Here is a 144,179-nt window from a genome sequence, read left to right as displayed (position 1 = left end):
GACAAACAGAAACTTTCTTGGAATCCTCTAAGAATGTCTGCAGTCTGAATACTTCATCTATTCCACCTTTTTGACACACTTCTTTTATGACTGTATTAAAAAGGATAAAAAGTTTATTAAAATCTCATCTTATAAAAATGTATTTATTATGACCTAGCATATCCACCAGTATTAGAACTCTGTAAAAATCAGGGTGAATGGCATCGGTTGACTTCTGTCAATATGGAGGAATCGTATCTAGTAAGCCTGGCTTTCTGTTATTAGATCAGAATAGCGATTTAATAAATCATAAATAAAACCTGACCATAATGGCTTATAGGCTTTGGAGATTAAACTAGATTTTAAAGTAGATCCATATTTAAGGCATGAATAACAAAGGAAAAAGTCCATACTTAGCATTCTACAGGCAGGTCAAGCTATCTCAGCTCTTGGAACCCTAGAAAATGTGAATATTTTATTCCAAATTTAAAAGTGCTCTCTCTCTCTTACTCAAGCATGGCGCCCAAAATAGGCAGTTTCTATGTACTGGATTCCACTACCTGGATTACAGTATCACAAGTATTCAGTACTATGCTTGAGGGGAGGGAAAAAAAAAGGGGGAGGGGGGGAGGGGGACCAGAAATAGGATTCAAGTATAGAACCCCAACCACCTTGAAGTATTTCATGCCTAATGTACATCTTCCTGTACATACCAGTTTTTCTGTAGTCACGTATCAAATACTTGCCCCCCTATTTCTCTTTTGTCGCTTCCTTGATGCGTTACTGTCTGTATTCCATCATCTCATCCCCTTTACTGTAATGTAAACCTTGGGCTCAATAAATATTGACATCTTCAAACTCGTGCTTTTTTTTTTTTTTCTTAATCTCTCATTTCTTCTATGATTTTTAATGAAATATTAAGGAAGTATTTTAATGGAGTTCAAGAGCTCAGGCTAATGAGCAGTTATGAACAATTCATAACTACTCTTCCTGAACACAAACCATAAAAATAGTTTTCATTAGATTTTCAGTTTTGCAAGTGCCTGAGAATAGCAAACAGCACCAAGAACAGCTATGAAGGGAATCAAATGTGTTCACCAGTATTTTAATGTTTTTGTCTGCTAATTCATTTAATCCAAGGAGTAAAGATCTTCACAAACCACTGTGTTTTAAACTGTCTTCCATACATTGTGCAAATGCGATGCACCATGGAAGCTTACGGACCCTACACATCCACACTATGGCTTGCATTGTTTACCTGGAAAACATCAACCTTAAGTGCTGATGTCAGCCCTTAGAAAAAAAGAATACAGCCCACTAGCAACACAGAGCAGTGGTCCCTAAAAATTTCTTACACTGAACAGAGTTGGCTCCTACACTAAATTCACTCTTAAAGTAAATTCACTTTTAAAGTAAAAGTCTAATTATTTTGAAAATCCTTTTATAGGATTTTCACATTTTATATCCACATTTTATATTCTCCATGTTGTTTTGCTTTTTATGTATTCCAGATCACTGGCAACTTAAAACCTCATAATTTCATCTATGTTAAGAAGTTAATGTAGGCTAGTTTTCTCACCTTACAGTGTCCGCTGGGTTATGTAGCAGACTGCAACAGGAGCAAATTATGCAAATTATGCATACCAAAAAGAAAAACCACAAAAATGATAAAGAAAAAAAAAAAAAAAAGTTGTCCTTTAAAAATTGTTTATCTGTGTCAGCTAATAGTACACATAGGTGCAATTCCTGCCTTCTCTTACTAGCAGAATGAATCAAATCCTCTTGGAGCTTAAATCAATACAGGTAAGTCTAGTCAGGGAAGAATGCCTGGTAACTGAGTAAAATTTAGCCTTGAATAAAGGGGTCATATTGTCTTCTTAATTAGCCGTTTCTTGAGAGCAGTAAGTATAGATAACATTCAATAAGGCTGATGTCTCAAAAAAAAAAAAAAAAAAAGATTAAAACTGCAATTATGTTACAGAACAAAAGCATTTTATTAAATACAAATCAGTTGAATTTCATCAATAATGAGGCTTCCACCTTCATTAAGCTCTTAATGCTATCACAAACACAGGTGTAAGTACTTTCCCATTCATTTTACCTTTCATTAACAATATTACATTTTTCATTATATGAGGCAGCAAGGGAAAGGAGAAAAATCAGTCTCCATCTTTTCATTCAATTAAAGTGATGAGGAAGGACAGATTATTTATCTTAATTAATGTTCATCTGAATCAAATTTCTGGCTCATGAAAGTAATATCAAAGTTCTCCAGCTTTAAGAAATCCTTGTTTTGTTAAATCATACAGGCATGGATAGGAGACGGTTATATATTGGATTAGCCATTGAACACTAATATGCAGTTCTTAGACTAAGCTGACAGAAAGGGGAAAAAAAAAATCAGAAGAGTAAGCCATGAAGAAAAAACATGTTGACAATGGAAAACTTTTAGAATTAACCCTATGGTTATTAAGGCAGATAGGTAAAGCAAAGCACAAGCAGTTATATTGCATTCAGAACAGCAAACGGCATTTAGCAGTAAGAACCAAGGATCCTCACTCAGTGGAGACTTTGGAAGGCATCTAGCCCAAAGCAATCCTTACTCTAGGAGTTCTCACAAACAAACAGATAAATGTATCAGGGCTGAAGGAGAAACAGGCCTAGACCTTGGACTTCATCAGTCCTATGACCACCTCCTGGCTGATGACCAAGATGAAGCTGAAAAACATCCATCTCAGAGCTCTCCAGAGAAAGAAAACTATTTCTTAAGAATGCCAAGGTTTTTGAAACTGGAAACACTGTATCAGATGTGATTTACCTGCATCCTTAAGATCTAAGTAATTTTAAATGTTATGTTGTTCATCAAGAAAACAAAGATTTTCTTTAAGTTCTACCCTTCTTCTGGCTCTTCCTGATAGAGAGATGTGGGAAGAGCACCTGAACTTGCCTTACCGGATTATAATAATTTTAACACTGGTTTAAGGATGTAAGAAAGTAGTCTGTTTCATCCCAACAACAACTGAAGCAGGGAGTTCCTGATTTTCCCCACATCTCATGCCTTCTGCAGCAGTTTAAAAGAAACATAACACAAAGTACTTCCCTGTCTCTCTAGAAGCACTCCAAGTACCTCCTAAAACCCTTCCTTGACGATATTCAATATTTAAACAAACAAACCAACCCAACACACAAGCATCTTCTAGCTTAGTATCTTCAGATATCTCAATGCATTCTGGGACAAAAAAAAATCTGGCTTTTGTATTCTACAACATTATCAAATACTGTTGGTGACATTCACTGTAGCCATAGAGGATAAAATTTGCAAGTTAGTCCAACCTGCCCTTGGGCCTTTTTAGAACAATAGGCTTAAACTCAACATAAATAAGCCATTACACGTATCATAAATTTAGTATCATTAATTCTTACCATTGAAAAGGAACAACATATATGTTGTAGAAAAAGAGTAGAAACAGGCTTGGGATGTTAAATAAAACCTACTGGATTTGTTTATACTCATTTTGGCTTAAGCTCAAGTCGCTGCTCTTACTGCTTCTTCAGTTGGCTGTGTCTTCACCACATGCATTCAAGCTGTTCTAGTACCAATAGCTCTGTACCCTTTAAATAGCTAAGAGAATTCATGTTCTCTTACAGCCTTTAAACAGTTACATGTTTTGTTCAGGCTCATGTTTTAGCATACCAGTTTACAGTCAGACCCCAGAGACAACAGTTTGGAATACCATTATATCTTTATCATCATGAATTCTGGCCCTCTGTTACAATGCCAGCAAGAGAGGTCACTCTGATCTCCCTGCACTCAAAACAGTGTGCAATGATACCAAAAAAGTCCCAGGTATGACACAGATCTAAAAGGTGAAGTGAACCCTTTACCATTTGTTATCTTTCTGCAACTTTACTACTAGTTGTAGGGACAACTACAGAGTTGGTCCCATTGCAAATTCCAGTTTCCCACTTCACAGCAAGACTGATACTGAAATTAATATTGTACACCAAATATTAATTTATGACACCCCAGTAATCCTAAATAATCTTTAAAAAATTCTGAAGTGATTGGATGACTACTATGAAAAAGCAGCTGAGCTTGTTGGCAGCTTCTGAAGAGGCGAAATACCATGTTTTGTGAATGATACTGCACACTATACTAAAGTAGATCCGTTTCTTTATGTATAGTCTGAAAAACAAGTAACCAGTTCAAATCAATTGTGTTGCTTTAATACCTAAATATAGCATCTTTATGTATGATCTCTTAACATAATAAATATGTTCCATTATTTATCTGTGAGATTCCAGTTTTCTGTCTGGTATGCACACACGCTACCCCCAGACAAATATATATATATAGAGAGAGAGAGAGAGAGCCTCTATATATTGCCTATTTTATATATATATATATATATCTTAATATGAAGACTGACAAGACATGCCAGAATGCAAAGAGATACAAAGAAAATAAGAAGAGTGGTCAACATCTCCCCTCAAATGATTTCAGGTATAAGAGGACAAGTTGGAAGCAGAGTTCCAAGTAATGCAAACATTTCACAAAAAGGAATTGGATGTTTTTCATTATAGAGCTTCTCATGTATTGCATATTAGAGTGCTTAAAATTCAAAGCAGCTCAGACTATATTCCATCCAATGTACTTGTCAGTTGTATTTCTTGGGTATGTAATTTACTTGACAGGCACAGTTTAAATGCTTTAAAATAAACCATTGTACCAAGAAGAGACACAGACTAGTAACACAGCTTTAAGTTTTATTAGGCTTTTAAATGCAACCAATTTGTTAAGGTGAAATCTTTAGAAATGACCCCTAAAACACGTTGGTGGAATTATCCATTTGGATTGCCTTTTTTTCCCCTCATTGAACCACTCAAACCTTTTGCATTATTCATATGCAAAGCCTCCTATAATATATTATCTATATCATAGAAGACACCCTGCTACTGTGACTGTGCCTCCTATAGCTAATGTAGCTTGTGGACAAGCACTGCTGAAAACTAGTCAGTGAATAATTAAGCTAAATATTTCAAAGTTAAAATGCATTTAAACTTTACATTCTTTTCATACCTCCCTACTCCTTTCCATACCAGTCCTATTCCGTTTTCCACGTCTTCTTGTATATTATAAAATTTTAATTTTTTGATTGTTGTTTTTGTGCAATGAGGTTAAGCCTTGTCTTAGTTAAACTTTCTAAGGATACCTACTGGAGAGAGAAAAAAAAAAAAAAGAAAAAGAAAAAAGGCAGTATTGTTTAAATCTTAGATTTCTCAAACATATATTCCATGGTTTAAAATGCAAGTCTGATGCATTCTTTTTCTTGGCTTGTTGAGAATGGTTTTGTAATTCCTTTCTGTTTGTATTTCAGTTGAGCTGACTTAATGAATCCTCAAGGTTACATATTACTCTTCTATTGATTAAGAACTTCAATTGATTAACCACTCAATTTTGTTGATTATATGAAGGTGGTTTTTTGTTCTTTTTAAAAACATTAGAACCTTGATACTTAAATACAACCTTTCTTGAAAGCATATGGAAGGCCTAAAAATGTAAACTAAACAGGAATAACACAAAGCAAATCAATGTAATCAAGTACCAAGGAATAACTTGTCATGGGAAATACATCTATTAACTTCTAACACAAACTCATGTAAGCAATACAGAAACGAACAGACAAAACTGATCTTTTGCAATGATTTCTGGTTTCTTGTGGGCCAGTCTCTAGACTAAAATAGATGTCAGAGCATGACCTTCCCAACTGTCAGTCAAATGAGTCTTGGGTGCTCTGCATCATCTTCTGGCATTACATGGAAACATTGCTGTAGGACCAATTCTAACATATAAGTCAACAGTTGCTAAGTACACAACTTCATGAATGTATTGAGAATATTGAGATGGAAGAAATCATTACACAGGAAGGGTGAGTGATGGTATTGTAAATCAACTAAGATTTAATGCAAAGTCTGATCTTAGTACAGAAATCTTTAATTGTAAATATACTTTGTTATGCTAAAAGTTAGAACTGGATTTCATAATAGATTTGATAAATCAGATGAGCTAAGCATTCTTGCAAAGTCAATCAGCCCTTCAACGCAGAAGCTGTAGAAATCATCTGGAAATGAGTAAGAAAGGGCTCTATAGAATGGCAGACACCTGCAGTGTAAGTGCAGATACACAAAATATATTGAACCTTCCCAGCAAAACAAAACTAACAAAAAAAAAAAGCAAAAAACCACTGCTCCTTAGATCGAAGAATGTCAAACTGAATACAAATATGCACTAGACATACAAGGCAAACACCCTCCTCTCCCCCAAAATGGAAAAAATAATGTCAGGAAGAAAAACTGTGTGCATGTGATGGGAGGAGTCCTCGTACTTGAAATTTTAAAGGCGATATTTGACAAATAAGACATAGCATACATGGTCAAAGCTAGTAATCAGCAAGAACTGTATATAAGCCATGTTTTTCATGTACAGCAAGAATTGATCATGTTGAATTGAAAAGTAATACACTGAATTTAATAAAGAAACAGTCTGGCTTCTACAGACTTTAGATGAGACCCAGATGAAGGAATACAAAGGCTTTTTGGAATAGGAGGCAACAGCTACAATTATTTTAATGGCATTAGATATGAAATACCATACAAGTCTAGATTAATTGCTTAATTTGTTCTTTTGACTATTTTTTTGATAAAAAAAAAAAAAAAGATTTTCAAATAAAAACTTTTAATTACTTAGCAAGTTCTAGTGTGTTAATTTGCAGGATTTAAAACAGGAACTGAGCTCTTATCTAAAATAATAAAATCAAGGAAATAGTCAGTTTTTGCATCCATTTTGTGGAATAAAATACCATTTCCCAGGAGTAGACAAAAGCTGCACCATTTCTTAGTAAAATGAAGACTTTTCTGTTTTTAGAGAGAGCATCTCCTAGTTTATTCCTTCATTGTTGCAAGTTTCAGAAACAGTATTTGTAACCTCAAGGGAATGAGACATTCAGGACACTGAGACCAATTTCAGATCTAATAATGCCTAAACTTGATCCTAAAAGTCTTTTATAACATGACAGTCCAATAGGGTGCCAGCTCACGTGTTTCAACTCATCCACCGACTCACTGCCAACTTCAATAGATAAAAGGTTCAGGTTTGTGGCACATCAGCTGGAGAGTGGCAAAGTAGTGCTTTTATAAAATTTACTACTCATCTTCAAATAAAATTTAGAAATGCTGTAATATGCTTTTGTTTCCTTTTCATCTCTTCCTCTCAAGGATTGAATTCAGGAAAAAAGGAAAAAAAAAAAAAAAAAAAAAAACTACCAACACACATGCCACATCACCCCACTTAAAAACATGAATTAGAGGGGCTGCTCTCCTGCAGTTCACCAAACCAATCAAGTAGTGCTGAAAATCATGTACCTATGATTGATAATAAGATTTTAACAAGCAGGGAAATTAATAATTCATTTTCAATGTGGTCTCTAGACTGGAGTCCCCTGGTTCTTCTTAAATTCACTGCTTCAGAAGAATTACTCTGAAGAGATTTCACATGACACAAAGATTCCTTTGTACTTGTCAGAGAATCAAGGTGGCCCCTCATCAACAATATGGCTTTAGGTTGATTTTCTTTCTCCTTTTCAGAGTCCGTTTCCCTCCTCTGAATACTGATTAGTACCGATCTTTGTTCCTTTTTGTGACTTTCAGTCTTTCAATTTTAAGAGAGTCAAACAAGTTCAACTTTATGAAGACAGCAACTAGAAACTGTTCGAGGCAGGAGTATGTGAGATCTCAAAGATTAAAGATTAAATAGATCAAAGATCTATTCCTCAGTGCATTCTTACAGTACTGTCCCTCAAAATTGGTGTGAATAAGATGCATTTCTTTCTCTGGAACATCTTGTACACACTGTGACAGTTGACAAGAACAACCTGATATTGACTTTTTTATTGTTTATCTTTTTTTCTTATCATAGCAATAGAAGTGGAAACTTGTCAAAATAATATAACATGGAGGATAAATTACAGACATCAAATTAAATAATTCTAAAAAGCTCTTGGACATCAAGAGATGCTGACATCTCAAAGCATGCACACAACATGTTTCTGTATTGATCCTGTATGTTCACTAATTATTTTTCTCCACAAGAAATCTCTTTAGGTCAGTAGTTCTTCTGTTCATTTTTTATTTTTATTTTTGAAATCTCCAATAGTGACTTTATACCTTATTTTAAGAACACTAACTAGGTCTTCTAAGCATCCAATATGATTCACTTTTTCATTACTTGGGCAGTATTTAGTCCTTATTACTGTCAGAATGATAATATTCAAAATAACTGAAGCTGTATTATCTATATTTTATATTTGGGAAAAAACAAAACAAAACAAAACAAAACAAAAAAAAACAGGGTAATAGGATTGCAGAAATTCAGGAGGAAAAGCATGTCTATTTTAGCACACTTATATGCAAAAGCTTTCAAAGATCTCTATCATATGGCCCAACACAAGAAAGGAAAATAGATACTTTTTTTTTTTTTTTTTTGGCCCTGGACACTGACTTAAGGGGTTTGTCCAGCATCGCACAGGAGATCTATGGCAGAGAAGATTTAACCAAGAAAGTACCTCTCTCCCCTGAAACAACTGTTCTTTTTCTTACAATAATTTTATTAACTTGGAATGTCCCTATGTTCTGGGCAAAGTCTTCTCACAGGAAATTAAATTAAATAGGGAGATGGCTATATGCTTATTAGGCATCACCATATCTAATCAGGTAAAAACACTGAGAATCTGTACAACAGACTTTACTACTGAGCTCTCATTGGTATCACACAGAGTCTAGCCTGATAAGCTAGCTACTGAAGATGAACAAAAACAAACATGAAGACTTACCCTACCAAACTTAATTAGTATTCTTACATATTACAAAAGATTTCAAGTTCATTTCTGATTAAACAAGTCCATACTAAATCAAGGAAGAACCCAGATCAGTTAGACCCCTTAAGAACAATTTAGAACAAATAACAGTATAAATAAAAATACCTCTACTTCTACACACATTTGTTGTGATACCTTAAAGTGAAAATAGCAAGAGACCATATGAGCAGTTCTTTATGTTGTAAATCATTCTGTATAAATTGGTAACACATCTTAATACAAAGCTGAACATTTCCAGAAGTGAAGTAAGATCAGATTTACTCTACAAGTACAAAATTACGTATAAATATTTTCAGGGATTTTCAATTCTCTCAACAAAATAGAAACTTCAGTTCTGATATAGTCAAATTATTACAAGTTATCTGACTAAAGAGCAATTCATACAGGCAATCATTTCTATCTCAAACCATAATAGTAGTTAGGATTAGCAATATGATAGCGAATCCCAAATGTCTTTCTCTGTGATAACTCCCATTCATTTCTAGATTCATATGGGGAAAACAAGAGAGAGGAAGATAAACAGGGAAGACACAAAGGAAATGGAAAATTAATTCATTTGAACATAATAAGGCAACATAAGGGAAGTATCAAACTGAGTGGGTTTGGGCAAATAAATATCAGATACACAGACCTCACCTCCAAAAAGGGTTGTGTAAGGTCAAAGAAAAGTGTGACTATCCCAGGAATTTTGGTTTCCCAAGAGCCAACAAAAAATAATCCTGCAATTCCTTGTTCTTTTCTGTACAAAATGAACACACTCTTCCCCCTCAGCAAGCAATTCTGTAGCAGTGACAATTAAATGAAAAGCAGGATCTACACACCTATTCCTTACTATATACAAGATTCTTAAAACAAAACAAACAAACCAGAAAGAAAGAAAGAAAAACCAACCAACCAACCAAACAAAACAAAACAAAAAACTGGAGGATTAAGATAAATCCACAAAGTTTTTAAAACATATATAAACTATATGTACAGTATATCAGCTTGATCACATAGGCATTTATTTCTCCCATAGCACTTTGGGAAGGTTATCAAAAGAGAGATTCAGATTTTTAATTTTAACAGAACCTTCAAAATACCCATACAAAGTAAGAGTTGTGCCACTTGAAGACACGTAGAAGATGCTGCACAGTTTATCTGTGTGTGAAGACACATCAACCTCTGAAATGGAATTGGTTAGACAGCCTGTTCCTTTTAGTCCCTAAAGGGCCATGGACCCATTTCCACGTCAGTGGGATCTTTCTTGCTGACACAATAATGCAAGCTGTGACACTACCAGGCACACTGTAGGCTATGGTGTCACTCTAGGCACAGTTTTGAGATACAGATAGTACATTAGCTACTTCTACTATTACCCAAGAGCTATTAATAGTAGGAGTCACTGTAGCCCAGCAAGACATTTCAGTTACAGTTCTTCCCTCTTGATTTCTTTTTCTGAGAGCATATTTGTTTTTGAAAGGACCCTCAGTAATTTATTCTACTCTATTCTACCTCAAGCCAATCTGGCTAGTAAGCAGGACTGGAGGCAGTGCCACGATCTCATTCATTCTTCATTAGATCTTAGATGTAAGAAAAGGCCTTCAGAGAGGCTTGGACATAAGGTCTATATGGCTTATGTTGAAGAGCAAGACTCTGGAATCAGGTCACTACATCTTCTTACTCTTCCCAAGACCTAAGCACAGAATGATGGGGATCTCTGGAGAAGGCCAACCATCTTCTCCAACCAGGGTCACCTAGAGTAGGTTACACTGTGTATCCTCCCTCTAACTTCTAATTAAACCTGTTGCTCATATACAGCATTTAAATGGTATTTAAATACCATTATTTGCACTGTACCCAGTGTAAGTGAAATCTAATATGACAGGCATAAAAATAAGCCACTTAAGTGCTCTCAAAGTGTAATAAAGTTATTATCTTGATAAGAACTATTTCTCATATCTTCAGTATGATTTACAGTTTCCAAACTTGAAGTGTTAATTTTAGCCAACAAAAATTAAATGCTATAATTCTTTTTCCTAATACTTTTGAAAGCTTGAGATGTGATCAAGCAGAAACCTATATTCCCAAAAAGCATAAGAAGTTAGTAAAATATAACCTGGGTGGGGAGGAAGGTGACATTATGAGATATATTTCTAGGGAAAAATATTAAGAATTATTAGCAAAAGCTACATAGAGACAACCTTGTTGATATTTCAGTCAGTGTTTGAAGTGAACTTATAAGGACAAGCCAAGGAATAAGGGCTTCAGAAGACGAAAAATTTTGTTGTCCCTTCTGCCTTGACCAGGGAAGAAAGCTGAACAAAATTAATAGAAATATCCACAAGACTCTCCTCCATGGACTTTCAAAATAGAGAACAGATGTGAAGTATATCCAGGTGAACAGAGGGGGAAGTTTCCTTCCTTTTCACAAAGTGAAAAGTGTATCTGTATAACAGATGCCATGGTGGTCAGAACACTCTTTCAGAAGAAAAGAATGCTTCACATCACAAATGGAATGGGATCACTGAAAGAAAAACTTCTGAAATGTGAATTTGAGATCAGGGAATACCTTTTTTTTTTTTTTTTTTTTTTTTCCTTCTCACCCAGTTAGAAAGAGGGAAATGCATGGAGATTATTTTTGGAATAATAATATAATAAAACATATACAATGATACAAAATTTATTGTAACACTGAACAGTGACAGCAATTTTAATTGGTAAGCATTCAAATAGGTATACAAAAACAAAGTTCCAAGATGAAGAATAAAAACAAATCTACTAGAAAGATACCCCTTTTCTTTAATCCAGATCAACTGAGAAAACAATTATTTCTCTCCCTTAATTGAAGAACTAACTAAAAATACATCAAGAACAAAGTATTAAGACTGACTGTTTTGATATCTCCTCAGATAGTTCAAATTTAGATGATGCAATTCTTATCAAGCCAGACTATTTTTTTTTTTTTTAGTAATTCATGAAATATTAATGCCAGAAGAGAACAAAGTAATAAGTACTTCTTAAAATGTAATATTCAGAAGAACAAAACCAAGACTTCACTGCTTTGCATTAGTGAAACAAACATGGTAGACCCGTAAAGAAAGCAGAGACAGCTTTAACAAAAACCACCAAAACTGAGATCAGTTCTACACTGACTTGCATCTTTTGTAATCAGGGATTTTCACTAAAATAGAGCAGAGGCTTTCACCCCCACCCCACCTCTCCTCTCCACATTGTGCACAGGTATAGATTATAAAGCAGACAAAGAGCAGTGGTAAATCTAGTTCGGTAGAAATCCAGACATATTTGCATCTGAATTGAATTATTACAGCTTCTCTTCGCTATTCCTTTCAAAAGAATATCACTGCTGAAGAAAAAGCACTCAATCATTGAGATATATCAGAACTCTGCTACCTTCATAGTGTCACTGAGATGGCATGAATTTCAAAGTTATTTTGAAAAGGTGTTGAAAGCTCTGCTTGAAAATGGCCTTAAGATCAAATCCGCGATTCACTTTTTAACACGTATCTTTTGCACCTAACAAACTGTAGGTATGAAAATAGTATCTGCACTGCTCTGAACTTGTACTTTCTCTTCAAAGTACCTTCAAAAAAGTTTATACTGTTGCATAATGGGTTTTACTGCTTCCCCACCCACCACCATCCCCACCTCCCCATCACCTTTCAGTACTTCCAAGCTAAATGTTGCTGTCTTATGACCTTTGTTAAATGTTCTTTCCATCATTAAGAGAGAGTACATGCGTTGTCATTAAACTTTGAGAAGAATAATATGAGTATTAACAGCATGGGTTAGGAAGGAACCTCCATCAGCTTTTCTAATATATGCTTTCTGATATGCTCCTTGCAGTTAAATCAGGAAGAGCTCCACTGTAAAACATACAGTAAACTTTGATTTCACAATAGCTAATTGTAAATTTTAGTCAAATAAAATTCCATTTTTTTTTTTTTTTTCTTCCCCAGAAGATGGGAAATGGCTTCTACTGGTAAAAGTAAATAAAACAATAAAGAGTGTCAACATTCAAGAATTATTCTTAAATACACATTTTTTAGTTCCCCCATGTAGTTTTCATATCACCATTTAATTTTACACTGTTAAATGGCAATTATACTCCAGGAGAAATATAGTGCTGCAGTCTGATCATGCAGGGACAGTGTCAGGAAAGCCAAGGCTGAATCCGGCAAGGGATTCAAATGGCAACAAAAATTCTCTCCTATAAAGAAAGGCTGAGACAGCTGTGGATGTTCAGCCTGGAGCAGAGAAGGCTCCAGGGTGACCTTGTTGCAGCTTTTCAGTACTTAAAGGAGGCTTATAAAAAAGATGGAGAACAACTTTTTCCTCAGTCATATAAAGACAGGACAATGGGGAATGGTTTTAAGCTAAAAGAGGGGAGATTTAGATTAGAGGTTAGGAGGAAATTATTCTCTCAGAGCATGGTAAGGCTCTCTGAACAGGTTGCCCAGAGAAGCTGTGGATGCCCCATCCATGGAGGCGTTCAAGACCATGTTGGACACGGCCCTGGGCAACCTCATCTAGTAGGTGGCATCCCTGCTTATGGCAGGGGGGTTGGAGTTACATGATCTTTAAGGTCCCTTGCAACCCAATCCATTCTATGAAAGGATTCTACAAGCACATAAACAGCAAATGAGTGCTGAGGGAGCTGGCTCATGTCTTCGTTTTGTATTTCTTAAGTTAATCTTTTATAGTCAATAAAAGATTATTTTTTTTTTGTCAGTAGGAAAAGTATACATATACATCAATGAGGTTCTTTAAGGTTTATACCTTAAGGTATAAACTGGAGGAAGACGGGGAAAAGGGAGAAAAGAAGAGGGGAAAAAGGGGGGGATTGAAGACCAAAGATTCTAACAAAATGCGTAAGTTCACTTTAAACTGCAAGAACAGAAACATGAATTGTCCTGAGGTAACTATTGGAAACATCCACTCAGTGCTACTAAACAGTGAACACAAAATGTTAAAAGAACTTCTCTGTAGACCTTGGTTAACCTTTAAGACACTATTACTGGATACAAGCTAAGATAAGTTCTCAAAAAGCAGTGACACTAAGAAAAGGGTTAGAGATTTTTTATGTATAGTGATAACATCTACAGCTGAGAGTTATTATAAACACTAATCATAATAGAAACCTTCTTGAAAGGGAACATTACCTGCAAGGGACAAGAGCAAGTACATCCTTAAGCAAGTTATTCTATAATTTCCAGTATCAAATTGATTCATTTTCTCTGAAACTGTTACCAGTTACTACATCTATTCTGAGCAAGACAGTCCTACACTCTTAGTGATTCATTCTCTTAATTGGTAGGATTCATCTGGATTTAGAGCTACTAGAGGAACCAATTTTTGTTTTGTCCAATGCAGAGGAGAGAAGCCTTAGTAATGAAATTAAGAATTTATGTAGGTGAAATTTATCACTATTAATAAGCAGCACAAGCAAGCAGTTTGCTTTCCAGTACCAGTTCTCTGATATATCAAATATATGACAGTTAGTGTGAAAAATAAACTGAAGTCTTTGTTGAATGTAACAATTAACAGTAGTATGTTTACACTTGCACTTAAACTTGCTTGATCTGAACATTAAATCAAGATCCAGAACTTAGGTGCTGTGGCGGTTTTACCGTGCTAGGCAGCTGAACACCACAACCACTCTCTCACTCCCCCTCCTCAGATGAGGAGGGGAAGAAGTAAAGGAAAAAACAACTCACGGGTTGAGATAAGGATGATTTAATTAAAAAGGGGAAAAATATATATTATTAAGGAAATATTATTAATTAAACAACTCAACTAAAGGGAAAAAAGGGAAAGGGGAAGAAGGAGGGGGAAAGGGAATAACAAAACAAAACAAGTAAAGGCTATGTGGAAGTGCAGAGGAAAGAAATTACTCTCTACTTCCCACAAATGAGCGATGCTTGACCACGTCCTTGAAGCAGGGCCTCAACACACGTAGCCGGTGTTCAGGAGTAGGACAGACGTTTTCGCAACGAGAGCCCACCCCTCCCTTCTTCTTCCTTTTTCCATTGCTGAGTGTGACATCATATGGTATGGAATATCCCTTTGGTTGGTTTAGGTCAGCTGCCCTGCTGATGTTTCTTTCTCACTTTTTGCCCACCCCCTAGGAGGGTCAGAGAGAGTCCTGATGCTGTGCCAGCACTTCTCAGCAGCAGACACAACACGGGTGTGATACCACTGCTGTTCTAGCTACAAGTGCAGAGCGCAGCACTGTATGGGCTGCTGCAGGGAAAGTTAACATCCCAGCCAGACCCAGTACAGGTGCTTGCATGTAGCTTTTTCTCACAAGTCCACCTCTTCCAATAGGGTAGAAAATAAAGTACGGGTAAGTGAATATTAAAGGAGAATCTAATAAATATTTATTCCTTCAATTGCATCAACCACAATAGTTGGAGACTGACTACCTGAATACATTTTATTAAAATGAATGCAGCAAGCTACTTATTATCAGCAGTATAAAAACACTTCATGGAAGGTAATCAGTGAGAACAGTTTTTACAGTGCACTGACTACGACAGACTGGACATGCTGGTCAGTTCTGAAGAAAATGGACAGAAAACCAAAACATGCAGAAGTTTAATCTGTCCTCTCTCATATTGTTCTCTAGTCTCTGGTCCTGAAAGAGGTAAAGGGCAGGTCCCACAAAGAACACTGAAAATATCATCATCTCTTGTTTGGAATATGCTTTATTTAGAAAATAAAATGATAAAACCTGCAAATTTGTTAAATTAAGTTCATCAATGAAGAACAGGAGCAAATAAATGAAGAAAATGAGCAAATTAAGATAATTACAGCTCATCAGAATAAATTTATTTGAGTAGCTACAATAGGAGTCTATGACCAGCTTTATTTAATAGCAGAGATGTTAATAAAATAAGACTTTTTTTTTTTTTTTTTTTTTTAATTGAAGTGTGCTGTGCTGTAAATAAGCAATAGCATCCCCACAGCTGAGAGAAGAATCGAGCATGAATTATTTATACAGTCTGGAATAGATTTAGGTTCTTTCAGGCATTCTGTGAGTTCTGCAGTCAAGATGCAATCTTTCAATAATTCAGATGTCATCAGAAAAGAATAAGACTTGTTTGGAAACATCATAGTAAACAAATTTTAAATGTTGGAAACATACAAGGCAAGGACAAGGCAAAGTTACTATTTAGTTGAGTTAAACTGTTTATATTATTAGGCTGACTATAAGCTACAAAATGAAGGTTTTGAAACTGATGTTTGAAAACTTCTGTGTAGAAGTAGGATGAACTAGAATTTTTTTTGTGTTCATATGTGGGACATAGAAATGTTCTGAAGGTAAGTTTTAACACTGAAAGAAAGAGAGCAAGAAACCAAGGAACACTGCTGAACCTATGAAAAACACCACTTAGATTTTAATTCTAACCAAGTCAAGAGATTCTCTCTTTTTTTTTTTTTTAATTTTGTCTTAAACGTCAGGAAGGTTAAGTATTACTTGTAACTACGAAGCCTGGGTATATGGAATTTTGAATATGTTTATGTAGTGAGTAGTAATAACTTTTGCCAACTTAGCAGCTCACTCTCTTGCTCTCTGATCATACTCTTCCTATTTACAGTAAACCTTGAACTTCCCTCCCCAAGGGTATTCACATCCAAAACTTTGAAGTAGCGTTGTACCTTATTTTCCTTAAGATAAATTTATTAAACTAGCCTAGGAAATCTCAGTCTCTAAAAATAACTCATATTATGACACAAACACTGACCTGGATCAAGATATCTCTAAGCAAAAACTGTGATAGCTCATTGATATAGCAGTTCAAGATATCCTTTGTCCAGTCCTGCACAAGACCTCTCCTCCAGTTTCATTTTTCTAATGTGGAATCTTCTAGCAGCTGTTTTTAATGACAACTGACCTCTATATATTTTTTGCAACCTCTGTTATTCAAACATCAGTGTCCCTGTCCATAGCAATGGGAACTCTGGAAAGAACCAAGCTGTGCTTTGAAACGTGAGGAGCAAGGAGAGCCCATCCAGGCATTTCTCTGCATCCTTCCAACTGGTTAGCAGGGCTGGGGGCTGTATGACAGACCCAGCATGCATACAGGTCATTGCTAAAATGATTAACAAGATGATATTTTTTCCCTCCTCACAAACGCACAGGGCAGAAGAGGCAAGTTTGCCCTAGGTTTTCACTCCACTTAGTTAACTAACCTAAATTAGATTAATGTCTCCCCCTTCCCACGCTCTGTTTAGGTGGCTGATGCTGTACAAGTGGTGGTAATGCAGCACTTCTTGGTGGTAATGCAGCACTTTCAAGCAGGAGACCCAGTGGGCACATTACAGTGGCTGTTTTTACCTCAGACAGCATTAACAGGAGTGGACATCTGCTGGGTTCCAGGAATAATCACTCTTAAAAGTCCCAGTCTCTCTTCAGATTACAAAAAAAAAAAAAAAAAAAAAAAAAAAAAAAAAAAAAAAAAAAAAAAAGCCTATGGCATTTTCAGTGAGCTTCAGCTGACAGCACCCATCACAGCCGAGTATTTAAACCCATCAGATACTCTTGATTTCAGTTCTGGTACACCAGCAAGACGTAAAAGGAGGACCAGATTCAAAACTAGCCTGCAAACAGCTGGTAGGACTTAGCCTCCAAACCCTCCCTTGTTCAAATAAGGAGACAAAGTATGGTCAATTCCTCATATAAAAGGCTAGCCGTGTCCATTTAACTCAGCTGAGGATGTGTTGCAGTAAACCTAAACCAAAAGAACACTGAGTGCAACAGAAAGCTGGATGTACAGACAAGTGGATTAAAACACAGCATTGGAAAGCAGCTATCCCAGTGTTAGATGGGTCTGCTTTGGGTTATTTTACTGTTCATGCACACCAGGGTCCTTTCAGTTTCACATGTATAACACATGGATATAAATGTACCTTTTTCTTCTAGAATAGGTTGGATTCCAGTGATGTAAGTATAAGAGCAAAATCTGTACAGCTAATCGCAACTGCACCTATTAGGAGTTGTTTTTTTGTTTTTAGTGCCCCCTCTCCGCCCATCTTTAGTTAAGAAAACATGAATTGAAATACAGTAAAATAAGCAAATAAGTGACTACACAGTCCTCAGATATATGGTATGCTAAATGGGAGCATTAACTTAATACTGACATCTTGAGCAAACATTCATTATACAGTGTCAAAACAGTTTATCTGTAGCACAGTAGAGATGCAAGCTAATAATATCTTCAGACACTTGTAACCTCCTGCTGATGTGGCAGATTTGATGACCAGATGTGGAGAGCAGTTATTAAGAGCCTATGCCTTAAGATGGAAGTCAAAGCAAAGGACCTGTGCTTCTCTTCTAAAATAATTGGGGTTAAAAGGAAGAACCAAAAATAAAAAAAAAAAAAAAAAAAAGAAAAAAAAAAGAAAGGGCATACATATAATTACTCTGAGGAGCAGAAAGAAGGGATTTCATTTTTTTCTGGAGACTGCAATTTCTTTAAACACCAAAGGTTAAGTGAGTGGAAAAATATGATGTGATCTCTGTGCTGCTGTGCTACTCTGTCTGCCCTTACACTGAAATATCCCACTTCTCTAAATGTATAGACTTCAGTGTAGTCAAGTACCTAAAGGCATCTTCTTGCCTGACGAAGGCGTATGGATTTCTGGATGCGGCTTAAAATATAGGGCCCAAAGGAGTGCACCACATTCCTTAAAGCTGGGTTCCAGAGCAGGATGATGTGCAGAGAAAACAGTCCCCCATTTAGATTTGGGAGAAGTCTGAAGGAGTTAAACCTTATCACCTCCTCTGCCCAAGAATAATTCTATGGTGTTTCTGCTGAATGAAATATTTGTTTTCCCCAAAGCTTATTTTTTATTGTCTTAAAGTTATTTTTCCCATAACCAGAAAGACTGGGGAAAGGGTGGACACAACACACAACACTATTTTCTGGTTTAGACATTCCTCTCCGAACATAAACTTAAAAGATTAAGTTTTCAGTGCTGTGATGCCTGTACTTCCTAAAAAAAAAAAAAAGTTGGCAGATATTTTTAAATACTCACAGGTGTTATTTGTGACTGCTTTCAATATATCTGTGCTCACAAGAGGTTTACAGAGAAGATAGATCTTCTTCCACGTTGATCATCTAAACACAATTTGGATAACTGCTAAGTGGGTAAATGTCTTCCAGAAGCACATTTGCTTTAGCATTAGTTATGCTTCTGTCCCCCGTAATAAATTGATGCTGGTTACTTACAGGTCCAATTTCATAAAAGGATATGTACCACTTCATCCGTTTTCATTTCCCCCTAAAAGATGAGAGTAGGAAGGAAGTAGGGTAAAGAGAAAGATGTTACAGATGGTAATAACGAAACCCAGGACTTAGAGCTTGGCTGTATTAGTAATTCATTAATTAAAAGAGCCTTATCAAATATAACAAGTTTACAGGTCTTGTTATAATCCTGAATGTCAGTTTTATTGAAAAGTGCTGAACTTTAAGGTAAGACCTGTAAGATTTGTGGAAGAATAGTTTTTGAAGAGATCTTCAAAATGCTAAATATTCACAGTAAATAATGAAGCATTGCAAGTGCAAACAAACATTTCTGTAGCATTGGCTGCAAGTACATGCCTATATATTGATCAAGGATATGAATCCTTTTTGAAATCTGTCTAAAGATCCTTAGTAAAAGTTCTGACATTCTCAAAATTTCCTATGAGAAGTTTTTGTAGTTCTTTTTATTTATTTATTTTTATTATGTCAGATATTTGCATGGAAACCAGCTCTTTTCCTTAGAAGCCTGTTCTTTACCTGGAGCCATAATATTTCAACTGAAAAATGTCTGATGTCACAGAGGCAAATCAAAAGAGGATATTCTGTTTAGAAGCTGTTGATGCTTAAGGGGTTCTTTTAATAATGAGGGACTGCAGGTATTCCAATGATTAGTTCAGAATGGAGCTTCTCGTGTGCTAGCAGACTTCAAAATAAGCAACAGGTTGGAAAGACATCAAAAATCCTCTCCTTTCAATTTAAACATTTTCCTTCTCTCTGTGTGTTTAATGGGCAATTCCCACCTAAAGTTTTCCTTCCTGTTTATCTGGTGCACCAAAAAGCCACCTTCAGTTTCAGTCTATCTTAACAACTGTCCAGGAGCTAACATTAAACTGCAACCTAACATTAATCACAAAATAACATGCTACTTCATTGGATGTTGACCTGTTTACAATTATGAACTCTGTCCTCTCCATTCTCAAAAATATTTTGTTCTCCCTGAAATATTACAGGCGTCTTTGCCTTGCTATATATACACACACACTTTACCTACAGTGCTTTCCATTGTATAGCCTCTGTAATTCTTACCCACTTCTCAGACAATGAAACATATCAACTCCCTTTTAGCCACACTGCTGCAAGTATCTTTCAACACCTTTCTATAAAGATAAAACAGCATGTAATAACTATTGATGATTTCTTTGCGATTAATCAGGCCAACTGAGTAGTGAACCAAGGGCAACACACCCATTGCTGCTATGTAATTTAGGCCAAAGATATAGACTAAACTGTAATATTTATGAAAAGCAGTAATAGGAGAAAATCACACAGGGGACAGGTAAACAAAATAATTTTGTTGGATTTCTGAAATTTGTTGCATTTAGTTTTGTTGTTGTTCATTCATATGTCCGTATTTATAAAAGGGCCATTAGGATCAGGCAGATTCAGGATTAATTTTTTCAAACTCTCCAAAACCAGCAGAGAACAGTCTCAATAGCTACATTTAAGATGGCTAGAATAAGAACTAGCAAATGAAGGAGAGAGAATCTTATAAAACTATTACAGCAATAAGATTAAAACGATGTAGTTTTAGAATAATTGAGGCCAAAATAACCATGCCTTACCACCGTCCTAGTGAGATTTTTTTGTCTAGATCAACAGAAGAAGGCAAATTTCAAGTTTTAAGTCAGCCTTGTAGAATCGTAGAAATTTGAACTATAATCTGAATTTTTGTTCCAGAAGAGTAGCACCACAAGGGTCTAAAAGTTTCCATTTATGAGCATCTAGAGATCAAGTACACAACCAGCACAAGACTAGACTTATAAAGGCATCTTGATGATATTAAACAGAACAATTTGGTAAGCATGGCAAAAATTTGGAACTAAGCTTATTTCGGAGTCAAGTGATTTGCTTTAATCAAGAAGGTACCTTGGCACAGTAATAACCCCAGAACAACATTATATCCACAGGATACTGAAAGATTCAAATGAGATTATTCCTACATGTCTGAAAACATGCAGAGTAAATGCAGTTTTAGCAGAATTAGTTTATAGAATATCTAATTTCTTCTGAAAAAAAGAGTATTAATCTTTCTAGAGTTTTCCAAAAATCATGCTTCTCCACTGCCCCCCCAACGTTCTTATGAAAAAAAAAAATCAATTAAAAAAATTTGAAATGAACCTCTCTTGTTCCCAAAACACAGTGTTTTTAAGAACGTAGTGTCTTACTTCTGTAGTAAATTCATCTCAAGAGACAAAAAGACGACCAACCAAAAAAAAAAAAGAAAAAAAGCATCAGATACCTCTGAGCCCTTTCTCCAGAATAGGAGAGCTATAATGACCCTTCTGCCATGAATGATAACAGTCTCTGTACCATCTACATGGACTTGGTTTTTTCCTCTTGCATTCTTGTTAAAAGGAAAATGAATGATATATCTTTATACAGGGCTACATCTGTATATGAGGGGAAAATGGACTGGGGAGTTTAATAAGAGAGGGTGCTGAAAACATCACCCTCATGTTTCTTACTCTACTGCAAATTGCAAGAGGTGGATAAGTAAGAGCTAAATGGGATCCAATTCCCATTTCCTACACTGCAGGGAAGTTTTCAGGCAGCACAAGATAAATTGCTCTAGTCATAGGTCATCTTTAATGTTTATAGAGCACTTGTGAATGATCCCAGAGTGAGTCATGAAGATTATGAACTAATTATGCTAACATTACATAGTGGTTTGTACTTGCCAAAAATACCAATAAAAGAAATTCAGCATGCAAATGATACACATTGCAATTTCTTGGCTAAATAAGACTATTGCTTTCAGAGACTAAAAAATTGCTCCACAAAAATATAACTAGCCCGAATTTAATCATTTCCTACTATCTGAAATAGAAATTAGTAGTCCAGAGAAAAACATACCTTATCCCTGGCTCCTGGCCAAGAGTAACTTTTTTTTTCCCTTCCACCCTTCAGTAGACTTTGCTGGACTGTTTAGTAACTAGATAAAAATCTTGAACTACTGCTGCTCTTTTAACACTATTCATACTTGAATTGTTGACCAGGTAACATTGCCAAGGTTTTTGTTTGTTTTTACATGGAGTTCTCATTCCACTGCTTTATCACTCAGACTTCATTACGCAATCTGAAGAACCCGCCATATAAATCGCATGAGCTTATAGTATACAACTGCCAGATGGAAGCACCAGATAATAAGGGCATGGGACAGGGATGGCACAATTCGTAAGAGAAATGTCAAAACAAGATGTATGTAATACACCTTGTTTTCTTCCCTTGTGCCACCCCCAAAATAAAATAAAACAAATTCAGTAGAAGTCTAAGAAACCTACTGCCTTCCTTTACACATCTAAAAATCCAGACACGAAAATTAAAGCCATGTTCTTTGCTACTTGTACAGTTTCCTGATGGGTAGGTGGTTCAATGAGTCCGGTATTTTCATGCACAGACCAGCAAACCTGACAAGTGATGATTAAAGCCAATTTGTTTTATATTTAAATAGCGGTCATACATTTAGCACCTTTATGTCTAGCTACATCTGTTCTTCCCATACCCCTAGTAAAGCTCTGACCCGAGAATTTTAGCACATCATGCCACAGCGTCATTTCATTCAAATCTCCTGTTGCAAGTTAGTTTCCCATTTACCAGTTTCTCTACCTCCATTCATGGGAGACACTTTTTTCCCACAAACAAACTTTGAGAGTGCATTGGTGGGTCACAAGCCCACTACTGGACTATAAGCTTGTGACTGTATGGGGCAAGAAGGTGTCTGGTTTTGTTTGATGTATGCCACTGGATTAGCTATAACCACCCCCCAAAAAATATAAAGTCATCAACCCCCCCCCACCCCTCCCTCAAGAGTCTATTTGACAGTATTCCTAGTATCACTAGCTTGTTTGGAAGAGCAACAAACAAACAAAACTCACTTCTCTGGTCTCATCTCATGCTACTTCAAGTACTTCATTTTTGAAACATGGAAAAAAAAAATACAGATCACTTGACCACTTACAGATTTATGTAGAATTTCAATAACAAACATGGACACTTTCTAAAATAGAGCAAAAATTAACCGTTCTTTAAAATTTTCATTGCAAATAGGCTTGTTCAACTTCTGCTATTACGTATTTCAGTGAAATCCAGGAACTTCCACCTGCTAGAGGAAAGATTCTCGTCTAAGGGTGGAACTGTTTTAATCATATTCGAATTAGAGATATGAAAACACTAAAGAAGATTATGTTTAACATCCAATGAGTTAAAATACACTTTACTCACCAATAACCTCAAAGCAAAGGTATGTGGCTTTTTTTCAGAAAGAAATTAAAAGAAAAAGGGTTTTCCATTTCTCAATCAAAGATCAAATTCTTCTGTGTTAATTCTGTGAATTAGTATCATTCAGAAAATGAAAACCCATTCAGTTATTATGGTGAATATATCTGGAGATTGTACTTCTACAAAATATTAATCACACAGCATGTGTATTACACAGCAAAACCAAATTCAACATTTTCTGGTTTTAAAAGATTTTTACTTGAATAGTGTTTTTATCCTATGCTATTTCAGATTATTTTTCCCCACAGATTCAGATACAGAACTTCCTTTAAAATATACAACCAAGCAAAAAATTTCCATGCTCAATCTAAACTGAATCACTTCTGTTTGTCATGAGAACCTAATCCGAGAGCGTAGCAACTATGCTATGAAAACTATCTGAAAGGCACATTACCTAAAGTTACACTTCTAGCACAAAAATAAAGCAATCCAAGGCCAACAAACAGAGTGAAGATCAACATAAAGGGAAGAACACATAGCTGGGGAAAGAAAAATGTTTCAAGGAACAACGTATAGTCATCAAAATTGAAAGAAATTCTGTAGCCAACAGAAACACTCTTAAAACCTTCAAGCATCACTCAACCAAATCACACAAGAAGCTTCTATGTTGAAATACTCATTAAGTCCATCATTCTCCCAGACCTGTTTCCAGTCCACACGTTCCCATCTCTTGAGAAAAAAAAAAAAAAAAAAAAAAAAAAAAAAAAAACAACTTGAAATAGGAAATTAGGCCAATGCACTATATAAAATAATAATCCCTAAAACCAGCTTCAGCCCAGGTACATAGGTATCTGAAGAAATGGAGAAATTATGGAAAAGAAAATGGCTGACAAGAAATATGAAAGCATTCCAAAAACCAGACAGTTTTTACATAGTAAATATGAAAATAAATATGCAAATATTTATGAATCAGTGTAAGAAAGGATAAAAGCCAAGTTCCAAAATAAATAAAATGCTATTTTTGTACAAGTCACCAAACACACAAACTTATACTAAACAAAACACTAGGTGTCTCATTTCTAGTTCTTACCGTTCTTAAATAGTTTGTGGTTATTCTCCTGAGCATTTTGTTCTGTGGTTTCTTCTCCCAATTGCAAATACACTCGCACTAGTTTTAAGCCACTCTTTTGTTCCTGACCCATTTTTCTTTCCTTAAAATAACAATTAAATACTCTTATTGATATTTAATGATTCATAAGAAATTAAAAAAAAAAAAAAAAGAACTTTAAATTAACAACTTTATATTGAAAAGGGGAAAAAAAAATAACAGTTAATGCTAAGTACATAAGGTATTTCCTTAGATGGAACATACAAATTCTAAGGAGCCTGCTAACATCCTACCAATAAAGAGACAAAAAGAAACAGGATGATCTGCATATTTACACAGGCACCTGAATCTAATTTGGCTCAAATACAATTACTTGAAAGAATGCAAAAACAGTTTTATTAAAATAAAATAAAATAAAATAAAATAAAATAAAATAAAATAAATAATAATAATTAAAAAAAAAAAAAAAAAGACATTTCAAGCAGCAAGCAAGCAAAAAATACTGTGTAAATTCTCAGGCAAATCATGGTTGCTGTAACAGTGCTAAAGATTGCCTGAATCCTGACAGCTGAAATTGATGTGAGGCCATCAGATGTTACCAGGGCAGCTGGTCAACAGAGAGGATACAAGGCTTGTGCTAATAGTCCAGAGATCAACGGATTAGTCTTTTAAGACCTAAGGAATTGCTTTGTATCACCACCAATCTGGCAGACTATGGTCCTGAAAGTTTATTTATTTTTAACAAGGACCTACCAACAGCCCTATACTGTTTTTTCTGAAGTATCTTAGGATACTTGAGTAAAAATTGTATTTGTTCATAGTTACACCTATTTCTCTTCATCCCTGTCTTTCTAATAACACCAAAAGGAACAGAGATCTTGAAGCAAAATTCAGTAAAACAGGATGGGCAACAAATAAAATTTACCTCTACAGATTAGATTGCTAAACAGCTTTGGGTGCTTTTCTCCAAGTGTTTCAGTTTAACAGGGAGAAAATTGGCTGCATTATCTGTTCAGGGCTTTTTGACTCCAGTTTGCAGAATGGTATTTGAACACCAGAAAACTAAAAGTAGCACTGATTATGCACCGAGTTGTTGTGAGTTTCCCATGTAGCTTGGTGGTTGTTTTTAAGGCCCTGTATCTCTTACAGTCTAGTCACAGTTTTACCCAGTAACCACAGGCTGTTGCTAGAACACACATTATCAGAAGAAGACTTTCTATGGTATGATAAGCTGTGACACTAACCTTTCCTGGATGAACATATCCATCCGAATCACCAGGACACATCCGAATCATCAAGGACACAAATGCATATGATGATACTAATGAAATTCAGCTTCCTAGAGAGAAAAACACCTTCTTCCTTTCCCCTCTCAAGTACCTAGAAGAATATGAGTGATGCAAAAGAAAGTATGGAAATCCATCTATCTAAAAAAAAAAAAAAAAATCTGAAAAAAAAAACTAAAGTTTTGAAAAGGAGAGTGAGCAGCTAGAACAAAATGCATTTTGTAAAAAGTAAGAATTAATTTTAATCAGCAGGTTTACTTTAACAGAGGTTGTTGATTTTAAATGTGTCACCTACACAGACTCAGCAGGCTGATAGCTTATTCTAGAATATTCATGCTTACTCAAGAACTGGGTGATGAATAAAGTAAAGGTCTATCTCTAAGACAATGGCATAGTGGAGCAGTGTGTTGCTGTACTCGTGGACATGTGACAAGTGATAGTATATTAAATAGTCAAACCTAATGTTTACATAGGGTAAAAAGCACAGCTGATACAAACTACATAACTGTAAAGACACTAAGATGAAGGTTATGATGTCATTCAGTGCTGCATATAAAAAGAGCAGGATCCAACACCAGCATTAAACACTTCTTCCCTGGAAGAGTTCCCCGAATGATTCTTCTTTTTAATGGCCAAACTTTTCTTTGAGCAGAGACCAAATTCATGCTGGGGGTAACTTACTGGGAAAGTGGATTAGTTCAAAACATCTCTCTGAAAAAAAATGCATTTATACAAACTAAATAGTATGACAGGTAGAGTTCAGTTCTTGTCGGTAACTGTAATAGTTGGTCTCTTCCAACATGGCTGGAAACATAGGAGCATAATATCTCTTTGCTTTATAAAAAACATAAATTTCATCTGACCAGGGCAGGAAACAGAAAGATTATAAAATGGATAACTTTTTGTATTAGCGTATTTAGGATTTTTGCCATAATAAAAAAGAGGCATGCAGCAGAAAAGTTATGATTCTGGTATATAAAGACTGTCCTCGCCTTTGTGTGCAAAAGCAAGTTCCGCAGCCAACTAAAATGGCCTATGGATAATCAACAATAAGATCCATGTACCCTGAGAGTAATAAAACATGCATGTGATGAGAGATTGTTTTTCTTTAGCACCTACTCACTTTTTCATACTATTGTTATTTCAGACTCTTAGCAGTACTTATAAGTCCAATGAGATATTTGAAAATATGTCAACCACACAGTTTATTGGCTATTAACCACTACATAAAAATTAACTAAACAGATAGTGTTATTTGCTATCCCTTTATTTATTTTTTTTAAAAGCAGCTAAATCCCAGGATATTTTACAAAGAGGAGGTTCGTTGTGGTGTACTTAGAAGCTAACATATAGACACAAAAGCTCTCGCACTTCTAGAGCAGCAAATAGAACAATGATATTTTTTTCCATATGATTTTGAGAAAGAGGGATGCAAACTGCAGTGAAGAGGATTTTTTTATCCTTATATACAGCTGCTTGTATTTGAAATCTTTGTACAACACTTCTTGATAAAAAGAGTTAAAATGATCTAGCTGACGTTTTTTTTCATGTTTGGGGGTTAAAGCTATTTAGATTGTTTTAAAATCTCTCCTTTTTTTCTGATAGAGATACATTAATTAGAAAGGACAGCATGCCTCTTGCTAAAAGTAGGCACATGCTAATGACTTATTCTTCTGTTTTCTGCTTTCTTGGGGAATGGAGATTAACACAACAGCAGTTCTTCAGCAGTAATAGCACAATGCTCTTTGAAACATTTTAAATTTAACCGATAATCAAGGACAGGAAAAGCTGCTACTGATAAAAGACAAACTTGAATCTTTTAATGTTGCTGTAATATTTATTTTAACCTTTGGTAATATAAAATGCATAATAAAATCTGGAGGAATCAGATAACGGTGGGTGAGAAGGCTGGCATTCTTTCTTGATGATGTCTCTTTGCCTTGGTAGCAACAATCTCAAAACCCTTCCTAGCTATGGAAGTCCTGGTTCTTATTTGCATTGTGGGCAGTATAAAGATGATGGCTTATATTTTGTCTCAGACTAAATATTTTAAACATCTGAATAATTTCAGTGTTTTTCAAAGGCCTGCTTGACCTGCACATGGGTGCAATCCATACGATATTTCCCCAGATCCAATGGACTAGCTGAAGAAGATGGCTAAGCCTATCCTAGCAAAACAACCATAGGTTTTTGTTTAAGAAAACATCTGCAATACATGTTTGCCTCAGAAAACAGTTGATGGACACCACAGGAAACCATAGTTTCACTGTCTTTTAAAGAACTGAATGCTAAATCCAGTGTAGCTGCTGTCCTCAGGAAACGTGAAATCTGAGGACGGGACAGGCTGGGGGGGAAGCATTTTGGAGAAAGATTCAAAATAAAGTTTCTGTTCACTCTGATGAGCTAACAACAGAAAATATTCAGAGAATATCATATATTTAAGCTAAAAAAGAAGGTCATAACAGAAATACTAGTAGTTTAATCTCAGTAAGGCCTGAGTTTAAGCTTTATTACCTATAGATTTTCTTTCCCTCCTGCTTTTGGTTTCTGGTATCTCAATGGTTTGTACAGCTCTTTCATTTATTTATTTGTTTAGAATGAATAAAGTTCTATTTACTTTTATGATATTTTTTTATTCATTTTTTCCACTGTAACATCATCCATTTATCCTACGACATATTTCTTCAAACAAATGGTGTATTTTGTCCAAGACATGTACACCCTGACTGCATCTGAAAACTTCTCCATGATGTAACCCACGGCAGCAATTCCATCTTCCCGTAAATGCTCACAGATTTCCTGGGCTTAGATTCTAGGCATTTCATTGTGGATGTTGATTTTGACCTTTCAGTACTCTTACATTATTATGCCATTATTATGCAGTCTCTCTTAACACATTCAAAGCGTCATAGTCTTACTTGTGATCCATAAATTTCACTCCATGCTAGGTGATTTGCTTTGCTGAAACACAGCGTTTCCATTTGAAAGTAATCTTAGATATATTCAAAGATCATTGAAGTCAATGGGGAGATTCCTGTTCATTCCAGTGAGTTCTGCTTCGGGCTGTTCACCAGCCCTAATTCTCTTAATTTATCAAGCCAACAAATGAGAAAAGATGCAGTATTGCTAGCTAGAAACAGATTCAACTGAAAATTGGCTGCATTCAGTTATAGAGTTTATTGATCCCTGTAAACATGAATGACCTTCAGATTTAACTAGGTGTTTCACACAAAAATAAACAGGAAACATTTTGGTAAATGAATCTCAAAGCAGCCAGGTATGTATCTGATAGACTTTACTTGATAGACATAGGCAGGACCTATGACTTCCCCAGTAAACCTAAGATTTAGTTAAAAAGGCATCTTATTTTTCAGTATGCGTGTTCTAGGTAACTTCCCTGCAACTCTGAGGGAGAATCCAATCAAAAGAAAAGTATGAAGAATATATTTAACTAACACCTTACTACCATTGTTTTACTTAACTGTACTTTAATTTGTATTTTGAAAACATGGGGAAAATATTTCAAGTTACAAAAATTTTAGTTATCTACTTTTTGTTGTTGTTGTTGTTGTTTTGTATCACCACTTTATCTGTAGACCTGGCAACACCCTGAGTGACGTACTCCTTTGCATGTTATCTAATCCTTGGGTGATGGCCTGTTTTACTGTGTTGAAATACTATGAGAGCAACACATGAGAGAAATGCATTTTTTCAGTTTTTAAGAAAAATTGTGTTCATATTTGTTCCCCAAAAAAGGGTGTAAAAACTGCCATCATAAAATAAGGAATTTAATATTTACTTTTTTTAAAATACTAAGAATAGCAACAATCATATCTCAGAAAATTAAATGGTTAAAATTTTGAGAGCAAAATTCTTGCGTACACTGAACATAAACATAATTTTATGGTGAGCAGTCAGCAATCTAGGCCCTCCTTCTGCATGCTTTTCCACCACAGTCCCAGAAGGAAACATCCTTTATCTTCCCTTCCCTTTAAAGACAAGTTTTAAACAGTGAATTTAAGACACATTCTTGAAGGAGAACAGGAACAGAGGAAATTTTCTGTCTTTGTATCAGTCTTTTTCATTGGGTAATCAGAGTTTAACTGCTTTCAGCTACGTGACAATAGGTGAAAAAATGCACACATACAATGTTTTCCTGAACTGTTCATATATGAATGTACAGCTGTAACACTGATGTGCTTTAAGATGTTTCCTTTCAGAAGATTAAAGACAAAAAGAGTAAAAATTGACTAAAATTGCCAACTGTGCATAAGTTTAAAGGAGTAGATCTGTGATGCAGAAAAAAAAAAAAAAAAAAAAAAAAGAGATAACTGGGAAATAGGCAGTAGTCTGACCCCCATTAACACAAAAAATGAGGCAACATCTCTATGGCAACCTTCTTTGATTACAGGTAGAGGTAGTTAACGTTTTTCTCATTTTTTCCTCTCTCCCTGTAGGCTACAGAAGAACTCACGAAAACATGCCTTTCCTGAAGGTACAGATTTTTGTTTCAAAATGTGTTGCCAAGTCTTATCCATCGTGTAGTATTGTTACACTGGACTGAAAAGACAAGAGGTACCAAATGACCACATGAACAGCAGGCATAATGCCCCTGAATTCAGAAGACTTGCATTAATTTAAACCCACTGTGAATTTCAGCCAATCACTGGTGTCATTGCAAATCAGAGGATATAACAAATCCCTAAGCTTACATTAATTTCATCCTGTCATGTCTTTTAAAGGCCTCCTTTCAGTATGAAATAGGCCATTACTCTTTTCTTCTTTCCCATACACTTCATGAAAGGGACCCAATACTTCTGCAATAGCTGATAAACACTTTCCTGCAACATACACATGCACAGGAACCCATCTATTCTTCTTTTCTTGGACAGAGTTAAATGCCCTATGAGTTATATTGGCATTATCATTGTGAAAATGGGCTTATTGGCTTCTTAGCTGGATCAGCAAGAATGACTTACTTTATATTAGAACTGAGTAGTATGTAATTTATGAACTTCTCTTAATTGAATGCATTCACATCCAAGAGAACAAGCTTGGCAAATGGCATGCATTTTCACAGAAAACAGAGGACCCTGCATTATAGTTATATTTTTGAACATAGTTGGTTTAGCACAAGGGCTAATGAACTTCAGATGCCCTGTGTTTAACATATATATATGTATATATATATATATATATACACACACTCAAAATAGCTTCACTACTCATTAAAAAGTCTTCTGTATCAGGCAAGCTAAAAACTGGAAAAAAGTGTTTTAAAAATACCAATTTACAAACAAAAAAAAGTTTTCCAAGGGGAAAAAAAATTCAGTTTAACCTTAGCAATAATAGTCAATGCCAAATGAAATTTCTCTCTGTGAAAAGCATTTTTTTTTTTATTTGGTGTCAAATAGGTTTGTCTTTATTAAAATTTCTAATAGCATTTAAGTATTTCAGATGTGGAAGAATTCTAATTGTAAGACCTAAATTTCTTTGTTCTTTATTTGGTCCAAACTGTGAACTCAGATTGCTAGACAGTTTAATATAAACTTGTAATCTGCAGGGTTTTCTCTATTGTTTTTCATTTGACGATTCTTCTTTTATAAGGGTCATAAAGGCAACAGTCTGTAAAATCTATTTCAGGTTTTTCTGCTCAGTTGTACTAATCTCAGTATCTTCTTCTTTTCTATAAGAGGCTGGTGTCTTTCTTTTTTCAATTAGAATTCTCTGAATGATTCTTCATGATGTGGAAAGTCTTCATCTCTTCAAGGAATCCGATTCAGTTAACCTAAAGTGACCTCAATTTTGTACACAATAGAAATAATTTGTTTTCTTTACCTCTACCTTTTAACACAGTCATGCTTAGATGATCTTTTCTGGTAACCTCAGTAGGAACTTAAAAAGAGGATTTAGGTAAAACATTATAAGAACAGAAAAGCTAATTGAAATTTCAATAAAAAAATAATTGCCACATCCCACTACAATAAGGAGGTCAAATTATCCTCTTATGCTTATAGTGCACATTGTCAGAAATACACTGATGCAGAAAAAAGACCAGTAATAGTACCATTGATCTTGCATTCATTTGCAATTTGGAGGAGATTTAAAAATAAAAATATATTAACCCTGTTCTCATCACAACAAAATAAGCATACCCAGAGACACAGGCATTGTTGAGATCTGCGCTGTCAGATTCGCACTATTTTGCAAATGCTTAGATAGAAATATAATGTGTTATTCTGGGATGCTTCTGATTATGACCTTCTATCAAACTAGTCAAGAATTAATTCCCTGGAAGTTTTGCTTGTATTCCTACAGGTTTAAGACAGTGTCATAGGTCCTCTCTTCTTGTCTCCCATTAAGATATATCCGTTCACAGTGGAGGATCCTTTGGAACCACAGTGATTATTGTTTTTCCTATCCCAAACTAATCCCCAAAGCATGGTAGTTTCATATCCATGATGTACTAAGATTTTGCCCACGTTTCCACACCCCCAGCCTGGCACTGGTGGCTGCTGCTGTCAGGATTTCTGATCAACATTGGTATATTTTTCTTATTTATAATCTATAGTAGTGATGGAAATTAAGTGTGTTATATCTGTACTACTAATGGTCTACTTTTATTACAACAGGAATGTGAAACATCAATATCATATTTTTTGTAACTGAAACAGTTATCTTTTCATTCTGTGCTAATGAGATTTCTACCTTTCATACTTGCTAAATCCACTTCTGGTAATTGGAGTAATTGTTTAATCAGTAATTTTTCATGCAGGAATGGAAATTATCCTGGATCTTTTACTAAATCCCATCAAATTTGCTGATGGTGGATATATATTTTTTTGGTGAAAAAGGTTTTATTAACATCTTTTCGATTCAATTTTGGTAGCTGGATAGAACTACAAGAACTATGTTGATGCATTTTCCCAAAATATTGTAAGAAACATTGCCTATAGACCTGTAATCTAGATGGTTTCTGTCCATTGCTAATCTAAACTGCAGTTGTTAAACAGAAAACTACATTCTAAATTTCTATTCAAATTCTGACACTATCTCTGAAGAGGTAGTCTGAAATATTGTCCTGTGAATGAAAATAAACCTTCAAAGTTAAAACACTGAGTTCAAAAGCATACTAACTTTATTTTGAACCATTATTCTATTGTTTTTACTTGGCTCGCTTCAATATTTTTTGCAAAATACTGCCTTTATCTAAATTATTTTTAAGTAGCTCATTAAATGTTTTGTTCTAAACACCTATTTTCTTTTTTTCATTGGTTTACACAAGATTAATATGTAATGGTCCCCTAGATATTTTTGATCCATTCTGCTAGAGAGTGTTTAAAGTATTGCAACATCTTTAATAGATAATATTGTTTCTTGCAGGGAAAGTCTGAGAGCGCTGCCTAGTCATAGGTGTCATGAATACATCCTTGAGTGGAGTTTCATGTCCTTGCACCAACTATTTCCTTTTAGAATTCTAAGGAACTGGGAAATACAAATCTCATGCATAAATGACATTAAAGTAAAAGAAGCTTGACCTGAATCATAGCTGCTTCTGAAAATTACACTAAGCATCCGCCTATATATTTACGGACTTCGAAGTCTGGCTTATGTACCCTTAGGAGCTGGTTCTGGATTGTGGAGTCTAATAAAAGATAGTGTAAAAAGATCCCCATGAAAATTATTGTACATACTTTGCATGCATAAATTTGTCAATCCCAACAGAAGACTTTCAAACTTGCTTATTTTGCGAGTCACTATTCATGTGCTATATACAAATCACACAGTCCTGAAAGCAAATTGAGAAAGTCATGGGTCAGAGAAAGGAACATTCTTAAGAAGAGTTAATTAATTAAAAAAAAAAAAAAAAAAAAAAAAAAGATCTCCTTTATTCTTTTCCAGGCATGTCTTATGTGTTTTGAAAAGTCATGGTTTGGGTTAAATAACATTGAACATAAAGTAATATGGTCTTGAAATAGGCATATGCCACTCCCAGTTTGTGATTCAGGAGTAACTGAATCAGCAGCTAATTGCCCACTATCTTAGCATCAGATCAGGAGGGCAGTATCATGTTTTGTAGGCAAGAGGTTTCCCAGAGATTAACAGCAAAGGCAAAAGGCTAAGTATTGGGATTAGTAAGTGTTTATTTTAATAACAAAGAAAACAGGGAACAAGGTGATTTTGGTGCAACCACTGGGAACTCTCATTACTGCTCTTTTTCTTCCCTTGCCTTCCCTCTCTTCAACAAAACTTGAAGGCAGACCTTTTCACCTAACTCGGTATTGAAAACAGCATGAAACCTTGAAAAGGTAATGTCTCTTGCTGCATTCCTTAATGTTTAGTTAAAAAGTTTTGATGTTGTTGTTTTTAATGTTAAAAAAAGTTTTAATCAAACTCAGCATCACTTTCTCTTCCTAATTTGAACAACCAAATGCAGATAACCTTCAGTTATTTTAAGTGTTGTTTTATTCCTCTTTATCTTCCACAGCTAATATACCCATTTCTACCGAAGAGATGTGGAATTAAACTTAGACTTTAATTACACTACCCCAAGAGGAAAATCTGCCTACTGGATATAAAGCACGTTAATACCATTACCAAACAAGAAGAAAAGAATTAATAGAGTTCTAGATATTGAATGTATGACTAGTAGGTCGTTGCTGATTTCAGCAGGACCAGCTGTAGAGCAAAGCAGATAATCATACTTAAAATTTCAGACTGAGAAAATCAGAGAAACAAACAGTGAACCTATAATGGGAAGGATACAGGAGGAGAGGAGACTGGACAGGATATATTAGAAAACTTTATTCAATCATATTGTTAAAGAACTTAAATCTAGTTATGACCACAGACTGACATTAATCAAGAATGGCTTTAATAAAGACAGTGTCCTAAGCATTGTATCTTCTAGGATACATCTAGAATACATCTTCTATGGAATAAACAGTCTGTGTTTTGGTCTATCTTGTAGCCTTGGGTTGCTCGTCCAATTGTAAGTGCTATTGCAACAAATGCTATTCGCTATTCAAGATACAGTGAACTGGCTCACTTTTCTTTTGACTGATTGCATTTAAAAAGCCAGGGGAGTTTACAAATAGTTGTTTTCTTTGTATATATTACATGTTCTTCAGAATTGTCCCAGGTGTCAATACTTACCATATGTACAAAGACACGTTATAGGTAAGGAGACAAAATGAGAAAAGGAAATAGATTTCCAGTCCCTTCCTATTAAAAACCTAACCATTTTTTTTGCAAGTATATCTGCCAGTTCAATGGAACATCAGCATAATACACCGTCAAGTGCAATCAATGGTATTTGCTGACATGAACATTTTAATTATGCATTACAGAAATGTAGTCAATTTTGGAGGATCTTTGTACTCATATCCTCAATTCATAATTATTTCAACAGTTCCATATGTCATAGCTTGATCAATTGAAGAGCACAGGAAGCACTGATGTATACATTACAACAGTACAATATCTGTAATAAAAATGCAGCAAATAGCAATCTTCATTACCAGTACTTGCAATACAGTTTAATCTGTGGTATTAACACCAGCGCTATGTACCTAGTGATAACGGCAGGCCTTGCCATCATTCCCTTACAAGGACTAGCCAAATATAATGACTAAGAATTAAAGCCATAAGTTGTTTTAACGTATTAATGGACTTCAAAAAATATGTGCCTGCACTGAAATAATTTCCTCATTAGCACAGGACTTTTCACACAAGAACCCTGCAATCAGATTTTTTTTTCCACAGCCATATGAGCAAAGGCTCTTTCTATCTCAGCTCTGTTCAACTCCCACTTGCTAAACTGGTGTCATGCATAGCACAGCTGAACTTTGGCTATGTAATTGGCAGGTCCTTCCATGGCAAAGAGAAAAAATGTTATTGCTCAGGGCAGTTCTGGCTGCATGTTTAACACTAAAAGGGGCTGATGCAAAAGAGGTAACATGCCACTCAAATCACCTTTCACTGGAGTTGTGCAGGACTCTGGAGCATAAACACAGGTTTGAATTTGAGTTGACAGCAGTACAGCAGCAACAGAAAGAAGGCTGACAGAGAAAGGTCAAATGTGATGGGTAGATCTAGGGTAGTTCAGAGGTGGTATTTAGCAATACCATCTGTAAATGGGACCAGATGAGGTGGCCCGAGGACTGTCCATAGGACACAAAGGAAGGAGAATGAGTCTCAGAGCTCTAATGGAAACTGAAAGTAGACAGAAGCTAAAAAGAACTACTTTGGTTCCAGGAATAGAAAGGAAGCTAGCAGGGTATACAATATCAGTCTAGGAAAAAAAAAAAAAAAAAAAAAAAAAAAAAAAAGGACTGAGAGTATAGGATTTCAGAAAAAGCTAAGGTTATGAGGCCAGAGGAATATTCCCAGCATTATACCGTTTTCATCTATACTGATACAGTTTCTCTGAGGGAAAAGCAAAGTCTGTTTAAAGGAAAATTTAAATATATATATGAAAGGTACTATAGCTTTTTCAGTTGCTGAAATAAATTACTATTTATATAGTGAAATAATAATAATAATAATAATAATAAAAACACACCAACAACAAACACCCATCTTTGCATAGCACTTCCCTCTCTCTCTCTTATGATCAACTTGACATGGCACAGCATATTGTACATCAGATCCCTGATACTGTATGGCAGTTTACTAACAACATATAGATTGCACAATCATGTAACTCATTAATAGAGTTAATGCAAACTTCATTGTCCCACACTGGAACTAGGATTCCTCATTCCCTTTCCAGGTCAGCGTTGTAAGAGAAGAGCTATTCCCTCAAGCCTCTCTTACCGGTCAGAGGTTCTCGAACTTTTTGGCTCAAATAGGGAGGACTATAAGGATGTAGCGAGGCTGTGCAGGGACAAAATTAGGAAGGCCAAAGCTCATCTGGAGCTCAATCTGGCTACTGCCGTTAAAGATAACAAAAAACGCTTTTATAAATACATCAACACAAAAAGGAGGACAAAGGAGAATCTCCATCCTTTACTGGATGCAGGGGGAAACTTAGTTACAAGAGATGAGGAAAAGGCAGAGGTGCTCAATGCCTTCTTTGCCTCAGTCTTTAGCAGCAATACCGGTTGTTCTCTGGATTCCCAGTACCCTGAGCTGGTGGAAGGGGATGGGGAGCAGGATGTGGCCCTCACCATCCACGAAGAACTGGTTGGTGACCTGGTACGGCACTTGGATGTGCACAAGTCGATGGGGCCGGATGGGATCCACCCAAGGGTACTGAGAGAACTGGCAGAGGAGCTGGCCAAGCCACTGTCCATCATTTATCAGCAGTCCTGGCTATCGGGGGAGGTCCCAGCTGACTGGCGGCTAGCGAATGTGACGCCCATCTACAAGAAGGGCCGGAGGGCTGACCCGGGGAACTACAGGCCTGTCAGTTTGACCTCAGTACCAGGGAAGCTCATGGAGCAGATCCTCTTGGGAGTCATCATGCGGCACTTGAAGGGCAAGCAGGCGATCAGGCCCAGTCAGCATGGGTTTATGGAAGGCAGGTCCTGCTTGACGAACCTGATCTCCTTCTATGACAAAGTGTCGCGCTGGATGGACGAGGGAAAGGCTGTGGATGTGGTCTACCTTGACTTCAGCAAGGCTTTTGACACCGTCTCCCACAGCATTCTCCTCAAGAAACTGGCTGCTCTTGGCTTGGACTGGCGCACGCTTCGTTGGGTTAGAAACTGGCTGGATAGCTGGGCCCAGAGAGTTGTGGTAAATGGAGTCAAATCCAGTTGGAGGCCAGTCACTAGTGGCATCCCCCAGGGCTCGGTGCTGGGGCCGGTCCTCTTTAACATCTTTATCAATGATCTGGACGAGGGCATTGAGTGCACCCTCAGTAAGTTTGCAGATGACACCAAGTTAGGTGCGAGTGTCGATCTGCTCGAGGGTAGGAAGGCTCTGCAGGAGGATCTGGATAGGCTGCACCGATGGGCTGGGGTCAACTGCATGAAGTTTAACAAGGCTAAGTGCCGGGTCCTGCACCTGGGGCGTAATAATCCCAAGCAGAGCTACAGGCTGGGAGATGAGTGGTTGGAGAGCTGCCAGGCGGAGAAGGACCTGGGAGTGATAGTGGACAGTCGGCTGAATATGAGCCAGCAGTGTGCTCAGGTGGCCAAGAAGGCCAACGGCATCCTGGCTTGTATCAGAAATAGTGTGACCAGCAGGGCTAGGGAGGTGATCGTCCCCCTGTACTCGGCTCTGGTGAGGCCGTACCTCGAGTACTGTGTTCAGTTTTGGGCCCCTCGCTACAAGAAGGACATCGAGGTGCTTGAGCGGGTCCAAAGAAGGGCGACGAAGCTGGTGAGAGGCCTGGAGAACAAGTCCTACGAGGAGCGGCAGAAGGAGCTGGGCTTATTCAGCCTGGAGAAGAGGAGGCTCAGGGGCGACCTTATCGCTCTCTACAGATACCTTAAAAGAGGCTGTAGAGAGGTGGGGGTTGGCCTGTTCTCCCACGTGCCTGGTGACAGGACGAGGGGGAATGGGCTAAAGTTGCACCAGGGGAGTTTTAGGTCAGATGTTAGGAAGAGCTTCTTTACTGAAAGGGTTGTGAGGCATTGGAACAGGCTGCCCAGGGAGGTGGTGGAGTCACCATCCCTGGAAGTCTTCAAAAGACGTTTAGATGTAGAGCTTAGGGATATGGTTTAGTGGGGACTGTTAGTGTTAGGTTAGAGGTTGGACTCGATGATCTTGAGGTCTCTTCCAACCTAGAAATTCTGTGATTCTGTGAAATTAAAATTTTCCACAAAAGCCCATTAATTCAGGTATTCTTCCAGAAGACAGAGGATGTAGACTTGAACCACCCTCTTAAAAAACAAGTCTTAAATTTGTCTCCCCCATATCCTGGGCAAGTATTCTAATTACCAAGTTATTGTGGAAGACTAAGACCGCCTTTGGGAAGGGACAAGCTAAACGAAAGACTGTTGAAAGAAATCACTCAAGAAAGAGTTCCAACTTGTGAATCCAAAGTGAAGCATATTTATAGCCTTGAATAAGGTGCCCAGACCTCACAGAAGAGAAGAATTAAAGATATATCCATGCTGTCTGTGCTTTTCATCTCACTCTACATGAGGCAGCAGTTTAAACGGTGCATCAGTGAATGAAGCCCCTTTCAATCTAACAAAAGTTTTTGTTGCTGTGTAGCATCAGCATAAGAATAGAGTCAAAACAGAAATAAATAAACTCTGTAATATTTTCTAAAATCACTCTTCAGAGTATTAAAAATTATAGGGATTTCAGCAAGACTATTAAATCTAGAGGTCCCTCTTGTGACTCTTCACATAGAAGAGTGGGACCAGATCCCAGCTTGACCAAAGATGGGTAGTGAAATGTTTCTTCTTATTTGCAGCAAACAGGAAAACATTTTGCTCATCTGTTCTTTTAGAAACAGTAATGAAAATTAACAGTTTCAGGTGCTCTGAGAGACTATTCTTAGAACTATTAATATGGAAGACAGAATGAAAACACATACTGAAAGTAAAATGACACAGTCCACTAAGTATTCTGAGCCAGGGTTGTGGGTTTTTCCTCTAAAAAAAATGTTACTTTACCCCTGTCATTGCGCTTTTACCTTCTGTCCTTTCAGTTCACTGACATCTTGATACAGAAGATCTATAGCAGAAGCTAAAAATAAAATATATGCGCTATTAATTTGTATCAGCTGAACTTCTGTCCTATAGCTAATACAGGGAAAAAAAAAAAAAACAAAAACAAAAACAAAAACTTTTGTATATCGTATTCAGAGGACATTTGGTGGAAAGCAATGTCAAACTTAAAATCTCTTCCATTTACCAGCAGCAAAATAATATATTGTGTATTTAACCTGATAATTACTCTCTTGGACTGTCAGAGTAAAATATGACTATTATTTTTAGCTAAAGATATGTTAACAAACATCAGTTGTATTAAAAAGATGAAATAAGCTACAGCAGTATATATAAATGTCTAGTAATAGCTATGTCTTAATACGCTTTATTAACATTCCTAGCATTCAAATGCTCATAAAACTTTTGACAAACCAGTCTGGTTTGGATACCACAGTGAAACTATTACTAAAAAAAATACTTTTTCAGTTGCATTATTTGAAGCAGGTAAGATGTGTGTGTAAGTGTGCACATTTTTACTCACAGATATGTATAGAAGCATTCAGCAAACCCTAGCCTGCTTTTGCTAACAATCATGTTTATATAGTCAATTATGGTTATCAAGTCTTAAAAGTTTGACAGTTGTATGCCTATGAAGAAAATTCAAGAAGATACATACTTAAATGTATCTGCTTAAAAGCAGACTTAACTTGGCAAAATTAATTTAATGTACCATCAATTTATTAAACATACACACACACCTTTGATTCCCTTCTTACCAGGCCCAACTTCACTCTTGATTCTTCTACCTCCTCTCCAGCCCCAAGTGGTGCAGGTGGATGGGGAATGGGTGGGTGTTGTCAGTTCATAATGCTCCGTGTCTGGCTCCTTCCTCACACTCATGCCCTGCTCCAGTGTGGAAGCCCTACCATAAGCCACAGTTCAAAAACTGCTCTAGCGTGAGTCCTTTCCATGGGTGCAGTTCTTCAGAAATAGACTGCCCGGGCATGGGTCCCCCACAGGCCACAGTTCTCATGAGAAAGTCTGCTCCTACATGGGTTCCTCTCCACACAGCCACAGCTCCCACCAGGCACACACTCCTGTGTGGCCTCTCCACAAGCTATAGCTTCCTTCAAGGCTCCTCCACAGGTTGCATTGTGGGTATCCACTCCATCATGGTCTTCTATGGGCCTCAGGGGGCAGCCAGTTCCAGCATGGTCTTCTCCACATGCTGCAGGGGAAAGATGAATGGCCTGTTTCCAGGTCAGAAACACCATCAGTGTATACCCTGCCTTACACAGCCAGTCCCACTCACCTCCATAGCATCCACCCCATACATGTGGTGGAAGCAGGCAGCGTGATGGTGAACTGCTGACCACAAACAGGAAGCTTTCTTCAGAAGCATTCAAGTCCTGCCCTGTGGAAGCTGCAGGCTCTGCTTTATTGCACTCTTGGGCGAGACGCTGCCTCTCCATTTGCCTGCATATTAATGGATGGTGCCAGGAATAAGTTACCACCACCTCCTGTAAAGAGATAATTCAGAGAAAGGAAGTATCTCATGTCACTCCCCATGGACAGAAAATACTCCAGGTATGTGCAGGAAGTGACTGAAAACTTTCATACAAAGATAGTTCCATCAGTAACCTTTTCGAAAAATGCTTCCTGGAATACAGGGGATTTTGGATACAGGGATTGAAGTAGACTGTGCTTGTGCAATCTAGACAAATAAAAGGAATTTTCAGAATTCTCCAATTTTGGCTGGAGGCTACAGGGAAGAAAGAAACATAGGAAGTCAAAGCATTGGCAAATTATATTGCTATTAATTTATGTTACGATTTCATAATAAATAATCTTTCTACTCTTAAAATTTCATCCTTGACATCTTTGGCACTGTAAAAGTTATTAAGACTTCTCAAGTATAAAGAAATATAGGACCTTGTCCTGTACAGATGGCTTCATTCTGTTGCAGACATATTGCATTTTATTTATTTTTCTATTATGATTTTACCTCTGCATCAGACTGTTCTGCAAGAACAAGATCCCAGAAGATGTTTTCATGTTGCTCCTTGCCAATGTTTTTGGCAGTCAACTTATTCATCCTGCAATGGATTTTTGAGGGCTCTTGTTTCTACAAGCTTCTATATGAGCTATTTTTGCTGGTCATTATGGTGAAAGAGATGCCCTAAAAATGAAATTACTATCTTGCAGCTACTTTTACTTTATTTTAATAAAGGTGGGACTTTGAGGAAATAAGGATAAGAATTGTGTCTGAATATGGCAGAAAAAGTCAGGTAAGGCATTAAATCTGCTGGGGCAACTATGGAAGACCATTCACATACAATTGGAACAGAGTTTTAGGGCAGAGTTCAAATACAAACCAGGCTCTACTCCAAGCCCATGTGTTTCTGGCAAAAGCAGCAATGTTACACATGAAAGATGAGCAAGAGCATAAGCCATCACATACATATAATTAATAGTCCAGACTCAGATGGAAGCAGTCCAAGTTCACATTTCATTGAGACCCAAAGTAAGGTGATAGAAAAGATACAGCACAGGAAATTTAATGGCACTGTTTGCATAGTAATGTATTACTTACCATTAACAAAAGATTTAGAATCTACCTCTTCAAAAATACCCTTATCAATGCAGAAATAACATAAATTTGAAGATATTAAAGATCACTCCACCTTCCAGAGCTGATCTTAAGGGTCTGAAGAAGACCACCTCAAGAGACTCTCTTATTGAAAAGGCATTAGGTAGGAAGGCACATTATGAAGAAAAGCACAATCTAAAATCAAAGTGCAAACATAAATGTTACCTATGAGAGTCCAAAAGAGGTAGTTATGACCAAACTTGTTTCATGTACAGGTCCTTAAATTTATCAAAATAATTTTAACCAAGATTTCTTTTAGTTAACCAGCAAGCTGCCACTTAAGAACAACACAGAAAAACAAGAGAAAAACATCTTTCCTGAGGTAAATACTGTTTTCTTGTTGTCATAGCCACATGAAAAGCATAAAGGCTGCTTCTGATATGATATTGAGTGACATATTTACAATTATTTATGGGGCGAAAAAGTCCCACCTATTCTCCTTTTCTGTTCTTCTCCCATCCCCCACCTTCTCCCTTCAAACTTTTTGCTGCTAACTGCAGGTTGCTTTCAGATCATTTGTACTCTCTGATTCCTTGAAAAATCATTGTGAGGGAAAAAGGAATGGTATTCAATCAGCCCCTACTAAATCAAGCTGAAACTCCCCAACTCAGCCTGCAAGAATATCAAAAGTTCATCTCTATTTCTTGTCCTGTTGTCTTCTGTCACTTTCTGCTTTGTCCATTTGTCAATCTGCTGTTTCATTTTTACTTTCCATCTTCATTCTCTTTCTCTGCCCTGCTCTTAGGGTGGCTCAGGCTCCTGCTCCCCATTAAAAAGACTCCCAGACTTCTTGAAAAATTGTTCTAAATAGCCACTCTCCTGGAGAGTAATACATTTTCTCTCTAACTTGATGCTGACATTCATCTGTACACACAGAAAACCACCGACATCTCCTGCCTCTTTCTGAGCAATTTTGTCTGTCTTTTAGCCTGGAAGCATCTCAGAGTATATACCTCCATTCACATTTCATTTATCACTTACCTGCTCTTAATAAACTACTGATTATCTAGAAGTTTTTCATTCCCACATGCTACAGAGTAGGAGTATTTGGCAATAAAACAAAAGTTTATTTAAAAACAGATAGTTAACAGAAAAACATGAAATTTCTAGATTTAGAGCTTGTCTTTGCTTTTCCATGCAAGTGGACAGCAGTAACCATCAAACAGCATTGAGCACTAAAGTGCTATGAGTTATACTGGACAGAGAAATTTCTGCACTTACCATTTAGAGCTTCCTCAAGTGGAAGAAATCAGTATAACCAACACTAACTCTTCAGATAAAGCAAAAGTAACAACAAACACCCTTATAATCCCACGTGGTTGTTCTTGAGGTGTTGGTCAGATGATCTTGCACCTGCAAAACCCTGGTGTTCTTGTGGTGGTTCTCATGGGAAGTGACTACCACCGGTAGGACATCACCCTTTTTTCCTTCGCTTTCCTTTGCCTACTGTTTTCCATATTTGTTTATGTGACAGAAGGATAAACACAGTACAAAACATGGTAGAAAACCACTGAAATACTTCATAAATATTATGCAAGGATACATGAACACAGGAACTTAACAGATAAACAGGATGCTGTGCTTGCACCTGGTTAGCATACTCCAATCATTGCTAACAGCCTCATAAGCAACAACCACCTTGGGAGACTGAGCAAGTCCCAGTGAAAACAGGAAACCCGTTCCAATGCATGCCATCACCTACAGATCCAACCATGACATTTTTTCTCATGTGACATTGCCTCAATATCCCTTCTGCAACAATCATTGACAAATAGATGCCTATTTACAAATTAATACTATAGTATTTATTTGGTTGGAGCGCTTTAATTTTTTTAAAAAATCAAATTTATCTTACATAAGACAGTAATAATGCCAATTTGTCATTGCTTTACCTGCCTGCACATAAGCTGAAACTCAAACATTTTCAATGTGATGTGGCTTCCAAACAGTAGGAGGTTTCTTTTAACTGTCCCCTGACACCTGCTAGCTTCAATGACAATCATTTTGATATGTTTCTGGTTTCCTTATGATAACAGAAGAAGCTCAGCATACCCTGAGGTGCAAGGCTGCCTTTGAAGCAGCAATCTTTGCTGGAGACCATACATACATAGATACTCTGGTACATGCTCCAGTATATTAATGATTGGTGTTTAAAAAGTAAGTAATAATAATTATTCCCTTTTCTCTAATAGTGTCTATTTTATATAGCATTGAAAATACTTAATGCTGAATTAACTTATCAGAAAAATGTTTTTCAGGACTGGGATGAGGGGGGCTTTTGTTCTTTTACTGTCTAGCACTGTCAAGTTGCAGATGTCATATGCATCATGTGGCATGCCTAAAAATCTCCAGTTAACAGCAAGTAAAACACTTCGCAACTCCTGACTTGATCTGATGCACTAATAGCACAGCGAGCTTTGGATTTCTTTTGGTGCCAGGTATTTTTCTAAACCATCTAAGTTAAATCCACTACATGAAGAAAATTAAGATGCCAGTCAAGACAGCATGAAGCAGCAATGACTTACCACTATATGCAGTAGAGACATGCTGATTATCGTGCCTTGTCTGCCTCTGCTACTGATACCCTGATATGCTCCAGCTTTCATAAACATCCCCAGACCTTTTCATCACCTGTTAGGGTAGAATATTGCTAGATTCTTATGACCGTAACAGCTGTTTACTCACTTTTTATTCTTACTATATTGGGATGAGAGAGAAACCGGTAAGTAATCAGGCTTATAGCTGGTTCCTCTTAGAAGAAAAATAGAAGTTGTATGCCAGCTTGACAAGAAACCACATGCACTTTGTTTTCTGTGGTTCATTTCATTATTAAAGTTTACCTACATCAGAATTAGAGAAGTGTCACTTCTTTAACAATGTGAAACTTTGAAAATGTATGTGAACAATGGTGCCTCTTTGCTCTTTCTCTACATTTCCTTTATTTTCTCACTTTGATTGTAGATTAGCCTTACTACTTGTGCACCTCACTCTCACTTCTCTTAGATTTTAAATCCACATAAAGATTTTGTCATGTCCTGTATTTATTTCTGGAGAAACATTAAGGTGAATTTTGATGCCTTTGTTAGAATAAGAAATGTGTTAAATAATAAAGCACGATGGGCACTCAAAGGGCAGAAAAAAAATATAAAAAAGGCTAACGAAGAGAGTTTCCAGGAAAGCATGCAGGTCTGAAAATGGCATTGGCCTTTTTATAAAAGGAAGTCATTATTTCCATCATTGCTTTCATTTCTAACATTTGAGTCTGTTTCAAGTCTGTCATTTCCCAAATACTTTGTTTATACTTATATAAGTAGTAAAGAAATTTTATTCCTGCATCAAAAAATCATAAGCTTGGAACACATTTACAAGTATTTGCTGAATTACTAATTGTAATTTCAGTCTTTTCTACTGCTTGTGACCCATTCCACATTTCCAGTAGTCTTTACTATGTATTGACTGATGCACTGAATTGTTCAACAGTTCACATGCAAACTTCTTTAACAAAATGGAAAGAAATCTCCCTAGTAGCTAAAAAACTAACATTTTTATGATTCACATGCATTTTCACGGACTTCACATTGATGAGTGAACCTGTGGAAACAACAATACACTCAGGCAGCAGCAGGACAGTGAATTTTGCCATGATTCAGCTAACTCAATTTTGAAATTTGTATCTAGGCAAATTCTGAGCAGGCAGAGGCCTAAACACTATCAGATTTATACCACTCATTTCAAACACCTATACTAATGACCATTTTCAACTTTTTGATGACTTATTTCGTATACATCTGCTCAAAAAAAAAAAAATCAAAATACCTTTACATTTTAAAATTATTGAAAATTTAAGTACACACAAACTACCATTAATAAGCCTGCCTAACAAGAAAGCAACTTTAGAGACAAGCAACAGCTGCTGCTGAGCCAGAACTTTGTTCAGTTTTTCTTTCTAAATGACAAGCGGTTTAACATTTCTTAAGATATTAAACCAACACTTCCCTTGAGTTAAATGGATGTTCACATTTACTACTACTATTGAGCCCAATATTGAACTAACCTATTAAGTACAAATTCTTAAAAACAGTTATATACACAGATCTAATACCATATATAATATATGACACATGTCAATACAGAGGATTCAAATCAATAAATTTAAAAATGAGTTATATATATTAATATTTCTTTCTCTTATCAAACTGTCAATTTGTCATAAGGAATGCAATTGTGCATTAAACTTGACATCAAAAGCCATAAGAGCTTCCATTCCTCTTTTCTGGGGAAAATAAATAAATAAATAAATAACAAATAATGAACATAGAAACACACAAAACTAGATTTGTCCTCTAAGTGAAAGATCCCTTTAACCATTGTAATTTTTGAATCCATTCCTGTGTATTTGAATAGCCTGCTTCTTTCTCTGAAAAAATATAGGCAGAAAACATTTGATTTCAGTGCAGAAGTAAAGCTAAGCAGGCAGCGATGTCACTAGATATGAGCAATGCCCTTTTTCATCAAGATGGAGTGTAGTAGAAAACTTGAGCCACTATAAAAATCAGACATAAAATATAATATAGAATGCCACCTAAGTCTTGTTAAGTTAAGGTTTGTGATTTTATGTACTGCTTACTCGTTATTTCTAGTATGTTTTTAAATACAGACTAACTCAATCAAGAATGGTTCCAGCTTACCTGTAAGACAACCATAAAATTCATTAAGAAATAAATAGGGATAGCTGCATGTAGTATCTTCAAGATTCATTAGGATGATTAGACGTTAAAAATATAAAGTCAACCCTTTAAAGTGAAAAGTCCAACATTAGTCCATATCTCTACAGTCTGAGAGAGATTTTAATAGTCAGCTACTGGCTAATAAAATGTATTTCCCTTCCATTTCTCTCATGCTTGCAAGAACATACACAGCAGACAAAGTCTGACACTCCTTGTTTTTGACAGTACTCCCAATCTTACCATTAAGTGTTAGGAGCATTCTGTACAAAATAGTCCATGCAAAGGTTCTACCTCTGTGTCATTATAAGAGCTCATCAGCCACGATCTTCATATTACTGCTACTCAAAGCCCTAATGGGTAGGGGGATCTTTTGAGAGGAAAATCTGACTTGTTGAACTTCCAACTGCTTCCAGCAGGATTTAATCCATCTGCCTCTAGCACATCTGGTATGGTCCTCGCCTTCAAAGAACCTTTGGAGCAGTAACCTCCAGCATGCAGATCCACCCTACACTCTTAAGGTTTTTGTTTTTTGTTTTTTAAAGACTTAAGATGCTAGACAATGTAGAACTGAAGATAGATAGAAGTGATTTAATCAAGATGAGCAAACAGCATGGGCCTCTTTTTGACAGTAGTTGTGCCAAGTTGGACTGACAAGAATAACCTACACTGTAAAAGGCAATGGTAAATAAGATAAAACAGAGCATTACGTGAACAATGATTATTCAATAACAGCATTAGAAACACTAGCTTAAGATAGGTGCTTCTGTTCATTACTCAAGGAAAAATCTAGTTTAAATAGGTAAAAAATAAAATATAAAATAGGAAATTCAGACTGCGACAGCACTTCTCCTGTGCTGTATATTCATTTGCACAGAAGTTCCCGCTTATAGATACACTGAAACATCTCTAAAGCATAAGAAAAGATTAAGAAAGTTGAGAAAGATTTCCTCTCTGAGATTAACCAATTGATAGTGATATGTGATGTATTTATTTTAAAAGACAGAAGGTGTCCATAAAAAAATACAGTCCTTACCAAATAGAACATTTCTCAACCATCTGACAAAGGTATTTACTGAAGTTTCCATCTTAAATGATTTGTTTGTTTGGTTGTGTTTTTAGGTAAGATAGCCATTATGCATCAGTGTCAAACTGCACATAAACATTATATAAACACTATTTAACACAGTGAACAGCTTTGCTGTTTACAAGTATGGCTGCTACTTTGATTTCTCTCTAGCATTTCTCCTGAGGATTTTATTCATTTAAAAGCTTGTATCAAAACATTATCAGTTTCAGCAGATGTTGAAATATGAGGGACTGAAGAAGGGAATGTGACCAGGTCTTGAATTCTTTATTACAAACAAACAAAAAAACTTATGCAATCAAAGACTGACATTTTGGAAAACCTCATGTGCTTTCTGTTATAAGGCCTGACTGGTGCCTAGCACAAATCTTGTATTTCCAGCTTCTCTTCAGTCTGAGACATATAGTAAGTAATTAGTCATGCAGTCCAAACCTTTAGAGATTTTAAGCATCTGCTAATCAGCATAAGAGCCATAAACAACAGTAAGCACGATAAAATCTGAGCATATTCATGAAACCTTGAATGAAAAGCAAATATTTAGTTTATCACTTTGTTGTAGTGTGTTGTTTTGTATTTTTTGTTGCTTATTTAGTAATTTTTGCTTATTTATGTATCATTTTATTTTTATTTTAACTCTTCAAACAAATATTCCATGATTTGGATAACTCGCATCCATAGGAAAAGGGGACAAATGTTGACAGGCAGATACCATCAACTCTGTTATCTCATAAGAAGTTATCAGTTACTTCATTACTAATAGCTACACACTATAACTTTGGGGGGATTTCTACTCCAGGTAATACTTGCAAAGTACATTCCCAAAAAGTAGCACCTAGAGGACAAATAAGGAGCATCTTAGTCAAGTGTCAGGACTCAGTAAATAAGCTGAAATTCATGACTGCTCTCGCTGCTTGACACATTTTACAAGGCCCTTTCCATACATAAACTTAAGATCTTCTGAAAAATACCATTCTACTGATCACTTTACTTGTAGGAAATCTGTCAGTTATGAAGTAGGGTTGTTTACATAATTTTGTCTGTTTTTTTTTTGTTTGTTTTGTTTTGTTTTCCATTTCCCTGATATCTCTACTTGTTTGTTTTATTCATAAAGTTTCAAACAAGATGAATTATCTTTAAGCATTTGCTAAAATTCTGTTCACATAGGAATTTCACAGAAAATGTCATGCAATAAGATCGGTGCATTTAAAAAGTCTAATTAAAGCCATCAGAAAGAAATGACCTAAGGGTAGGAAAAGCAGTTAACGGATGTTTCTTGTGCGAAGTTATGAAATGTGTTTTAGCAATGGGATTAAACATATCTATTGAATCCATTGTGCCATACTAACATTCGTTATTTGCTAGTTCAGTCTATGGGAAAGATAAATATTTCTCCCTTTTTGTAGTCATGAAGCTGCTACACCTCTGGTGACATGAGATCAGAAGCCTCTCTAAATTAGAAAAGGACAGTCTGACATCTGTCATGGTGTCAAACATACACACATCCTCTTTGCTCACCTCCAGCCTTCCTAGGAAATCTCTCAGATTTCCTTGATACCACAGGATGAAAAACTGGATGGAGAACCTTTCTTGGTGACAGGGTGCTCTAGCCACATGCTGCACGTCTACCAAACCCTGTCAGGAGCCTGAAGGATGACTTAGTCCTCTGACCAATATATACATTAATACATGCCACTTGCCTTACCCTGAGCTCTTCAAACAGAGGACAAAATGTAAAAAGTTTGTTTTGTTACTACTGCATTTCAGGAGAAAAACTCAGGTTAACTCCAAACATGGCTTCAGGTCTGCATATACAAAACAGAGTCATATATTCAAGAATAAGTTTTGGATAATGTATAAATAATTGTATTACCACACTGGGACTCCTGAGATGCTTTACTCTGCTTGCACACTGTGTAAGATGCCTGAGTCGTCTGTGGGTTGCACTCTGGGAAGCATAGCCCTGAACTCTTCCTATTCTATTATTTTTGCTCTGAGCACTGGTCTCATTTGACGCTGGGACCATTTAGTGGTTGCCATAACAGCAGCAGGACTGCACTCAGAGTTGTTGGGATGGTGATTCGCTCAGAAAATAGCTGTGTGAAATGAAGCAAAGGACTTCAAGGGGCTTCTGGTTCCTCTGCTATGAGGAGTGAGGCGTGCAGATGCTGGAGACCAAGCGCTCATACCCATCATGGCATGGAAAAACAGCTCTGAGCATTTTATGAACCTTGAGGATGTCAAGACAATTCTGAACAATTTTGATCTCATTTAAAACCAAAGCAGAAACAGAAAATTTGCAAATTTGAAACACTAAAGCAATAATAATTCAAGTACTTAAATAATAATCTGAATCTCATGAGGAAGCTTCATGTTTAATTTTATGTATAATGTGGAGACTAAATTTATTACTGGGTATCTATTAATCTTTCTATGAGATTTGCTAATATTTTTGTAATGCCCTGTGGACAGTGATAAATCTTGCAATTAAGATTGGGCTAAAGAATCTTGCGACTTTATTTTTCATCTGTTCTACCTCACTTGCTTTTGATGATCAGATTTTAAATCTGGGGTGATGGCACTGAATAGGTAATGTCTCAGCACAGCCAAAAATCTTCTATATTGCCCTTAATGTCACTTGCAATGTGTGAGTTTACTATGTCTGATTTCTTTTACTTGCTCCTGACAGAGACAGACACGTCACAAAAGCTACCTGTAGCCATACCAGAGACTCCTGAAATTCCAGGACACTGCCCTCTAGAAATCACCATCAACCAATGAATACTAACCAACAGCCACTAAATCAGAGAGATCTGCTATGTTACTCCTGAAGATGTTTCTAATCTCTTTCAGGGACTAGTTTCATGCAGTCTAGTCCCCTCCTAGAGTCCAAATCAACAGTGAGGCTTCATAACCAGTACCAATGGTGACTTCAGTCAGCAGCTAAAGAGACAACAGCAGAGTTGCCTGCCCAAAGACCTGAATACAAACCTGTTAACTGGCACGTTATATATCAAAAAGTACATTTTCTTAGTTTTTAGTCTCTATTGGCTTTCCTGTCCAGCATACACATACTGCAATCTGATCCGTATCCACCTTTAAAAGCATCACTGACACTCTCAGAGACTGTCCCAGAATTTCACAAAAGTCTGTTCACTTGTTTACACTTTGATTGTCCTTTGATGGACTATGGAAAGACATTATTAGCTTACCAGCCGTGATATGTTTACCAGCTCCCACTAATACTTGACAAATACAAGAATTAGATGCTGTCTTTTTCAAGTCTGCTTTTTACCATTGCTTTGGATGAAATCCCCATTTGTCTTATTTGTTTAAAGGATATTGAAAAAAAAAAAAAAGAAAGAAAAAAAAAAAAACCTATAATGAAGGCAAGTCTGTTTTTCTTTTGCCCAGTGGTCTAACATATGCAAAAGATCTCCAGAATTGCAAAAGCTGTCTCTGGCAAGTCAGCTCCTGACAGAGCTCTCAAGACAGCTTTCTTCATCTAAGAATAAAGAAACAGCCTCTGCCCATTTCCTTATTGTGTACCTTTTTTTTTTTTTCTACTCATATATTTTCGCATGGCATCTTAATAATTCCAAGCAGTATCTACATATCAGTAAAGAATACATATCATTGGGAATTACAAGCAAATATTCAAAAGCAACACTAAAGTTGAAAAAATAGTGCATGGTAAGAATAATACATTACGTATCAAGAACAAATTATTTGTGATACATTTTCTTTGCATGACATGCTTTGTTCAGGTATAACAATGTCTCTTGGTTGATATAGCACACTCCTAAGCTAAAAATAATTTTAGAAGTCAAGTTGTATTAAACTTATTAAAAAAATGAAAGAAAACAAAAACCAAGCAATTAGGTCTTTCTCAAGGTGCATTGCCACCACATCCATCCAACACTCCATCTCTCTCCTCAATGAACTTTCAGTATGTATCAGGTCAAAATCTTGTGTGCCTATTCTGACATGAATGTTATGCTCTCATTTCAGAGCAATAATACCATTTTACAAAGACTGACAACATAAATCCTGAAAAAGCAAGCTTGTGCATAAAAAGACATGAGAGAGTAATTGTTGTTTTGTTTTTTGTTTATGTTTTTAATATTCTGAAGTATTTCTGATTATTTTCATATTGTCTGTTAGCAATTTTAAAAAGGGAGTATGACTACATTTACACATGAAAAAATCAAAGTCCAGTATGGATATCACGTGTCAGCAGGCAGCCCAGAACCAAGTGGTGTAGACGGGCAAATTTGATGCGTTGCTGTACATGTTATGAGTTTTGAAGAAAGAAGATTATAAATGAGTAATAATATGCTAAATAATACAGGAGCTAGTGTACGTCTTAGTGATTTTCTAGCTTCTGGCATAAGTGTGTTTATGTGTGTGTATACATACACATTTGCAGCTATCTTAGTTTTGCTCATATAGGCAATACTATCTTGAGAGCTTATTAGAAGTGGGTTAAGTGCTTTTGCCTTCCTAAATGTCATGATTTGATATTTAATAAATGCCAAGAAATCTCACCAGATGTCAAGCATGCTGCTGGCTGGCTTTGCACTGGCTCTTTAACACATAACCCTTACTCTGTGGTAGCTCTATGCTTGTCTAATCAATGTCATCTATTTTTGATAAATTAAGAGAATAGTTGTAAAACGTCAGAAATGAGTGACATGTCTACATCACACTGGTACTAAACAATAGGTTACTACTTTACTGACTTTACTGAAAAATACCATCCTGACTGAGAAAGCTTGAATTCTTGACTAAATCAGCTAGCTACTTAAAAACAAACTAAGCTGGGATGGAGCTCCTACACAATGTTGGCATTTAACTTCTCAGTGATGTGCAACATTAACTAAAATTTCTGTACCAAAACTATTTTGAAGCATAGGACTGAAAAAAATAATCTTTGTCCACTAGTAGTCAGTGTTTCAACAAAAAGGCAGTAAGAAATCTCAGGTATGTTCTTGCATTAGCTAAAAGGAACTTTATAAATAATTTCTGTTCTCTCTTATGGTTCCCACACTTCCATTTGATTTTTGATATAACATGTTTTGTTAAAAGGCACAGCTTCGTACTGTGAAGCATGAAAGGCCACACCTGTCTTAAATACACACAAATTGAGTGTCAATATAGGTGATTTTATGGGAATACCCTATTTTAGTGAGCATACTTTGATTTTCATTTCATTAATTAACTTTGAGCTTTTGTCTTGCCTAGCAGAATACTAAATTATCAGAGGCTGGCTAGATTACTAACAGAAAGGTTATTAGTATTTATGATTTTGAAGAACATCTTTCTGATGCTCTAGGCTAGGGATTTGAACCAGCAGTAGCTTGCAAAATGGGTAATTTGGCTTGCAGCTACAGTGCCACCACACCAAACATTAAGATTTACAGTTCATCAATTCATGTGGTTATGACATCAGTTACAAACGTTTTTAAGAATTTAATGGCGTTAATTTTTCAAAATCAGGACACAATTGCATTTTTATTATTATTATTATTATTATTTTTAAATATTACTGTTTCTTACAACAATAATGAATACACAAAGCTAGTAAAGATTAGATGTTTGAATATGCCTTTGGTTTTGGTTTGGTTTATTCTGTTAGGAATCTAATAGAAATATAAAACCTAAGAAATTAGAAAGCAATTGATTAACTAGTCTGTTTTATTTAGAGCAAGAGTAACTTTCATTTGCATCTTAGCTAGAAAAAAAGAATGTATTTGCTTAGATTACTCCAAGGAAATCTCAGCTCATTCAAGGCAATTACATTTATATTTGTTTAAATTATGGGAGCATTAAAAATGCTGCTTTATTTGCCAGTTTTGTAAAACAACATGTAACAGATGCTTCAAAACTGGTTGTTCTTTTATTTGAAGGAAATAAGTAATTTTTATTTCATGTACTTACAAGAATGCACACACACAGGTGTACTCTGTACATGTTTTCTCATACATTTCTCAAGTTGCCTAGGTTACATCTGGGCTGCCAGGATGACTTTTTTTTTTCCTTTTAATTTCTACTTTTGTTACAGTAGGGAGAAGATTTCTGAAAACCAATTATGGGCTGAAACTGGCAATGAGAGGGGTTTGGATTTTTTTTTTTTTTTTTGTCCATGTCTTCTCTGTGGATTTTCTCACTGAATGCACTCTTATACTGACATTGGACATTGATATTTGCAGTTTGGTGGGGCAGTTTCCATTTTGACCATCTACATGTGTCAGTTATTAATACCAGCTAAATACCGCAGATATAATCACATAATGATGGATTAAATTTTCCACTTTTAGACTCTTTGCCAGTAATTGTGATCCATATTTGTCTATCTAATAATACTGGGAGAACTCTTCCTTCCTTGGCTATAGTTCCTTATTTCAAGGGAAATTTACTATCATACATTAATCTCTTACATTTCTTCTGCATAGCTTAACTGTATCTCCTCATCTATATTTATTAATTACTTCATTTATATAAGGTAAAGTATTGTGTTCATGACATCCCCTCCTGGAATACTAATTGCTTCCTATATTTTAGGCACTTAGGTTTTTGAGTATCTAGCTTAAAATAACTGAGAAGAAAAATATTTTTATTTACTTGCTCCTTCATTTACAGGAGGATGCTGAGGTAACACAGTGAGATCATTCACACTCCAAGGTGACTCTTCCTGCCACGGAGGCAGGAAACAAGCCAGAACAGGAAAAGCCCTGAAAGTCTTCTCCTGGGGTCCGTGGACTTTGATTAACCCAATGCCAGAGAGTCATAATTTATGACAATCTGAGTGCAAACAGAAGGGGGTCTACACATATGTCATGCTATTATCCTTATTATTCTTCCTTATTAATGAGAATGTTATTAACCTCTCCCATCAGCAGGGTTAAATCTTACCACCTACACACCTATACCACTGCAAGTTGTAATAATTCTTCTCTTATTCCTACTTCAGATAGGCCTTTCTCATTAAGTTTTACATTTTATTTCATTCAGTTAAATTAACATTTATATAGCTGATCCCCCATCTTTATGCATTTTTAAACAATACATTCAATGAATAACACATTTAGAAACAATATTTTATGCCACTGTAAAATGTAAGCAACCAAACAAAAGCTCATTTCCATTGAGTATTCTTTCCTTTACTTTTCTTCAAGGAAACACCGAACTGCCTTTCTTCTATCTGCCCCACTGGAAACTTGAAAGTTTATCCTGAAAATGAATAGTTAGAGACTATTGGAGCTAGAAGACCTTGTTCCACAATTAACAATTCCATTTGGGAATAATACATATATATATATATATATATATATTGCCAGGAGGTTCCCATCACACAGAGTAAAGATCCTATGTGTAACTGCATCCAGAATGATTGCTCACAAATGGTTTATAAAGAGAGTAGAACTGACTTAAGAGAAAATTATTTCTCAATTTTCCTAGGTTTGGGTGGCTAGGGAAAAGAGATGGTGTACCACTGCAAAATTAACAGGAAAAATACACTAGGTGCCTGTCTAATGACTTTGTACTGATTTGTGCGGATTCATTGTGAGAATTTTGATTACATGAGTTGATACAATTTGAAATTACAATGATTAATAGCAAAAGTTACTTTTCAGAAACTATCTACAACCCTTGCACTTCTGCCCATGAAGTTCAGTTTCTAACCTCTCTACAGACATCCTGCCTGCATTCGTTATTGCAATTTACTTTCTCTGTTTCAGCATTACATGATCCATAATATTCTCAGGTATGAAATCCGCTCCACAGTGTAAGCAAATCCCAGATCCCCTACATGGGAGGAGGGAGAAGAGGAATCCTCTCCCATGTGAAACAATTTAAACTACTCGAGGAATGAGGGAGTGCCGTTCATTTTTACCTTGCACCAGAACTTCCCTGACATTTTCCACAGAGAGGATCTATGTGAATCAGTATCTCCTTTTCTTCCTCCCCTGCGCCAAATGGTTGTCTTTACTAAAGATAAAAAGAAATATCACTTTCTGTGGGAGAAATACTGTGACAGCATCAGCTGCAGTAGTTTTGCAGTCGCTGGTGCTGCAATGAGAACAGACACAGCAGTGATGGGACAATGCAGAACAGATGTTACCCATGGCACCAGGCTGTCATGAGGCAGCAGCCAGAGATGCCTTTCCCACTATGCTGATGGTAGGCTGACAATGAATGAATGATATGGACACAAGCTGTCAAGGGGGGTGCAAATAGACAGGGTGCTCATTAAATAAAGTAATGGTGATACTGATAGCACCCTGCAGTGAGTCATCATATAGATAAATGACCAGATATGGGGGCTGACAGATGGTGAATGACGCTCATATAATTGAAAAGTACGTTTGAAGCCTGCTGAGAATGTTCCAGCAGCAATTTAATGATTCCATTCAGTTTTGAGGAACAATGAATGACTGTTTTTTCATAAATTTAACATTTACTTTTTTGTGTGTGTGTGAATATTATAGACACCACTGTGTATAATTCACAGTTGTTAGATCTTTCTAAAATAACTTTCATATTCTGTAAAAAGGAACTACCAAATTTTTAGGAAACTTCATCCCTACATTCTGTCAACGTACAAAGCTTTGCAGTGATCATAGTTCTAAATGTAACCAAAATAAATTTAAACAAGTTTAAATTAATGCTGCCATTCTCAAAAGATAATTCATTGTCTGCTTCCCCCAAACATTCTGTCAACTATTTAAAAAAATAAAGCCAGCAGAGCCAGAGCATTTACTAATCAACAAGAGAAATTATACTACCCATTTTGCTTAGGGCAGTTGAACAAATCAATATCACTTTATCAAAGTTGCTTGGATCTAACTGCCTTCTAGATTAAATGTATTATAAATATGAAAATGCTTGCTTAAATAAAGTTAAAATTATACTTCAGCTTTTTCCCTAAGAAATTATTTATGCAATTACAGTATGCAAGGAAAATGCATATTGCAGAATCAGAAGGGATTTCATGTGAACAAAGAAATAGAAAATGGATTGTAATATTCTAGGCTGACTGAGGGTTGGTTTTTATTTTCATTTATTTTTTTTAAAGGCACAATCAATGTGTTTCCAATATATGAGAAAGAGAACCCACCATTGAGCGTATAATGGAGGCTTTGCACAAGGATAATACAATAACTAGGATCAGAACAATTTACTAACAGTTGATCTTACTTGTGTGGTTTGCATTTTTTGATAACAATCATGGCTCATTTATTCTTGAACCTTCAGTCTGTGTAGACCAGGTCTGTCTGCCAAGTCTTTTGGAATTATTGTGTTTATTCCCTTCATCATTCAGCACGAAAAATTCCCTGAAATGGCTCAGAACTGGCGCTCTTTTCCCAGTTCATTCATTTACACAGTCCTTTTTTTCATGAATAACAGTGTACACAAAGTGTATTTGTAGTATTTGTAAAACTGCTTTAGAAAATACATGATTTCAACATGTAAACAAAAGTTTCAAATTTTAGATAACTTCCACACATTCTTTTTTTACTATTGCTTGTATCAGTCCATCTTTGTTTAGTGAGAGGTGGACTTTGCTGTCTCCAGGACTTACTTACCATAAGGCTGTCTTGTGAATTTCTAGATAATGCCACATAAATCACATAGGGGAGACTTTGCTAAGAATGGAATAACTTCAGTATCAGAAACACCACTCTGAACTGTAAGTTTTTCTAAACCACCAAGTTGGCTGCATAGTCAGCTGAGGATCCAGGCCTTTCCTCCTTTTAAAAAAGGAGAAGAAAGCAGAAGTTAAAACAAAACAAAACTAACAAAACAAACAAAAAAACCAACCCCATACCCACAACACTACTTAAGCAATATAAGGAAAGCAGTAAAAATACCACAGTTTTAGGTCACCAATTGTTTTTTTGTTCGTTTGTTTTGTTTTGTTTCTTCTTTTTTGGATTAGGCTGGGTGGAGTGCAGTGATAAAGATAAACAAGGATAGAAGCCCAAACACAAAAAAGCTTTATACAGGGCTGATATCTAAAAGGTTAGACTGATTTATAATCAGAGTTCTGCCTCTGCAAACAGTAAAATATGATTCAGTTGAATTATTTGGTCAAAAATTGATTACAAAATGAATGATGGAGTGATGTGTGAGCAGGCATATGGTAAAATAAATGTTCACACATGTAGCCATTCAGAAAGTATTCATGTTCATTCTCCTTAGTAGTATATATTTAAATGCATAGGGATACAGTCCCACTAATGAGAGAATCCCATTCCTCATCAGATAAGCAACTGTACTGAAGCAGTCACTTCAAGTGGGGTTATTGAGATTTGAGATGTCTGCTTACTTGTCTCAGACACATCATGCTGAGTTCTTTTCTGTGACAGGATGACAATCATTTTAGGAACTAAAACAAAACAAATAAAAACAAACAACTAAAGAATAGCAAATGTTGGAGAGGTTAATGCATTCTCTGCAGATTTCTGGTGAGCAATAATTTCTGGTTAACAATTCATGAACATATAGTAATTAATGAGTATTTTGTGATTTGCCAATATTCATCCATATTGTCATAAATAACCTCATAAAATGTACAGGACTCAAAGTTTCTTTTCTTGAAAGCAGAAAAAGCCAGTGGTCTGGGGAGTTTGTGGATTATTTCCAACTACTGTATGAGCTGTGGTTAGGAAGAACAGCAAACAGAAAAGCAAAGCAATACACAGAGATGTAAATAATGAATGTACCTGGCTGGTGGATGACAAATGCAGATAAATGTAGACTAATGAGTCTGGATCAAAAAAAGAGACATTGTATATCTACTAAATGGAAAACAAACATCAGGGCATTGACCTAAAAATAGATTTGGGAACTATTACAGACAAATTCTTAAACTTTGTAGTCTATTAGGTGGTTAAACTAAGAAATACAAATGAGATGCTTGAATGAAGCTAAAAGTGCACAATATAAATCAAAGTGTAAACCTAATTTAGTTAATGAAACTTCATTCAGACCACTAAATATATTAGTTATCACTCAGAGACAGGATCCCAAATCAAACCCTAGGTATGATGATCTTTAAAGATGGGTGACAAGAATTAGGTTTCTGAATCTGTAGATTGCCCTTTAGACCAAAGGGCAAGAAACTTAATTTCAAGAGTAACAAGCACATGGCAGCTTCCATTCAAGTAAACTCAGATGCCTACCTCTATAATCAGTGAGGACAAAGCACACAAAAAACTATAACCCCCAGTATTTTTAAAGCAGATACAGATTTTATAGAGAAGCAGTTCAGTGCAGATTTGGAGTAATCAACATAGTGTCCATTTTGAATGAACTCACAGAAGATTTCTAGAGGTGACTGTGCAAAGAAAACTATCGTGATATTACTGTTATTATGTAATGTTGCTTTGTGGCGTGTTTTTTTTTTCATATCACTTCAAACTGGTCTTCAACATAACTGGCCATCAGTATTCTGTACCAGTCATTTTATGTATTGATATAAATATATAAACACATGCATGTGTACACACTGTACATACTATGCTACATAAAAACTATATGAGCATACTACACTTCAAAAAGGGGTGAGTTTAGAACAATGGTTTTCCTGAAAGCTGTTCCTTTTTGGATGTACAGTCACCAAATACTGTCAAGCCACTTTCTTAAGAGAATTGTTTGTTAGCTGTAATCTAAGTATTTTTCACAGGTGACTGGCCTTTGATATATTTTTACACTAATATTTTAATATCTTAACATTTCTGAACATGATTAGTAACAAGTGAGGAAAATACAAGGACATGGTTATGAACAACTAAAAAAGGGAATGTTTTTTCTTTCAGATATCAATCAGTAAGGTCTTACATTACAGACCTGTCAGAACTTTCAAAAAATGTTAGCAGGTAACAGTAACTGTGAGTCTCACAAATAAAACTTGATCCAAGACCAGTCCAAAGAGGAGTTTCCCCAGTTAAACCAACCCTTGTCTGAATTGCTCTTTCCCAACGCAACTCACTCGAAAATTCGCAAGTCCAATTGTATCTTGAGAATTTCAGAGTGCTTACTTTCTGCCCTCTTCAGGATTCTCTTCTAAGAGAAAGAGATACATTCACTGAGCTGCCTGCAGGTCTCATTTTTGAAATCTATCTTCTGCTACCACCAATCATCTCACCCTCTTTGAATCTCTTATCTGAGAAAATATGGTCTTCAATTAATCACCTTGCCACCAGGCTGGGGATGTGAAATCATTTGGTTGAAGATCTTCAGCTTTTTCAACCAAGTACTTCTGATCTCACTGAACTTCTGTATTGATTAACATAAATATTTGACTAACATTAAACTTTATTCCCCAAGATAATTCATCTTCTTACAGCAGCCAGATTCCATAGCTATCATTTTGTATAACCACTATAGAAATGTTAATTTCCTCTTACACAGGAAAAAAAATTATTTGCCTTCCAAGCTACAAGTCCTCATACAGGAGTTGGAGGCTTCCAGCTTGGAATGGCACCATTTAAAGTTTTTGTTATTAAAGCTGGAGTTTAATAAGGGGTTTATTTAAGGATATTACTATTATTAAAGCTGGAGTTGTATGAGGAAAGTGGATGCCATTTGGAAGGCTAGTAAGAGGGAGCAGCAATCAGGATACTGTCTAGAGCAAAATTACTATGCTAAAAATAAATATATTTTATCATAAAAGTTTGCCAAATTAATAAAATTCCATTTACATCTGCACATAGGCACTGTAAAAGTTGTATAGAGATGGGTGCATATCCTAAATTACCAGATAATATTCTCTAACATAGAATCAGCTGCAGTTCCCATCCATCTATAAATGTCACAGCATATTAATCACAGAGACTGCAAACAGTTATCATATCCCTGATGGGACATCTGGCACAACAGACAGGCAGGCACACTTACATCCAGTCACTGAGGCCTCAGCAAATTACTTCTGAAGCTTTGGATTTTGAAAGTACTTTTGTTTAAATGCACCCCTCTTTGGTAATGATTATATGTTAAAACATAATAAAGGAGTGTCATTATAGTTCCAATATGGACATGAAGTACACTATGTGGAAATATTAAAAGTATTCATTTCTAAATGTCATTCAACTACAAAGCTCGGCGATTACACAGACTCACCCAAACAGCAACATGGGGAGCAATAAAAAATCCTCGTATTGGACTTACTTTGAAAGGCAGCTGGAGACCACAAAACCACACTGCAACCGTTGTGTGACTCTCACCACATAGTAACTGGAGAGCAACACAATTTAAAACAGGATGCATTTATTCAATCAGTGATGAGAGCAGAAAAGGGGGAAAGGTAGGCTGTTGCTCCAAAAAGATGCAGAGCTCTTCAAACCCACTGACACTCAGAGAAAAAGATAAAGCTTTAGAAAGACATTTGTGGAAACTATAGTTACTTTTTTATATGCTGTAACTGTGACTAAGCAAAATTCTTTAAACACATACTTAGCTTTCCAGCTGAATAAACCTTCGATTGATTTCTATTGACTTCACTTACATAGTTGAAGTTAAGAATACACACATTTGCTTTGCTGGATTCTTTATTCCAGTCTTCTTCCTTATCATAAACCTCTGTAGATAATTGCCATTTTTTTTAATTGGATTAAAACCAGGCAACTAATGTAGCAAAGCAACAGCCTCATCCATTTAACTGCCATTATTATCAATGGAGAAATGAATTCTCCCTTTTTTCATACAAAAAGCTCCGTGAGTAGTCATATTGCATGATCAGGCATTATTGAGATTTAATGTGAGTTCTGCTATTGATTTCAGCAGGAGTAGATCCATGGTGAGAAAAGGAAACAAAGGAGTAGAGTTCTCTGTAGGTACTGGACCAAATTTTATGCTGAAATCAATGAGGTTATACGTGATATAAAGCCAAAACAGAATTTAGACTGTATAATTTTGAGTAATTAGAAGTACCCAGACCTGCATGGTATCAGTCTTCTATTGATTTTGTCATTGCCTTACGATGCGTATTTTAATGGCAATTATATATTCTGGCAACCTTCTTTTTTCCTCTCTCAGCATCTAAATTGTTGCTTCTTGATTAGTCTACAGGAAAAATCAATACTCTATACATTGCACTTCCAAGCTTTAATTCAATTACCATCTGTGAACTAATCAAACATTGATCTAGTTCTGTCAGTAAGTAGAAGGCAAATTTTTTATACAACACTTTCCTTGTCATTAAGGGTTACATTTTACTTCATTCACTACAAGTCTAAATCTTTACTGTAGCTAAGAAAAAGAAAAAAAAAAAAAGAAAAAAGAAAAAAGAAAAAAACCCTTTCAACTTTAATTTCATTTAATTAGAAACTTGTAAGACCTTTTATATCCTTTCGTGTATTTCCTGTCATTCATGCCCTGCTAGTGCAGAAATATTTCCTACACAACATTCCAAATGGCTTTTTCCAGTATGTTTTTAATAGACTGAAACGATGAAGAACAATTCCTTTTTTTGTCATTGTCGAAAATGACCTTCCGTCATTCCAGTATTATTGGCATAGACTTCCTCCTCACTTAATAGCTATGCTGTCCATCCAGCTAAGGCAAAGTGTTGTTTTTTTTTAATGAATAAGTCCCTAATAAGGTGTGTTTTTTTTTCTCTCTTCCATGGGCTTCCCTGCAGCCAATTATAGCAACAGTGATTGCTCTAAGTCTGTTGCTAAATAATTTTATCTTAAAAGCATCTACTCACAGTTTTGAGAAAATATAAAGTTAACTCTTACTTACTGTCTCTGTGGAAGCAATTACCAAATGGTAACTCCACCATTTTTATTACCTTTGCCTGGACCTAGGGATATCACAGTTTAAATGAGTAGAACAATCATAATGATCAACATTATCACTATATTAGTACTATTAAAAGAGAAAAAGAGAGAGAGACAGCATAAGGAAAACAGGCAGTAGAAAGCAAAACTTCAGGTCTCTTTAACACTTTGCTTTAAGAGACTGTTAAAAACATGAGAGTGCCTGCCCTAGGGGAAGACTTGCCTATCTAGCCTCCCATATTAATGACCACTTCTGATAGCTAAAGCAAGAAATAAATAAGTAAACATTCTTTTTGTTAGTTAACTGCCTTAGGCAGACTGAATACTCTGAATATGTTGTAACAGAGCTAGGGGCTGTAACCTATAAATAAATCATTTAAAAAAAATGGTAAGACTTAAGTCATTTACCTAGAAAAGAGATGAGAAGTTACCTTGAAAGAAGCAAATATAATTGAACAGGAACAGTCCTCAATCTGGATTAAACTGCACTGTTCCTTCCTTTTCACCAAATGTTAGCTCATGCGTCCTCTCTGAGCACACACAATCACTGAGCAATCTGGTGTTTCATAGAAATTGGTTTCTGTATTATACTGCAACCTCAGTATCCATGTCAGCCTTATATTGATATTTTAAAATTAGTCCTTTGGACACATTTAAACCCCCCCCCCCCCCCCAAAGTTCCTCACGTACCTTTTAAACAGTAGCTGTATTTTTCATTTGCTCATTCCAAATTCTGGACAAACATTTATATTGTATTTGGATTAATAAGTGCTTATTTTTCTCTTATTAAAAAAAAAAAAAAAAAAAAAAAAAACAAAAAATTATTGGATCCTTCTACAAAGGCTCTTGACTTTTGAAACAGTGTTAGCAGCCTCTGGAAAGAGTGCTCTGGGTTTGCTGTGCTTGGAAGGAATTTGTTTAAGCATTGCCAGGTAATTACTTTCTCCAGTTGGTATCAATGTTCTTAAGCTAATAACCCCTTGTATTATCAAATGACCTCAATATAGTTTTCATAAATCTTATAATTATTAATCTAGAAGAGTATTAAGAAATTATTACTTGAAGGTTATATAATGATGCACAACATTTACAACACATCTTAAAAAGCTCTTGTAATCTTAAACATAAAGAACCACCAGAATTTATTATACTGAGGAAATATAAGTCAAACAGCTAACTGATGGTTTTACTGTGTTCTTTTAATGAAAATATTCTTGTGCAAATTCAAGGCTTTAATTCATGAAAGGAATAGAAGCAAGTTATTTTTGTAGCAGCATTCACAATTCTAATTAGAATCTCAACACTATTACACTTCTCTTTGTTCCTCAGTAGAGTATCCTTACATTGTTCTGCACTAAGGATATTTTTAAAATGAAATCTCTTTTTTCAGTTACAAATAATTCCAATAATTCAATTTTGCCAAATGGTCCAGTTTCTGAGGTGACACTCTATTAGATGATTTCTGGTTTTTATTATTATTTATGACTAGTAATTAGAGAAAACACAGTAATCAATATTTATTCTTCAACAGTATACAAAATAAATTGAGAATTAAAATCGCATGTAAATTATGAAAGTCTACATTTCAGAGCCTGCACATATTCTGGCCTTTTAACGGGCTTGAATTTTATCTTCCCTGACACTGCCTTAGCCAATTACTGAGGCTGCAGAAGCCTACTGGCATTCTCTAAATTAGCAAGGTATTAAAAAAAATAAACAGCTGAAACACAAAAATGTACAATAACATATCTAACTTCCAGGTAGCAACAGCATACAATTTTACATCTCTTTAAAAATGTTAAATAGACTTGGAAAGTACTGTAATGACCCATTTTCACAATAAATTTTATTTTAGTCATTTTATTAAAAAATATATCTCTATTCTAATACTCTGAAATAGCTCTGTCCTATGAAATTCTGAATATCTTCAAAAATAGAGATTCTATTGCCTTTCTGGATAGCCTTCTCCAATACTTCACCACTTTCAACATGAAGAACATTTTTCTTACATCAATAACATCTTTTTTTTTCTTGGATCTTGTGACTGTGATCTCCATTTATTTCATTGTACCCCTCTGAAAAGCCTGGTCACAGCTCTTTCTGAGCTCTTTTTTGGAAGAGAGAAATTAGCTGTCCTCTTAGCCTCTTCCAGGCTAAAGAAAGCCCTGTCTAGAAGCCTGTGGCCCAAAACTGAAGACAACATGCCAGTTGTAGCTTTAAAAAATAATAATAAAAAAATAATAAAAAAGAAATAAAGGAAATAATGTCACTTGATCTGCTGGCTACAGTCTGGCTAACACAGTGCCGATGAGCATTAGCATTCCTCCACCCCACTGCTGACTCATTTGCAAGATGTTACTCTACATTTTACACCTTCCTTCCAAAAAAAAACAAAAAAAAAACAGTTGGCTGAAGTAGTCTCTAGGATAACAGGACCAGAAGAGGGCACATACACACGTAGAGTTACTACATTCAAAGGTTAGTGCATGCTCATATGCTGTTTTTGAATAGGACTGGATTTAAACATTGGTCTACATGTCTTCCTGAGCAACTGTCCCCAGGCACTAACAGTCAAAGCAGGTTCAATTAAATAACTGATTTTTTTTTTTCAAAGGAATTGATCAAATTTCCAGACATAATACTGGGGAAGAAAAAAAAAAAAAAAAAAAAAAAAAAGAATATTTTTCCTCCCATTTTAGGTAGGTGGTACAATTCAATACATGGTTTCTACTCCCGTGGCTGTCTGACTAGCTGTGTGATTGGAGTCAAGCGGTACTGCCACTAACCAGAGCTGACTCCCTCATTTGCTGCTCTGGAAAATCCCATTAAAGTCAGTGGTGCGTAATAAAGCCCAGCACTATCATTTCACTACGCATTTTTTTTTTATGTATATTTCAAAAACAATTCCTATAGAATTTATAGACACAGAATATAGCCCTATGTGGTAGGTTTCTCCATCAGTATTTGCTTTCATTTCTCATTTGTTTTACATTTCCATGGAATCTGCATAAATTACCCAAATCTACGTTATGTGAGGGTTTTTTCATTTTGTTTTGTTTTTTAACTTTTCTACAGCATATAAGTTTTATTTTTATTTTGGCTAAAACGGTAAGTTACTCGTCCCTGTTGACTCACTGGGTAATGATGTCTATAGTTCTTGGACTTTAAAATGTAGCATCTAACACCAACCTCTGTGCTTAGCTTGTTCTTTCATAAAACACATTTTTTTTGGATAAATTCACAGACTTCCTTTCACCTTAGCTACAAATAATGAGATTATTCCTGTTGTAATTTTGGTAATAGAGCAGCACACACCTCCCACCAGGCAGTTTATACAAATTACTACAAACATAACGGTAAATGTTACTTTAACGCTTGTTTTGGACTCCAACATAGAACTATATTACATATTTTATTAGCTCATTTACCACCTACTAAGTTATATTATTAGCTAATTCATTGAACATGATATGTGTTAGGTAGGTTTGGCTACCACTTCAAAGGGACTCTTTCTGAGTCTGGTTTGCATTTTTGTGAATCCACAGTCAGTTTTTCTGTGGTTTTATAAATAAGAAACAAACCTCAGACATGTAGGAAAGCATAAAATTAAAGGGTAGGTTCTGCCTCTATCCCTGTCACACACAATACCTTATTATAAAAGTAATTGATTTCCCCATTGCCATTGTTCAATAGCTCTGATTCACAGCCCATTAAGGTTAATGGAAGCAAAGGACCCATGAGTGAAACCTGAACTTCACTTAAGTCATTGTTAACACTAACACTGACTCTGGGAACTGCAATTTCAGTACATGTCAATAAAAGTGGCAGAATCTAAGGCAGACAAACCCCTCTACACTTGAATTTTGGTGGGACACATCATCTGAAATTCCCAACTTCTGCTGAAAATCCTCATCATAAAGGATTTTAATCAGGAAGGGAACACATGTACTAAAACCAAGCAAATCTAACAGGAAATATATGAAAAGAGCAAGAGACAGAACCCATCACCATTGATTTCATCACCCATTCCATGATTTAGGGAAAGAAAAAAGTCCTTTCATGGCCAGTATGATTGTAGTACTATGGGGTTATATCCTGACTTGCATCGTAAAATAGATGTAACCTCTGTAATTGCCCACTGTCATAGCTATGTTGTGCATTAGGATATCACAAACTGAGAATTACAGTGTGAGACATACAATATTCTTATCTGCTGGCCAGAATCTTAACTCTTGCATTTCTCACCGAGGAGAATAAATCTGTAGCTATTGGAGTTTTCAGTGCCACTCCAGCTAAACACCAGTATGAAAATATCTTCACAATACCTTGGCAGAAACGCTGTTCTTGTTAGATTTATAGTTTTATAAACACAAACGCATAGGTGAAAGAAAAGCTGTGCTGATAAATCTGTGAAAGTGTAACGCTTGGCTTGTGTTCCCAGTATTTTACGCTTCTGTTTGCAAAAGGACCCCAGAAGCTTTGAAGCAGATCTATCTAGGGATTTTCCTGGCAGAAAGCATGGGTTATTGTTTTTGTTGTTGGCAGTGGTTGTGTTGTTTCATTTTTCCAGAGACATAGCATAATATCATATGTTATATGTGTGTGTACATATATATAAAAACACACCTCCTTTTGCCCACTTCTTGCAGATGAGGCCTTGCCTTAGTGTCAGGCTATTCACAATGTCAAAACCTATTCTGGTCTTTCTGTGTCAGTGAGGAACCCAAAGGGACATGCATACATACTACCAGGAGCCTCCCAGCCTCACTAGCCCCAGCTCCATGCTCATGGTTGTTCGCTCTCCTGCTAGCCGCCAGCTTCAGCAGCTTAACTTTCTTCCACAGACATGCTCAGCTGCTCCCCTCCTGCAAGAACATCCCACTGAAATCAACCACTCTTATAAAATGAGGCAAGAAACGCATCATGTCTATCGTTCTGTCGCTCACTAGCATGCCTGACCACATCCCATCTGGAGGACTGAAACTTAGGAACTTCAGATAAATTACTGTGTGACACAACAGCATCCTTTTCTCTTTCAAGCCTTAATATGTTTACCTCTCTCATGAGTTTAGCGAAGGAGTGGGAGAAAGTAGAGATCCCATGGAGATAATTTCTATCTTTCCAATAATAATCTGAAGAAATATTTAAGGGAAACTGGTAAACAATATTCAGGGAGGTAACACCCACTTATACTCAAAGGGTGGCTGGTTATAGGCAGTAAAATGAAATCTGCTTCCAAAGCTGTGTTGCAACATGGCTGGCAGCCTTCAGCTTCTCAGGACAATGCTGCTACCATGGCTATCCTGCAATACTGACTACAAAGTCAGTATTACAGACGGATGCTCACAAGATTTTTAAGCAGCCTAAGGCTTGCAAGCAGCATTACTTCAAAATTCTCAGGAGTGAGGTTCTACAGCCTCTAGCAAAACCTGTGGCTATGTAAAAATCAAAATTATCCTAGGTAGATGTTCATGGGAACCACTAGAGACTATGAAAAAGAGCTGAATTAATTTCTTTTAGTTAGCAACTTACATTTAATGTCATATTAATTTGGTGGTTACTCAGATGGTTTTCATTCATCTAACACTATTCCACACTTTGCACTCATGTTTTTCACACCACCAAAATGCATCAAGGGTAGGGACTGATGGTACCAAGGTGTGTACTTCCAAGCTTTGTCTGAAAAAAATCATTTTCACTACTATATTCTTGTTTGTTTTGTGGGACAAAGAAGAGTGTATTTGTGTGACCAGTTATCCTATCAGTGCCAAGAAATCTTTACTTCTCTCTTTGGCCTCTTTTAGGCATACAATCAAGTCCAATTGCCTTTTTGCTCTGAAGCCTTTTCTACAAAGAGAGATGAAAGTGAAGCCTTACTGACACACACAGGATGGCAGTGTGATCACTGAAGTAGCTTGAATGTATTGGTACAGGCATGATTAAGCTTTTCTCCTGTCATTTCCCTTAATGTATGCCAATTTGGCCTTGTCAGTCATTTTATTGAGTCTGACAGGAGCTTTCATCCAAATAACATCTCCAAAAGCAATCCAAAAGCACTGGGAGTTGTGCAGGGCTGGAAATATTTGTCCTGTACTGAGAGCTTCTTTGGTTTAATTAAAAAAAAAAAGTTCTCCCTTACTGAACCATAAGATCAGTTTCAAATTTTAGAAGTCATCAAAATATCCACAGAATAGTTTATGAAAAAAAAAGTATAAAAGAGGCATTACCGGAATGACTGGTCTTAAAAAACAAACACAACAAAAATAACATTTATTTCCCCTAATGACTCATGTGAAACAGAAAAGCACTAGTTCTGTTTTGGCTAGCAAGTTGATCAGGAATTTTCACCTTCCTTCTACAACAGCTTATTCAGCTAGTCCCTGACCATTTTCTTTTCAGTGCAGCACAATACGTCTGCTGAGTATTTTTGCCATATGTTGAACAGATCTTCAGTGCATTCATTTAGCTGCCGCATTAATAAAGACATAATTTTATTCCTATACTGTCAGGCAAAATATCTTGAAGTTTGTCTTTTCATTCTTCTACAAAGCTCTTTATGTACAAATGAAGTTAAAAGTAAAGGAAATTCCCCAAAAGACTAATAGTTAAAAATGGGAGGATTTTTTGGTTCAGCTTTCCTAATGCTTAAAATTTCATAGGTGATCTTCAGAAAGTTTGTCTTTTTCCTGTTTATTTTCAAGTGACTTGAGTTAACCGTAAGATTGCAATTTACTTGTCTATTCATCCTTCTCTGAAGGAGCTTTTGAGAGTCCAGGAAAGACGGACTCAAGCATCACCACATCAAATCTTGGATTACTTTCCTTCCAGAGGTAAAGTCTCCTTAAATGTTCCCCATTCTCTATTTTATATATATATTATATATATACACACACACACGATATAATTAGTAAGGAGGGTGAAAAATCTCTGGATTCTCTCAAATTAGGATCTCATATTGCCATAAGTCATCTTTTCCTCTCTTCTGTATAAAAATGAGAATTTATTGAAGGTTAACTATCCTGGCTGAAGTTAATCAGTTTCCCAGTGGTTTCTTTTTATAATTTGTCTTGCAGCTTGGGACACAGACTTGCAGAGGCATTCAATTGTCTGGACTGTTTCACTCAACAATGAAACTGAAGATCCTTTTGCATTTAAGGACTTTCTGTATTTGAAAGAGGAAAAAAAAGAACAACCCATGGATCAAAAAGTGACCCCTTCAGAGAATAAAATGCAGTGGATGGTAGATACATTTCCTGTTTCTTCTTTGATTTTCCAGGGTGAATACTGAGCAACTCTGGCTCTAGCTTTTCCAAGCAAACCCTGGGACTTTGAATGAAATAGAGAGGACAATGAATAGGAGTTCAGATGAAGAATTAATCATAACTGAGTCTACTATGAAGGCCTAGCAAGAAGAGAAAGTTAAGGAAATTTAAGGAAATACTCATTTTTCCCTACAGGCTGTGAAACCTTTACTCAAAACAACATACATTTACTTAGTTCTCTAATCCCTGCAACATCTTTGGGAATAAATCAGGCTGAAAACGCTGACAGCATGCCCTCCTTTGTGTGTTTGTGGATAAGCAGACATATCCTTACATGCTTGAAAAGGAAGTAAAATGCATAATAGCACAGGAATGAGTCCTGTAATTTTTACCTTAGAAAGGAAAAAATACAAAAAGCTTAGAAGGAGCCTGAAGTTTTGAATCTTTTGCTCAATGTCATACAGGTGTCTCTCAGTAAGAAGACAACTTTGAATGTCTGAACATTTTTAATATCTTTAAGCAAGCTAAAACTTCAATACCATACTAGCCTGTTACTTTATAAACAGGCAACCAAGTTCAACAACCCAGAGCAAGCACTGATGTGCCTTCTGAAAATGAGTGGCAGACCCCTGTATTTAACCTTGTCTTTAGTTTGCTGTGCCAGCTTTCTAATAGCAAAATCTCAACAATATTTTTTTGGCTGATATCATCTGTCAATAATAGATCTAGTTGTGCTACTGGGTCCTTTGTAGGCTATGTCTTCTTGCAAATTTTGCAATTCTGCCATTCCTTTAACATTTTGACCAGATTTAAGCATTTGTGATTCTTCTTTTCAAAAGCTTGTAGCCAGTCACAAGGTAAAACAAAGTATTATTTATGCTTTGATAAAAACAGAATGCTTAGAGGGGAGAAAGGCTATAAAAACAAGCAACATACATATCTGTCTTGCCATTCCCCGTGGTTACCAAAGCAAGACTAGATAAGTTTTTTTTGTTTTGTTTTTGTTTTTTTCTGTCAATATTGCAAGACATGTCTACAGAGTAGATGATTTAAGCACAATGCTACTGCTGGAAAGTAAGATAAGAAAGCTTCTGTTCTGGTTTGACAATGAGCCAGCTGGGGTCCAGAGGATTACAGCTGTACACAAACAGAACAGCAGACATGCTAGTAAAGTCCTCCCAGCAGAGTTCATAAACTTGGGACTACTACTTGCAGGCACATTTGAACTGCACTCTGCCCCAAAGCTCTCACTTCTCTGAGGCACAGCACAGCACTGTAGTGAATGCACATACACCTTGCAGACCCTTGCACCAATTACCTGCCTCTTTGAAAGGCACCTTCCCTTCTAAATTCAGTGTGGTTCCTTTGATGCTCCATTGGGAAACAGTTTGCTTCTTATGACATTGTCTCTTATCAAATCTTAAGCACACATTGAGGAATTTTCCATGAGAATATCTAAGCCCTGCCCGAAATACACATACAACAAACAGCAGTCCTCCTACCAGTAGGACCCATTACATTACATTGCTGCAGAGCAGCTTCCAGATCTTCTCAACACTTACTACATTCACTTTACTGAAATAACTTCATCTGCCCTAAACTACACTATGGCTGATAAAGAAAGAAATAGGAATTTCTTTTTATTCTTTCATCATGAGATACCCATACTGTGCCTGCTAGGTACTTAGCTGAAGACACTAAAGGGATTATAACAAAATAGAAGTTACACTAAAGATTCCAAGGAGAGAAGGGTGCTGGGGAGGATGGGAGGAAAAAAATGGTTTGGTTTTGGTCAAATTTGCAAACTTCTTGTTCCAAAATGGACACACAATAAAGCAAATGCTGTGTAGCAGAAATTCAAGAGAGATTAATGGTTACACCTTCTGAAAACAATAAATCACATTTATTCCTTTGCAACTGGTAAGATAAAGTTATATAAGTGAAATCGAATAGAATCCAAGTATTTTTTTCAATGGCTGGAATCAAATAAACACAAATTAAACAGAGATTTACAGCAGTATATGCAGATTTACAGCAGTATATGCACGAACAAGTGCATATAAAGAAACCTTACTTGACATTTAATCCAAACAATGGAGAAGCACAATTAAACAGATGATGAGACATTTTAAAAAAATGTTTGAGAATTGTTCCAAAACTAATTTTGCTATCATAAACATTGTTACCATTCCTTTTAACAAAATTTAAATGCATAGACACAACCAAATCAATCTCTTGGAAATAACTAAATTGAGGAATATCTTCTCCACATTAGTTAATAGCCTTTCATCTTTGGCACAATCTACATAAAATGGAAGTAAGTTGTAATGTGAAAAGAATTGGCCAGAAAGAAAAAGACACGGATATATTTTTACTTAGCTTGTCCTACAAGTTAATGCTTAGCTGTTGCGCTGATTTCATAGTTTTTAGAAATTCTCATTTTTCAGCCAATATCATGGTTTCTGCTTGATTCACCTGCTTTAAAATATCAATTCTCTCTTTAAGGGCCTTGTAGAAAAATAAAATTTGTAAAATACTGCACATAAGTCAGACTCCTTGAAAAATTCATGCCACCACATCTGAAACAGGTAAAATATTCTCATTGATATTACTATGTAAGAAGCAAATACTTAGAAGAGGCCAACAATATGCTTAGAAAAGGCTAAATGAGGGAAAAAGGGGAAAGAAGAAAAAAACTCCAAGAGTTTGCATTTCAATTAAGTCACACACTCATTGCTCCAACATCTCAGACAGACTGTAAAATAACCTGCTCAGGAGATCAGCTGTGTAGGCTGTGCACCTTTATGCTTCACCTACACTCCTTGATCTTGTTCATCTCCACTAGACTGAACTCTTGCAAGCAGGGGAACTCAAACTTTTAACAAGTCTCCTTCCTTTAGCCCAAATTCTTGAGCATCACATAAGACAATTTGAAATCAGTAAAAAAGTCATGAGAACGCAAGTTATATACACTGTGTCTGGAAGCCATTTCACTGACCCTAAGGTGAAAGTCAAAAACAACCAGTTCAGGTTGGTCCCCTTGGCTCTTCTACAGCAGCTGAAAGATATAAGCACCTAGAAAAGGTGATTTACCACTTCGTAACAGTCTATTCAGACTTTTGGATCAAGTCCTATCCTAACAAGAATTAATGTGAAAGGGCAGTCAGTAATGATTGTAGGAGGTAAGCCAACAAAAATTATTGTTTATTCACAGAAGTAGCTTGAAGTCTTACTGCTGACATTTATATTCTCCTTGGCCCCAAGCGATAACTAAATTAAATAATACAGAGTTCAATATAGCCACAATACTCTATCATATGCAGTACTAACTTTAATCAATCTATTAACAAGGAACAAGCTGTTCTGAAACTGTGAAATCTTAAAGACAAAATGAAAATTAAGTTACTAAAAGGAAAGTTTATAAAGTATGTGGATTACTGCAATTATTATGACAGCGTTTTGTGGGTGGTTTTCTTGCCTTTTTTTAAATAAAATACTTGTCCTTTAAAATGAATAAAGGATACAATGCAAAACCTGAACAAAATGTTTGATACAGTAAAACAGTTGAGTGAAATGGATATCGCCTCATATCAATTCAATACAATTCTTTAACAGTTACACCTATGTATTGTTTCTCTGAATTTAATTTGTAGAACTGTAGAAGGTCTGGTTTGGAGATAAACTGATTTGTCTTTGTTTATAACCTTGCATGTTGTTGCACTAGCATGTTAAGCCATTGAGTGATTATTTTTTTTAATTACTATTTCTTGCAAAAAAGCACCATGTAGCAGTTTACATGTAAAACATCAGAGCTGCATTCTGCTACCTCTCTTAATATTCACACACAAAAAAAGGAACTGTAAACATGAAGATAGGCATCTACTTTTTCCCATCATTATCTCCCTTACTGGATTTCTAAATATATCGTGTAAATATTTTAAGATACATAGATGTAGTCCTTCAGTCCTTACATAGTACGAGATGATAAAAATGAGAAGCAGCAGTCTGAAGTATCTTTACAGAAATGCATGGGATAGCACTTTCTGTCAGGAAATATTTTCTGCAGTGCTTGCTCCTTTTTCACACAAAGAAAACTTCTTCCTGAATTTCCAGAAGTTCCAGCGTGTGTACCTACCTTATAGAACAGTCTAAAGCATCTTCATTGTCATGTCCCTTTGAGGTGAAAACAAAGAGTGCTGTAAAAAGCAATATGCTACTAAAACGTAAGAAACCTCAGAAGCTCTATCATAAACTCAGAGTATCAGCTAACTATATCCAATATGCCATTTTATAACACCAGGGACTACCCCAAGTTCCTTTCCACTGATGCTGTTGTTGCTAAAATGTGCATTAGTATTGATCACTTATGCTACTATGATATTTTTGCAGCTAAGTCAGCAGGAAGATTAGACCAGAGTGAGAGATAATTTGTTCTGAGAATATCACAAATAAAAAGGTAATAATTGTTCATGTAAAATGTTCTAAATGTTTCCTAGCTGTTAGAATGAAGTCATATATATATATATTCATTTCTTCTACAGCTAGAAAACAGTGATTTGTTATATAATACTTAATTTAAAATGATTGTCATGACTTAGGTATATCATATTACAAAAAAGGATTTAGTATATTTGGTGCATTCATTTTGTGTTAGCTGATTACTTGTCGTATTTTCAATTTGATTATTTCTAAGTTAAATCAGTCCAGAGATCTTCCATTGAGACAATGTCTGTTCATAACCCGTCTTATAGATATTTGCACACACAATAACACATTCATTTGCTCTATGATTACTCAAATGATTGAAAAGCTTAGATCTTAGGAGCAAGAGAAGAGACTAAAACAACAAGAATAAAGTAACATGATCAAAGTAGGGACACTGGAAATCATAATAGGAAATTTAAAAAAAGGCTTCTCAAAAGAAAAAAATACAGGTTGGTTTTGCTTTAAGTAGAGTTCTAGGCAGGTATGTAATCCATTCAAGAATGGTAAGTTTGAAAAAACTAATGACAGCCTCAAGAAGGTACAGGGAGCTACAGTATAATTTCTGTACACATGGACTTCAGAAGAGTCTTATTCTTGGAGTTATGCAGTTGAATATCTTTTGTCATAGACTAAAATTTGATATAAATTCCTCAAAAAAAAAAAAAGCATTGTATTGAAAATTTCCATAAAATCTCTACAGCAGCTAACTTCCCACAAAGAGTTCTTAATTGATACTGCCATTTTGAAGTATTTGAAGAGACTTTATGATATCACTACCTGAAGCAAACATCTGCTGACTACCTTAGTAGCATACATTGTAGGTAGCATTTAAGTACCTGAAACAGATCTGAGAAATAATTTAGGTACTGATAAAATAGAATATAAAGATTTCTTCCCACTCCAAGCACAGTTTGCCAGAAATGCAATGTCCTTCTGTTTCTTTGATCAGGAAGGAGACAGGAGGATGAGAACTCTAATTCAGCAATAATTAACTTTTTATCCTAAGAAGAGCACAGAAAAAATAGCAGCGAGACACATAAATGGCTGTCAAATACAGCTGATTTTGGTGATTTTATTTGCTAATTACATTATTAATATTGTGCATTATATGGCAACTGGCTTTCTCAAGTTAGAACTCTAAAGCGTAAAAAAAAAAAAAAAAAAAGGTTTAAACCATTAACCCTGCATTAACCCCTCTGGGTGCTGTCCAAATTCATTCTGTTTAACTAATACACACACGGATTATTTTGATTACATGAAACCATCTTTATTTTCACTGTAAGAGCCCATATGCATCACAGATCTTCCTGCAGAACTTGCAGTTGATGAATTAGTAGGTTATCAAGAATCCTGGTGAATGAAAGAGCTCTATTATTCTCATTTTAAAGCACATAAAGCCAACCATATGATCATCTCTGTATGTTGAGCCAATGATTTGGACTGTGAGATGCAATTCAGATAGTGGGACAACACTAAAAAAAATTGAGAAGGAACAGGGTGTGAAGAGAAGTGTCATAATCTAAACAAGTAACATATTTAGGGCCAAAGGAAAAGCATAATTTAGAAAACAAAAAGTTTATCAGAACCCGTATTTGCTGTACACAAGTATCTAAGTTAGCGATCGTTTTTAAGTCATAGCACTAGATTTGTGACAAATTGTAGAGAACAAAATAGTTTCTGCAAAACAAAAAAAAAGGAGAAAAGTGGTAGAAAAGCAGTAGAAAAGCCTGTGAGCGCAAAGATCTGTGAGTCTATCAGACAATGCTGGCACATCTCCTGGAGTATCCCTATCATAGGGAGAGCTTGTTCCCTGGCATCTGCAGTGAACCTTATCTTCCTGCTCTCTCCATGTTTGCCTAATCCTCTTCTCTTATCCAAAAGCTGGAACAGAAGGCACAGAGCAGAAGCAAATGCTATTATGAACATTATAAGCTGCCACTCTTTTTTCCCCCACTGGGTTTCCTGAAAAATTTGCCCTCTTTCCCTCCATGCGTTGGCATTTTATAGCTTCACTGCCCAGCTGCCCAGCATTTGGGAATGTTGAGCTCTTCTTTGATGTACCCTGGATCACAAAATCCGGAAGCATACGGTGAACACTGAAAGGTTTTTCAACTACTTAGAGTGGTATTTAGAAATAAATAATAGACTTCCTATTGCCAAGGACTGTTTAGAGAAAGAGCTAGGAGATGTGGGAAAAGGTATAGTAGGAAGTAGCCAAGGATTCAGGGAGGTGTGAGAATCGGGAGGAGGGGAGCACAAAGAGGAAAGAAGTCAGCTAACAGATAGTTGTATGGTCAGATATATATACACATTCTTAAATCAACCAGTTCTACAAAAATAGTTAAAACAACCCTTACATGCAAAAATGCCAGTTTTAATGACAAGCTTGAAAAACTATTGAGATCTTCCTTCACAGAAAGCAAACACATATATTAGGGAAACAGAGATTACGTGTGTCACTGAATTATTTATCTGCTTTTATACTAATACATTTTTTGAACAATCATTATGCACATGAATGCACCTTTATATTTTTTGAACAATGCTCCTTTTAAATAATCATCTGTCTTGTGAACTTTCCTGCCCACCTTTTCATTTTTAATAGAAAAGTCAGGTGTTTATAAATCTGTTGCTTTGCTGATGGTGGTGGTTTGTTTTTTTTTTTTTTTTTTTTTTTTTTTTTGCGGCCGAGTGTACCACTCCCTGTTTATGAAGTGAGATGAGAGCTTGATATTTATGTGGTTAAATACAATTCACACTTCCTGCCTTTGAGGTGCAGCCATATATCATACTGTGTTATTTATCTTGCTTACTCTAGTTTTTTTGTGATGAATTATTGAAATATGCCTGGAAGCATGGAGCCATTTGGAAGAAGGGTCTTACTAGAAAGTAAAACAGATAAAAGCACTGAGATAAAACAAGTAACCCTGTCACCAGGGGACTTGAGCTATATTGCATAGAAAAGACCATTTTATTGGTCAAACTCTGCTTACAGCCACACTACTGAAACCTCATTGACTTCAGTGAATATAGCAGGTTGCTTAAATTTATCAGCTGCTTAAAGAAAAAAATAGCATAGTGACTATCCAAAGGCAAAACTGCCACAAGAAGCATGGAAATGAAGCATGGAAATGTAATTTACATTGCTGTTATCTCTACTGCTAGGCTGCTGCTTCTGCCCAGAGAAGCTGTGGATGCCCCATCCATGGAAGTGTTTAAGGCCAGGCTGGACAGGGCTTTGGGCAACCTGGTCTGGTGGGAGGTTTCCCTGTCCATGGCAGGAGGGTTGGAATTAGAAATTCTTCTGTGTAGGCATAGAAAATAATTTGATGAATACCCACAATGGTAACGTGCCTACAGAGGAAGAGCATAGGCAGGAGTCAGAGCACAAAGAGTAAAGAGAAGAGCAGACGGTTGGACAGGGACTAACCGGGGGGGGGGGGGGGAAGACAACGACAACATATGGAAAGTTAGGAGCAAGAACTGAGGAAATTACTGGGGAAAGTTCTTTTTTTCCTACTGAACTGAAAAAAAAATTGTCAACATGTCATTTTGTCAAAATACGGGTTATATTTGACTAAACACAAGGTACCTGGGGTCAGGTCAGACTAAAGCCTCCATATTAAGCAATACTTTTTAAAAATATTAATTTTATTTTTAAGTGGAAAAAATAAATCTATTTTACTTTAGCAAAAAAAGAAACAGGGGAAAACAAACTTTCTGAAGTGTTTCCTCCCTTATTTATGGGACCAAGACATTCTGAATTCAAGCAAATTCTACAGAAAGTTTGGCTCAATCCTGAACTGTATTTTTAGTAGAAACATTACTTCACTAAAAACATTATGCTACCACTAGAAAAAAATGATTATGAAATAGAACTCTGAAGTTAGCAGAAATATCTCCTATCATCAAGGAGGTGTGAATCCCAAGGACAAGGTACACACCTACTTCTTGCTCAGAACAATTATTTTATATAAAGATGACCACATAACAACTCCATTGGTACAAGCACCACCGTGTCTGAAGTAAATGCAGTTTCCAGTTCTGCTGTTAAACAATTTGGGCAGGTTAGATATGATTTCTGCAAAACATAGTTTTCTTTGTTACAAATGATACACAGGTAGCGAAAACACAAGCATTCTGAAGTTGTGTGTTTAACAGTTGAGAAAAGTCAGATTCACAGTTGTCTGGTCCTTAGCACCTTACTCAGCTATGCAGAAGAATTAGTCATGTGATTGCATACCAGACTATGAGAACCCCACCTCTCCACCCTACCATCAGAGGACAAGATGATGGATGTCCAGGTCTATAGAGATGCACTTGTCTGTAACACCCTTGTGGTAATAACAGCCAGGTAGCACCTTCTAAGTGTGCGGATTGTTGGGTGCTGTGCTAGAAAACTGGATTCTCACCTGGTTTCTCCTCTCCAGCAATTTCGAAGCACGTTCTTGACAGGCAGCCAGGATTTATGGCAACCTTACTTGAAATCTGAAGGTCTGGGCTCTTAACACAATTCTCTTAACACAGAGTTCACAGTTGCAGCTGAAACCTGTGGGTTCCTTCTCCCTTTGCAAGGTGTAAATCACATACCTCACTCAGAGGAGTTTAACAACAAATTGATCAAATTTTGCTTGTGAAACACTCAGGTGCTATACTACTAAGAAACCCAGAAAGGGTTATGAAGAAAGTAATATTTTGTATTTAGAGCAAGATATAGATGATTTATAAGTCAAACCTCAAACCACACATTTCAATATGAAATCTAATTAAAATAGTGTCTGGCTCTCCCTTTTTCATTTAGAGAGTCCTGTTCAACTGATACCCTGAGGAAAGCAAAGATTCTGGAAGAAAAAGAGTAGTGATAATATAACTAGCTATAAAAGGTACATTGCACTTAACACAATAAAGCTGTGGCAGTTATGATATGAGCTACTTTTGGGGTGCTTTGCTAATTTTTCTTCTTCCTGTACACATTGAAAGTTTTTTTTTTTTTTCCAGTTGATTGGTTTTAATACTTTAATACCAAAGTAAACTAAAATTACTGAGAAAGATTACAGTAAAAATCAGAAAGTTTTAGCACTGTTGACTTTACTTCCCTTCCTTGTACTTAAAAGACCCATCCATGAAGCCCCAAAAAGTCATCATCAAAAATCAGAACGCCATTTGACTTCCTAATCAGAAATAGTTGTGTAGTCTCTAGGATGCTGAACGAAGCTTCACTTGCAAGTTAATTCACTTTTAGCATGCTAATATATATATTTTCTGTTCAAGTCAAGTTTCAGCCATTACCTATACAATCACTGACAAAGAAATTTGATATTTAGACGATATGAAATAATCACTCTGCCAACTGGTTTTCATATGAAAATCCAACTTTTTTTTTGTTTAAATGACATGGAGAAAGACAGGATAATTCTTGTCACAACACAATAGTTTATGCAAGCAAGATATTTTAAGAACTTTTGCAAGCGTCTTTTCACATTTTCAAGTACAGCGCAAAAAGCTACCTGCAAGTAAAGTGACATCTAATATTAACAGTTCTGACTTTTAGGTAAACTTCTTCTACCTTGACACAGCATTATTCAAAACCAACTAAATTCATAAAATAAAGGTGCAGAATTATGTGTTAAGCATAGAAAGAGCCTCCTCCCTGGGTCAGTGAGAAGCTGACAGTGAAAGCTCAATTTTGGTCATTTTTTCCAAATATCTCCCATGAGTTTTATGCATCATGCTGACTGTTAGAATACATGAAACAGAAGAATCTATTTTCTCCTGGGTGCGTTTTTATTTTCTCCTGGGTGCGTTTTATACTAGCATAGGGGAGGGAGAAGAGGAGACTTCAAAGCCAAGCATTGACCACTACTGCATGTTACAGGGTACTCGGTTCTGCCTGGGTCTGATGAGCACATACAGATGCATTACCTGATTGAGTTGTCAGAAGACTTTAGAAGACAATTTTCTAAAGACCAGCTGGTCCTGAACATGAGTTGGACGCAAAGTCATACATCAATGTCAAAACTCAAGGAGTTTTTCCTAGAGGTTGAAATTAGGGTCCATTCACTGTTTAGTTCTCTTAGGGATGAGACAATAGCTCAGCAGGCTTTCCAGGACCATAGGTTTGGATATAACTGCCTGAGTACTGCTGCAGTTTTGGTGCCAGCAATCTGTTCTGTAGTCCAGCCAAATAAACATTTGCCATTTAAACACTCCACAGACCCAATCAAATGACAATAGCCACCAACCAAATTCTAAGTGAATCATAGTAAGTCACACAGAAATGCAGAAAGAATAACAGGACAGTTCTGTGTCATGTGAAAGGTAAAGTTTTAGAAAGTCTTTAAAATCAAAATCAAGATCTCATTTTAGGTAATAGAATATGAATAGGACAAGTTTTTGGCGGTAGTCCTACAAGATTCCTCTCTACTTTTTCTCACATGAACTGTGGCACACTGCAAAAGCACATTATGACTTCCAGCCTAGCAACTCATATGTCTTCTGCCAAAGCTAAAGGGAAAACTGGACAACTAATGCTTTAGAAATTGTGTTAACACCTTGCTACATAGCCATACATAGTTCAGGCACTTCAAAGCAGCTGTGTTAAAAATTGTAATCACCTAATGAATTCATAAGTGTTTAAGTGCCTTTTCATAATACCAGTTTATGATGTGTGCACCTGTCGCTTGCTGGCAATGCAAAAGGAAAAAGTAAAGGGACAGGTAAATGAAATACACACAGGTGTACAAAAAGAGACAATAACACATAGTTTACAGTCTGTTTTTCAAATCCGCATAGAAACTCAGAGGCACTCTTGTTAAACTGAAGTGCTGCAAGTGAAATGCCCTGGAGCCCAATGAACATATTGCAGATTTTGCAGTGAATTGGAGGCAAGTCACTTAGCATAGATTTTTAGCTTAATTAGCTACATTCTACAATTTGTAAACATAGACAAAAATTCAAGTGTATTTGTTTTCATGAGATTCATTGTGAAAACAGCAATAATGGGAGCTCAGCGATTATGCTCCATGTTTAATACACTGTATGCAATACTCTTCAGGTGTACAGATGTATGGTAATGCCAATCCTAAGCAGCAAAGCTTCAACATTTAAATACTTTGAGTTAATGCACACTGGCTGCTACTGAAGATATTCCTCAAAGAGATGTTTTGAATGTTAGTCTAAAACCAAATAGCACTCTAAAGCAATCGACTGCAAACAGATAACATCTCAGAGCAAGTACTGTTAATGGTGCTAAATGCACTAAATTCCCTGCAGTGTTTTTAGGAGTATTATTTGTCAGTGAAAAAGTTCATGGAAGGTAAGAGTTGTGTGACTGGAACATTTCACCCCAATAGGTATATGCAGCATCACTTGAGTAGTGGAGGTCTAGGGGGTTGCCTTTGAGAAATCACCAACAGGCCAAAGAGATACCTACATATTCAAAAAGGTGCATCAATCCTTGATTTAGTCAGTCTTGGCACCACTCTTTTGCCTGAGTCAATTAGATGCAAAATAAAGAGGAAGAGGAGAGGAACATAAGAAAATAGGATCTGAGTGGATTGGACAGAATTACTTTTAAGTGCTCCCTGAGGAAAGCAACCTGAGATGCAGGATATGATGCAAGTAAGCAAGATCTCAGAAGATGGCCAGGCCAGGATCCACAACAGGCTAGCTTAAAATAAGCATTTTCTGAATGTTTTTTGTTAGAGTCCACTGGAAGATACTGTTCTCAGTTTATCTTGTCTTTGTAAGGGTGAGGGGAAATTTCACACATTTCAGGATTTTTTTTTTCCTACTGTGTTCTGTGACAGGCAACAATACATCCAAACAAGCAATATGCAACTCATTTTCTGAAAAAACACACTTTGATATTTAAATGACTAAAAGGATGACAATTTGTTTTGTTTTCTATTAAACATTAAGAGGACACAAATTTGTAAAGTTAGTCTCTTACTTGATACATTTTTGTTTAAAAGACAGTTACTGATTATTTTCTATACACTTCCAACATTTTGAATAATTATTCTTTTGATTTAACTCTACATTTTCTATTATTTGTATTAAAAAAAAAAACTTCCAATGGCACTTCTTTATTATTATTATTATCCAAATCTTCAGCCTACAAATATTTTCATCACCCATAATTTTGACCTTGCTGGAAGCAGTAATTTTTTTTTTTTGGAAACCCATAGCCATTTTCTCCAGTATTATTCCCTCTGGATGTTGTTACCTCTCAGTGTGCTTTGTTTGCAAGCACTTGGACTTACAGTGTGGAATAACAAAGAAAAAGTCACTTATAAATCCCACCAGGCATTCTTCCCCCCCCACCCCCTTCACTTCTGAAGGACAGATTGAATCTAAGGAAATTAAGGAAATCTCTTCACATTTCTGAGGTATACGTCTGTATTTTCATTTTCTAATTTCAAAACAAATGAACATAACTCTTAAGACTGCAAAGAACATTCAAATGAACTGGGCAAATATTCCTAAACATATTATGGATCTTAATGGAATGATTATTGCCCTTTCAAGAGGACAAAGTGGTAAGGACGTTGAACCAATCATTTCAACAAGAGGAGTTTCACACAGAGTTGTCCTACCAAGCAGTAAACTTACTTGCTGTACAAGTTGTCTGCAATAAATATGTTAACACACAACTAGAGCAGACAAATAGCATTTGCTCTGCAAGCAGTTGGACTGAATTGTGTTAGACCAGTTATGATAAAATACCAGGTTTGTTATTCTCTTATTAATGAGTATCACCTGGCTCTAATTCACACCACAAATCCTGGTTCCATGTTCTCTGCAACCCTGCTGAAGTTTAAACACTTCTACCCAAGCAAATAGCAAAAGACCACCTCCTGTAGAATGAGGACTGGTGTTACCTTTGTGGGCTTGTAAAGCATTAAGCTGTTCAGCTTCTGAAGTAAGCTTATTCAAGCTTCTTTCATTAATTCATTTCCTGACAGAACCACAGTTAGCTTTGTGCTGGTGATTTACCCAGGTCTCATAGGATATTTTGTTGCTGAATTTGCTGAGGAAGCCACAGACAGTTTGAAGTTGATAAAAACTTCACTGATTGAAATACAGTCAGTCTCAGAGTAAGGACTTCACCAAGTGGAAGGGTCTTCAGCCTGGCTCAACGGGGGCGGCCCCCGGCCCCGGCGGAAGGAAGGAAAAAAAAAAGACTTTTCCATCTTTTCCATGCACTCAATTCCAACTGCATTAATCCCCACACACTAACCTCCAGAGCCTACACAGAAGGTCAGTGTTACATGCTCTTGACCAGTGGTACCACCATCCCACTAGGGATCCGATTGGAAAACAGAGGACTAAATGACACCATATAGATCCCCCCTCAGGAGAAATAGTTCCACATTTTCAAATGCTAAGTCTGATCACATTTAAATACTGACTCTGCTTCAGACACAAAAAGGAAAGCTCAGAACAGCAGTTTTGGAAATCAGAATGATCAACAGTAATGATACTGTGAATTATCTCAGAGGGTTTCCATAACAGACGAGGCCTGGTCATTCTCTGACCACTCAGAGCAGCTGTCAAGGTAATTGGACGCTTACTCTAATGACAGTTAAATGGCAATCATAGCTCATTGTGCAGGCTTGAAGGGCTCTGTGTGCTGGAGATTTCCAGAGAGCTTTTCCAGCACAAACCATCATGGGTCTGTTGCTAGTTAAGTAATCCCCTGCCAGGATGCAAGAGCTGCTCAGCCTCAATAGCCTCAGCAAGTTTATCTGTGTTGCTCCATCATGATTTTGCTGCTTACCACTTGCAGTAAACCCTCAGAGCAGTGAGGCACAAGATCCCAAACCTGCAACTCAAAAGAGGAGTTCCTCCTCCAGTGGCTCAGTCTGAGGCTCTTCATCATGGCACAGGGAATCACTACTAAGAATAATCCTTACAATAGCAATGGCAGATAAGTCTGTCAACACCCAGCAAATGCTAGGTTCAACTCAACTTCAAATCACTTCAAAGCACATACGAATATATTTGCAAGTAAGAGCTGTTTCTCTCTACTTACCTACATATGCCATCAAGAGGTTCCTACAAAGAATTTCTTACCCCGTTGTAAATATACTGGTTTGATTCCTTTATTATCCCAATAATGTGATATATTTGTGCAATAAGTGATTTTTATTTATGCAGTATCAATAAGTTAACAGCGTAAACTTTGCTAAGCATAAATATATAAATAAAAGTTGTATTCGTCCTTTAAAAGTCCTACTTCTAAACACAGCGCCTCTATTCTTCTTCTCTTAAATCTATGTTCCTTAGTCTGTGTTCTTAAAGGAAGTCCTCTGCATCCCCCAGAAATAGTTACTCAGTATTTATCAGTTATACACACTTGAAAAGAAGAATGTCAATGCACTTCTGCTTTTATGGAAACTTGCAATAGAATAAGTCTACAAAAACCTTTTGTATCATTTAGCTCAATCATTCCTAGCCAAGAAATTCCATAATGACTCATATTATAAAGAATATAGGAATGGAAGAAAAAAAAAAAGTATAAAAATGAGTAAATAGCCCATCCTACTTTCTTTTCAGTTCTCCCTCTTCAGAAATAAGAAAGGACAAGTAAAAAAAAATCTTAGGAAGGACACAAATGTTAGCAATTCACCAGACTATTTTTCAGCCAGCTTCATGTTCACTGGGAAACTATCAGCTTAAATTTGTGTATCAAACATGATACTTTTCAGCACCATCACTGGTCAAACTGAATTTTTATTGGTTAGGAACAGAAAAAAAAGCAACCCGACTTGGTTGAGTAACAGCTCAACACTTCTACAAAAAAAAATGTAAATGAAATCCAGATTCCAAACATGAATGACATGCAGCCAAAATTCCATATTTTGATGCAATACACCCATCACAGCTTAAGTAATGTTTTCCGTCCTTGATCACAGTGGAAATAATCTGTTTCTTTCTCATCGCTGCTGAGTTTTTCCCATCCCACTAAGAAATCTTAGTTCTAGCTAGGTGTTTTTTTTTTGTTGTTTTTTTTTTTTTTTAGTATCTTTAAGCTTCAGTTGTAATTGAATCAACAGAAGTACTATCTAATTATATTGTTCTGCTACTTATGAAGCTTTCTAAATCTCTCAGCAAGTAAATTAGTGTCATATCAAACTGCTGAGCCTGAATTTTTCTGGCAGAGACAGATGTAGGGCACTTTCCTTTAACATGTAACAGCAGATCCTGTTTTAAAAATAACTCTACCCCGCTCCTTGAACTTCATAATCCAGTCTATTCAGGAACAGGACACTTATGTGGGTCAACTACAACTAAGAGGAAGCCATTTAAGATGCAGCCTTCACAAAGTGAATATCACCTATTCATTCTAAGGGAATTATTACTGCTAATTAGAAACAAGCATTATAACTTGTACTAACATGGTTATATTAAAATTTTGTTTTTTTCATAAAACACACCTATAGTTACTTTTAACAGAAAGCAGCTTCAGTGACAGAATGTTTAGTGATGACATAATAGCAAATCAAAACCTTTATCTATTATGTAGTTCAGTCTATACTCAAATGGCCAATCCCAGCTGAGAAATATAATTTTTCAATCTCATCTAAGAAATCTGAATGTAATTTTCTTCCTACAAAAACAAATAAACAATCTGCCATACCAAAATGTATTATTTAGTGAAATTATGATAATTCACTTGCATTCTTGCAACTTCTCAACAGTTACTTGTCTGTCATAGGTTTGGTATCAACATCCAAACTCATGTCTATTGATTTTAAAGACTGTGAACTTAATGCAATTTCACTCTTTACATGTCAAAACATTTTACATCAGTTTTTGGACTGTATTAGTATATAATATTAACATATATTTTTAAAACCACCCTCAGAAGGAGACAAGGGGTAAGGATGCTGGTAATTTTAAAAATGTACTTTATACTATTTGGTAATTCTGACATCATTTCCCTCCCCAAAACAAGTTTTTTGAAAAAGTCTGAAAATTATGCAAGACCGATGTGATTGATCTTTGCAATAAGATATTGTATATCAGAAGAAAAATAGAGAAAATATAATGCACTGCTACATAACTAATTTACAGCATAAGTCACAGCAGTGAATTTTAAAGACATTTATTTAATGCACTTAAGGGCCTGGTGCAACAAGCACACAAATAAAACCATTCTGTAGCACAGCCAACATTTCCAAATAAGACCATGCCTACAGGTAGCCTCTGTAATAGAAGTGCTGATCGCTTGCCAAAACTAACAGAAATCAACAGTTCTGAAAATCAGGCCACTCTTAATTAAACAATTAAAGATGTATTATGAGAAAATGAGTTTGAAGCATCTCTATTTTTATGTAATACATACATCTACTTTTAATTAGCTTGTTAAACTTGTAATTTACACGTAAGAATTGGCTGCCCGAACACCTCCAAACCAAATCCTAAATCCCAGTATTTTTTTTATTTTTAAGAGCATGCCATAAGACAATTAACTCTAAAAGAATACAAACTAGGTCATGCAACATACATACACAGTCACCCCAAGTTACTTTAAACATGTTGAGTCCAGGAGGCTATTGTGGGCCAAGCTCAAACTCTGGACTGGATTTGCAGAGATTTTTTTGTAGTTTTATGTTTTTTGTTGTTGTTGTTGTTTTGACTGTTTATTTTGTTGAATGTTTATTTTGTTCTGAAAACACTTCTGAAAACAGCCAGCCTTTAGGTGGTTTGTATTTCTGAAGACTTTTCATTGTTTGCACAGTAGTTAATAGGCCAGTGCTGCTTTATGTTTGTGTGTTTGTTTTATAAACATCTTGAAGTTTGTCACATTATCAGATAACTGAGGCTTGTTCAGAGTACTCACTTCCCCTGACATTAAACTTTCTACTGGAAAGTGAGCATCTTTCAACATCTGACTACTCACAATCTTGGTCATAACAAAAATATTTAAGACTACTTCAAAAAAAAGGAGCTGGTGGAGAAATACGATTTTAAGAGATTAGATAGGAAGTATTTAGAGTCTGGAAAATTGTGATAATCTGTTTTGATAGAATGAAAATATCTATTAAAGATACTTTGAATGAGCCTTAAATTCTAATAGAAAGAGTATCCTTTCTCTCTAGAACAGTGTAAAATTCGTGTCCAGATCAGAGTTACAGATACACCTGTCTGAGGCCTAGAGTTCTGTTGACAATACTTATTTAAATAAAATGCTTCTTTTGCTCCAATAGCTATATTTACACACACCAAAAAAAAAGTGGTGTACTGTGCTAATTCATCCAAATAATAGTCCAAAGATTTTCTTTCAAGTAATTCCTGTGGATAATAAATTTACTTATAGTATTTTTCTTCTGCTGTGTCCTGTATATTCCATTTATGGTCTTCTGTGATACTCAAGAATTATTAAAATATTCCAGTTATTTCAGGAGGAAAGTTCCCCTTTTCAAACACAGCTGTTTACATTACTCAGGTATTTATATAGATCTGTACAAGCTTTTGTAAATTTCATTTAATTACTTCTATGGTGTACTTTTATTTTCTCTTCTTCTCACCATCAAGCACTTTACTAACACAGTACTAGCTATCTAAGTTCTCCAGTTGTTACACTGATAACTCTATGCTCCTTGCACTGATGTGGTGGGAGACCTGGAGCATGGATGCAACTGAGTAGCTTATGCATGCTAATCTTTAATTGTTTGATATCTAATCTCAGTTTTCAGTGCTGTTGGTCTGATGAACTGACCCTGTATGCACTCCCTGCATTCAGAGCTTGACTGGGCTATCACAGGAGAGCGCTAATGAAAATATTGCCACTGACTTAACTACAAGTAGAAGCAGGTCTCATGTATTTGAAATGATGCAAACAACATCTCACAGCACTTCTAATTACACCCCAGGGAAAACTGCTACTGAGATCTATACGCAAAGAATTCTGCTTTATGTTGCAGTCATTAATGTTATGCTGATTAATAAAAAAAGAAAATGTTTGAATCTTGCTACAATAAACTTCAGCATTTCAATTACTTCCCTTCTATCCAAGTGTATTTATGTAGAAGACGCATAACAGGTATGTTTGTTATTGCTCTTTTCAATATTGTTATGTTACTCTCCTCCTAGATGCCTCAGGAGAATTTCAGGTTTTCAGGTAACAAGCTTCACCCCCCACTGTCTGCCACTCACCTTGGTTGGTGGGAGGTAATTTTATGTGCTACATTTACCTTAATGATAATGAATTCTTAATAATAAGAAATTCTATTCTATTTAGGGGATAGGGCAATGATATGTAAAGTCAATCCATTAAATGTTTGTAATTCTATAAAGCAAAATTATTCCTTCAGAGTACATATCCTAAAACATATTGCCTATTAAAACACACAGTCTGTTTGTCCTCTATGTAAAAGGGAATAGCTGTGCTCAGATACCTTCAGTTTTGTTTATCCCACAGGTAAACACACAGTTTCAGAAATATCCCTGAGGAAGTAATTTTACCACACAAAGTTTCCTCTAGAAAATTATCCTCTCTGGAATAATTTATGTATGTTTGAGGCACTACACCCAAAGCTTGCTATTTACACTAAGGGCAGAAAATCCAGAGAAAAAGGATGGTAATATACAATACACCATGCTGTTATGCTTTGTTGGCATCTAGACTTTAAATCCTGATGGCTTAATGCTTGAGAAGGGAGAAGACCAACAAGTCTTGAAAGCCTGAGGAACAGGATGGCCAGGCCAGTTCCTAAAGTACTTCACAGGGTAATGAGGAAGGACAAAGGTTCTCATCTGTTCTTTAATCTTTTGGGAACTTTGTTGAGGAATTTAGTGAATTCCAAAATCAAACTAAAATATTTGGGTATTTTATACAATACAGAAGTTCAGAACATTCCATTTCTTCTTGTCTACTTGCTCACCTTTTTGCTTGAGAGTTGGAAAGCATACTACATTCTCAATGAGCCATAAGTCTGTTTCTCAAGCCCCTGGATGTGTTTTATGATAATTGTAACTCAAGTCTTGATGCTGCAAGTCAGTGGCACATGCATAGTCAAAGTGCTTCCTGCTAGAGCGCGCTGTTGATCTAAAACAGGATGGATGTGGAAGCCAGGAGACACTGCGACACAGTGCAGGATTCCCATCCCTGGAAGTGCACAAGGCCAGGTTGGATGGGGCTTTGGGCAACCTGGTGTGGCTGGAGGCGTCCCTGCCTATGTCAAGCGGGTTGGAACTGGATGGACTCCATAAGGTCCCTTCCAACCCAACCCACTATGTGAGTCTATTTTTTTACTTAAACTATGTGGAGCAATGTGTGAGTGCAGCCACACTGCTTCTGGTACCCAGCCTGCTGCAGAGCATGGCTTCCTTTTCTGCTGGTTAATAGTACAATACCTTAGTTCCTTAAATGCTTTACCCCAAAGAAGGGTCACAGTGCAAACTAAATAAAAACTGAATATCTAGACAGAAAAGAAAAATAAGATGCACTGCTTTTCAATTTCATCAAATTTTGTTCTATAAGGCAGTGCATATTAAGTTTCGCCTACTTACAGGGCCACATCACAGAACAAACAGATGCTAATTTGCAATACATATTGACTTAACAGAAAACTGCAAACATCTATCATCTTTCCAGATTTGCTTTTTGCCACTTCTTAATATTTTTGGAAACCAAGATTTTATGAACAAATATTAGAATATAGCACGAAAACTTTATAACCAGGCTTGAATGAAGAAGAACAAATAAACAACAGATTAAGGGACTAGGGCTTTTTAAGTTTCCATTGTTGTAAGCAGCATTCTAAAACAAAACCAAAAAATGGCATAACACTCCAATGAGTTGTGTTTCTAGAGCTTCTATCCCCACAGAACACTAAAACCAGCACTTCATCTTGAATTTTACTCACATTGATGCAAAAATCACGTTCACATCCTACCTTATTCATCACTCTTCCTTCTACTATGAAAATAACATGTAATAGGCCTAAACAAAATTACTGTCCTTCAAGTTTAATTTTATGATGCCAAACCTTCATTATTTATTTAGTTGTGTAAGTTTTATTGTACAGCACTTTTTTCAACTGCAAACTGCAACTGCAGAAATATTCCCTGAAATCTTAAAAAGAAAAATATGAGCCAGAGGAAACACAGAATGATATGTTCCTTTAATATTTTCTGTGCTTATTTACCAAGTTATCAAACTTTTCAAACTTGCACTTTTTGGTTTATTAAAAATTAAAATAATCCCAGGGTGCTAGGTCTGCAATATACTTGAGGAAAAAGTATGTTCTGCCATTTTAAATCTGTTGAATGTATCTGAAAAGTAAAGTGGACACCCTAAATTTATTCTCTGTATACCCAAGAGGTACACATTTCTGTGTCAAAACCAGGAACACACTAACTCACTTTAAATTGTTCCCTTTGTTGGCACTGCTGCAATTTATCATTAAAATATTAGGCATATAGTAGAACAGTCCAAGAAATGTAATTTAAATCCCTTTCTCTTACAGATGAACCTGAGACTCTAAATCATCTTTGGACAAGGTTACAGTGTGTTAAGCATTCAAAAGGGGCAGTGGATGTCAGATTGCCACAGAGCTCTCCAAACAAGCACTGATCAGAGCCTAGTAATTTATCTGTGCCCTGCTGATTCCAGGAGCAACCAACTCAATATGCATCTTCTCTTCCATTTTAATATGCCAGGATTTACAAGAGAACCTAAGTCAGAAAATCCACCCTCTTCTGTAATCAGGGCATCTGCTGACAGTTTAGACAGTATCTTTCATCTTAGACATTTTTCTATTCTCCTGCTGCATGGAGGAGAACACAGCCACACCCCTGCTGATAATGGAAAGTGCATTTAGAGATGACTTCAACCCCACACCCTACTCCCGTTCATTTCTACAGCTATGTAAATGTTACTCATACCAGGGAACCACCTCTCTCAACACAATTTTTCAATATAGTATAAATAAAATAAAATTCTTGTCCTACCCTTTGAGTATTACTTGCTGTTCTTCAGTGAGGAAATGTCTCTTTCAATGACATTTCTATAATTTATTTTTAATCAGCCTATATATTAAAGTGTTTATAGCTACACAATCTAGTTCTATATAGCTTGCTATTGCAGATCAAGCAACACAGCAGTCTACCAGGCAAAATCACTGGGGCTACCCAATTCACCATTTTAATTCACTAAGCCATAAGGGGTTAAAAAAAGAAGGAAACAGGCACATGAAGATTGTAATTCATCCATATTCTGACTTATTTTAAGATTTTTAGGTAATTGTATAAGTGAATATAAGTGTATAAGTGAATAGCCCTGCTGTAACAATGACATACAACTGTCAGTCAGGTTTTACTTGAAAAGGATACATATACATAATGCCAAAGAAGATAAATGGACCAGGTTGAATTGCCTCTCCAATTTACCTCAGCAAGTTCTGGAGTAAAAGACCATTGTAATAGGAATCTCCAATAACTTCAGTGGCAACAATACACATACATCTGAATGCAGAGTTTGACCTACAATGCTCCGTTCTGTACAATAATCTCCAGCAGGTCCTCAGAACTTCACTGTTGTCTTTCGGACTCACAGTGCACAAGCACCCTTGAAACTTACTATAGATGTTTTCATCCATACTCAGAATACACTGAAAAGTACCAAGTTGTGAGTAGACTTTTTAATGCTAACATTGAAATAGTTCAATGCTTCACAGTTCTGTCAAAACATTTCAGGAAGAAACTACTGCTGAGAGTGACAAATCCATTGATGCTGTAACACACACTAGAAATGAAATCTGTATAAACTTTGCTGTCCTTCAACAGTTTGTAGATGAAGATTGCTAATCTTGAAATTTTGAAGTACTATATTTGATGGAGTGAACTGAATAGATACATAACTCTCTTCTGAAAGTTTCCTACCTTCACAAAGTTTAAAGCACAGTAGTAATCTGTAGCACACACTTGCAAAGCACTCTATTTGGTCTGAAATAATCTTATATCTTTAAAAGAATTTCAAAGTTTAACTGACTAACATTAACCTTATGAAGCTCAGAATTCACTGGGAGCATAAGGTAGTGAGCACACGTCATTTCTTTCAATATAGAACTGCCAAGCCAAAATCAACCCTCAGTGCAATTTCACCAACTTCCAAGCATGTACTCAATACACCAAAAAGTGCCTGTGTGGAGCTATCTAAGCTCTCTTGTGATTTTATAGGTTTAGTTGCTAGTATACTTAAAAAAGTTTTCTTACTCTTTTCACAACCACCATATAATATGCTGAAGATAAAAAAAAAAAAAAAAAAAAGTGTGACTAGTCACTTTATCGATGGCACAATACAGCAAGTTATCTTTACATCTGTGTCTTCAAGGGAAAATTAGCTGCAGGCTCAAGATTTCTCCTGCTGAGATTCTAGGAAGGTGCTCGTAATCGTTACCCTTTTTCATGACAAATAGGCAGCATAAGTTACTATAGAAAAGTTATACTTCATGTGCCTTGCCAAGAAGATGACCAGATGGTGTGACAGAGATGGACTATCATTGAATGCCACTTCCAATATCTAACCTGGTAGTTGCATCAAAAAATAAGAACTATGCTTGTCACTCATATGGTCAGAATCAGCACGATGTTACAGACAGTATGACTATTTAAATGAGAGCAAAGGTAGCACAAAGCAAAGAACAAAACAGATGATAAAGTCAGACTGTCAGTATTTCCTCACTTTGCATTTGCAATTATCAGTATAAGCATCTGTTTTAATCTGGCCTGATTATTAAGCACTTCCAGAGACAGATTCTTGGACAGGATGAGCTTCCAGTATTCTTTTGTGTCTTCATATTATTTCTATTCCACCTGAAATAGCATATAATCATACTTTATAGTATGTTTTTAGGGATTGTTTGTAATACTCTTATACTTCCCATAACGAGTGCTGTTGATCCCTTTGCATTAACATTTCTCATCTGTGTGCACAACGTACATTTGTATTATTGAAATACAGAGCAGCAGTGAATAGCAGAACATACCTGAACAGCAAACGCAGCCTAGCGATGACTGACACTTGCAAACTACCAGCAGAAGTAAATGAAACTGAAGAGGAAAAGCAAGCCCAAAAAAAAAAAAAAAAAAGCAAACGGAGAACAGAACACTTGTCAAAGCAGCTATGGTACTAAAAATACACAGAAAAAAGAATCATAATACTTTGAACTTAGTTTTTGTCAGCATGGTACTGACAGTAGATCTGTAAGTTTATTAAACAGTAACCATAGGACAACAGAAAAGAGTTAATTGACAAAGGTGAAGAAAAACAAAAGTTTTAGCTGGCACCTTAAGCATGAATATCCACCTGCCTAAATTCATGCATAACTGAACTCATGTGACTCCTCACAAAAAAAACTAAAAGTGTTTTGACCATATTTGAAAAGTAATAAGCAAATAAATAGTAGCATATATATATTTACAGTTTATGGATCAATAATTTTGAATGTTGTAGTGAGTATTCAATATTTTTAATTCTCTTTTATTTATAAAGAGATCCCTAAAATCAGGGTATATTTTCCTTTACATGACTGGTTGTCTACGATCTCTAAAAACAAGAAAAGAATGTCCTCAGGTCAGTACCCTTCATGCTGCTGTCGTATCTGTCATACCATCTAACAGAAACAGTGAAGCTCAACTGAATAAATAACGAAGCTAGGTAGTTTCTGAGAACACAACACCACTGCCAATGCTTTGAAAAGACTGACCCAATTCATTCCTGGATGCTCTTAGTTCATGGTTCCAATTCCACTTGTTCCCAGCCAGCCAGGAGAGCTCAGGCCAGGGCTGTCTGGCTTGTCTCCTCTCTTATGCACCTGGCTTTAAAGCACACAGTTACTACCCTTGATCTTATTGTAGTCATAACTGATTTTGAGCAAGGGAAGAATTTTAAAGATATTTTACAGAAGCCTTAAAGAAAAGCCAAAAGATTTGTCCAAAATAAATAATAAAGAAATAAAAATATAAGAGTTAGAGAATCTCGCTTATAGAATTAAACCTTTGACACAGGTTATACTAAAAATGCCTCTATTATAACTATGTGGTGACATCTTTTGATTTGCAGATTAAATTACTTATTCTCCTGTAGCTGGAGTTCGATATTTACACATCCTAAGCCTTGCTGGAAGAGAGGGTACTGGAAAATGACCTGACTTATTTATGTACTTCAGGGTCCTGGATATAAAACCTCACATTCCAAGGTAATGAACCATATATTTGATTTAACTCTTAATGAAATGAATAAAAAAAATAAAATTATCTCCAGACAAGAGACAGAAGGTAGTTGGGGTGAGAAATACATAGAGAAGACTGAAGAGAATAATGCATAATCATGAACACTATGGAAAACAAAAGCAAAACATAATGTTTGAATATATGGCATCCCAGAAACAGCAGCAATAGAGCTTGAATTCTGACAGAGGGGATTGCAATCCATGTAGATGCTTTTCCCAATTTCCATTAAATACTGTAATATCACTATAAAAACTTCAAAACAACTAAAACAAAAGAAACAACTGCCTTGAGAACATTACAAATATCATTTTGAACGTTGCAAGAGCTCCATGTGATATTAAATGTCAGAATTCCAATACAGCTATTTCTCTGATTATACTGTTGCTCTTTTAAAGGAAGAGCAGAGTTTTTTCTCTTGTAAAGCAGCAATTATAGTCTACTGGGCTATCTAGTGCTACATCATACCCTGCTGGGCAGAATGCAGAATATACTAGTCAATCATATGTCACTTTAACCCTACAGGAAACTTCTGTCTTTATGAATCAAAGGATTAGCGAACCTGGTAAGGACACTGACAAACAAACAGACGTGAGGGGCAAAATGCAATTCACAGTGGGCTTAATCCACTCCTGACTCAGAACCTAAATTCAGGCTTTCAGTCCTTTCAATGAATATATTTGATGTGTCTATTAGATTGCCAACTTTTGTACTGCATACTTTTTCATGGATACAGATTCTTCAAAACAGGAATAACTAAGGATAGATTTAGAAAAGATGAATAGGACAAGGTAGTATGAATAAAACATATAGGCACTAAAGCAGCCTTAGGTGTTTTAATTGGATTAATACTTGCATCACTATCAACACCTGAGGCATTTTGAAGATATTAAGACAAATGTGTTTCTCAAGAGTCTGAAATTTTAAAACTTAAGACTGAAAACAGAAGTGTAAACATTTGTTTTTTTTATGATTATAAATCTCTTTAAGCCCTTAAGCTTTAAACCGTCTTCAAATTATTTTTTATTTTTATTTAGATGAAGAGGAATAAAATTAAATATAGATTTTCATCATAAAAATCCATAATTTTATTATCTTCCATCCCTTATCCACTTTCTCGTTCTATTTCAGATTTAAATTCGTCATGAATGCTTTTATTTTGCATACTTTCCAAATCAGAAGCTATCACATCTTCCTTGCCTCTCATGCTCATAAATAGCCTCAACTACAAATCAGCATTACTGTGTCAGTTTAAAGTAGCTAATACCTCCCTGTCAAAAATCTCACTGGCTAGAAATGCAGGCTAGGCTTCCAGCTCAGGCCACCAATGTGACTTTGCAATATGTAGAGAATCATAGTAACTCCACACCAGCAGGCGTGGACAGTCACCTTGACACTGCCAATTGCATCTACAAGCCACATCCTTTTTTAATTAGGATTTAATTCATGCTGAATCTCTGATAACCTTTTATATAAAAGTTTCTCCCTACCTAATAAATGTCACTCTTTGATAAAAATTAAACAAGTCTCTTTTCCGATCTTATTTCTCTTGGAGAACATTTTATTAACCTTTCTGACTTTATTAGAAGTTATCTTTCTTGTTATCATATTTCCCTCATCTAGATTTCATTCTTTTACCCCATGTAGTCATATGCAATTATCTATACCTTCTTATCTGATAAGGAGCTTGCACTTTATTCCCTTGGTAAAATTCTCTCCTCTTCTCTCATGTGCACAGTTACACACAAAAACATGTGAAAAGTACATGAACAAGGTTAGAGATGGGAAATGTCTCTAGCCCATTTTTAGACTTCCTTATGCACAAGTCCTGTGGAATTACAGATTTTACAGTCTTCCTTTGAAATCTATAAGAAACAATAACCTCCTTGTTACAGAATTCCAGAATATAACCTCTTTCAAATTACACAATTTGCAAGCTAAAAACAAAGGATAGATCATCAAGCCCACACAATCAAATACTGTCCCCAAAAGACCACAGACTGTTCCTCAGTCACTTGCAAGAAAATCCTGCAACAAGTTTTAGACAAAGCTGCAGCTTGCTACAATAAAATAGTAGGGGAGATGTGGAGAATCACAAGAGTCTTATGTTTCTCGATATCATCATTTTCTATTACCTTTTCAAGGATGGGCTGATATATTTACTTATTTTGGAGCGTATCATTGTGTTCCCAAGCACAAAGGATTTTAGTTAGGTTTTATTATTGTTTGCTTTGCTCCTGTTTTTTTTTTTTTTTTTCTTTCCCTCTTATAGGAAAGGATGAGACCTTTATGAGTCAGTTGTAACAATAGCCTACCTTTTCCCTCTGTGTGAGATACAAGGAGACTGCGCTTTCATTTTGATTCAAAGATAACCATTAGTATTTCTTACATATACCTGGCTAGTTGTCTTCACAGCATGCTTCTTAGAGATTATTCTACCTTTCCACGAGCATTTGAAACACAAGCACATTTAAAACTGTTAATTCCCTTCTCCAGCCACACTCTGGCAGTGCTTCAGCATGAGAGACAGAGAAAAGATGTCTGGCTTTCAACAAAGCAAAGTGCTATTCAGTCCAGCTAGATGCAAGAGCTGTACTAGGGTGTGACAGGGTTCACAAAGGTGTGCCACAATTGACAGCTCTTGTATCAGAGAGAACAATCAGAAAAGCAGACTGGTGGAAGCATGGGAGGTGGACAGCACCTCTGCAGTGAGGAAAAAAAAAAAAAAAAAAAAAAACTAGTGAAGAAATATGCACTTAAAAGGGGGACAGGGGGGAAGAATAAGAGATAGAAAGAGTGTTTAATGGTTAGATCTGCCAATGGAGACAAAAATGGGTAGGAGGAATATCACAAAACAAAATGAACAAATAAAACTTTGGAGTTGATACACTGCAAATACTTCTTCATCAAGTTGTATTACTACAGATAACATTAGCAGCTTTGATTTGGACAAGTCAGGAAACATTCTGGATGAGAACTTCATAGTTCATATTTTGTTAGAATCACAGACTGGATTGGGTTAGAAGGGACCTTAAAGATCATCTAATTCCAACCCTGCTGACGTGGGCAGGGTTGCCACCCACTAGATCAGGTTGTGCAGGGGCTTGTCCTACTACAACAACAAAAACAAGTGACAGCGCTTACAAGCTCACCCTGCTGTAGCTTGTTTTAATATCTGCTGATAGCAGAACACTAGTTCATTTCATTAATTTGATGTACTACAAAGGTATGAAAAATTGAAATAAAATTTCTTAAACAACTACAAACTTTATTCATGAATACTGTAAAAAATAAAACTTCTATGCGAAAAATCAAACACTGTGACTAATAAATTGGTACTGTTAATTTTGTACTTTTGAAGTTCAGTAGAAAACAGAACTATCTTTTCCAAACAAAGTCCCTCCTTTGATCCCATGTTGGATAGAAATATTCACAGAGAAGAAACAAGAGTTAGTTATCCATCCATGACAACAACAGCATGTTAAGTTAATTTTAGTATTTGTCAGAAAGATGAAAATAGGATGATACTATTTTCCAAAGTTGATAATGCTGAAAACCACTACTGGATCTCCCTGACTGATCATCCAAGACACAAATACATTCTAAAAATACTTTATCAGATATAAGTGTACCTTAAAGAACAGACTGTGATGATTTACATCATGGACTGTAAGAAATATGTATTATTAGCAGGATAAATACACTGCAGGTGATGTACATTCATCCAAGTACATTAGAACAAGAATGAAACACTAGAATGTTCCACACAGATTTGTTGCCCACAGAGTAATCTTTGTGGCAAACTGATCTCTTTGTACAGGTGAGATACAAGTAGAAAAGTGTTTTCATCTCCATTAGCAGCCAGGAGATTGGTTCTCAAAAAAGCTACATATTTTATGTATTTCTTAGCGCTCAAAGTTGCATAGGGAGTGATCTCAGCTGATATCTAAGACAATTTCTCTACTAAGGTGAGACCTACATCATAGAAGTTCTTGATTTTTTTAATTATTATTTTTTAAGCCAACAATGTGCAATGCAAGAATAAGATTCAAAAGCTACTGGGCACACCAGTCCAGCTATAGGTTTCTGTCACCTATAAACTACAAGGTATTCTTTGAAGATCATATTGATACAGAATGACCCATGACAGAAGTAAGAGCTTACACTTCCTTAAGCCCTTTCCAATGGTAATTACCTGTAGAAAATTTACCACCTTTAGAAGTTTTGCTGACAAAGAGTGGAAGAGGAGAGCTCTATACTTCTTTGTCAGTATTGTCTCTAGACTGGAAACAGGAAAATACTGTTTATCTCATTAGTGAAAATGACTTGCAGTGAAAATTAAAGTGCTAGAATGTCATGCTATAGCTGATCATGCTCAGATAATTCATTCCAGAAACAGACTAAAATCAGAGGGAGACCTTTTTCCTGATGTGCCCCCCCCTGCCCCAGTAGGAACCATAGACAAAAGATCCATCAATTCTATCAATTTCTATCAATTCTATCAAGATCTGTCAATTACAGAGAATCCCATCAGCCCAACCTATCCATACAAAAATGGTATTTTCAAGGAAGCATAGGTTTGTTTTCTAGCATGAACAATACTCTGGACCTTGCCAAGATAAAATTTAAATGAGAAGTTCGACAACTTATCTACCACATATATTGATCATGTTCATACGCAACTGTATTATCATGCTTAACTGTATTTCTGGATTAATAACTGAATTCTGGACTACACTATATATAGACAGATAAAACTTGATGTGCAGCAATGAAATATTCCAAAATCTATTGTTTAGAATATTCAGGTTGGACAGGCTTCACGTCTCATCTCTGATACAAGTTTTATCAAGGAGACTTGAGCTATTTAGTGGATTTCTTGGGATTTCTTCCAAAGTGCTTTGTTGCCCTCCAAATCGGAAAGTTACTGGCAGGCAGAAATGCCAACCAAAAGATGACAGAGGAACTGAAATGGAAATTTCTTTCACGAAACTACTTGCTTAAAGGGTCAGCCTGCAGAGAAGCTTAAGTACCTGAAAGATGTATGAAGTCTCTGTGAGAGAGATCAGGAGTCGGCCGTATTAGCCAGCCCTATTGGTGTAGAGCTTTTTATTCAGGTTCACGTACATTATGCCACCTGCATTCTGTTTTTTTTTTATGCTGCATAATGTTTAATAAGTGTTCATAGAAGCATATGAACAAGCTGCCCAGTAAACAAAAAAATGTCTTTGCACTCAAATAAGCTTTTTAGTCCAACTAGATTAAGCTGACAGATTAAAGAATATATAAGCAAATAAAAGGGGCACAGATGGCATTCTCTCTTGTATTGAAAGACTCCAGAAAACTGGTTCCTCCTCCCTGTCCACTCCCCCCCCCCCCCCCCCCCCCCCCCCCCCCCAAGAAAATGAGTTGAACTACATGCTGAACTGAACTGTCAGAAATGCCAGTTCACTCATCCTTATCTAAAGGCACTTGTTTGCAAGAGTTTGAATCTCTTGTGAACAACCTGACACAGTACTAATCAAAGGGTGCATGGCTTTCCTTAGATGTGAAAGATCGAGTTTTCACTGAAACTGTCTGATATTCATTTTAGCCTCAAACCATCAGTAATAGATTGCCACTAGCCAGTAAAAAAGTTCACCATAAAGCATTATATGTCCTTTCTGTCCTTGATCACAGTTACTGTGTTATCTACAGCAGGCAATTTTCTCATATATTCTTCAGAAGGTCATTCAAAACTCTTTTACTTGGCAAGATGAGGATCTAAAATATTATGATCTCCAGGCATTTAGCTTTAGTTAAATTTCCCAGCATTCAAAATAAGATGAAAGTCAACAAGAAAGGTTAAATTCAAACAATCTGGTGCTTATAATTTACAACATAAGAAACCAGAGCCCAATTTCATAATTCTTTCAGGAGTTTAAGCTGTCATATTTATTAGAAGTACTAAGGATACTCAATACACATCAGTCACCCCTAGAACACTCCTGTGCTTTTATATATTAACTCTAGCTTAAATACACATACAAATTTGTACCGTCTAGCTTAACTGTTAGGTAACAGAAAAAGCAAATAGCCTGGCAAGGTGAGTATTCATACACCATCTCTAAGAACAAGCACTTATTACATGTAAGTCATAAGTACTTCCAAAGCATACAAAATATGCTTGAAAAATTACACACCAACCCCCTCCCTAATGGAATACTTGTACTAAAAGCTCTCAAGCTGTGTAAGGTTTCAGTAGAAGGGGGACAGAGGGGCTGTTCAACTTTTTGTTGTTGTTTATTTTTGTCTTTAAACCAAGATTAGGATGTATGGTATAAAGTAAGTTTAACAGCTGTTGCTTTATATTCCAGTCATTACTTTTTAAAATATTTCAAATGACCCCTTGTCAATACATACATTCCCCCAGTTGCAGAGAAATAACTTACACTCAGCTTCCTTTTGAGTGCACGTGATTTTTGAGAGCTAGCAGCTGTGCACACAAGTTCCAAGCTTACTGATTTACTAATTCTGATACAGCTAGCATTGAAAAAAGACCACAATGAAGGAATTTGTGAAATATGCTTCAGCTAACAAAGACTAAATAGAAACAAGGAAGGAAGGATCTGCCTTTTTCACCAAAATCATCTGCTTTCCTGCAAGAATGGCCCTAAGAAGATGAGCTACATGGGTATCGTATAGCTTGTACCAAAATATGAGGACTGTCTGTACCCTGATCATTCAGAATCCTGCAGTATAAGGAGTCTGCCTGGAAAGGAGAAAGCTTGGTTCACATTTTCATTAGCAGTATAACAGCCCACTGCACACCATATATTTTGGCATCCTATAATAAATGCAGATCAACTGAGCAATTCAAGAGTGTTACTTTGACATTCAGTCCAGCTCTGAGCAGACCTATCATCATGGCTACAGTCTGGGGAGGGGGGGGGGGAGTGACAAAGGAAAAAAAAGAGACAGAAATTAAAAAAAAAAAAAAGAGTCCATCAGGAGCAGCATACATAGTTGGCACTCAGCTATCAACAGCTATTACAAACCTTTCCCCTAATGTGGCCTCTTGGGTTGCTTTTAGTCTTTAATCTTCACTTAATAAATGTCTCAAACATGCCTGACCAGAGCTGGTAGGATATTACCTGTCTGTAATTGCAATGGTTAGTTGCAGGCCAGGGTTTATTATTTATCTAATAGGCCCTCGTAAAACAGAAAACCTAGTAACCTCTTAACAACTCATCTCATGAAAAGAATATAGTCTGAAGCATCATCTTTCATGAAGCTTAAGAGTCCTGAGGTCTTCAGATATTTTACCTTCAGTTCTATCGCAGCCATTTTCTTCTTCCTAAGAGAAAATTGTGCTTGGGTAAGGAACAAATGACTGCCCAGCATCTTGCATCTACAAACAGACAAGGTGGAGAAACCAGGCTATCCAATGCTGCAATTAGAAGTGAAACTGGCAGGGAAAAATAGGGAAATTATTGAAATTTTTGATCATTTTATAATCCCTCTGGCATCACCTGATGACAGAATTCATCCTATTAAATATCATTGTCATGTGTCTGAATGCTGTCAGACTTCTGCCAGAACAGTCACAAAGCTTACATAAAAACAAATGACACTGAAAGTTTTAAACTCTAAATGTTATTTTGAGAAATATAGTTCTTAGTTTTGCTTAAAACTTTATGAAGTAAAACATACTTTACAGATGAATTTTTACATTGCTCATAGTATAAATCATGCCTGAATATACTTCCTCTTCTCAGTCTGTCTACTCTAACTTAAGAAAAAAATATCAGAAAAAAAAATACAGTGAAGTGACAGCTATCTGTGGCTGGATTTCCAAGTTATACATTACTAGGTCCCTATTTCCCAAGCAAGTACACCAAGTTAAGAAATTCTGTGTGCAATGGGAAGGAAAAAGTAACCAAGTGAGTGAGTATGATCTTAATCCAGTTCCCACTCTCCGTCTCTATTCTTTGCAGGCAATTGAAGGCACAGGGTTCTGCTCAAATTCACTGTTAAGATGAAGCAGCCCAATTCTTTGAAGTACTGAGAAAATAAATCTGCCATGGCAGCTCCCCAGTGTCTTTCATGTATTCTGTCCAACTAAACAAATAACCACAATGAACCTCATCATCATCATACTCAGACCATATTACCACATCTCACTTTATTTAGAACATACTGTGAAAATAGTAGACAGAGCTATTCGTCTGCATCTCTTCCAGCAGCCCATTACCTTGTTGAGGCCAAGCAACCATGAGTGTATTCCCCCAAGTGCCAGTCTTTCCACCAATTCTCAATTCAGAGCCTTAATTCTCAAGTTGATCTATAGATCAGGTTTTACCTACTCAGTGACAGTCATTTCAATGAAGCTTTTACCTTTGCAATTGATGAGGCAATATGACTTAGAAATTTAGGACTAGGCATTATAATAATAAAAAAGCAACAACAACACAGTGGTCTACTCCCCAAAGGGGATATGAAGCATTATAGCTCTTCCTAAGGAAATTAACCCTAAATCATATTGTAGGAGAAATAATTTTGGCAAAGACAAATCTATAAAAACAAAGGGATGTATAAACTGTCAGTTATGGAATAACACAGGAAGATATGCGAATGCCAGAATTCCCAACAAAAATGTAAACAACACAACATTTTGGAGGAATGTAGTTAGGAGAGGAAGAGAACAAAAAAGTTCCAAACTGTTTTGAAAAGAAAATATTATGCCTACTCTCACTTTAGAATAGATGAGAACAAAAGGCTTTGATACAAGTTTTTGAAAAAGACCACAACCTTAAAAAAAAATATTTTAGTAAGCAAGCACAAGCATCTTCCATAGTCAATCAAGGTGTCAGTGAACCAAAGATATATAAAGAAACTAAATAATGCTTCCTTCTTCAACTTTATCTTCAATGTGCTTAATAGCAAAGTCTATCAGTTGTTTGTTGAAACACTACTTGGAAGAGTGAAATTAGTTCAGGAAAAATATATTAAATTCTCAGATATGATTGTGAAAAAAAATGGTTTAATTAATTCTCAACTTTCTTTTGTGTCTACTTGAGCTGTGTACATGAGATAACGTACCATAAATGAGAGAATTGCTAGTGTGTGCAATAAATGTCTAAATATCAAATTCTCACAAAAAAAATAATGTGGAAACCTGATTTCAAAACCTGATCTTTAAAATATAAGGAACTATTAGGCCATGATAAGTGTTTTGTTGGTGGTTCTCAAATGACATGAAAATTTCATGAAATAAACTTATTTTTTTAAATTACTTAATACATAAAATCTTGGCTACCTAGAACTTTTGAGGATGTATTAATGTCCAGAATCGCCACAGAATTGTAGGGGTTGGAAGGGACCTCAAAAGATCATTGGATCCACCCCCCCTGCAAAGCAGGTTCCTTAGAGCAGGCTGCCCTGGTAGGTGTCCAGACGAGCCTTGAATATCTCCAGAAGAGGAGACTCCACAGCCTCCCTAGTCAGCCTGTTCCAGTGCTCCATCACCCTCACCATGAGGAAGTTGTTTCTCATGTTGGTGCAGCACTTCCTGTGCTCCGTTTTGTATCCCTTACCCCATGTCCTGTCTCCACAAACCACTGAAAAGAGGTTGGCCAAATCCCTCCGTCTCCCACACCTCAGGTATTTATACACATTGATAAGATCCCCTCTGTCATCTTTACTCAAGGCTGAACAGACCCAGGTCTCTCAGCCATTCTTCATAGGGAAGATGCTTCAGGCCCCATATCATCTTTGTGGCCCTCCGATAGACTCTTTCCAGGAAATCCCTGTCTTTTTTTTCCCCCCTTTTTTTTTTTTTTTTTACTGGGGAGCCCAGAACTCAACACAGTGCTCCAAGTGAGGCCTGACCAGGGCAGAGTAGAGGGGGAGGATCACCTCCCCTTGACCTGCTGGCCACGCTAGGACGGCCACCTAATGCACGGCAGGATCCCATTGGCCCTCTTGGCCACCAGGGCACACTGCTGGCTCATGGTCAACCTGTCGTCCACCAGGACCCTCAGGTCCTTCTCCGCAGAGCTCCTCTCCAGCAGGTCATCCCCCAGCCTGTACTGATACTTCCGGTTGTTCCTTCCTAGGTGCAGGACTCTACACTTGCTCTTATTAAACCTCATTTGGTTTCTTCCTGCCCATCTCTCCAGCCGGTCCAGGTCTCACTGAATGGCAGCACAGCCTGCTGGCATGTCAGCCACTCCTCCCAGCTTTGTGTTATCAGCGTACTTGGTGAGACACTATTCCCTCATCAAGGTCATCGATGATGTTGAACAAGACTGGACCCATCACCAACCCCTGGGGAACACCGCTAGTCACAGGCCTCCAGCCAGACTCTGCTCCACCTATCACCACCCTCTGAGCTCAGCCAGTCAGCCAGTTCTCAACCCACCTTACTGTCCACTCATCTATCCCACACTTTCTCAGCTTCGCTAGGAGGATGTCATGGGAGACAGTATTGAAAGCCTTGCTAAAGTCAAGGTAGATGACATCCACCGCTCTCCCCCCATCTACCCAGCTAACAAAGCCATCATAGAAGGCAACGAGGTTGGTCGAGCACGACTTCCCCTTGGTGAATCCATGCTGACTACTCCTCATAACATTCTTCTCTTCCAATTGCTTGGAGATGGCATCCAGAACAAGCTGCTCCAACACCTTTACAAGGACAGAGGTGAGACTGACTGGCCTGTAGTTTCCCAGATCCTCCTTTTTGTCCTTCTTGAACACCAGAGTGATATTGGCTATCCTCCAGTCTTCAGGCACCTCTCCATCTATTTCCATCTACAAGTAGCCATCTAAATGAAGCCACATAGTTTTGCCTGAAGGAAAGGATCCTTCTCTGCTTTTTCTAGACTACTGAAGTGTGCCTCTAGAAACGTAAACATTACGGACTGGAGTAGAAAATAGCTAGCGAGGGTATAATGATCACATAGCAATACAGAGGGGAAGATTTTTTCAAGTGCATACTTTCATAACTGCTTTATAAGCATTTATCTTGAAACAAAAGGCCATTGTTTATGAGCTTATATTCAACATGCAGACCTTTGATATGCTTCAGTATTCCATTAAGTTGTCACAAGATTCTCTTAGGCATGGAAAATGCATCTTCATGGTGTGTGTGTGGGGGGGTCCTACTGAAGGCTTTTATAATGGTTAAAACCACTATTCCTTTTCATTCTCATTCTCCAAGGCAAAGCAGCAGACTACAGTTATTTTTCGAATATATTTGTTTAAAGCTATTAGTATTCAAGTATGGACATGACTATCTGAATCTTCACTACATGCTCGTTGGATTTCATACCATTCCCTTGAGACACGTGAGGAATTATGAAGCATATTAGACCTTTATTATAAATTAAATATGATCAAACCCAGAAGTATAATATAAATATGTTACATGAACTTTTGTTTCAAAAGACAAAGTGAATTGGAGAACTATTTCAGGCAAACAGTCTATGTTGGCAAGTACATGGGATAAAGCGAAGGGAACTTGGGTATGGAGGCATGTTGAGATACATGTTCAATTAATTCTAAATAGTTATTTAGCAAAACAAAAATCATGATTTTGATTAAATTGTGCAAGCTTATACCCCTAAAGGAAAATAATGCCCTATTTTAGGTTACTATACATTTCCACCTGAATTGAAATTAGTAAGGAAGATAAATGAACACCTTCGAAAAAAAAGTCTGTATTTAATTCTCTGAGAAGACACACATCTCTAAAATCTGACCTCTCAATCCTGTCTTCAGTTTTATGATGAATAATTATTATGCATCTCATTATGACAATACCTTAGCATCTCAACTACTGTACTGAATTTCCTTCAAACACCTCATTTAAGTTTTAATTAGTCTATAAATTGTTCATTTCCTAGCACATACAATTAGATTAACTACACCCACAAAAAACACATTAATTTAGGATTTTTATTTGGGTCTCCAGCTCTTATCTTTTCAAAATTGTAAACTAACTCCCATCCTTCCATTTTTTTTTCTCTCATTTATAGTAGTGAGATAAGCCTACTTACTACCAACACTGGGTGGGCCATAAAGTGATGAGAATCTAAATGATTGCTTTTATAAAAGTACCCCAAGGAATATGTGAGTAACATCGAGCAAGATGTCCTCACTTGGAAGATGACTTACAGAACAAGCTCAGGAAAATCAAAAAAGCATCCTGTCAAAACCCACTCATTGGGTTGTCTACACAGATTAGAACAGAAATAAGTCAAGTGCACTGCAGTCCACAACTACAATTATATCTGAATAACTATAAAGTTGTTTTGATTTAGATAAAACATATCTTCTTAATTACCCCCAATAACAGTGGCAATTAATTGGTTGTGCGGGGGTATTACTTGCCGGATAAAAATAATGTTTTGAGAAATCTATAACATTATGTAAAAATCCAGCAGCACTTCCTCAGAGCTATTACAAAGGCGATTCCAATGGAAATCCAGAAATGGCACGCATTTTAGTGGCAGGCGGTATATCAAATGTCTAAAAGACAAACAAAAAACAACAGCTCATCTTACTGTGTTATTCCAGACCCTGTGGAAAATAATGTTTTATTGGATTTGATTATAAACAGATGTTTATTCAAATCACCTGCGTGTTTCTTTTCAAAGAAGATGCCTCCTAAAATAATTTACAAATAAGGTATTTTGAATCAATGGAACAACAGTCTCTAGTTCATTCTTACTTATGATGTTACTTACTTTTAAAGAGCCAAAGAAAGGACTGGAATTTATCATTGCTTTTTAACACAGCCCTTTGTAGGCTTAATTGGATGTCACCCTTTCTCAGCAAACACAAGTGAATTACAATAAAAGCCATATGATTAAAAAGCAACTGATTCTACAGACATTATTTACTGACTTCAATGAACTTCATAATCTGAAGCTGAAACAAAACTGTTAAGGACAACCCTTTAAAAGAGGAAAAAGATGAAAGAAACCATTTAAAATCAAGAACTGGAGAAAAAAATGGGAGTTGAAAAACATGATACTTTTAGTATTTTTAAAGCCATAATTCAGTGTTAACAAAACAAGAAAAAAAGTGGAAGCTATGTGGAATTATCTTATGCTGCTAAAGTATGCGCTAATTCATGCCTACCTGAAGCAGCAAAGTTTAACCCAGCCAACCATGAGGGAAGTAATTGGCTGATGTTTGGAAACCATCCTGAAAGCAAAGGAATGGTTGAAAAGTAGTTTAAAAAGTGCTCTACCATAATTATGTAATACAAAGAAGATGCAAATGCATATTCCCCTCCCCCCCCCAAAAAAATAAAGCTAATTTAATAATTAGAATATAACTTCAGAGCAATGGATAATGCAAAGTATTATTAATAAAGTATATCAGTTCTCAAAGTCTAACTGTAAGTGATAATGATTTGAAATTACTTTAAAAAAAAATCACTTCCATATCTGATGGTGCTTTTATTTAAAGCAAGCTTAAAACACATAGGAAGGATAATAATAGGCAGATGGAGAGGTCTGTCATGCTGTTAAAGAGTGAAGTCTCAGATTTTGCTGAAGTCTTAAAACTCTGAATCTCTCTCTAGAACAAAGCTATCAATTAAAAACAAATAGAAGTTATACCACAAAAAAAAAAAAAAAAGACTTGCAATTTAAAGCTGCACTAACTTCTTTGTAGATTAGTAGTGCAGTTGATTAAGATCCCCTCTCCAACTGTGTGCCCTGTAAAACCAGCAGTTCCTCAGAATTTGCTTTCATGCACATGAGCCATGTACTACTTCAGTTGTTCTCTCCTGAACCAAGGAGTCATTAATGCTTAGAGAAATATTTAGGGGACTGGACAGACTACTCTAGGTGTCCCTGCCTGTGGACACAGGTTGAACCAGGTGACCTCCAGACCCCTCTGCCAACTTCAACCTGCTCTGTGATTATTTAAAGATATAGTCACTGTTTCCTTTCACATTTACTTAATATTTCAGATTTAATCTGTAGTACATAGTATCTGTTATGTCTACAATAAACAAGAAAATGGCCACTCATCATCTGGCTACCTGAATTTCTGTAAAAAAAAAAAATCAATAGAAAAGCCCCTCCATACACACTCCAATGTTATCTTTTCTGTTGCTTTATAGAGTACAACAAACATGATAAATTTAGGCTTGCAATATTGCTGATCTGATCATTCAGAGAAGAAAGGGGAGACATCACAATTTGGTAAGATTCAACCCATTTTCCCTCTTCCTACATATTCCTTTAATGATTTGTTCTTCATACTCAGAGCAATACTAAACTTATTCACACTTCAAAATTAAAATAGAACATTAAATTAAAGGAAACAATTAAATGAAAGTACTGTAGTCTTAGAAAACGTGTTTTAGGAAGAAATCTTCATTGGTATTTGTCAGAGGTCACTTGCTATAATAAGCAACAAATTTGTTTTCTATACGTAATTATGTAAGAGATGTTCATTACAATAATCATGGTGATTTGTTATAAGTTCTACAAAGTAAAACCATTTTTAATTCACTTTTGAAGCTTTTTTTTTTTTTGGAAATTTAATAAGATACTTGATTTAGATAGCTCTGTATTAGGTATCATAAAATCATCTTAAAGATGTTCTTGTCAGGTTCCCAGCACATCACGTTTCATTCAGCTGGAAGAAAAAAAAAGCATGGCCTATGAAGGAATAGTTACCAGCAGGAGATGCATATTCAGAGATTATCCTGTACACTCTGCACTACAAAACAATAGTATATCACAGGCAGCTGGGATATGACGGGAGTGCATTGTAATTGTCTGTGGATGCATGAGTGGCAGCTGGCTGAATCAAGTGGAAAGATAGAAATAGTAATATTCTATTTGGGGGTAAAGGGAATACAATAAAAAGTAGAAGTGTAATTTTTTGCAGCTGCAAAGCCTTTTTTTGACAGCTATTCGCTTCCAATCACTTTCAAGTAATGCATGAATAGAATAGTCAATGTCATTAAAATAATTTACTAGTCATCAGAAATAATAACTGAATAGAATAATTTACTATTCACACACATCTATTGCTAATGTAGACACCTAAAACATGTGGTTAGAGACAGTACTCTGCATGCTAACTTGTCAGATGTGATACTGAAATCCACTCCTCAGACAAAAAGTACTACTGGAGAAGAGCAGTGACTGCAGCAACTTCAGTGATATTTATCAACCATCTGCCAATGCATTTCTTCAACACACTGCTCCCAAAATAAGTCTTTAGAATTACTGAAAGAAATAGTGTTAACCTGAGTTGTTCTAAGCATGACATGAAGAAACATAGGCGTTCTCACACAAATACAGTTTATCTACTGAGACTAAAGATTCCTGTAGAAACAGAAGTATTTAAATCTTGAAATTTTAATCCTTCCAAGAAGTGTAGAAAGAAAGCAAGTGGCTGTCTGAGAAGCAAATGCTGTGGGACAGTTGCATGGCTCTCCAAGGCTGCTCACAGACCCCCAGCCACCTGCCTGCCTCTGTGCTAGATATCAGCATAAGCTGCTACAGGCTGCTGAAATCCACTCCAGTGCTTTCCCCCTCTGCATTTAAAGCGTCATCTGACCAGATAACTGAAGCCACCATCAAGGGAACAGCTTGTCCATAATCCAATGAAGAAAGTAAAATTGCATAATGGTATCTGCATATCTTTAAAAATAAAAACTGGCCAAATGCAATCAGCTGTGTTACAAATGCTCTATATCCAGGGTAAAATGGGATTGGCCTTTGAGGCTGGTAAAGAATAGTGAACATGCATTGCTATGGACTTAAAACATTGAGGAGTACAAAGTCTACATTCGCACTTCACACAGACCATTGCAAAAGCCATTGAATTCAAAGGATGGCTAATTTAATAAAAGAAAATTCAGAAGTTTGCAGGGATCTCTGGATTTTACTCCAACTTTTGAAAAGCTTTTTTGTGTGTGTGCAAGAGGAAGAATTGATGGGCTGTGTCACTTTCTCAAATTATCTTCTCTTTAATCTTCAACTTTAAACAATTATCTTAAGTGACACCAAAATTTAAAAAAATACATAAGCAAAACCGAAGAATGACTAAAACGTTATGCCTACTTTTTGAAAATCTCTCTCAAATTTTAAATACATGCTTTGAGTATCTATTGATCTCCAATGGAACGTTGCCTATCTACACTCCGAAAGTAAAGTTGAGACTTGAACCCACATTTATCTTATTAAATGCACTGATTATTCTATGATTATACTGGCATCATGAAAATTTACCACAAGAGTCTTGCTCCCAGCGGTGGGAAAAAAATGTTTGTGCTGTTTTCATTTCATTAATTCATACCTATCCTGACTCTATATTTTAGCATAAACTGGGAAACCTACATTTAGAGAAAATATGTCTTCATGTCTAAAGAGTGCACTATTATTCCCCCTTATAGTACAGAAAAGCTTATGACCTGACAAAAAAAATTATTGGTGTATTTGAAGTGTAACAAATCTGAAAATTTACTGGTTTTCTTTTTGTATCTAGTATCTTCTGCAGATTGAGCAGTTAAGCGATGGCTAAGTTGAGTTTTGTGTTCAGTTCTGGGCTCCCCAGTACAAGAGAGACATAGAACTGCTGGAGCGAGTTCAGAGGAGGGCTACTAAGATGATTAAAGGACTGGAGCACCTGCTGTACAAGGACAGGTCAAAAGAGCTGGGCCTGTTTAGCCTGGAAAAGAGAAGACTGAGGGCAGACCTCATCAATATATATATAAATATCTGAGGGGAGAGTGTTGAGAGGATGGAGCTGGTCTCTCTTCAGTTGTGCCCACTGACAGGACTAGAGGCAATGGACACAAACTGAAGCACAGAAAGTTCCAGCTCAGTATGAGAGGGCTCTTTACTGTGATGATGACAGAGCACTGGGACAGGCTGCCCAGAGAGGCTGTGGAGTCTCCTTCCCTGGGGATACTCAGAACCCCCATGGATGCCATCCTGCACAGCGTGCTCTAGGTGATCCTGCTTGGCAGGGTGACTAGGTGACCTTCAGAGGTCCCTGCCAGCTTTGGCCATTCTGTGATTCAGTTTTGTACACCATTTGCAGTATGGTGTGTGTGTGTAAAAACTTCATTAAGATCCTTCCTAACACTTCAGAAAATCCTCTTTAAAATAGAGGCAAGAGAGAAACATTCTCAGTTATGAGCTCCAAGAGAATTGCATCTGTCTTAAGTTACTTCAACCCCCCTTTTCTCCAAAGCATGCTAAAAGCACAGTGATCCTACACCAGCTATGGGTGCATCTTCATGGCACCCATACATAAAGGTTCACTGCACTCATTTCAACAGAATATTAACTTCTCCTTTCTCCTCTGACTCCTGACAGCTGAGAAGGCCAAAAGTCTTCCTAAGGTGTACTAACATACACCTACCAGGAAACTAACGGAAAAAAAGGCAGTTTTGCTAGTGCCATCCTATTGCCCTCAAACACAACGAGAGTTTGGAGAACAGAAGTTTCTGATGGAGATTTAATATTCCTGCTTAAGTAGAAATATTTAAAAGATAATAAAAATAGCAATGTTAACCTACATTTAAACATTATGTACTACATTTCCTTTTAAAACTTCTGCAATACATTTTCATGATAATATTTTTAGTACTTGATTATTTTTTTTTTTTTTTAGCATTTTAGTTCCACATCTTTGTTACTTGTATTTCGATTTCTTTTAAACTTTAATTTTTGCTGAAACTAGGGAGGTGACACACAGCATTTGCTATTATAATACAAATCATTTTCAAATATTTTGAATACTAAATCAATGTTATTCAGCTACAAGTCGGTCTTAATATATCTTTCATAGGATTGGAGCATCTTCTGAAAATTTCTTTATTCTCTTGTGAAAACTCTGAGTTCCTTGTACGAAGTGCTAGTTAAATACACATATCAGAAGCAATGCATTTTCTTATTCAAATTAATGAAACACTATATTCAGCGAGTCTTATTTGTAATTACATGAACCTGTTCTTTCAACAGAAATTATCTAGTTATATACACAGTACTATGACAAAAAACTCTACAGCTCAGGGAATTTATAGTTTTTGGAAGCTGAAATAAATTTTATTTTTGCAAACCATCTAAAATGCTGATAACCTCACAAATACAGCTGCCAGCATCAGTCCATTATTTTTTCTGTAAGTAGTCCCAAGGAAATAATGATAATGCGACATTAAGAAATGCAGTCTAAAGAATTTCATCTAATGATGGTCTCTTCTCTTTTAGAAGCACAACACATCAGAAACAAAATCATATATATTACTAGCAAGTGACTGAAATGAAAAACAAGCTTTGCTAATCATTACAAGGGTTCTGTGTTTTATTAAAAATGTACTGTTCCTTTTGTGTAAATTGTGAAATACATTTTTAGAGATGCTAAGTCAGTTTGAAGGTTAACTAAGAATTTAGAGAATACTAGATTTTTAGTGATGGCTTAAGGCTTTGTTGGTTTTAATGCAAACCCCAAATCAGGTCTCTCTCAGCATACTTGATTCAAAGCCAATATCACAATGAAATTAGCTTTTGTCCTGTGTGTAAATTGAGTCACTCATTTTGAAAGCCTCATGCTGTACTGCCAATTGGAAATCTTCATTGTTTTTACTAACCATCACTTAATGGGATTATAAAAAGAATTAGAGAAAATAGAAATTCTACATTAAAAAAGAGAAGAATCAAAATAAATTAGCCTATGATTGGAAAGCTATGATTGTACCCAAATCCCAGACACAGACAGAAAACTACCAAGTAGAATATATGCTTAGTTTTTTATCTTGATAAATTCAGCTAGAATGCTTACTAGCATCTAATACCTAAATCAGACTTAAAATATCAATTGGCTTGGGGAAATAAAGAAGTATAGGGATTGGGACAGCTATTGCTATTATTAACAGTAGAGTTTTCTGTTAAGGAAAACTGTGACCCCAGACACAAGAAAAATGTAAAATTCAATATAAGGCTGATTTTTATCTGAAAATAATCAGACTCAGATTTTTGATAGCTCCTATCTTTATTTACCCATCAGTCTAGACAAAGGAAAGAGAAGTATATGTGTTTATCTTTCTCTATGCAGGAAGAGGATATGATTTAACGAATTTAAGCATTCCCATGAGCACAAAATATATGCTTTGCAGGACTGCCATGCTTTTAGATGCTTATTTGACATTACTTTAATGCAAGACCTGTAGTAAGAGAATTTTAAGAACTTTAGAAACGCTGCGATACACAACGCAAGATTCAGCAGCTTAACATTTTATTTCAAAGTGCTCTAAAGACCAAACACCTCAAGTTATTACTGTCAGGTGCTATCCTTCTATACTCCCTTTGCTAATATGTTTTGAGCAATCCAAAGACTAAGTGTACTAACAGGTTGCTATATAAATTAACTATTGCATTAGTTCTTTGATATACTGGGAATTACTCCAATAACTAATTGCATAAGACAGTTATTTAAAAATATTGCATATTCACTACTTCTGTTTCTGGCCTGTTTGGAAGCAACTCTTTGTATAGAGAACTTTTTTTTTTAATTTTTAAAACTCCCTGCAATAGCAAACTACCAAGTTTCACTACCAGATGGCAACTAGTGAGATCTTGCTCCTGACTCTTCCTTCTGTGCAACTTCTTCCTTCAGGTTTCAACAGAGCTTTTAAAAGCAAGCAGCACTTGAGACAATTCCTTAAAGATAACATTGCCTCACTGCTGTTATTCACTATTCACAATACATTAAGCATAAGAAAGATCTTGTGGTATGAATGTACTGTACCAGGCAGTTCAGTTAGGAGTGCCTCATTACATAGCAATGACTTCCAAAATGACCAAACCTTCTCCTTTCACTATTTTTTTTTTTTTTACAGTTACTTACCTTCTGCATGAGCCCTTACAACCTGGTTCTCACACACAATGCCAAGGCACCCACTCTGGAACATTTGGCAATCTACTAACCCAAAGAATGTGTGAGAACACAGGTTCCAGCCAAACCTGAAATGGCTTTCATGGGTTTTTATTTACAAAAGGAAAGCATTTTACCAGGATGGTGGACTTAGCAGCCTTCAAAAAGCACCATAGACAGAAATTGTTAATAAGAGAGCACATCGTCTGCACCAGATGGTAATCTCTATGTAAGGCAAAAAGAAGGTCAAAGAAGGAAGGAAACTAAGTCAAGACTAGGTCTCAGACCAGATCATTGGAGAGCTGCAAATGGAGGTAAATGGCCTGGTTTTACACACTGTAGGTCATGCCACTTCTAAGTCAACGAACAAATGAACCAAATTTAGTTGTTTCAGCATTTTGAATAATTAATTTAAAGAACTAGAACATAAAATCCATTTTCAGTAAGTAGAAGTGTCACATCAGCAGTGCCCAGCACTTCCCTCACACTTCGGTTACTGAAATATGCTTTGGCTTAAGACCCTGATATTCTCTCTCCATCAGACACAACCATCCAGCTTCAAATATACCTCTCTGATTTAAAACAATTAAATGTAAATGTTGTGCTATAAATGGATTGTTTTCTCAGATTTGCCACCTAAAACTTCCGATCTCATTATTTATCATGTACTACCTTTGAATCCGTCATAGTATGATTTGTTACTAAAATAAAAAAGACCATCATCTCTGTATCAATAAGTCCCCAAGAGTCATATTTTTTTCAGCACATAGGAGTGACAGGTTTATCAAACAATATTTTGCTCCCTAATACATACCCTTTATTCACTGCTTTTTCAAAATAAATATCCCAGGCACTCATAGTTCTTGCAAAGATTTATTAGTTTATCTTCCATAGGATGCTTCTAGTATGATTACTTTTCATATGGATGAGGATTAAATAGTGAACACATTTGTTCAAATATCTTTACAGAGCCAATCATCTCTCTCAAAGTACAGACAAGCTTACATTATTTATATGTTAATGGTCAGGGTCACACTGCCAAGTCATTCCTAAATTTCTGCTCTCTAAAAGAAAAGGGGGAAAAAAGAAAGAAAAAATAACCCTTAAATAATTCAGATATCATTGAAGAGAAATTGGATGACTTGTTGGGCAAACATCAAAGCAATCTAAAGCTGGTACGTGTAGATGACATACTGCACAATGACATGAGCAGAGTTATTATTTTGAGAACACTTCTACTTGCACTGCAAAGTTTAATAGACCACTGACTGTGTGAAACGTCTCCCATGTATGGTTTTATGATTTTCTTCCTTCTATTTCTATCTACAGTATTTGTAATTCTGAACTTTCACCTAATAAATAATGTTATAACCAATATTTATATAATATAACCTAACGTTTAGTGATTATTGCTTGACTTTAATGCCCTCCTCCCCTCCCACCCCCTGGCAATTTAACAAAATTAATACAAACTCAAATAGATACATGCATTCAATCCAAGTGCAAGAAACAAAATTTTGCAAGATTGAATTGTTCAAAAGTCACGTACTTAACAAGAAGTGCATGCTTAACTTGTAAGACACTATGGTATAGTCCAACACCCAGAATTTAGTCCTAAAAAAAGACTATCAGGGAGCATAGAAATACAGCAAGATGTGTTTAACGGCACCCCTGTTAGCTGTGAGTTTAAATTTGACACACTATCATGTGTCATTTAGTACTCTCCATGGCTTATCTTGTCTTCACTGCAACCTTAGTTGCAGTATCTTTGATTTACCTGATAAATAAAGTCACCATTCAGGACTTTCCACTTCACCATTTTACTTTCCCATTCAGTATCTTCAAGTTCTGCTCCCTGAATGATCCAGTTACCAGCTGCAAGATCAAAGGCACGTAGAGGCCAATATATTCATGGGCTCAGGCCAATAAGAGGTCTAACTTAATCTTCTGAAACTCAAGGAATAATGCAGAATCTAAGCAAAGAACACATTAAAAATGCATAGAAAGTTTTTAGCAATATGAGTACAAGTCACAAAAACAACATGAGTGGTTTCCTGCTTAAGCAACCATCAGCGGTGATGAGATTCATAGTCCTCAAAAGTAATAACAAAGAAAATGACTTACAGGATAATTCTTTCCTTTCCAGGCAGATCTCTTGGGATTCGTGCCCAGGAACTCTGCTCTGTGTGTACATCAAGTAAACACTGTTTCTCTAAAAAGTTTGAAGTACTGGGACATCTCCTATCCTATAATACTTTTATGCTGTACACCGATGTACATAGTTTTTCCATGAACTATGTAGGATACCAAGATTCAAACTCTTCCACTTTTCTATATTTAAACCAAGAATAATAGTTTCAGGAAATTGCTCTAAACCTTCAGTTAAAATGGAACCTGTCCTCACACATGTCAATTCAGTTGAGGGTTTGCCTATGCACCTAGCACCTGTTTTCACTGTAAGTATGCGACTCCTTCTGAGACAGCCTAGCTTTTTCTTGGATCTTGGCTGTAAGTCCATAGTTAACACAAAATGATCTTCAAAGTCTAAATGGAGATAGCCATCTCTCATAACTACTGAAAGTTTTTTCAAGAACGAAATAGAAAGGCCACTTGTCATCTTCAGTGCCACAAGCGCAGAGAACTGTGCACCTCAGGAAGTCTCTTCACTAAAGAGACTGTTTTCTCCAACTCTAGTGAATCATCCTAGAATAGAAGATGTTAGAGGGCCTGTTTCACCACTTCTATGGGAAAATTGCTTGGTTTGACAATTCCTAGCCTTCCAAAAGGGGAAGAAAAAAGCTTTGAAAACATTCCTCTCATGTTTTCCCTCCAGTAATAAACCAAACAACATGGAAAATTGTGGGCTTGTTCTCCAGAATCTTTTCAATCACAGCACTGACTAACACAAAAAGGTTTGAGTTAAGGAAATAATCCCCAGAACAAAGTGAGTCACATTTTAAAGCAAGGTAACCATGGTTAGAATTCCCTTTCTTAATTGTGCTGAAGCCTAGCTCACTATGGGGGACTAGAATAAGAATAGATACTTGCATCTTCTCTCAAGAAGCCTTAATAATTCCTTTGTTTGCAGCAGCTCTGTGAAAATTGTACAGCATAAAAGAGAATAATAATGAATCTTTGCTTTGAAATTGCACTTCTTACCAGCACAACTCAAAGCATTTTACAAAGAAACTAGTGTCAGTGTCATTCAGATAAGTAATTAACACAGAAAAAGAATTTCTTGCCCAAGGACGCGGGTCATAATCAATGCTATACTCAAAAAGCCACACTGTTCTGTAAAATTATTTCAGTTCTTGTCTTTGTCATGACATTATTTCAGTCATGACTGACAAGTTTTCAAGTTAATGTGCTCCTTCTCTAACATGCAGAAGTCACAGGAGTTTCAGGTGCATGTTAAAATAATAGCTGTGAATACAGGAGTCAAACTCAAATGGAGAAACAATGAATAGAAACGGGTGTTAGAACAGCAAAGGAGTGAAATGACAGTGAGACACTCATTTTCCCAGAAGAGTGTCAGCTCTGAGCTCAGTTCATCCTCTCAGCTGATCCCATATGATTGGAGTGAAAACTGTATCATGAAGGATTCATATGGTTATAGCACAGGTTAAGATGTATTGTACCTTTCACCTAATAAAAGAAACATACAAGGAGAGAGCTTTTCAGATTGGTCCTCTTCCATATTTATTTCTACCCTTGAGGAACAGAGGCGTGGTGCTGCATTTGGTTGGCAGCTAAGTTCATAAAGCCACGTTAATGCATGTTCTCATAGTGCTAAGAATATGACTCGGAGCTTCTCCACTGGACTTTTTTTTCTGAATAACCACCGATCTCCCCATCCATAGCTGCACACCAAGCTTTACATCAGATTTGTTATTTTGGCTTGGGGCTGTTTTTCCAGGTATGCAGGTCACAAAACTTGGAGCTACTGCAGAGAGAAGGAAAACCCATGTTTTGCCCTCAGAGTTATGACTTGTCTCTTAGCTACTGTCTTGTCTCTGTCTGCCCCCATCAACATGCACTTCAGGCTCTTCCAGATAGTATATTTAAACTGAAACTGACTCCCTGCAAAGGAACAGAATTCTAATCGTGTGAAAGTATTGATTCACGTAAGTGCCACCACGCATCTTACCAGCCACTCCCATCCTGTCTCACACTCCAGTAAAGAATATATATATTTAAAAAGTGTTTCTTCTGCTACAACCTTTTTTTTTCCTGTGAGGGAAGGGAAAGACTTCATATCTCTGAGGCTTTAATGTGTGAACACAGAAATTTACAAATAGACAAGATCTTATCAGTCAGTAGTGTCAGCTGGCACACTAACGAGAGAACTATACCAACTCCTTATCCTCTCTATTCCTAAACTGACTGACCATTTTCTCTACAAAAGCATTAAATGAAGAGATTTGCCCATACTTAGAGACTTTTGCTACCCCACGTTCAGCCTAGAGTTTAGTCCCAAATAAGCCCTGTACTACCATTAGGATTAGCAATAATTTGACTTGTCACTATTCACTTTATAAAGCCTCCACATAAAATGCAGGCTGCCTCCTGTATCCCTCCTAGTGTCTGCAGGAAGAGTAAAGCAACAGAGAGGAAGGAGGAAAGAAAAAAATTGCTCATATTCCAGATAGAGCGTGAATGCTGCACTATAATTGCTAATCAAACAATAAAAATATTTAAGGATTCTGGCTGAGAAGTGAACTGCCATTTTAAGGTATGCCTTGACAACAAACTTGAAAAACAAAACAGTCTGGACATCTTTCTCCTAAGAAGCAAAAAAACCACTAGCTATAAATACCCTTGGCTGGCAACTATTGCCTCTGTATAGGTCAGAAGAAAAGTCTTTTTTCAATCACGTCCCTTGTTTACTATGCATCAATGAATACAAAAGATCATTGAGTAGTGTTAGGAGTTGTAGATAACGTTAGAAAGCTCATGGACGTAACGTGTTTTTTACTCCCTTGATATTAATTGCCACAGCACATGACTCATGCAAAGTTGCCTAATCTCAGGCAGCAGCTTTACCCAAGCTCACACAGAAACATTTCCACTTCACATCCATGAACGCAACTAGTCTGTATGGTAAATTACACATTGATTGATCAGTGTACATGCCAAGAAGAGGCCATAAGAAGATATAAATTACCCTTTGCTCTAATTTGTAATCATGCTGTCGAACAGCACTTTGCTGTACTACATAGACCGTATTGGCTTTAACTCACTCATTCAGTTACCAACTCATTTAGCAGCATTAAGCACAATGCAGGAGGATTAATGCGTTAATATTTCATGAAAATATGTGGCTAATTAGTAATTTATTGCTCTTGGGGATTGTTTCACCTCTGTGCCAGGCAGAGAGCAATACTTTCTAGGAACCATGCAGAGTGATACAGGACTCTGTTATGGTTTCAATGTGTGCAAAGCCAGCAGACCAAGCTCTGAGGGAGATGTCCTTTAGTGACTTGGGGTAGTGTACACATATAGAAGTGGACTACAGATGTGTATAACATTTAAGCAGCATAAAGGTGATGAGCTACAAAAACTTGCACTCATTTTCTTATGTACGACTGGCTACATCATTATTCACTAAATCACGCCCTCATGCTTGCCTGTCATAGGATGAAACCAAAAAAGCCCCAGACTGCAGTTACAGAACCCACCTGTCACCCCAACTCTGGCAGAAATTACTGACAATGCATGTCAAGGATGCTGAGCAGAAATGACAACCCTTTCTGTTTGAACACAGCTCAGTCACTTCACTAAACAGTAACTGAGCATACCTGTATGGAGCAGCTTAGAGCTGCAAGCTAAACTCAAAAGCTAGGAGTACACAGGTTTACCAGGACTCTGTTTCTAAGTAACACAGTCCTCTACACAGACTGCTGAATTCACTTAAGTACGCGATGCTTCTCTGAAACAAACAGATGACTTAACAATCCTCTAGCCTGCTTTATAAGATGTTTTCACTTCCTTCTTCAGGCACTGTAAATCAGAGATCTCCATTAAAGTCATTACAAACACTTTCAGCCTGATCCCATTAACCAGTTCTGCATTCACATAAAGGATTGCTGAATGGTAGCATTCTATCAGGAAGAGCTTTACAAAAAAACACATTTCTGTGTTTGTATGCAACAGTAGTAGTAGTAGTAAATACTCTCAGGCGTTGAAATATGCATATCCAGTATGACTGAATTAATGTTAGAGGCTTTGTGTACATGCCAGAAATGATACAAGCAAGAAAGATGACTGGTAGGTAGTATTTGATTAGTATTGGCATAAAACATCACATTACCATTTGTTTCCTTTATGAAACTCAGGACTTAAATGGAAGCCTTCTAACTTAACATACGTATGCACAGAGAAAGTAAATATTCCATTTAGCACAAAAACAGAGTTATAATAAAAATAAGAAAATCACTGTTGCTTTGAAATGTAACTTGGAGTAAAAATACTGATGTAGAAAAGTATTCCATAAAAAGGAAAACATGCTGCCTGACGAAAAGCAGTTTTAATCTCATCTGTTTATGCAAGATGCTTTAAAAAGTTATACTCTGAAAAAATATACTGAAAATGTTACTCTATTCATGTCCTCACACACTATATTTACCATTATGACATTTGGATATATATTAGATGACTGTAGCAGCACTAATATTTCTTACTTTTTTTATTAAATTCAAGATAGAATATTAAGAACAATACAGAATAAACATTCAAAAATCAATCAAATGTTCCATTTTATTTATATTACAGACTTTGGTTTTTGCCTCATATTTGGGGCACAACATTTCTTTTCCTCCTTGTGCCATAAAGCATATATACTAGCATGCTCTGCAGTCCCTGAGGGAAAGAGAAAAACCTCAGAGGGAAATATGACCAAGTTTAACAACCCAAAGAAATACTTGCTCGAATGAGTTTATACCCTTTTTCCCCCCTTTCCTCCCTATTTTTCAGAAAGCTGTTGAGCAGACTTCAGAAGAAAGTTGGAGGAAAAGCCTTCTGAAAAGTGACCTCAAATAGCACATTAATATTCATAGCTATGACATTCAGTATTCAATAGTTTATATCTCTACTTCCTCTTCAAAAGCAAGACATAGGTCCTTGTTATCCTGTATAACACCTTGAAACCACGATAACCTGACCACTCATGTGTCAGCACTTCATGTGACAGCTGAAGTTTGTTTACTGACACATCTCTTCCATGCACTGGGCAGCCTGTCAACCTGAATGCTCACCTTTCCAAAGGCTGCAAAAACTCACTCGCCACATTAAGAAAAAGCTGGCATTTGGTACATTCACAGTTATTCAGATGAAAGAGAAATTCTTCCCCCGGCATGCTACTATACTCCCTCGATCTGTAGTCTGGAAATGCTCTGTGTCCTTACACGCTACTTTAAAGTGTTTCCTCGTTCCTGCCTTGAAGTAAATCAGTGTCTTGCATGAAGTATTTTTTTTCATGCAAGTTTGGCCGTATCAAGAGGGCTCAAGAAATACAGTGGAAAGTTCCCACAAGAAATTGTGGGATTTCAGCCACGTATTTTACATCTCTACATCACTGTTGATGAAAGTTATCATGGGGAGACAGGATTTTTTAACCAATTGGCATCTCACAGATAATGCTGTAGGAATTCAGTTTGCAGTCCTAAAGTATAGGAAAAAAAAAAAAAAAAAAAGTGCTTTTGACATCAGTGCCCCTGAAATAGGTCCCAAAGCAAAGTTAGTTTTTAAGTATTATCAAATCAGATGCTGATGCAGAACGCAGAGCATGCCAGACAAGGTATTTGTTATTTTAATCAAACTACTGGCCAGAGGGGAAAAAAAAAAAAAAAAAGCCTGGATAGTAAACTACCTTTATAGTTTATAAATTTAAATGAAAAATGAAATAATACTTCCAGCTCTCAATTCTTTTTAAACTCCTTTCACTTTTGCTCAATCATAACTTATATAGGATCCCGAATCAACAAATTCATTTTACAGGTTGGATAATTTGTTTTCTCTTTGCAAAACTGAGAATTACTGGGAACACTTGTAGCACTGACCCATATTACTCGTTTAAACAATGCACCCTAAAAATACGTGAAGTAATACAAAGGAAGCTTTTCTACATGGGATTATTCAAAAGCATTGCCTTCATAAGAATATGAGAACGGGGCAAGGAAGAACACCAAAATTTCAATGATTTCAAAGAATTAAAGAGTAATTAACTTGCAGGATGGCCAAAAAATATAAAAATAATTCAGGATAACAAAAGGTTTTGGCTTGGACTTTACCATTGAATCCATATCAATGTAAAGGAATGCTAACAGATGACTTCTACACATGACCACATATTCATTACTCACTAATGAAAAAGAAAAAAAAGTCATGCTGAACATGATAACTGCCCAATATCATTTTATAATATTAGTTACTCAGTATATTGGGCTTAGATACAAAGTGATATATATAGATAGATATACACATACCATATCTTAATGACAGTTTCACTTAATAGGATGAAAACCTAACTAGATTATTTTCCATGATGAGAAGCAGTATTTTCAGTAGGAATTTGCTGCTTTATGTTTTCTAACTACATAAGTGGTCTGATAAAGTTCCTTCAGATTAAATCCCAACTGCAGTCTAAGTTTTCTCATTGAACAGCGTTAAGTTAACCTGAGCAGTAACTTCTGTTTAACCCCTCGACGCTTTTCACTTTTCTGTACAAAGCAAAGCCAAAACAATATAAACATTTGCATATGCCATTAAAAGAGGTCTAAGGAACACCATCATAAAAGCCATCTGCCAGATCAGCTAATCAATTTTTGACCTTCTCAGGACATCCCTTTCCTTTTAGTTTTAATCAGTAAACTACTTTCACAGAATCACAGAACATTAGGGATTAGGAGAGACCTTGAAAGATCATCTAGTCCAATCCCCCTGCCGGAGCAGGAACACCTGAATCATGTCACACAGGAACACATCCAGGGGGAGTTTGAATGTCTTCAGAGAAGGTGACTCCACAAGCCCATGGGTAGCCCCCCTAGTGCTCTGTCACTCTCACCACAAAAAAGTTTCATCTCATATTTAAGCAAAACCTCCTATGTTCCAGCTTGCACCCATTGCCCCTTGTCCTATTATTAGATGTCACTGAGAAGAGCCTGGCTCTGTCTTCCTGACCATCACCTTTTACATATTTATAAACATTAATGAGGCCACCCCTCAGTCTCCTCTTCAAGCTAAAGAGACCCAGCTCCCTCAGCCTTTCCTCACAAGGGAGATGCTGGAAAACTATTCCTGCAAAACAGAAATCTTAAAAACTTTAAGCACCTATAACAAAAGCACTTGTATGCCACAATATCATACCTGAAAACATGATCCTTCCAGAGCTCTCACTTTGCTTTCTAACACACGGAAACAACTACAACCAACTCTTACTGCTAACCCTGTCTGGGGGAAATATATAACCTAGCTGCAGCACACGGTGTAGTCTTAAACTAGGAGTTAAGAGCATGTGTTCAGACTTAAATCCTTAATTAGAAGCCCAATCACTGTCAGGGAAGGGTGTTGGCTTCAGTGTGAATTACAAAATTAGTAAGGTCTGGAAACAAATGTTTTGCTAGCTTGTATGCTCAAGGCTTTTTTGATTTATTTATTTTTTTTAAGTACATGAAAGAGTGCACCGGATGAGGCAGTCAGTATTACAGCTCTGTATTTATAGCCATCTCAGTTTATTATGCTGTAAATAATACCACTGCAGAAATAGTCAATGATTTATTTGCATTGAGCTGCACTTCTCAGCGAGATAATACAACAGGAAAATATAATCCCTGCTTCATGCAGCTTGACTCTTACAGGAGAAGCCTTTCTCAGGGACAAGTCAGAAGTATTTCCTTAGTGGTGTATCCTCAAGATATAATCATGAGCCTTGGTGAATAAGTTTAACATCACAACTATGAGTGCTATAATTGTTGAATAAGGCACAAACATAAACCCCTAATCTATGAAGCTGTCAATACTCCAGCTCACATCTTGACTTAAATCCTAATAATGTTCTTTTATGGCCTTCATACTGTCCTGCACTTGGGAGGAATCATCCTCTTACTTTTCCAGAAGCTAAGGAATATAGATTAAACTCTGAGGAAAACAGATTAAACTCTCCTTTCACACTAGATTTCTGGACTACCGAGATAGTCAAAGTGCCTTCATGGACACTTAGAAAATATGGAATTGAGTATTCTTGAAAGTCAACTGGATGGTTTGATTGTAATATGATTTGGAAAGCAGCTGTGGAACCAGCCACCCCGTAATTCCAGTCATAATTCTGGTCAAAATAAAGCAACAGCGAAAATAAGTGAAATAATAATTCACGCCACAGTTCAGTATATTCTACTAGAAAAAAATCATATCATTAAATACATTTTATGTGTGCTTATGAAGAAAATAAATACCCTGGGGTGGAACATGAGAGAAAGACTTAGTCCAAAATATACGCTGCATTTTATATACACAGCAAACTTAAACAGGCTGCTACATCAGCTTCTGCCAATTCCATGAATTTTATGTGCTTTCTATTACTAAACAAAATAAAAGCACCAAAGAATATGTGGTGCTAAAGTTTATACAGGCTACAGATAAAACATTTTGCCTCAACCACTACAGCACTAACTGGTGGCTATTGGATCTCCTGCTGTTGATCTACAAAAACAGTAACAAGAATAATGCTGAAGTATAGAGACTACATTCCTGATTTAAATTTAGATTATTGAGGCATTTAAATAATCTCCCCTTCCTTTAATCCAGCCAAAGTTCTACTGAAAAGCCACCTGTGTGGATAGCACTCATTTATAAAAAGTGTGGTTGAATGAATGTTAAATTTAGTTTACCAGATATCTGACTGAAGCAAATCTCTGCATCACCTGGGCTGTCTTCATTACTGGGCACTAGAAAGCTCAAGAGCATGAAAAGAGTCTACTTCCTGCACAACAAACAAAACATGGCTGAAGTCCACTGATGTTGAAATTTACATTGCCATTTTCAATACTCAAGTATTTTGTGGTAAAATGTCTTCTATCTTCAATAATTTTGAGATAGGAAGTTTCACTACCATTACATGCTTTGGAAAAAAAAAAAAAAAAAGTAATATTAATAGTTCCACTAAATTATAATAAAACATAAATACAGTGAATGCATGCATACATTAAAGAAATGGTTCACAAGATTTTTACTCATGATTTTCAACTTTTTGAGTTTTATATTGTATTTGTTGTATTTGCTGTATTTGTTTCATTAAAACACACATTTTCATTTTGCAGAGTGTGCATTGTATGACACTTGTCCCAATACTTCCCTTAAGTCCTTTCCTTCTTTGCCAATTCCATTTAACTATTCAAGGAAATATGCAATAGAAGTGAGATATATTAAGTTTCATCTTGCCAGGCAAAGCCCTTGCTCACAAGTACAGATGTGTAGGTTGAAAGGAAGAAACGGGATTGTCTCAGCACTCTTCCTTATCTCATGCAGCCAGAGAGCTACAGTTAAGATGATTTTGGAAGTATTTTTGAAAAAAAAAAAAAAAAAAAAAAAAAAAAAAAAAAAAAGATTAAAGGCTGAAATGGACTTCGTAGATTGCTGTGGATTTTATTTTTATTTTTTCTCTTTACTGAGTTACTCTGGAAATGCAACAACATAACATGCCTCAGGTTTGCATATCATGATGAGCTATGCAAGAGGTTTTCTTTAAATAGTTCTTTCTTCAAGGGAACAAAACCAAGGTTGGGTAAGGCTTGGGCACCTGTTCCCTCTGTCACAGTCAACAACTGCAGGTGTCAGTGTGGCACTGGCAATGCCAGCTGCTGGTTTCTCAATAAGGAGACACACACAGGAGGCAAAACAGAATAGACCAAAGACAAAAGCTGGCTAAAGTTTTAATTCAACCTCTATGTGTTTCTCTTTATAGTTCTCAAAAAGACATGTAAATAGTTGGGGCATCAGTAGTCTAAAAACAAGAGATGCTACCAGTGTCAAGCTACTGGCTATATAAGCAGAGCATAGCTGCTAACCAAGATAAATGATTCTTCCCCTTTGTTCATCACTTACGAGAACAGGTCTGAAGTGCCACGGAGTGAAATGAGTTGACAGTCTGGAGCAGCTCCAGTGCAGAGCCACCAAAATAATTCAGGGGCTGGAGCACATGACACAAAAGGAGATGCTGAGAGAACTGGAATTGTTCAGCCCTGAGAAGACAAAGCTCAGAAGAGACTGGTGTCTACATCTACATGTTGGGATGACACAGAGAAGATGGAGTCAGATTCTCCTTTACGGTGCATGGTGGTATGACAAAGGGCAATGGGCATACCTTGAAACATATTAAATTTCCTAGAGAGGTTATGCTATCTTCATCTTTGGAGACACTCAAAAGTGGACAACAGAGGCCTAAACATCGCTGCCTGATGAGACCTGCTTCGAGCACTGTGTTGGACTACATGACTGCCAGAGGTTCCTTCCTACCTAAATTATAATTCTGTGCAGCTTTCTACCAAAAAGTGTAGACATATCAATGGGAGTGGTGAAGGAAATCACTATGTAGTAAAAGGAAATCCAAGAGAAAGCAAAAATGTTTGATTGGGAAGGTGGAAAATACAGACACATTACCAGAGATGATGTAGAACAAGAAAAATTATGTATAATGGAATGTTTAAATTTACAGAAACTAAGGAAGAATAAGAGGAATGAGTTACCACCAAAACGAGCAGATTATTAACAAACTGTTCAAATACAGTACTTCTCAAATAGAAGTGCAGTTAACAGTTTCAGAGCCCAATATAGAGAAAAGAAAATAGCCATTGGCCACAGAACAACATGGCTAAAAACTACATTGAACAGAACTTTTCTAGAGCATTTGAATGAATTATGTGACCAAGCAATGCTACGTTTGACATTCTTCTGTCAAAAATATATTTTATATGGATTAGCATTGTTCCTTTAAATTTTGTTTTTCTATAAAATAATTCACAGTTTTCAATTTGGGGATAAGATAGGACATTGTAAAATTCTGATATATTCAATATATTCAATACTCATTTTTAGATTTTCTTCTTTCAATTTTGCTTCATTTGCCATTGAGCATAAAGGAAGGAGCACTGTGTAGGGATAATCACTTCACTTGCATTTTCTCTTTGCACATTATTTTTTTGTCAGTCTACACCTCTCCATAGCTTATTGCACTTCTTCAAATGAAAAATAATAATATCTGTCAGTAACAAAAGTAGTTAACAGGAAAAAAATCAGTGAGGAAGAAGAAAGAATTAACCACGATAGAAGAAGATAACTTTCTAAAGCATTTTTCATCTGAATATAATTTCAAAATGCTGTTTTTAAAAGTGTCCTATTTTTAAAATATTTCTCAACCATTTCTAATTTAGTTTCCTGAGACAAAAGCATTTGCTGTCATACTGTGCGTTTGTCTGTTTATCCCTTATGCACAGTATGGTTTGGATCTATCAGCCAATTTCAGCCATATTTGAAAAAAAAAAGCAATTAGGGGATCAGCTCCTACAGCATGACACATGGCTCCAAACCCACATGAAGCTATAGGTCCTTGGCCTCTGAGGAGCTGTAATGCAGTGCATTCTGCTGAGCGGTGGTCAATGGGCAGCAGCCACCTTGCCTGTCATTACGCTTACAGACAGCAGTGAAGGACCACCTTCTATTTATTTCCTGCCAGCAATAAAATAATGAAGAGCTGGGGCACAAGATCCTGGCCTGGCCCGTAGTTTGGGAGTGAAATTCTGCTTCCTCAAATCCCACTTATCAGCCTGAATACCCAAAATAGCCAATTAAATACCCCAAATACCCAAGTTGAACAGCTGTGGTTTAGCCACTTTCTATAACCACAAATAATTATCTATGAGACTGTCTCCCAAACTCTGGGAAGAAAATTTACAAAAAAAATAAAAATAAAAAAATAAATCCATTCATAACTGGAATGTCTTCTGTCTATACACAGTATGTCCTATGCAGTCTTATCATTTGTTAAGTTATGTAGCTTGAATCTTTACATTCCCTAGACATATCAAACTGTGCTTATATTATGCAGCAGCACTGCAAATCTGCTTCCTTTACAATTTACTGTAGGGCTTTAACAGTGTTATCAGAAAATTTAAGTCTGCCTGGATTTCAGTTAGACCATATCTACTTCTGCAAATGTTATTACTAGGATGTGTAAGATTATACAATCAAGCCTATTATAATTACATTGGAGAATAATAGCACTCTGCAATTTCAATGCCAATAGCATTTCAAAAGCATCCATAATAAATTTCTAGACGTAATCCAACTGATTTCCTGTCTTTAAAATCGGATTTTCTTCTTTTCTGAAGGTGAAAAACCTATTTCCATTTCCAAAGCTCAAAACTGAGTTAGACTGCAATTTTAATGTAATTTGTTTTGTTAGTATAATTAAATCAATAACTATCTTTCAATAAATGCATTAACAATGCAAAAAGAGAGATTCATTACCATTTTAATCCCCAATTATGTTACTCCAGCCACCAAATTTCTTCCCCTTCTAAGGCATCTAAGAGGAAAACATATTCAATTGCATTTTAAAATGCCTTGAGGGCAGTGATAAGTACTAGGGATCCTATTGACAAAAGCAGAACCTTTCTGTATAGCCATTTCTTTTGAGATCCTGATATTAAGTGACTCCAGTAGGACTACCACATTAATTACTTGTTAATTCTAGTCTTCTTTTGATGCTCTCCCCACTCCCTGTCTTTCTGAATTCTTGTTGTCATAGGCCAACCATTTGCCCATATGAGGAGACTCCCATAAGGAGAATCAGGAAAGAAAACCTTCAGTCACAAAACTTTCAGACAGTTTCAGGGATATATGTGCTCATTCATCCTGGACATTTTTTCTTTCAGTATTAGTGACCTGAACATTTTAACTGTTTTATAAAAGTTCTGCAGTTTCCAAGAGGTGTTCTGGTTTTTGCAGCAGCAAAAACGTAACATAAAAATACATGCAACTTCTCTGCACAAATAAGTCTGAAAGAATCAACCAGACTTAGACAAGAACTCCAAAAAGCAAAAGCAAGTGTGAAGACCTTAGATTTTCTGAAGTCTAGGTATGATTCATTATTTGGAAATGAGCAGTATAAGCAAGATTGGCTACATGGTGAAGCCTTCCTTTTACAGAGAATGCACTGAAAGTTACACCAATTATTTCACATAATTTCAACCTCAGTGTTGATCTAGTAAACGTAATAGGGCTTATTCTATTGAATGCATAGTTCTGCTAGTATTGACTTTTTAATGATTTGCCTTATTATTCATAATTAAAGGAAAAGCTTCAATATTTGTAGCTACTGCTAACACTAAAGTCCCTTTTTAAACCATGAAGGTCTATACAGAGATTTCTACTGACAAATCACTCTGATTCTCATGGCACTTTATACAAAATTTTTCATCAATTTTTGATACACTTATATTGGATTGCTTTATGATTTGCTTTGCAGTCTACAAACTTCTGCAGTAAAGATAAAAGGGATTATTAGGGTCATTGGACATCACAGCAGTTCCATGATCTGACAGTGTACTGATCTCAAGAAGGTCTCTTTTTTAAAAGAGCAACAAGGAAAAAATATGAGTTCCCTGTTATAGAATATTAGTGAAAATAAAGAATATTTCTCCAGCAATTTCCATGATTTTAACTGTTTTTCCTTTAAAACAAACAGAAAATATTTGGATCTAAAGTCCCAAAGTGCCTTTGGATATCTGCCTAGGTTCCTGGCTCTGTGCCTGTTCCTGCCTTCTGTGCTGCTTTAAATAATTCAGAATACTACAAGGAACTGAACATGCTAAGGAACTCCTTTTTAATGGTAAATATTGCTGATAATTTAAAATATTAAGAAATAAATAGAAACAGGATATTTCAGTCTTTTAAGGCTACATGCAGTATGCCTAGAGTTATCATTTGATTAACATAGAAATACAATTTCTGTGATAAGGAGTTTTATTCTGAACAATTTTAGTAGTTTGTGCACTTTCACAAAAGTTTTGTAATATGAAGACCAAGAATCCTCCCTCTCTCTCCTCTCCCTCTCAGATACATGCCATACAACTACAGCATTGCCAGTATTATTATCACAGTTATCATCTGCATTTTGGTGAGATAGTCTGCAGTTATCAATGAGGTTCTTAACTGTGGTAGTCACTGTGCAACCATGTGCAACCATGGAGGACTATTTTACATAAGCACTAGAAGTGGTCAAACTCATAAAAACTATTATGAAGGAGCCTATTCCTAACAGCTCTTCTGAAAGTCAGGAAAGGGGTTGAATCATCAGAGTAATAAAAAGTTTTCATTTTGTCTTGACACAACATTTATATGACACACTCCTACATTTCCACAAAGTTGTATGGGATCTGTATAATGCTGCTCATCATATGAGTTTGCTCTATGGGGTGAAACAACGTGTTAAGGTTCTCCTGATGTATCCTACAGGTATCAAAGAGCAGATGACAGTGAAATGTGAAAGCTATCCTGAAAAAAATGCTACTATAAGGAAAGAATTATGTACTCTCCACAATACCATGAGCTATGACAGGAGCTCTTTAAGCACAGACTAATCTCAGAATGACAAAAAATAATAGTTTCTTAGAAGGTTATAGAGCTATTTGATTATTTTTCTTACAGGAAAGCACTTAATTCTTTGTCAAAAAATATTTTGAAGATAGCTTCAACTTATTAGTAAATTTATACTCTGGGAGTGTGATTTATTTTAATAAATAAAGGGGGGGCTTCTTTCTATAAATTGCAATTATACTGAGTGCAGGCAGCAACATATTCTCACTTCAAATTACTCTGTTATTCAAAGCTGTTTATGGACTTCAGTCTGAGGGCATTCACACACTAAGCATGTTATAATTGTAAGATTTTCTGCAGTATAAATAATTCTACACTGGACATTACCACTTTTTTATATGAAAGGTAGACGTTTCTCCTAATTTGCAACACACTTGAGTATTGGATTAAACCCATATCTAGTTCATGTCTATTTACAACCTACCCCTAGTCACCTTTCTAATTTTTAACAGCTGCTATAACAGATTATGTGTCATATCATGTTCCTAACCTCTATTATTTTCAGCTGTAGAGTTGGGCATTGTCATCAATATTTTACTTTTTAATTCAACTGTATGACTTGAGTGAGTTTCTTAGCCTGTACCCTTCATTTTACCTCTGAAAGCAAAAGGTATAAAAGGGATTTTAGGAAGGGATTAAAGTATTTAGTCTTCCAGAGAGCGCTAAAGGTTATTTATCACCTTAACTCATGTGAAACTCAAACATATATAAATCTCTCACTATGTCCCGAAGCACTAATAGTGACAGTAGGCAAAATTAAAAAACACCCAAACTACCACAGAACATTTTATGTCAAACTGTATGGAATGCAATGTCAACTTTCTTATCTAATATTTTTTCCATGTTGACACTAAACTAAAATGACACCAAAACCCAAACAAAACTTTTGACACAGACCTTGACACACCAGACAGTGCCAGGCCTGTAAAAGCTATTTCTTCAAAATTATACACAGAAAATATTACATCTTTGTCTTTTTGAGGCAAGGTATGAAGTTTTTACTATATGGAGAGCAGAATTCATACAGAAAATTCAGGTTGCAGTTTTACTGGTTTAGCAGTGTTTTTACTGCATGCCTGTTAGCTTCTCCAAGTTTTCTGAAATTCATCTTTAGGAGTTACAGTACAATTATTCTTGCAGGAGATATAGTGCAGCACAATGAAATCAAATACTTCACACTGAAATTAATTTTGTACTTCCAGTGGTGGCTATTCTGCAGAAGTCTTTGCTTAACAATGTTATTTCCTCTCCTACCACAGAATTTATTCTTTTCATGCATATTGAACACTTGCTACTAGAAGTAGAACCAGTTGAGACGTAGTAAGGCATTTGACTACCATCAGAAATGCACTGAAAGTTGTATTACTAACTTCAGCCTGAATTAGCTCCTTCTACAAATACAAGGAAGTTCCCCTGTCAAGGCTTTCTCTCCTCCTTTAGTTCTCACTGTTTTTAAAACAGTGGATAAAATTCAGCCAGACATTTCAAATCTCAGTAGTTAAGAAGCTGAGATATTGACTGACAAATAACATACATATATCTGTATTATTTACTAGCTGGAAAACGTGCACCAGACATGGCTGAAAAAAGAACTTTCACAGGAGCAAGATGACCAACTCACGACTGCTTGAGGTATCTTCTAGCCCAGTGTTTCTGTGATTACTAAAGGCTGTGCACTACATGCATAATTTGCAGAAAACTTTATCATCTAAGCCTGTTATTACTGCTTTTGTTTGTGGCTGTAGCTGCTGAAAGGTTTCAAGTTAGCATTAAGAGCTAAGTTCTCTGTTACATGGAGGGTGGCCTTGTTCCACTTCAGGAATACAACAAGAATGATTTCTATGCCCCTGTCTGGGCACTGGTGGGGCCAGGGGCTCCATGGGGACAGCAGGGCAGGGTCCCACAGCCAGGGCTCATCCCACTGCCCCAGCCAGAAGCCAGGCAGCCGGGGGTAGCTCCAGGCATTGGGCCTCCCTCTGGGGACAGGGCCAGGCCGAGGCCAGGCTGGCACGTGGGGCTGCAGGGCTGTGGGGAGATGGGGACCAGCCCTGACACAGGCTCTGGGGGCTAAAATGGTGTCCTGAGCTATGGATAGGGTCAGGGGAGACCCAGGGGAGCAAACAGGGACTGTCAGGGCTGTCAGTACCCTCAGGGACATGACAACCCCTGATAAAGCAAGAAGAGCTACACAGCAGCTGAACTTTGAGAATGCATTGCATGATTTATAAACATGCTAATTTTTTGGTATTTCTTTGTTGCCTTTAAACTACTTGCTTTTTCCTTCACTGTAGAGCCACTTGGACGTCAGTCCCATTTTCAGCCTCACTTCTGCTTGTGTTCTTGTTTGGTCTCTTCCTCTTTCTCTTGCTCATCCTACCTGACAGTTTCAAGTTAAATGCTGCATGGAGGAAGCCACTGGCTATGCACAAATGATAGTTTCATCTTATGTTATATTAAAAAACAGCATCGCATGCAAGCAGGTACTAATCCTGGCATCCTACATTTCTCCCCCTAGAGAAGCAGAATAATAAAATGTAGAGATTAAAGCAATCCTGAGAGATTACTTAAGCCATTTCTGTATCCCAAGATTGAATCAGTAACATCCAAACCATCTTTGACACATTAATCTATTTTACTAATTTTTTATTTTTTTTTTCACATTCTCATCAATTAAACACTTATCTTCATAATCAAGGCTTCTAGGTGGAAAATGGGACATACAGTCCTAAATTATGACACAGCTGTGCTTTGCAGGCCAGAGATCATTAATCACATACATCTTCATGCTTCAAGAGAAAAGAAAGAGATATCTGCCCCTATGTGTCCAGACTCCAACCTATACCTCAGAGTATGAAGAAAGCTGAAAGTTCAGGGAAAGATGTGAAACTATCCAAGTTCTCAAAAACAAAAATAAAAAAAAAATGCCATGAGTCTTCAGATTCACCAAAAACAAAGTCCACCAATAAAGTTCACCAAAAACATGCTGTCTTTATCTATGTAAATATTAGATAACCACCCTGTAACACACCATTATGTTTATTGTAATGGATGAGGTGCTTAAGAGAGCAAAACATATTCCACCATCTGTCTCTGGTACTTTAATAATGTAAGGCAAAAAAAGGCTTTCACAAAACAACCAAGGAGTCTTTCAGAGAAATTCTGAGACAATAGCACTAATCTAAGGGGATATTTTTTTCTTCTAAGGTTTCAGTGCTAAAGGGAAGAACACAAAGGGAGCTAGACAAGACACCTTGGAAGAGTATTTCAAAGTTCTCCTGAAGTCCAAATAGTGCTAGATTCAAAGTCTACAAGAGACCCACTGTATTTCCCGTAGGGTGGAAAGTTGCCAACGTGTTTGTGACTCACTTTACCATGTCAGGTGACAACTGCTCACTTGAATCAAGGTATGCACTTATTTAAATACATACAGAATCACAGCTTTAAATTTTAAGAATGTAACTAAACATCAGCAAAATTGAATTTACTTTGATGATAATTAACTTTCCATTTCTTCCAGAATGAAGTATGCCAATCTTGCAGTAAAGGCAGAAGTCTCAGCCACTTGGGTTCTATTGTTAAACAAAATACAGTCTTTCCATGGGATCTCTGCTTACAATTGTCCTGGGTCTGGCTGGGATGTTAACTTTCCCTGCAGCAGCCCATACAGTGCTGTGCTCTGCACTTGTAGCTAGAACAGCAGTGGTATCACACCGGTGTTGTGGCTGCTGCTGAGCAGTGCTGGCACAGCATCAGGACTCTCTCTGACCCTCCTAGGGGGTGGGCAAAAAAAGTGAGAGAGAAACATCACCAGGGCAGCTGACCTAAACCAACCAAAGGGATATTCCATGCCATAGGATGTCACACTCAGCAATAAAAGGTGGGAAAAGGAAGAAGAAGGGAGGGGTGGGCTCTCCTTGCGAAAACGTCTGTCCTCCTCCCGAACACCGGCTACGTGTGTGGAGGCCCTGCTTCAAGGACGTGGTCAAGCATCGCTCATTTGTGGGAAGTAGAGAGTAATTTCTTTCCTCTGCACTTCCACATGGCCTTTACTTGTTTTGTTATTCCCTTTCCCCCTCCCTCTTTCCCTTTCCCTTTTTTTCCCTTTAGTTGAATTGTTTAATTAATAATAATATTTCCTTAATAATATATATATTTCTCTTTAATTAAATCATCCTTATCTCAACCCGTGAGTTGTTTTTTCCTTTACTTCTTCCCCTCCTCATCTGATGAGGGGGAGTGAGAGAGCGGTTGTGGTGTTCAGCTGCCTAGCATGGTAAAACCACCACAACAATTCATAAAGCTTATAAAAAGACAGCTGCAAGACTCTGTCATTAAATTATATGTATTACTTCTTTATAACCTCTTTGGTTTAATGTCTAAGAAAATCCATATTAAAGTTAGGCAGTTCATGTAGCAGGACATGATCTATGCTACCTAGTGCAGACCTAATGCATCTAATGCATCTCACCAAGTCCTGAAGTTTTTGTTGCCCGTCATACCTCATTTTATGCTTAGGTACTAAATCCTTTGATGAGAGATCATTATTTGTTTTGGCCTATATAGTTTGTAGAAAGGTGGAATTCTAGTCCATGATAGAATCCTCTATCTGCCAGGAAATGGCAAATAATGAAAATAACAACATCTGATTTACTGTGGAGATCTCTCTCAAGTCACATTCTCCATGTAATTTTCATTCAGTAACAAAATGCTCTTCGGCTTCTGAACGCTACAATATGTTTTATATTTTATTTTAAACAAACTTTATTCAGAGATTAGTTATATAATGTTTGTAGACATCCTTGAACAGCAAAACACAGTGGAGATCCTAAGTATTATTCATAGTTTTTTATTGTTTTTATTTTATTGTTCTAAATTCCATAAAGACTTCCACACTGCCAATACATTAGATTTGTTCTTCACTGTTTCTGCTTACTGTCTGAATTTCATGGGATGTAGCTAAATCCGTAAGTGCGAACATTCACATTTTCTCAAATACTTAGACAGAAAACAACTTCAAAAATGAAAGTATCTGGGGACATCATTCATGTGCAACCATCAGACAAGGGCTAGTGCTGTCTATGATCCAAGGTCCCATTTGGTTCAGTATAGATATGTGACCTGTGGTCAGTCTGGTGATAAAACTGCTAAGACTATAGAAAGTAAGTAAACAAAAAGCTGCATGAGGTAAGAAGAGTACAAACACAGAAAAAAAAAAAAAAATAAATAAATAAAAAAAATAAAGTCTAGATACGGGGACAGTTAGCACCATGAGGACTCAAGGAAAAATACTGATGCTAGAAGGTCTAAAAGACTAAAACAATGAGGAATCAGAAGATGGCATCTCAGCAACATCAAGGATCAGCTCAATCTAAAGAGCAAAGATAGCTGACCCCTCCTCACTTGATGTACAACTATCTGTCCAGCAAGGACTTGTCAGATGTCTCATCAGAGTGGTGATCATGTCCAGTAATATTAACTGGACATGATATTAATACCAAATTAATATCTCAGTCCAGTAATATTAACCCTTAGCCTACCAGCTCACTAGTCCTTGCTATACTATGTGTTTACCAATAAATAATTGCTCTGTACTCTGTAGCTGTGCAAATTCCATGCTTGCTCACAGTAAAATGAGAAAAAGAAATAAAAGTTGCCAGAGCAAAGTGAATCAGAGAAATGGGGTTATAAATACAATAGCTGGCTTTAAAAAATAAATAAATAAATAATAATGGTTGCAGTACTATAAGGCAATTATGTTCTGACGGCATTTTCATACAAAAAATACTGCAAGGAGCCTTTATATATTCACAATGAACTGATTATTATGATATATGTAGTCTCCTGGAGTCATTGTGCTGGTACACATTCCATATAGAATCTATTCATAGGAAGTTTCACATGGACAAATTATGTGACCATAAGCTTGACATATGAATGCATAAGAAGAAATAGGCTTTTCATAGAAAAAATAACAGTTGCAGTTGAACTCAGAGGATGACTTGCATAGTATTGAGTCTAAGTTTTGCAATCAGCTTCAGTGGTAATGTCTATATTGTCTTTGACATGTCCAAATTCAGGCTTAAATTTATCAAGACAAGTGATCTGCACAAGCAATATCCATCATGTAAGTGGCCATTACCCCCAGCCTGAAGACACTAGAACTACACTATACAAGACAGTGCTTCTAATGTGCCATCCACAACAGCACAGTATAAAACACACTCCTTGGCTAACTACGGTGCCCCATTCTCACAAGACTCTCCAAACACTATCTATTAGAGGGGCTCAAACTCATCATTATAATGTCTGTGCTAAATTTGTTTGCACGAGTCCTGACCAGCTGAGAATTTACATCACAGGTTATGTGTCTACTCCAGTCACTGCTTGCTTCCAACCATCACTTTTCATGCAAGCCATAAAATTCTGCGGAGGTGGACTGTTGTACATGCTAAGCTGGCTAATCACGCTGCAGTGAACTTCACACTATCACCTGTACACCTGTATTGACAGGAGAATATCACATTTTGCTCTCAGCTCAGAAATTGTCCAGGGACTCTAACAAGCTCTTCCATCACAGCTGGGGCATTTAGTCCTTCCTTGCCTTTCAGCTAAGAGATGCAGACAAACAATGTGAGGTGCCTGTGCAGTCCAGCTTCAGCACAAGTTGTGGTCTGTGTGGGCAGAGAGGTAGTTCGAGATGATCTTCTCCCAATCACACCATTCCATTTTCAAGCTCTTTCCTACATCCCACTTACTCCAATGGGAAGGAAGTACGAAACACATATTTTTTTTTTTTTGGTACCTTTGTCTAATGTATGACACTTGCCTAAGCCCACAGTGGGCGCACAACTTTAGCAACAGATAATGTATTTGCTAAATAAAAGGGGAATAAGACAGTCTCATACAAACTTTTACAAGTCCTCTAAATAATACATAACATATGGATTCAGAAACCATACATTTTCCTCTCCTGATAGAATGGCACAAATGCGTGCATCCCTTTACTCAGCGAGTTAAAAGCACATTTTGTCTGATAGAACTGCTTGCATACCAAAGGAATATTCACTGTGAGCAAGGGTTGTAAAGCTGGCCACACATAAATATCTGGTATTTACAAGCTACCAGAATTTCACAACTGTATCTAGCAAAGCCTGCACTTCCAAGCTTTTTTTTTTTGTGTGTGTGTGTGTGTGTGCGCGTGTGTGTATGTGTGTGTGTGTGTGCTGAAATAGAAAAGAACATCTGGGTTTAAAATTCATATTAGCCAATCTCAGCATCACTGTGAGTATTTACATTCCTAGCATCTCATACACATTCAAACAGATACAAAATTAAAGCACTGCAAAATGCTTTCTGTGCATTTGCTTAAAAGGCTGCAGATTGTGAAAAGAGTCCGGTACACACACACACAAAAAAAAAAAAGTCTAGACTTAGTCATAGGTAAAATCTATCTCATGATGTATATGGAATAAAAGTTCTCTAAAGAACAGAAATCAAATAATTCATAGTTAATGTATTTTAAATGATACCATCATTTTGGCAGCATTAATTATGATCTCTAATACATAATTATAGAAATCAGTTGGCACTAATGTATCTATAAGATGGAATAGACATATTTTAGAATTAATATCTTCTACAAACTTACCTTCAAAAATAAAACTAAGTTTCGAACTTGCAAACATTTGGACATACTGTGTTGGTCTTGGTTTCGAAAAATGTAAACTGCATTGTACATCCACAGTGCAAGTCCAATCTCTAAGCTAATTAATAAAATCCAATCAGAAATAGGGCCAAACACAGGAATACTTTATATCAGAGAGTAATTACTTTTGTACCTTTCTGTCCTTTAAAAAGGAAAAAAAAATGTAGTCACTTTTCTTCTAAACATGAAGGAGTCAGTAGCATCATTGAATCCTGTTTGAAAAAAAAAATTATCAGTCTGGTACAAAACAAACAGAATTGCAGAATTGTGCTGATTGTCAAAGAAGGTAAATTTTCCCCAGACACCTTAATCATCAGAGTACTCTCTGCCATTAAAAAAAAAAAAAAGTTTGAAATATTAACCACTTTTTTGGGCTTGACATGATCTTGGTGACTTTATGATTCTAACATAGAAAGAGACATAAAATATCTCCCCCAGTTATGTCCACATTAATAGTTAGTGCTGTACCATCACAAAGGAGTTTTCAAACCTTTTACTTGATGAATTTTCTCTAGATGGCAGCACTATTCTGGAGAGGAATTTTCAGCTTGTACTGAAGTGTTTTCCGTAGTAGAGATGAACTGATAAAGACGTTCAGGTTATATAAATAAAAGAAAGGAAGACAGGAGACTTTAAAGTTCATTTGGGGGACAGAATAATAACTGCCACTAACTTGAATACTCAAAAATGTGAGAAAAATTCACAGCGTACCTGAAATGTTGAACTCAAAAACCATGCTGCTCTTAACATAGCTAGAAGTGAAAACATTTTTCTCTCTGAACGATATTGAGATTTTCTGAAAGAAATTCTGATCAGCTGTGATTTACTCTGTAGATAGCAAGTGCTACAACCAACTAACTGGGGGAGAAGGCAGATATGTAAGTTATTTGCCTTTTGAAAACTGGTACCTATTACCATTCAGTATCAGTACATATGATGGCCATCAAAGTGTAGGCAGGAAATGCCAAGTGCCTCCGATGACAGAGCTCTGGAAATGTGAATGTCTGCCTTTTGCTGCCATGGTTGGATGGGCCAGTGTGGGCAGCTCTATTCCTCACAGAAGCAGGAGCTATCCCTTCCCCATCTCTCCTTCAGAAGGGAAAGCCCTTCCCATGCAAAGAGCATCCCAAAGCCTGGCCCCATCATTCCCCTTGAGGAGAAGCATTTGGTGTTTCCTGTGTTGTGGACTTGTCTAGAGCCACCACTAACTGTGTGAATCACTTCCAGTGGGCTGACTTCTGCCCTCTGCAAGTTAGAGAAAGATAAAGAGATGTTTGAAGCTGAGTGTTAGAAAGGGGAATAAATGCATTAAACTGTATGAAAGATAACCCCAGATCAAATTTCTAGCTAGTATAAGAGAAGCATAACTGAATTTAGCAAAGCTCTATCAATCACATCATCCTGGAATAAGGCTCTTTGTACATCCAGTAAAGATTAAGAGTTATTTCCAAAGCTTTCCATCTTTGTTCAGTTGCTGTAAAGTTTCAAGAGTTTCTGTTTGGCTGGTTGGCTTGTTTGTTTTCAAAATGATGCACTGCTCACCTTTTAATTAGTAGTAACATCTACTTGAATAGTTTCCATTCAAATGGTTTTTCAAATGGGGAAAACAGAAGTCAAGATCTTGTTAAACAGAAAAGTAATCAGATTTAATGCACTTTATTTATCAGGACCTACTTTCCAGCCCACTAGATAACATTGAATCATCTGATCAAGCCAAAATTTTCAAGGTGAAGCTCTTGGAACTTTAAAGACCCTCCACAGATGGGTCCCTCCCATCTGCTATCAGACTGCTCTCCAATTTGATATTCAAGCCCTTTGTTTGCAAGCCTGAAGAGCATTTTGACTGTGATAGTTTGTGGTAAGTCTTCAAGAAACCCATTGGGACTCCAGAAATGGAGCACATTAATTCCTGGCACATTTGGGCATGCAGTGGTTCTAAATGTAAAACAGACAAAGGCTTTTGACAGTCCATCTCCCCTGACTCAAAGCTTTGGGCAGAGAATGTTTTATTGTAATATGAAAAGAACACATTACAGAAGAAGAAGAGAGGTTATAACAAGAAACAAACTTTTCTTGTTCTTTGAAAACTGTGGAGTGCACTTACTTCACCACATAGTGCAAGAAGAGTGAGAGGAACACAAAATAAGGTGAAAAAAATCCCCTTTTCAAGAGGGAGGGAGGAGCTTTTTCCTAACATTTTAAAATAATTTAAGACCTGTGTCACTTATAAGATCCATTTTTTTTTTCCTATAAAGTGTTAAACAACGGACTTCCCTTTGAAACTTTGAAAAACAATCACTGGTCACTCAAAAATACTACATCAAGGAGAAAATAGCAAAAGATCATGGCAAAGAAGAAATCAGCACTAGTTACTGCCTAGTCTTTCACAGGCTACAGCTTCAGTAAATAATGTAGCAAACAAAAATCTCCTTGTTTACAGGAAATTACCTGTCTTCTTCTTAAGATTTTTTCTTTCTTAATTAGAAGTGAAAATAGGGTAGGCAATTCACATGTATTCATATATTTACACAAATCATTTTCTATTGATCAAATGAATCAATAAAAACTATTTAAGCACAGGATTTATTTTGTGTTTGATTTACTACCTAGTCATCATTCATAGCATAAATATCTGGCATGGTCTAGAATCTCATTGATATTTGACATTGATATGCTAAACATAATGTTTGCATAACAGTAAAAGCTCTGCAATATTTTTTTTTTCAGTTTGGTCTAAATTAAAGTGGAATGTGTGTAATAACATTTTACTCTCTTTTCTTGTCCCAAGCTTTTCCTTCTCTATTCAACTTGGCAAATTTTCTGCCAAGAAGCTACCTGATCTTCCAAGTTCCCCAACTGCAAATTGTAAGAATTTTTCAGAGTGCACACTGCAAAATGTGATAAAGATTACACTGCAAAAATGACCTAGCAGAAAAAGTTCAACTATCCCAGACCAAAATGGTGTCCTGGGCTTCAGCTACTTACTCTCACTTAGGATACTGAATACGCTAGATTCTCACCATTGTCTAATTTATTTAACAAAAGCTATCCTGACCAATTTGCATTGCTAACCCGCTTTTATAAATTCTCTCTCATTTTTTCTCCTGATTTTCCCGAAGAGGTCAAGTTTGTTTTTTTCTCCAACACCTCCCACCCTTCCCACACTCACTACAATAAAGGCAACAGAGCAGATTGTCTATGGTCTGTAAAATCCACATTCTCCCTTTTTATTGACTGCATGCCTTTTCACTGCTACCTGATTCAATCATTCATAGTGGAGTCTTCAGACAAGAATTCTCATATCATCTAAGGTTAATCATTCAAGAAAATATACAACAACTTAAAGTCACCAGGAGCACATAGATAATTAAATATGGTAAAGAGCTTTTCCAAAGTAAGCTACAACCAGGCCAGTATGGAACATCCAACTACTTTCCCAAATGAAAAAAAAAAAATAAAAATAATTTAAAAAAAAAAAAAAAAAAAAAGGCCTTCATTTTTAAAGGAAAGCTTAAGGTTTAAGAAAAGGAATATTAGGAAGGAGAGACAGAAATGTTTACTTCCTTTGAATAAAATTTAGGTAATTTTAGTGGGTTTACTTATTTTTTCCTTGCACATTGCTCTGAAAAGCAATGAGCATGATTTAAGCCTGTACCTGGATTCCTTGCTTCCAGTGAGAAATAAATATGAGCTACTTTCCTTGAACTTTTAATGAGTTTTATACCAAACTGTGTTTTGTTTCACTGTTGTTTATTTTTTTCCCCTAATGCAAAATGAACAATTGGTCACTGAAAATATGAATGTTGTTTTCAAGTGTGCAGTTCTACAATGTGAGAAGACCATGGCAAAGTTTTCAATAAGGTTTGCATGTACTGGAAAGGCAGCAAAGCTGCACAGGAGAGAAGCCAAATATAAACAATCTCTTCATGGTAATTTGATGAGACTAGGTTTTCAGTTTTGATACATGAAGCAATAGCATGCACTCTGCTAAAAAAATTTCATCTAAATGCATCTTATTTTGACAGTCATAATGCTTATTTATTATATTTTTTCTACTGTTCACTATTCATAGGACTCAGGGGCAACTGCAGAAAAGAGCTAGCCAAAAGGAGCCTTGCTTTTAAGAGGATATTAACTTTCCCATAATGATTTGTTGAGTTCCTTTTAAAAACACAACTCAGACCTCCTTCCTGCTTTGACCATATGAGCTGCCTATGGTTACATACCAGCATGCCCAGACACAGAAGCACTGGACTGACTGACAAGAGCCACTACCCTGAATAACACTGATTCAGGAAAGCAGGGAGCCTCAAGATAGGTCCATATGGAAAGAAAAGGGTTGAAGAAGAGACTTAATAAATATTCAGTTTTTCATTGTTGGCGATTCTTAAAAAAAAATAATTTCTAATCTAATTTCTAATCTTTTTTTGTTTGTTTGTTTTTTTTACTAGCTAGATCTCTGCAAAAGGACGATACCAAATACACAGAAAACAAACAAACAAACCACAACTATCTCCAGTTTGTTATCATTTTTTGTTTTGTTTTACTTTTTGGTCTGCCAAAAAAAGATTTGCTGTTCAGACAGTCTTATTAGGAACTCATTGCTCGTGAATCTAGTGAGAGCTGCAGAACAGAGAGTTTAGTATCTTAAACTATTCCATCTACATCTGCCACAATTTATACACCTCTGTATAACTGATTTTCAGACTGAAGTTAGAAAGATTTACAAACCCTCTTCACCTTGACTTGCTTGTTACCAAAGTTAATAGCAAATTTCTCATTGACTTTAATAGCTGTAGGTTCAACTTAATGCAAACTGCTAAACCACTCTGCTTTCTGAAACAAATGCATTTGTTTGAGAACTGTACTGCAAATGTAATACCTGATATCAATCAAATCATAATTTGATATACAATTCATTATTGCATAAATCAAACTGGGCTTGCTTAGGTATTTTGATACCTTTACTTTGATTTTAAGGGTTTGATCTTTCCTTCTAGTGAAATCAACAGAAGTTTTGACTGAATTACTGTTTCAATTACATCAATTAAAGCTTAAACGGTAAATATATGTATGTCCCAGGAGCCTTTTAAAATATAAGGACTTGAGATCTTTTCTTAAGGACAATAAAATAATAATGAAAACCAGAAGTGGTTGGTTAATAGCATTAATTGACCAGTAACGAAAGTAGTTACCTTACCTTTCTAGCAGTAGAAATTATTGCGTGCGAGTATGCATACACTTAG

At 36.3% G+C, this 144,179-nt stretch overlaps 1 long non-coding RNA gene across 1 annotated transcript; it reads right to left on the bottom strand.

Annotated features, from left to right (window-relative positions):
• Positions 1-39,121: 39,121 nt before the first annotated feature.
• Positions 39,122-123,999, bottom strand: LOC118166714. Its single transcript, XR_004750685.1, has 3 exons — positions 123,945-123,999; positions 40,206-40,675; positions 39,122-39,484 (listed from the first exon to the last, which is right to left on the bottom strand). It is a non-coding gene; the product is annotated as an uncharacterized LOC118166714 (long non-coding RNA).
• Positions 124,000-144,179: the final 20,180 nt, after the last annotated feature.

This window comes from Oxyura jamaicensis, chromosome 4 (genome assembly GCF_011077185.1).
Source record: "Oxyura jamaicensis isolate SHBP4307 breed ruddy duck chromosome 4, BPBGC_Ojam_1.0, whole genome shotgun sequence".
Taxonomy (NCBI): Eukaryota; Metazoa; Chordata; class Aves; order Anseriformes; family Anatidae; genus Oxyura; species Oxyura jamaicensis.
Note: the sequence above shows the minus strand (reverse complement) of the source record. Positions and strands in the feature narration are given on the sequence as shown.